Here is a 144179-nt window from a genome sequence, read left to right on the forward strand (position 1 = left end):
TGCAGATATTTGGGGAGCTCCTGACTCAGCACCCCGCAGCAACCGATACCCATGCAATTGTAGCTCCCTTAATCTATCCCTTAATTTACACAGTGCATCCATCACAAGCACATGGAGGAAACCATATTGTATGCCAAGCCATTCAGAGAGTTAAGACCTGCAAAATTAGGATTTAAAGGGGTACTCTGGGACTAACTTATTATCTATCCCCAGGACAGGTCATCAGTATCAGATAGGCGGGGTTCTGACTCCTAGTTCCCCCTGCCGATCAGCTGTTTTTAAAACTGCCGCCACCGGAACTCCACAGCTCCGTTCACTGTCTGGTGGCCGTACCTGGTCATTGCAGCGCTGCTCCCATTCACTTGAATGCTGCAGTAACCAAGCACGGCCACTACACGGTGAATGGCACTGTGGAGTTCTGCAGTATGCTGCAGTAACCAAGCACAGCCACTACACCGTGAATGGCGCTGTGGAGTTCTGCAGTATGCTGCAGTAACCAAACACGGCCACTACACGGTGAATGGCGCTGTGGAGTTCTGCAGTATGCTGCAGTAACCAAGCACGGCCACTACACAGTGAATGGCGCTGTGGAGTTCTGCAGTATTCTGCAGTAACCAAGCACGGCCACTACACAGTGAATGGCGCTGTGGAGTTCTGTTGCAGAAACCTGTGAAAACAGCTGATCGGCAGGAGAGCCAGGAGTTTGACTCCCACCCATTTAATATTGATGACCGGCCCTAGGGATAAGTCCTGGGCAACACTTTTCATGGATAAGAAGAAAAAAAAAGTCAACTTTTTTTTTTCTTCCAGAAACAGCATCACCTTGATCCTGAGGCTGGATCTGGTATTGCAGCTTAGCCCCGTTGACTTGTATGGAGGTGAGTTGCAATACTAGACACCACAGGCTAGGAGTCAGCTCGGTTTTCTTCTTCTGCTTTCCTTGCTGTCAGCATACTATTGTTCCGTGCCAGGCAGATGGCCTTGTAAAGCGTCTCCAGAGCCTCGCGCAGCAGATGGCTCCGTCAGCTGTCATTGGTCGGCACAATAGGTCCACCAGATTCCATCGGAAAGCAGAACACCTGAGCCAAATCTGCTGCGGTTACACTGGGACCGTTCTGGTTGGCGTGCCCTCTACTTAGCAACATTAGATGCCAACATCGACGACGCGATCACAACACGGCGCAGCAAAAGATGCATTGCATGGGGGGATCCATGTGGCAGGGGACATGCCAGCATGCTGCAAAACTACAATTCCCAGCATGCCCTGAGCATGCTGGGATTTGTAGCTTTGCAACAGCTGGAGAGCCACAAGTTGGAGACAGCGGTGCACCGCCAATGAGGCGATCGCACCGGGTAGGGGCAAGAGGGGGAAGGACCATGGGCAATGAGCACTTTTATTGTGGCAAAGGGGTTAGGTTAAGAAATTGGCATGGGGGGGGGGGGCACCGTTTCAGTTTTCGTCTCAGGCAGCAGAAAGGTTAAATGCACCTACTTGATAGCATGCAGCAGCAATAGAGCCTCCAGATGTCCAGCAGCCCTAAGCAGCTGCCTCTTCTGCACCTCCTCGATCATGCATGGCCAAGTCCATTTAAAGGGACACTAAACCTAAACTCTATTTTCTCCCCATTGAATCTACTCTATTGTCCCCTGTTATCAGCCTTTTCGAGCCAAGGACGACTGTAGTAGGATGACCAACAAAAGCCTCACCTCCACCATTGTGTCCACCACCCAAGATCCCACACATCTCCAGCTCTGAGAGCCTCCAGGAACATCTTACATGTCTACGTGCGATTGATACCAGCGGCTCTTTTTCTAAGCTGCACTTTTTCTAAGCTGCCGGCTTTAGCTTTAATGGCCCTTTAAGATCCAACGATATGTGGCTCTGTGGCCCCCCTGAATGCAATGCTTGCGGGTCAAGCCAATGTGAGATCCGGACAGACCACAGCTGGAGAAGCCACCCGTTGTACATACTGTATCATAACCAGCAATATACATGTCAGTTTTTTGGGAAATTTCGTGGTTAATTTCACTAACGGTGCACTGTATAGAGACGTCCTCGCTGTCATTTGATGATTATTTTCGGCAGGACCCTGTCCCCTCCAGCATCTCTTCTTTTCCCAAACCCTGGTGTACGCTTTCCGCTTGTCCCCGTCTCATGTCTCCTCCTTACCCGATACTGTGCTACGGCTGGTGCCAAATAATTCACTGCAAAAACCAAGTACTGTAATTTTCTTTGGTGTCGTAAATTCAATGGTCTTGTCCTCTCTAGAGCCTGTGTATTCCTGGTCGTCTGTCAGTGGAGACACGGTCTGACTACTTTCTTATCAACATGATGTAAGAGACACTCGTTCTTCATTTGTCGGGTTGCAAAAAAAAAGCAAGTAACTGATATCATTGAAATAAAATAAAGAATTGAAATAAAATGAGAGGCTACAGCTTTAAATGGAAACGGGCACGGGATTTTGCTCCCAGCGGGGCGACAGGGTCAAGATGGTGAAAGCAAAAACGAAAAGGGAGAGGAGGGGGATGCTGCTGCAGTCTGTCTCCTGATGTGTCTGTGAGGCTGCGTGCTGTGAGAGGGGAGAGGAGGGGGATGCTGCTGCAGTCTGTCTCCTGATGTGTCTGTGAGGCTGCGTGCTGTGAGAGGGGAGAGGAGGGGGTGCTGCTGCAGTCTGTCTCCTGATGTGTCTGTGAGGCTGCGTGCTGTGAGAGGGGAGAGGAGGGGGTGCTGCTGCAGTCTGTCTCCTGATGTGTCTGTGAGGCTGCGGGGAGGAGAGGGGAGAGGAGGGGGGTGCTGCTGCAGTCTGTCTCCTGATGTGTCTGTGAGGCTGCGTGCTGTGAGAGGGGAGAGGAGAGGGGAGAGGAGAGGGGTGCTGCTGCAGTCTGTCTCCTGATGTGTCTGTGAGGCTGCGGGGAGGAGAGGGGAGAGGAGGGGGGTGCTGCTGCAGTCTGTCTCCTGATGTGTCTGTGAGGCTGCATGCTGTGAGAGGGGAGAGGAGGGGGTGCTGCTGCAGTCTGTCTCCTGATGTGTCGGTGAGGCTGCGGAGAGGAGGGGGGTGCTGCTGCAGTCTGTCTCCTGATGTGTCTGTGAGGCTGCGTGCTGTGAGAGAGGAGAGGAGGGGGGTGCTGCTGCAGTCTGTCTCCTGATGTGTCTTGAGGCTGCATGCTGTGAGAGGGGAGAGGAGGGGGGTGCTGCTGCAGTCTGTCTCCTGATGTGTCTGTGAGGCTGCATGCTGTGAGAGGGGAGAGGAGGGGGGTGCTGCTGCAGTCTGTCTCCTGATGTGTCTGTGAGGCTGCATGCTGTGAGAGGGGAGAGGAGGGGGGTGCTGCTGCAGTCTGTCTCCTGATGTGTCTGTGAGGCTGCATGCTGTGAGAGGGGAGAGGAGGGGGGTGCTGCTGCAGTCTGTCTCCTGATGTGTCTGTGAGGCCACGGGAAAGAGAAGGGAGACATCTGACTGGCACTACGATCGCGCCAGCCGCAAATTACTGTAGCTCTCCTTCCAAAAGGAAAAGAAAGCTGAGCCTCTGATGCCGCCAGATGTGAGGTAGCTATCCTCGAAGAAGTCAATGCTCGGCCTTATGAGATAGCTACCTTACATCTGGTGGCATCAGAGGCGCAGCTTTTTTTTCCATTTTGGAAGGACAGCTCATTTGCATATGTGATGGAAAAATGAATCCAGCCAGCAAAGGAGGCAATATGGAGAATCACAATAAATTAGTAAGGGCCTTGTATTCACTTTATTTACATCAGGCATGTTCAACCTACAGCCCTCCCGCTGTTGTAAAACTACAACTCCCACCATGCCCTTCTGTAGGCTGCCGGGAAATATGGGAGTTGTAGTTTTCCAACAGCTGGAGGGCCGCAGGTTGAGCATGCCTGATGTAGATAAAGGCCCTTACTAATGTATTGTGATTCTCCATATTGCCTCCTTCGCTGGCTGGATTCATTTTTCCATCACATTATACACTGCCTGTTTTCATGGTTACGACCACCCAGCGGTGGGACCCGCACCTATAAGACAATGGGGGGCATATCCTAGCGATATGCCCCCATTGTCTATGATGAGACAACCCTCCTTTAAACTTTCTCTACATGATAAATGCCACTCGCAGAACTGACACAACCCCTTTAATTAAGGTCTCGTGCACACAACCATGTGTTGCGTTCACATCCAATCCCCATTTTTTGCGGATCGCACGCGGACCCATTCACTTCTACGGGTCCCCAAAAAATGTCCACATCCGTGAGCCGGTTCTAAGTGATAGAATATGTCCTCTTCTTCTCCATTTGCAGACAAGAAGGGGCATTTCTATAACGAAATTGGAGGCATGCACTCGGACTGTATCTGTATTTTGCGGATCCGTGGACCGCAAAATGGATACGGCCGCGTGCATGAGAAATAGCACCGCACAGAACCAGAAAAAGTCCAACTGCTCGGCAAGCACGGAGAAATAAAATAAAATAAATCAAGTCAGACATCATTTCTGGCTGCGCTACCTCTACAGGACATTGACTGATTTTTCTTTAATGTGAAGTTTTTGTTTTATTTATTTGGAGACCATCAACATGCTGCTGTTGACTGATCTTTGTAACTATGTATCAATGTGAAGGTATAAGGGCCCTGCTATAAACAAACTGTGGGTTTCATTGACTCAGCATTTTCTGTACATAATACATACTGGAGCGTCTCTAGCTCTACACTCTCTTATTCCTCCTGGAAATGTATGAGAACTGAGCGCCAGCATTCGCTTCATCGACGGGACATGTCTCCAAACACCAGCACTGATTGACTAGAGAAACAAATGGAAAGCTAACGCGGCAGCAGAGGTGGTCATTTATGGATGGATCGGAATACCCCTTAAAGTATTCATAATCACGCAAGCCACAATAGGAATAAATAAAGTCCTAAGATCTGCCAGCCTACTTGCTGATGGTTTCCAGGTCACAATAGATGTTTTTTTGTACAATACCAAAGAAAACACATTTATAAATACGGCAAAAAGCAACGTAATAAAGGATCAAATCATTCGTAACATAACCTACATTTTGTCCAGCGGACAGCGCTAACAGTAATACCGCTATATCTAGGCGCGGGCTCAAGAAATTCACGGTGTACTGTGCACTGCAGGATTCTCTAATGTGCACACATTATTCAGTACATGAAATGGCTCTGATGAAGACACATCTGTAGTGACCCCGGGAGCACGAGCATAAATAATGCATGATCTGCAGCATTATGGTAAGTCCTGCTACTCAGAGGAATGCTGGCTCTTAAAGGGAACCTTGTGCAAAGCAGAAAAAAAACACACACACAAAAAAAAAGGAATTTCTATAGAGCACTAAATCAACTGCAAAAATGTATAAATGTGTAAAAACGATGAACTGATATCTGTCAAAGCTCCAGGAGAGAGGATCGCATTGGGGCTCTACAGAGAGGTCCGACCCCTTTGGCACTGCTCGGAGATTTCTGCCTGACAATAACCTAAGCAAAGAGCCGTTCATATAAAGCAGGTCAAACTCGTGGCCCTCCAGCTGTTGCAAAACTACAACTCCCAGCATGCTCCGATAGCGGTAGTGTGTGCGGGCGTGAGGAAAGTTTCAGTTTTGCAACAACTGGAGGTCCATGCGTTTGACATCCCCGATATAAAGGAATGGTTTCCAGTAACAGAAATCTCTGAGCAGCGCCAAAGGGGTCTTTGGTCAATGGAGCCTTTTCAGTCTGGACACATGCTAAGTGAGCAGCCTTGGGGCATTATGGGATTGGTAGTTTTTTGGAGTATCACTGCCACTACTATCACACCCCCACTCCAGAAAGATGTCAGTTTAAAAATACTCTCTAGAAAAACATACCAGAGGGGGATTTACTAAGTAAAATGTGGCAGACGTCTGGTTAAATTTGCACCAATATTGCACCAATTTGCATATGTGCATCGGATTTATTAGGGGTTGCACCTCACTAGGGGGTTTTGATAAAGGGTGTGGCTTCAAATGCACCAAATAGTGCAACAATTGTGTCAAAATATGGTATAAAGTAAACAAAGAGGAGAAAAGTGTCAAGCGTCTAGCAAGCTGCACCATGATGACTTTGGCTCCTCTTCTGATTGGTCTATTTTTAAAGGTGTATAAGACAGCAATGACGACTCTGCCCCACTGTGTTAGTGCAGAGACCGAGGGGGCGGAGCATGACACCAGGATTCAAAAAACACCCCCCCCCCGGGTAGTGGGAATAAAGGGAGATCTCTGACCTGAGAAAATCCCCTTAAAATCCCCAAGTATATATAAAATATGTCATATATAAAGTCTATGTCAGAGATCAGCAACCTTCGGCACGCCAGCTGCTGTGAAACTACAACTCCCAGCATGCACACTTACTTGGCTGTTCTTGTAAGGCTACTTTCACACTAGCCTTTCTATTTTCCGGTATTGAGATCCGTCATAGGGTCTCAATACCGGGGGGGAAAAAAAACGCTTCCGTTCAGTCTCTATTCATTGTCAATGGGGACAAAACTAAACTGCTCCAAAATGCATTCCGTTCCGTTTGGTTGCGTTCACATACCGGAGAGCAAAACGCATCATGCTGCGGTTTTCTTTCCGTCCTGGGATGCGGAGCAAGACGGATCCGTCATGACCCACAATGCAAGTCAATTGGGACGGATCCATTTTCTCTGACGCAATAGAAAACGGATCCGTCCCCCCATTGACTTTCAATGGAGTTCATGACGGATCCGTCTTGGCGAGAAAATACAACCGGATCCGTTCATAACGGATGCAGACGGCTGTATTATCAGTAACGGAAGCGTTTTTGCTGAACCCTGCCGCATCCAGTAAAAACGCTGGTGTGAAAGTAGCCTAACGCCCATAGAAGTGAAAGGAGGATTCTGGGAGTTGTAGTTTCGGAACAGCCGGAGGTCACTGATCGCTGCTGTTTTTGCTGCAATGTCGTCAGAATTTGCTCATCCCTCCAACACACAATCTGTGCCGAGCGGTTAATATGCACGCCGGATCCAGATATCACTCATACATATGGATGCCTTTACATTATGTATGTGGGGATCAGACCTCATCACACGCTTACATAATATACATGGGCAGCGCGCTGGAAAAGAGGCATTATGGGAGCGTCGGACACCATTAAATATTTCCACTCTTTGAGCGAGGTCACATTATGGGCTCAGGGGTGAAAAACGAACAAGGAGGAGACAAAGCATCCCAGCGTGTTACCAACCCCGACATGTCCGCACTACCTTCTGCTTCATTACCAGCATCCTAGCTCCGACATCAGATTTGCGCCATTGGCACCGGATGACGGCATTGGACTTGAAACGCAAACTGCAAGCACCCTATAGGACTGATAAAAGGGTATGTATACTAATGCAACATTTTTGTCCATGAGGCTACTTTCACACCTGCGTTAGGTGCGGATTCGCACCTATAATGCAAACGCTTGTAGCCGTTCAGAACGGATCCGTTTGCATTATTCTGTCAAAAAAAGGATCCGTCCTGACTTACATTGAAAGTCAATGGGGGGGGGGGCGGAGCCTGACCGCGTTAGATGGTGGAAGCTTGAGAGCTGAGCTCCCGCCACCGAGCCTCTTCTAAGCCTATTTACCTGCACACCAACACATCGGTATGGTGAAAATACAGCCGAAGAACTCTCTGGACTACACGGCACCTTCCTCGGAGAGCTCACATCAGAGCATGGAGAAGTTTGTGAGTCGTCAGTCCCAGCAGCAGGCTGGGCGCGCTGCCAAAATGGCGCCTCAGCTGAAAGAAGCGCCGCTCCCTCGCTCTGAATCTCCGGTCTCAGGCGCCACTGATGCAAGGGAACCCTTACACCCTGAGGTGAGCGATCCTGCAACCCTCACTAGGAGCTATCTGGACGAGGCTCTGTCCAGGGCTCTGGCCCCTATAGCTGCCGACCTGACGGTCATCAAGGCGGAGGTCCGCCATATTGGAGATAGAGTGGAGACCCTGGAGCAAAACCAAGACGCACTGCTAACATTTAATACTGCAGTTAGGGTCACTCTGGACACTCATCGCACGGCAATAAATAACTCCCTTCTGCTCCTGGAAGACCAGGAGAACAGGAGCCGAAGGAGAAACCTGAGAATCAGGAACTTTTCAGAATCTGCAGATACTGAAGATTTATTTAAAGTCATGGGGTCCCTTTTTGAGCTTCTGCTCGGCTCTGACAGGGCTAATAGTGTGGTAGTGGAGAGAGTCCACAGAGCCCTGCGCGCAAAACCCTCACCCTCTGAAAACCCCAGAGATGTCATTTGCGGGCTACTTAGCTTCAGAGATACTGAGGCCATATTACAGAAAGCCAGATCGATGGGAGAAATCCAACTGCTGGGCTCAAAGGTCCAGATATATCAGGACATTGCCTCTTCTACTCTGCAAAAGAGGCGGCAGTTAAAACCCCTCACGGACACGCTGCGCTCCTCAAAAATTGCTTATCGCTGGTTATTTCCCTTTGGCCTCCTCATCACTCATGGGAATAAGCGTTTTACGATTCGCACGCCAGAGGATCTCCGACAGATTTGGATGCCACTTAATCTGGAGCCTATGGTCCTGTCCTCATGGTTGCCGATCCCACTAGAGGAAGATTTGCCACCGTTGCAGATCCCGTCGAAATGGTCTACAGTTAAGAAGCAAAAGACCAGAAGAAACGGAGGCCCCTCTAGGATGGACGCTAATGATTGATTTAGCTATAAGCCATTTTATGTTTTTTCACTTTACTGAATGTGGCACCTAGATGTGCCTGTTTTTCAGATACCTAATGTGACCGGCTGCTCTTGTTTGAAGTTAGTCTGATTCTAGCTGTGTTTCATCCTCTGCCTAGAAGCCCTTGTTCAAAAAATTAAGCAAAGTAACGTTATTAAGGGGTTAAAAGTCGGCTCCACTAGCCACTGTGTGGCGGCCTTTGCAGATGATATGCTGCTTATAATGTCGGACCCGGTCACTGCTTTCCCAGAGGTTTTGAGATTGTTAGACGAATTCGGTCATCTCTCTAATTTCAAAGTCAATTTGGCTAAATGTTCAGCCATGGGCATTAATCTCCCTAGGAAGACCTTATCTAGCCTTTCATCCTCTTACCCCTTTCTCTGGTCTACAACTCATATTAAATATCTGGGCGTCAATTTAACGCCCTCCCCTAGTCAGCTGTACCATTCAAACTATTTGCCCCTATTGTCGGACATTAAAGCACAATTAGAGAACCTCAAAATTCCCTTTCTGTCCTGGATAGGTAGGAAAAACCTTTTAAAAACGTACGTCCTCCCTAAGCTACTGTATCTGTTCCAAACCCTTCCGATTTCCCTTCCAGCTTCCTACCTTTCTCAGATCCAGAAACTTTTTTCTTCCTTCGTGTGGAAGAGGTTGAAGCCGAGACTTTCATACAGCCGTTTGTCCCAGCCTATTGCCAGGGGAGGGTTTGGCCTCCCAGACATCAGAAGTTATTATTTGGCCAATCTGATGAGACTCCATTCAGAAATTCTCAACCCTCATTCTCCTAAACTAGGCTGCCAGATAGCTAATATTTCGTGGGAGCCTGGGGAACTGATTAAACTCTGGGAGTCCTCGCCCTCTATGGTAGGGGGTGACAACCTAGCTAGCCCCTCATTTGTTGGGATCTGTAGGGAATGGAAGAAATTTGCGTCTCTACTGTCGCTTCCAAGGGGACTTACCCCTTTCACACCAATCCGCCTAATTCCATATCATCTGAACCCAGGTTATGTAGATGTTCTTAACATATGGTCTGGCCTTGGTAACGTTGCTGTAGGTGATGTGTTGAAGGGCTATAAGGTCCCTGACTTAGAGTCCTTGAAAAAGTCCTTCGGGGCGTGCAATTGGTCTCACCTACATTACTTACATTTCAGGAAAATTTGCGTAGCCTACTTGAACACTGCCCCTAAGGAGGAGTACATTCCATCTTGGTATGATGTCGTTCTCCAGTCCCCTAGCCCTAGAAGTAAATTACTTTCAAACATATATAACAAGACTCTGGACCTGGGGGATTCGGGTAGACCTCATTACATTACCCAGTGGGAATCTGAACTTAATATGCAATTCTCAGATGGTGATGTGAAAAGGATCTTGAGCCACTCTCATGGTTTCTCCCGCTGCATATCCATACAAGAGAACGCGTTCAAGATAGTTACCAGGTGGTACCGCACACCGGATGTATTAAGCAGAATGTTCCCTGGGGCATCTGAGAACTGTTGGAGGTGTTTGAGGGGAAAAGGTACAGCTTTGCATGTTTGGTGGTCCTGCCCGGATATCCGCCCTTTTTGGGATGATGTGGCTAGCGAAATAAGGAAAATATGTCCGGCCAGTACAGCCCTAACACCCACAGCTGTTCTTCTAAATTTTTCTGATCTCAATTGCCCCCTTAGCAAACACTCCCTATTATCACACCTTATCTCAGCTGCGAAACTTTTAATCCCATTAAAGTGGCTCTCGGTTCAGCCTCCTACGGTGCAGATGTGGAGGGAGAAGGTGCACGAGATCTGTAGATTTGAGGAGCTGACTAGTTGGGAGACATTGTCACACGATAAGTATCTGACAATCTGGGCTAAGTGGTTGGGTAAATCCTAGGAGTACTTGTTTTAAAATCTCTATTCCTCTTAGATTAACATGGTCACCCTTGTTTCCTTCTAAGTGCATACATCATTTGTCGTGGTTTTCACATGAGGTATTGTATGTATATGTACTTCATATGCGCGCCATTGTCGAGTTTTTCTATGTAAATGCTCTGCTTTATGATCCTTGGACATGTTGTCCTTTATGTTTATAAGTGTATATTTCGATTTATTATGCTTAATAAAAAGAAATTTGAAAGAAAGTCAATGGGGGACGGATCCGTTTTCAATTGCACCATATTGTGTCAGTGAAAACGGATCCGCCCCCATTGACTTACATTGTGAGTCACGACGGATCCGTTTGGCTCCGCATCGACAGCGTTTAGGTGTCCGCATCCAGAGTGGAACGGAGCCAAACTGATGCATTCTGAACGGATCCTTAGCCATTCACAATGCATTGGGGCTGAACTGATCCGTTTTGAACAGTTTGTGAGATCCGTGAAACAGATCTCACAAACTGAATTCAAAACGCCAGTGTGAAAGTAGCCTAAAACGAGAAAATGGGGCAACTGTGCAAATCATTTCTTATCGTTTCGTGTATACAGCTCCTATGAAGACCTGTGTGTGTTGACGGTCACGGTGCACGTTATCCCTGGTGAGGTCCGATTGCTACTTCACTTCTAAAATTGGGACGGCCTGTTAGAATAGGGAATGTCTGGTTTTGAAATGACCCTATTAGTGGATTCTGGGTAAGTACGGGGGGTTCCCTAGTCATATATCGTCTCTCTCCCTCTCTGGAGGACCTGGTGAAACTGCAGACTACACAGACTTGAATGGACCCTGTGTAATACTTCTTTTCTCCTGTGGCGGTGCTGCAGGCAAACACGTACTGCCAGCAATCCCCACCGATCACAGGTGATCACTGGGGTTCTGATTCCCGTGAGCTAATAAAGGATAATCAGAAATAGACCCCCCCCCCCCCCCTTTACGGGCTTATGCACACGACCGTATGTATTATGCAGTCCGCAAAACACTGATTGGCAAATAAAAAATGGATGACATCAGTTTTTTTTGGTGGATCCATTGTAACAATGTTTGTCCTTGTTCGTAAAACAGACAAGAATAGAACATCTATTCTTCTGCGTAACAGACATGCGGATACGGAATGTATACGGAGTCATTTCCATTTTTTTTGCAGCCCCATTGAAATAAATAGTACCACATACGGGCCAAAAAAAAAAAAAACGGAACGGACAAAAGATATGTTCCTGTGCATCAGCCCTAAGGGAGCAGTTACTTTTTCACAAGTGGCTTTAAATGCAGTCAGAATTTAAAATCTGTTAGACGCCATTATTTTTGTATTCACACATAAGGGCGGGGGGCAGCCATGTCTATGAGCGATAGTATAATACATATGTACACACTGTATAGAGAGGGGTGTGAAGATCTCATGAAATTCAGGGCAGAAACCTTGAACAGCTATAAAAAAAAAAAATAGCTGTAGGCATACTGTTGCCATGGTGATTTTGCAGTGGTTGCCATGGTGATGCTGATGCTGGCACCTTGGATGCTCCGTCAGCACATGGTGTGGAGGTGGGTGAACCGGAGGGTAATGGGCACTAGGGAGTCAATCAGGAGGACAACGCAAGACTGTGTGTACGGTGGTGTGAACACAGCCTTAGGGCTCATGCACACAACGTATTCTTTTATCAGTGTCCATTCCGTTTTTTTTTCTGCAGCCCGTATGCGGAAGTATGCGCTTCAAAATGAATTCCGTTTCCGTATGTCAGTTCCGCAATAAAGATAGAACATGTCCTATTCTTGCCCGTTTTGCAGACAAGTATAGGCATTGTTACAATGGATCCGCGAAAAATACGGTAGTTTTTGCAGATCCGTGTTTTGCGGACCCCCAAAATACATACGGTCGTGTGCATAAACCCTTAGGGTTCATACACACAGCCATAGCCGTTTTTAAGGTTGGCAAAACACAGATACAGGCCGCGCGTGTTTTGCATTTTGCGGAATGGAATGTCCCGCCCTCCATAGAACTGTCCTATCGAGGAACGGACACACAGGATGTGGACAGCACACCGTGCGCTGTCCGCATCTTTTGCAGCCCCACTGAAGTGAACGGATCCGCATCCGACCCGCACAAAATGTGCATGAGCCTTTAGTATTTTTGGTCCATATCTGTTGCACATTTTTTGTGGATCACACACAGACCCATTCATTTTGTGGGTCTGCAAAAAAAAATTAAATTGCCGCTAATTACAGAACCTGTCCTATTCTTTTCCGGACAATAATATATATTTTTTTATTACAGTAGGTCCCGCAAAAATTGACTACACATAGGGACAGATTTACTAATAGTTTTTAGTTTTTTTTTTAAACATGTTTTATTGTTTTCAATAAAGAAATAGAGTATTACATGCAGAAAGATACATTGTATATCTTGTTTTCAAACATTAATGTAACCTGCATAGTTTTGTACTTTACACCACCTAAGAATACGAATCAGCCTTAGGCCTCATGCACACGAACATGTGCGCCCTGTGGCAGTGCTGCGCCACACAATGCACGAACACAGACCGTGGGTCCCATTCACTTTAATGGGTCTGCGATCCGCAAAAAGATAGGACATGTTCTATCTTTTTGCGGAACGGACGTATGGGACAAAACCACAAGGAAGCACTCCGTAATCCTTCCGTAGGGTTCTGGTCCGTGCTTCCGTTCCACATCTCCAGACCCAAGTCAATGGGTCCGCATCCGTGATGCGGTGTGCACACGGAACGGTGCCCGTGTATTGTGGATCCGCAATATGGCAACGGGACACCTACGGCCGTGGGCATGAGGCCTTAATGTTAGACAAATTAACTATTCTGGTGCATGGACCTTTCTTCCTATGCTAGAATTTTGCACCAAAAAAACTGACTAGACTAAGTTTACACCACCCATAAGTTGGCACAATTTTGGCACAATTTAGGTCACGCCCCCCTAAAAGCTTAGAAAAAGGCGTAAAACAGTAAATGTGATGCAAAGTATGCACAACAGTTTATTTTGGAGCAAATTGTACAAAAATGATGCATTTTCATAGTAAATCTGCCCCATAGTATAGGCACATGTGCTTTTTATCCAGCTACTTTCTCGTGTCTCCTCCCCGGGCATTAGACGTTAATACTTAGAATTAATGACACGTACAATTACCCGATGGCTCCGGGTCCTCAGAGACACTATGGCACAAAACGGCCTTAAATATAGATTCAGCAACAAAGTGTCCCTGGAAATTATCTCCAAATGTTAAGTATGAAATCAGCTAAAACAAAAAAAAGCCCTGCGATATAGGTGAGGGCTGCAATACCAGACGCTGCCTATAGAACATAGGGGGGCGCTGTTTAAGGAAGATCATTTTTCTCAATCTCTGTGAGCTTCTCTGACCGTTGGCAGTGTTGGCTGCTGCAAACAGCTGTTTCGAGGTTCTTGTCCCTCGTCAGTACAGAGCAAGGTGCTTGGCTGGCTAGGTGAAAGGCCTGCTATCTAGGAGAGTGCTAGTGGTCCCTGTGCGGTCTACAGATGGGTCCCATTTTTGGAGGAGACTTTGGTTGCAAGGCCTGCTAAAGGGTTAGGCATTGACTATAGGGTAGCTACCTCCACTAGGTGGCACTAGAGACCCCTCTCTCTCTCTCTTTGGGAAGAGAGCTAATCTGCATATATATTTTTCCCTGGCCTACAAGTCTCCCTTAGCCAGTTATAAGCATATTCTGCACAGGAATCATTATGTCATCAGTGAGAATATACCTAATACAGTTGTGTTCAAAATAATAGCAGTGAGTTAAAAAACCGTTTTGAGTGATATGCAAATTACCTGATATGAGTCCTGTAGCCGGAGAGGAGTCAAGCGGAAAGGAGCCCAGCACCGCCCCACGTCCTCCGAATCTCCTCCTTGCCGGCTGATGTCACAGAGCTGGAGCGACGAAATCTCGCGATGCGCGAGCTAGCGCATGCGTAGTTCGTTCCCTGTGCTGATGCCAGCACAGGGAATGAACATGATGCCGACACTGCGCATGCGCTAGCTCGCGCATCGCGAGATTTCGGCGCTCCAGCTCTGTGACGTCAGCCGGCAAGGAGGAGATTCGGAGGACGCGGGGCGGTGCTGGGCTCCTTTCCGCTTGACTCATCTGCGGCTACAGGACTCATATCAGCTATTTTGCATATCACTCAAAACGTTTTTTTAACTCAATAAAAGCGCGGAGAGCTGTGGGACCTGGGTACTGCAGATGTGCTAGCGGCCATCTAGCAGCCCATGTCCCCAGCTCTATGCGCAAAATCATGGTGACAGGTTCGCTTTAAATAAGGGCAATAATTGCCACCTGTTTTCCAAAGAATGAATTACCTCACTAATTGAACTCAACACTGCTATTATTTTGAACATGCCCCTTTCAATAAGTGATTGAATTACAGAGAATCAGCAGCATGCACGTCCTGACGGTTGGGTCTGTTGGGTTTCTATTGCTCTACTACACCTGCTAGTAAATTATTTGCCATGTAGAAATATAATTTCTACCAAAAACAATGATTGATAAGGTTAGTGATGTCTGACTGCTATTATTTTGAACACAACTATACATATCACTCATCCAAATTTGCACTAGGCGGCAATTGAAAATCTTCTTTGCCCCGTGCATTCTATCACCCACAGGAACCTATCTGTGCCGTGCCCTGTAACGGGCTGACATTTCTACATTCAACCCACTCATATCATATATATAAGGGTGGGTTGAAATCAACTGCACCATTCTACACAGAATCTCGGATGAGCTGTAGAAATATGGCTTTTTCATAGATGTGACGTCTACGCAGTTATTGCCTGCAGAAAGCAATTTCTACAATCAAGATGGGCGATTATTTTCCAAAAAGACTCGCGGGGCAGGGATGTAATATTACCACTTTACAAAGCGCTGGTGCGGCCTCATCTGGAATACGCAGTTCAGTTCTGGGCACCAGTCCATAGAAAGGATGCCCTGGAGCTGGAAAAAGTACAGAGGAGAGCGACTAAACTGATAAGGGGCACGGAGGGTCTTAGTTATGAAGAAAGATTAAAAGAATTGAATTTGTTTAGTCTTGATAAGAGACGTCTAAGGGGGGACATGATTAACCTATACAATTATATAAATGGGCCATACAAAAAAATACAGTGAAAAACTGTTCCATGTAAAATGCCCTTAAAAGACAAGGGGGCGCTGCCTCCGACTGGAGAGGAAAAAGTTCAGTCTCCAGAAGTGTCAAGGCTTTTTTACTTTAAAATAAGTAAAATAGTCACCTCAGGACGTGGTCACAGCAGGAACAGTGAACAGTTGTTATAATAATAAAAATAAAAAAGCTTAAATGAATTATTAAAATTTAATAACCTGTAGTCAGCAGCAGCGGGAGCACACTGCATACAGATGTAATAAATTCTATGCATGACCAGTACGCAGTAGGCTCCGGAGCTCCTCCTGGTGGTGGCGGCCATAGGCAGCCAGAATCGTATCATTTAACTTTATGGCAACCAGGAAAATTGGGAACTTGACACAAAATAGAGCTCCGACTCCTAAAACATTATGTAATAACGTCAAAGAGGACCTCTCACCAGTCCTGACATGATGACACTATAAGTACCTGGCACTGTAGGGCATGTTGAGGAGATGTCCTTGCACTAATTTTTTTTTCCGATGGGCTGCTTCGTTCCCCTTCTGTGCCCCCCGTTCTGGTTTCCCACCCTGTATGCTAATCCATACCATCGGTACAGAAATGAGGAGACGGCCGCGTTTCTCAAGGGGCAACTCCTTCTCCCTGGCTAAATCGCAGCGGAGGGCGTCACAGCCAGAGAGAGAAAAAAGCTCTGCAATTGGACAGCTCACAGGCAGGGAGAAGGAGACGCCCCCTGAGAAACGCAGCCGTCTCCTCCTCCCTGTACCGATGGTATGGATTAGCATACAGGGCAGGAAAGAAGAACGGGGGGCACAGCGGGGTAAGGGAGCAGCCCATCGGGGGGAAAAAAAATAAGCGCGAGGACATGTCCTCAACATTCCCTACACAGTGCCAGGTACTTATATTATAATGTCAGGACTGATGACAGGTCCTTTTTAATCACTGAATTTTTTAGACAAAATAAATATATTTCAAAGGGTCAACAATCACTCCAAGTCTCCTCTTATGTCAGGTATCTGTTTATTTAAGGGCTCATGCACACGGTCCACAAAACAAGGATAGCAGCCGTGTACATTCTGCATTTTGTGGAACGGCCGGCTCCTAAAAGAACGGTCCAATCCTTGTCCGTAATGCGGACAATAATAGGACATTACATTTTTTTGCGGAAGGGCCATATAGACACAGAATGCACACAGTCATTTCCATTTTTTGCAGCCCCATTTAAAGTGAATGGTTCCACATACAAGTGACAAAAAAACGGAATGGACATGAAAAAAAAAAATGTTCATGTGCATAAGCCCTAAAGGTGCAGATCCAAGTACCATAGATAGGAGCGGTACTGTTTCTAGAGCACAGCTGCCATTTTTTTGCCCAACCACTTTAATACATTAAAGATTTTGCCCCCGTTCAGTAAGCTTTAGTCTATTGTCCCCCCCCCCCCCCCCCCCCAGGGGAGGCTGCGTGGTGCTAAACAAGCCCCAGACAAGGCTCCAAAATCAAATATCAGACGACCTCCAATAAAGCCAATTCTGAGTTGAGAGGAACGCAGCACACGGGCCTTCGTCTAGCGGAATGCTAATGAACGGAGCGCCCGGCTCTAATCTTACGTTTCTGAGCACGTTGCTTCGCTCGCCGTTCGTCTGCCTCTATATCCCTTTGTCTTAATGATTTAAAAATAACAATGTCCAATGGTAAAATGTCCTTGTCACATTCACTACTGTGGGAGGTGTCAGCGTTGATCTCACCTCACAAGGTTTGTCCTTTGCGCTGATGTGAAGGGAGAGCGAATCTGCTCCGTGCACCGACAATTCATCTCAATGAGAAGAGGTGGAAGGCACGGCTGTCAGAAGCCAATTAAGGAGACTTGGGCAATGTGAACAATGACATATCACAACCAGCGACGAGAGGAACCTGTAATCAAGTCACCAAAGAGACTGCAATAAAGCTGAAGGAGACAGATACACAGAGACAGGCACAGAGACTGCAGCCCAGTGGATCAGGGGTTAGGATTCCCTCAAGCACATCCCTAGCACTCCATTTTCTTGAATTAAGACTTTTATATATTTTATTTCTTGATCCATTTCTTTGCTCTTAGTTTTCTTTCGATCTTTGTCACTCCCTAAAGATTTTACCTGCAGAGGTTTCTGGAGAAATCCGATTGTTGTTCACAAAGAATCCAGTTCTTATATGATATTTTTCCATGACAAATCTTTTAAAGGGGGTTTTCACTGATCAGTGTGGGCCTCACAGCTGGGACCCCCTCCCTCCGATCAGATGTTTGAGAAGGCACCGACACATGCAGTAACACCGCGCCCGTCTCTCAGCTTACCAAGCACTGCGCCGTACGTTGTATAGCATCACTTCAATGGGGATGAGCTGCGCCTAGGCCACGTGACGTCACTGGCCTAGGAAAAGCTGGAGAAGGCCGCAGCGCTACTGCAAGTATCGGTGCCTTCTCAAACAGCTGATCAGCAGGGGTCCCAGATGTCATCAACACGGTGCGCTGTCCGCATCTTTTGTGGCCCTATTGGAATGAATAGGCCGAGATCAGATCTGCAAAATTGCAGAAGGAATGCATAAAGAAAATTACAGTAGTGTGTATGGGCTCTTAGAGACACTCTGAGATTCAGGTCCCTTCCATCTGAAGACCACCCCAAGTTCCCTATGCCACCTTCGCTCAAACATTCCCTTACTGTTCTGTCTTCGATGGAGACCAAGCAAAGCCCTACCACTTTAATTAACCTCTGATCGCCAGTACAGTAATCACATACCAAAGGCATTTTCCAGGCTCCAGATATTGATTACCTATTCTCAGGATAGGTCATCAATATCCAATCAGTGGGGGCCAGGCACCCCGGCTGTCCAGCTGTTTCCGGCAGCCTCTAGAACTAACACTTTGAATGGAAGAGGAAGCACAGATGCGTTGAAAGTGTAGTTGCCGTACTGGGTTACAGCAGGTCGGCTCCTATTCACTTCAATGGGAGCTAAGCTGCAGTAACCCAGCACGGCCACTACACTTTGAACGGCGCTGTCTGCTTCCTGCTCCATTCAAGAGCGCAGGGAACAGCTGATCGTGGTGGTGCAGGGTGTCCGACCCCCAGCGAGAATAGGTCAGAAATATCAGAAGCATGGAAAACCCCTTAAACCAATTGACCAAGTCTAACTTTCACTCTACGGGACTGCCAGAGATAGCCAAGGACTTGTACTCTGCCATTTCCGGACGCCCCATAGAGCTGCAGGGCACAAGCGTCTAAAGTGGGGGAGAACAGGCCCCTGTTTTTGTGATCAGTGAACGCCCTAGCGGTTGGAGCCCCGCCAATCACACTGTTCTAACGGGACGACCCCCTTTAATAACGACAGGAGATGAGATTAAGGTAAGTATTTTATTATCAAAATTATTACATCTCTTCTGAAAGATCAAATGTTACATCATTGTGTAAAAACTCCGCGTGAGTGATGACAGCGGTCGGCTCCTTTCTGTGACCTCGCCCCACGGACCGATCTTTATAAATGTGCTGCCAAATGCGGAAAAAAAACAAAAACCCCATGTCAGCCATTATTGAGGCATTTGGCCGTGCGTCGCGAGACCCGGCAGAAAGTGGAGGCTTGCGATACAGACCCTGTGATGTTTATACACACATAATATACAGTATACAAGACCCCAAAAAAGGGTGACGTGATTTCCATCCCTAACCAGTCTCACAGTTGTACAAACCTGGAAAGAAATCAGGCAGTTTAAAAAAATATTTGGGGGTGGGAGGGGGGATATAAACTTATTTCCTTATTTTTGCTTACATTTTTTCATAGAAATTTCTTCTTGCTATTAGAAAGGACACATGATTTGTTAATCCAATGGGCGATACTCTGTAACAGTCACCAAACGAAACCGTAATAATAAAAATTATAGGACAACTGCTGATCGGAGACCTGGAGAGAGAGAGAGAAGAATGGAGGAGGGGGGGGAAATCGGAGAAGGGAGAGACTCACAGTATTATGTTACGTGACAAGGAGTCGATGTAGCACCGTAGATTAGAACATCCGGGTTTTCTAGATAGCACACAATGCTCAGAACTGAATACAAAACGTAAAAAGCATCTGCCCGATGTTAAAAAGTAAATGGGGGTTGATGACCTGGGTGGAGGGGGCATTGACTTTTTGGTATAACTCAAGCTTTTATCTCCCCGAAAGCAATAAAAAAATAAATCTATGGAGAAAATAAAATTAATAAGTGTCTGACTTTACAGTCGGGGGAACAGACAGAAGCAGCAAAATAAAACATGGATTACGGGATTTCCAATGTTTCTTGGATTTTGGAGGCCTTTTTTTGTGACAGACGCTTGAATATTTGCAGATTGACGCGATTCAAGTGGTTTACTTTTGTGTACATGACGGGGGAAGTAGCTAGAAGATCAGAGGGTCTTGCGTGTTTTAAGAAAGCCCCTTTATGATTTTTTTTTCGCCTAAATATTTTTCACTAGCATTTCACGAAATTCACTTGAACCCTTAAAATGAAGGGGCGCAGGGTCTCCCGTAGAACCTAAACCCCTTCATTGCTACTCAGATTCCTGTCATGGCTCCCAATAGGGCAAAAAGACTGAGGCCTCTGGTTCTCTATAGAAAGCGTTGTCAGATGTCTTGACTACATTTTCAAGTGCAAAGCTCAACTCACAGTGCAAGAGATTCCTTGAAGCTGACAGTACGCACACGTGGTCAGGGCGAACCTAACCTTAGATGCTGAATGTCAGTGGATACTGTCAGCTCCATCTTGACAAGATAAAAAAAAAAACACAGAATTCTTCACTGTTTGCTGAGCTCGGGTTTACACGGGTCAAAGTACCATTGAGACATGGTAAGCAACCCCCCAAGCGTCTCCCTACTACTCACAATATAGGTCTATGTAAGCTGCGATACATTGGAAACCATTTGCATTTGGTTAGAGTAACAGATCAAATATCTGCCCAGCCAAAAATGCCTACACTTGATTACAGGTGACCATACCTAGCAGTCAATGCAAATATTCAACCATGGACTTTAACCGGCCTCCAGACGTTATGCCGCGGGACGCCCTGCTTTCGACATGTACAATAGAGAATATTTTGATGCAATAAAACAAAAACTTTTTTCTTTTTTTCCATACAAAAATATAGATACCATTATTGTGTCAATTACTATACAGCATAGTACAATGCAGCATTTACCTGGAACATGAAAATTCTGTGTACAGTTGTTACAAGAGAACCAAGTGTGTGTCTGTGTGTGTATATATATATACATATACACACATACACACACACATATACATATATACACACACACATCCATCTGTCTACCGGCCAGGCTGTGCAGTAACAGATGTAGCACCGCCTTGGATTCACTTGCGACGGGTCTGCTCTATATTTACAGCAGTTATGGTCACTGGCCCATCCAGTACTTGATATTAAAATAAATATCAAAATGTAGAAACTCAATTCTGTAGAATCACTGGTGTACACACACACACAAAAAAAATAATATGACACGGAACGACTGGTGCTAGCACTGGAATGCCTACAATAAAACATGGAAGCCAGATCATACCGAGCAGTGGGTTACCGCCAATTTCATGCATTTTTCTGGATTTTAAAATTTCTATTTTCCAAGCTTACCAATTATAACACGATTTTCAACAGTGACTACAGCAATGCCCCTCAACCTGCGGCTCTCCAGCTGTAGCAAAACTACATTCGGTGGCTGCCAGAGCATGGTGGGAGTTGTAGTTTTGCTTTGGGAGGAGAGACGCAGGTTAAGGTACTCTTGTTCTACAACCATGCTGATTTGTCAAGAGGTTACACTTCTCCCTTCCTGAAAAAAAAGTGAAAAATAGAACTGGATCCATAACCTCACTTCAGAAACTCTCTGTCATTCCAATCAGTATTGGTGGTGCCAAAACAGGAATGGAAGGACAGATCTGCAGACGTAAGGAGGATATGAACACAGTAGCCCCTTCCCTGCTTATCCCCCTTCCCCTAAAAAAATAATAATTGTTATAACCTGATGCTACAATTTTTAGGTGCTTCTTTAAGTCCCCTTCTCCCTGTCCTTATAATTCAGCTTAAATTTTAACCATTTATTATTTTTTTATATTTAAATCATATAAACGTTGTCCTTACTGCACAAGTGACTACAGGTGGTTTCTGGTGATACAGAGAGAGAAACCGAGTAATTGTATTGATTATAGGTCTACACAACTGTTTTTTTTATCGTTGTTTTGTGGATTTCCCAAGATGTCTGTCTGTTTTCTTGCAACGTGAGTGTGTAGAGTGAGGGGAACCGATGTGATCAGCAAATTTAGCCTCCACCTGTCTCAGTCCTAGACCGGCACACCAGGTCCATCAGGTGCAGGTCTGAGCCATCTGTAGGTCCAGGAATGGCTTAGGGATAGTGCTATCCTGTTCTTTCCTCTCTAGCAGTCCTAGGAAAGGCCAGTCTGAGTTTTTACTCCCGAGGCTTGCATTTGCTGCAGCCGGTACTGTTGAACGCCAGACCCTCGTTGCGAATAATGCTGCGGACTGGACACAGCTGTTATCCTGGAGCCTGACATGGTTATAGTTCTCGAGTCTGATCTCGACCCCTGTGGGGTGGAGGAATTAGTAGAAGCCCCAGTGCTGGCTTGAGAGTCTGAGGAAACAGAGTCTGTCCTGAGCAATCGCGCTGGACTTGCCTCACGGCTGGGGCCTCGGTGATGGAAGCTTTTCCTTGGCGGACACGTTCCAGCATTGCTTCCATAAAGCTGCTGGCTGTTGTAATACCCAGAGCTCTGAGCAGTGGGAGAGTCTGTGGAAGTAATATGGGAAGGACTTGAGAAAGAAGAAGAAATGACAGAGGACTCTGTGTGGCTGTGTCCTGTCCTCTGTGGTGTCCTATAGCTGAATCCACCAGGCTGAGCTGCGGGACCACGGAAAGGGGATGAATTCTGGGAGAGGACGCTGACCGGCTCTGACTGAGGACTATCACACTGCAGGAACTGAGGAGCAAAAAGAAGAAGAAGAAAACTATTAAAAAAAAAATAAACAAATTACTGAAGTCTCCAAGAGCTCATCAAGTAGTATTAGAAATATAAAAATATGCTACAGTGGGGCAAAAAAGTATTTAGTCAGCCACCAATTGTGAAAGCTCTCCCACCTAAAAAGATGAGAGGCCTGTAATTTTCATCATAGGTATACCTCAACTAGGAGAGACAGAATGAGAAAAAAAAAAAAAAAATCCATAAAATCACATTGTCTGATTTTTAAAGAATTTATTTGCAAATTATGGAGGAAAATAAGTATTTGGTCAATAACAAAAGTTCATCTCAATACTTTGTTATATACCTTTTGTTGGTAATGACAGAGGTCAAACGTTTTCTGTAAGTCTTCACAAGGTTTTCACACACTGTTGCTGGCATTTTGGCCCACTCCTACATGAAGATCTCCTCTAGAGCAGTGATGTTTTGGGGCTGTCGCTGGGCCACACAGACTTTCAACTCCCTCCAAAGGTTTTCTATGGGGTTGAGATCTGGAGACTGGCTAGGCCACTCCAGGACCTTGAAATGCTTCTTACGAAGCCACTCCTTCGGTGTGTTTCGGGATCATTGACATGCTGAAAGACCTCATCCAAATGCTCTCTAGCAAACTTCAGACGGGCCCGGACATGTACTGGCTTAAGCAGGGGGACACGTCTGGCACTGCAGGATTTGAGTCCCTGGCGGCGTAGTGTGTTACTGATGGTCGCCTTTGTTACTTTGGTCCCAGCTCTCTGCAGGTCATTCACTGTCCCCCTGTGTGGTTCTGGGATTTTTGCTCACCGTTCTTGTGATCATTTTGACCCCACGGGGTGTGATCTTGCGTGGAGCCCCAGATCGAGGGAGATTATCAGTGGTCTTGTCTAATAATTGCTCCCACAGTTGAATTCTTCACACCAAGCTGCTTGCCTATTGCAGATTGTCTTCCCCGCCTGGTGCAGGTCTACAATTTTGCTTCTGGTGTCCTTCGACAGCTCTTTGGTCTTGGCCATAGTGGAGTTTGGAGAGCGACTGAGGTTGTGGACAGGTGTCTTTTATACTGATAAGTTCAAACAGGTGCCATTAATACAGGTAACGAGTGGAGGACAGAGGAGCCTCTTAAAGAAGAAGTTAGGGCTCTTTCACACTTGCGTTGTTCTTTTCCGGCATTGAGTTCCGTCGTCGGGGCTCTATGCCGGAAAAATCCTGATCAGGATTATCCCAATGCATTCTGAATGGAGAGAAATCCGTTCAGGATGCATCAGGATGCCTTCAGTTCCGGACCGGAACGTTTTTTGGCCGGAGAAAATACTGCAGCATGCTGCGCTTTTTGCTCCGGCCAAAAATCCTGAACACTTGCCGCAAGGCCGGATCCGGAATTAATGCCCATTGAAAGGCAATAATCCGGATCCGGCCTTAAGCTAAACGTCGTTTCGGCGCATTACCGGATCCTACGTTTAGCTTTTTCTGAATGGTAACTATGGCTGCCAGGACGCTAAAGTCCTGTTTGCCATGGTAAAGTGTAGTGGGGAGCAGCATACTTACCGTCCGTGCGGCTCCCGGGGCGCTTCAGAGTGACGTCAGGGCGCCCCACGCGCATGGATGACGTGATCGCATGGATCACGTCATCCATGCGCATGGGGCGCTCTGACGTCATTCTGGAGCGCCCCGGGAGCCGCACGGACTGTAAGTATACTGCTCCCCCGCTCCCCACTACTACTATGGCAGCCAGGACTTTAATAGCGTCCTGGCTGCCATAGTAACACTGAACGCATTTTGAAGACGGATCCGTCTTCAAATGCTTTCAGTTCACTTGTGGTGTTACGGATCCGGCGGGCACTTCCGGCAAATGGAGTACACGACGGATCCGGACAACGCAAGTGTGAAAGAGCCCTTACAGGTCTGTGAGAGCCAGAAATCTTGCTTGTTTGTAGGTGACCAAATACTTATTTTACAGAGGAATTTAACAATTAATTACAAATCCTACAATGTGATTTCCTGTATTCATTCCACCCATTCTCTCATAGTTGAAGTGTACCTATGATGAAAATTAAAGGCCTCATCTTTTTAAGTGGGGGAACTTGCAGAATTGGTGACTGACTAAATACTTTTTTACCAACTGTATACAGTCAGGTCCATAAATATTGGGACATCGACACAATTGTAACATTTTTGGCTCTATACACCACCACAATGGATTTGAAATAAAACAAACAAGATGTGCTTTACCTGCAGACTGTCAGCTTTAATTTGAGGGTATTAACATCCAAATCAGGTGAACGGTGCAGGAATTACAACAGTTTGCATATGTGCCTCCCACTTAAGGGACCAAAAGTAATGGGACAATTGGCTTCTCAGCTGTTCCATGGCCAGGTGTGTGTTATTCCCTCATTATCCCAATTATAATGAGCAGATAAAAGGTCCAGAGGTCATTTCCAGTCTGCTATTTGTATTTGGAATCTGTTGCTGTCAACTCTCAAGATGAGATCCAAAGAGCTGTCACCATCAGTGAAGCAAGCCATCATTAGGCTGAAAAAAACACAACAAACCCATCAGAGAGATAGCAAAAACATTAGGCGCGGCCAAAACAACTGTTTGGAACATTCTTAATAGAAGGAACGCACCGGTGAGCTCAGCAACACCAAAAGACCCGGAAGACCACGGAAAACAACTGTGGTGGATGACCGAAGAATTCTTTCCCTGGTGAAGAAAACACCCTTCTCTTGTATTTATTGATGATGTGACTGCTGACAAAAGCAGCAGGATGAATTCTGAAGTGTTTCGGGCAATATTATCTGCTCATATTCAGCCAAATGCTTCAGAACTCATTGGACGGCGCTTCACAGTGCAGATGGACAATGACCCAAAGCATACTGCAAAAGCAACCAAAGAGTTTTTTAAGGGAAATAAGTGGAATGTTCTGCAATGGCCGAGTCAATCACCGGACCTGAATCCGATTGAGCTGCATTTCACTTGCTGAAGACAAAACCGAAGGGAAAATGCCCCAAGAACAAGCAGGAACTGAAGACAGTTGCAGTATAGGCCTGGCAGAGCATCACCAGGGATGAAACCCAGCGTCTGGTGATGTCTATGCGTTCCAGACTTCAGGCTGTAATTGACTGCAAAGGATTTGCAACCAAGTATTGAAAAGTGAAAGTTTGATCTATGATTATTATTCTGTCCCATTACTTTTCATCCCTTAACAAAGTGGGAGGCACATATGCAAACTGCTGTAATTCCTGCACCGTTCACCTGATTTGGATGTAAATCCCCTCAAATTAAAGCTGACGGTCTGCAGGTAAAGCACATCTTGTTAGTTTCTTTTCAAATCCATTGTGGTGGTGTATAGAGCCAAACATGTTAGAATTGTGTCCATGTCCCAATATTTATGGACCTGACTGTATATGTGACTGATTTATACTTGCCTGATAATTGTATCTAGAAGGGCTGTAAACGATTGGTCCTTTAGAAATAGCTGGGCTCAGCATCTCAGAATCTCCATCTTCTGTGAAGGGGTAAAGAACACAGAAATGTATAAAAAGTTAATTACATAAAAAGTGTCTTATAACAAGTGGAATATATGAAATGTGTGTCCTTAACAGGATCCCTTTGACAAGTACATTGTGCACCAACACTAACTGTCAAGTGGATTGGCTCTTATGTAATAGTTAAAAAGGCAAAAATCAATTTGCTATGATATGCCATCACTTTATGACCGGGGGGGGGTCTAACTTCTGGGAATTTCTGAAAACTAAGGAGTGCTTCAGTGCCGATTTGGAGACGCGTTCCTTTCTACATTTTCCATACATGTTGGTGCTCCAGGTCACTTGGCTGTGCAAGAATATGCAGCTGACAATCATTTCAACGGGGAGGTGCTGCAGTCCCCTGCACAGTGGGTGGTCGTGCTGGTCAGGCGTGGCTGTGCAGGGCATATCCATGAAGGAGATGCGGCACTAAAACAGCGCTGCAACCTCTTCATTCTCAGGACTGGTGGGGATCCCAGAGGTCCCACTCCCACCAGTGATAAAGCAATGGCATATCGGTTATCACTTTATTAGACTGCAATAACCCTTTAAACCCTTACACCAAGATTATAAAAGAACCCCATTAAAAGAAATTTGTCACCAGGAAATTCACTGATAAACCAGGCACAAAGCTTTGTGTAGGGCTTTTCACTCATGCAATTCACTCTGCGATCTGTTGCTTCATTCTAAAGGAAATGTACTTTTAATCTATATGCAAATGACCAGTTAAGTGCACCGTGGGCGGGCCCAAGCCACTCTATGCACCCTTCTTCATCCCATCGCTTCTCTCCCTGCTGCTCCCTATCCTTAATTGACATGGCCAGTGTTCCGCATAGTCAACTAACCTGTCAATCAAGAAGGAGGATGGGCTGGCAGAAAACGCAGGAGGAACAAGGGCACACAGAGTGGCTATAATCGCCCTCAGAGGGGCAAAGGTTTAAAAGTAATATCAGGAAGTATTACTTTACTGAGAGAGTAGTGGATGCATGGAATAGCCTTCCTGCAGAAGTGGTAGCTGCAAATACAGTGAAGGAGTTTAAGCATGCATGGGATAGGCATAAGGCCATCCTTCATATAAGATAGGGCCGGGGGCTATCCATAGTATTCAGTATATTGTACAGACTAGATGGGCCAAATGGTTCTTATCTGCCGACACATTCTATGTTTCTCAGGGGAACTTAGAGGGGTTGTCCCATTTCGCCATTACTAAGGGAACTACCGAAACAGGGGAGCGCGAGCCTGCTCCGCTGTTTCCCAGCCACCTGGTGGTCGGAACTTGGTCCCATCTCGACTTAGTAATAGCGAGATAGGACAGCCCCTTTATCTGCACATTTGCATATGGATTAGTAGTACTTTTTCACCAGAATGAAGCAACGGGTCGCTAAGTGAAAGGTCTCGTTACATTTAGCCAAATAACATAGTTAATATGGTTGAAAAAAAGACACAAGTCCTTCAAGTTCAACCAAGGAATAGGTGGGGACGTGAATTCCACAAGGAAGCGAGACTCGGATTTCTACACGTTTCCATAAGCATTAATGTTGTTTACTTTTAAGAATTCATCTAAACCTTTTGTAAACCCGTCCACTGTTCCTGCTGTGACCACGTCCTGAGGAAGTCTATTCCACAGATTCACCGTTCTCACAGTAAAGAAGATTTGACGCTTCTGGAGACTGAACTTTTTCCTCTCCAGTCGGAGGCAGCGCCCCCTTGTCTTTTGAGGGCATTTTACATGGAACAGTTTTTCTCCATATTTTTTGTATGGGTTAATCATGTCCCCCCTTAGACGTCTCTTCTCAAGACTAAATAAATTCAATTCTTTTAAATCTTTCGTAATAACTAAGACCCTACAATGCACTGCACCTGGTTTAATGGTGAATATCTTGGCGATAGGCTTCCTTTAAAAGTTTAACTTTACCTGACTCTCTGTCCAGACTGCTCTCCCTAGAAGGCGACATCTCCCCTCTTTGTGACACCTTAACCCCACCTCTCAAAACTCGCTCTAGGAATCCCTGCCCCTCGCGTAGTCGTTCTACCGATGTTGGAACCATCCTGTTAATAAATGCATAAAAATTAGTCACAGCAATCTTTGAGGTATAAGCAGAAAATTACCCTAAAAAGGGTGATAAATTGCGGCCTTCCTTTCTCCATCAGTAGGTAAAGCATTCTCTTTCTACAATTACCAATCTACAAATTTTAAAATGGCAAAATAGCTAGGATGTGCAGGGTTACATAATATACAAAAGATATACAAGGCTCGCTGGGGGATAAACAGACACAAGTGCTTGGAAGGTTATTTCAGGCTACAACAGTGTTTTTAGCTTTTACATTCATCTCCAAAAATGTATGCACAAAACTCTTGTGTTAATGGATGAAGTGACAAGATCTCATTACCATCTGCTGCTGATGCTCTCTGTTTGCTTGCAGTTGGAAGAAGCGCTGACTGTTCTTTCTGTGGGGCTGATATCCTCAATCTGAGGCATGGAGGGGTGAACAGGAGAAGAGAAGCCACTTTGTGGTGAAGATGGAGCTTGAAGCTGCAGAGCACCCGACAGGTCTGTATCAGAAATAGACCCATTGCTGCTCTGGCGTGTTGGTGTCCCTGCACAGCGTATAATGTCCCCTCGCGGAGAAGACATGACTTCCTTGGCTTCTTGTTTTCGCTTTCGATATTCTAACAAAGATACCTTCAAGGACAGAAGAGAAAGACAATGGTGGAAAATCAGGGGGTGCAACAAAATGCATCATCCAATATATCACTCGTAAGATGCACACTGTGAAAAGTCACACTTATTTTATTGCTTTCAGACAGAATTAAGGAAGCTGCTAATCGTATACTGAAGGATGGTAAAATACTGCACTGCGGGAGCAAGTTTAGTCCGGAAATAACCTACACAGGCGTGAACAGAAATCAACCCAAAATGGAAGGCACCGCTAACAGGGGCTTCAGGAAATCATCCAGTCCTGCTGCGAGGGCGACCACAAATGGGTTGAGGACGTCACAGAGACATCTCCCCACTTTCTGAAATTTAACTGTTAATTAGAGCAGGTCTACCACATTTACGTACTCAACAAACCGGCTATGTATTCCTATACCATATTCTCAGCTGGGGCAAAAAATACAATAAATAAGGATGTATCCCTAGAAAATTCATGCTGGGTACAACACAATGGGGCTGCATTGCAATTCTCGATGCAGTTCAGTCAGCATAGCCCCTCTGATCAATGATCCTTATGATATGGTTTCACCACAATGTTAAATATTGTAAGTGCAGAGTCACTACTTTGGTCCCAGTATTGCAGACACCGGAATGGACAAAAGTGTCTACAGTGCGCAGACCCCAAAGAGCAGTCGAGAACAAAGCTTTCTAGATACTCGATAAATATCACTTGTGTGGGTCCAAAAAATGTTCACGTGCATCTACATTGTCACTTTTCATACTAATGTATTCAAAGCCGACTATTTGTTTTGTGTAAAATGGAATAAAAGTTTTTACAAATCAATAAAGAGACGAATCAAGGCACCAATATACTGGGGAAAGGAGGTGACCAAACTGACCACAAATGTAAGGTTCTAGTTATATGGTGCATTCATGTTGCACTTTTTTCCGATAAAAGTACTGCAAAATTGTGGCAAAACTTCAGCACAGCCTTTTTTGTTCTGTGGACGTACCCTAACAGTGCAAGACGACAGGGCATATAAAAAAACAAAAAAAACAACTAATGGCTTCTCCTAACATATGACTGATCTTATGAATTTTAACAAAGTCATTAAAGGGATTGTCCAAGATAATTAAAAATCTTGGACAAGCCCAGCAATAGCCAAAAAATAAATAAATCTGACCCCTTTATTCAGCGCCATTCTCTGCCACGCTGGTCCGGTTCTCCTGCCGCTGCTTGTTTACTGGAGCCACCGACCTCCGTAGGCTAACACTAAGGACAATGATTGGCTGCCTTGTGCAGTTTGTAAACAAGCAGCGGAAGAAGGAACGGACCAGCATGGCAGAGAATGGGGTAAGAAGATGAATTTTTTTAATGTTAGGCTATTGTAGGGCTTGTCCAAGATTTTTTATTTATGCTGGACAACCTCTTTAATTGCCAATATTAAAAATCCATCATGAAGTGATTCTGGTGAATAAATGTGAAACAATCTTTATCCAGGTGCACACTACATACATTTCAGCGATTACTGCGTTTTAGGCAGATACATTTTCTTGATCTGTTACCTTTTTCCTCTGAGGTGGATTTTGTGGTGAAGATCTGACCCCCTCGCAAGTCCTATCACTACAAGGAGACATAGATCCTTGTGCAGATTCTTTCAAAAGTCCAGGAACAGACCTAGTATAATAGGCCTCTACAGGAGAGCCACAGTACATATCTGATTGGGAAGGCTTTCTTTCCCCAACAAGAGGGGACCCACGTAATGAGCCATCGGCCCGAGGCATTGCGTTCAAAGGGGAGAAAGCATACATTAAATTGAACTCCGTCCGGAAAGTCTGTTCCGACGTTCTTAGCAGCGTTGATCCTTCCCCTCCTTTTACTAAAACATTTGCTTCTGATGTGCCAATGTATGGCAAAGATGTGCTTGGAGACTGTGAAGCAAGATCACCGAGACTGGTGTTAACTGTGGTTTGGAGCTCCTGGCAATTCTCCATGGATATATCCAAGAAACTGGCCTTTGGCAAATCTGCATCAGTCCGTAGGCAAGGCTGAAAAGCGAGACAGAAAATCAATACTTCGTGTTATGCTAAAGATGTACAGTAACCTATAAACTATAGCTCCACATGCTATCATATAAAATTCCACAGTACAATATATATATATATATATATATATATATATATATATATATATATATATGGCTCCAAACCTCTATAGTGCTACTCTGAACAGGCAAACCAACAATGTGAAACATTGGAAGCTACATATGGTACGATGTGGGGAGGGGACCCCGATTATTTATCCACTGATGAGCCAACAATTAACACTGGAGTATTGCCCGTTGTGTACCCTATACTCTATCTTCAATTGGCATGGAAGTACATTATGTAATTATTCCCCAGAACACACACACACTTATAACTAGCAAGTGCCATAGTCTGATAGCTACCTCTGGTGACAGGGACTCGGGCCTATGCGCTGGGGAGCTTTCAGGGGAGGAGATGTTCTAGCAGGAAAAAAGGAAATTGTTAATTGCATTTGAAAAAAATAAATAAATAAAGAAAAAAGTTAATTAAAGGGGTTCCCCAGGAATTAAGAAAATTAAAATATACCTAAATATCACTTCATGATAAATATATTCCCTATTACCTTACATTAGTTATAATGGCTCATTTTGTCTGGGGAGTAATCATTAGGAAAAACAAAATGGCCGCTGTCCTAGAGAGCTGCCTCATCCTCCTCTCTGCTCGTCAGGGATTATGATCCTGAATACAGTTTAATATGGTCATCAGCTGAATCTCTGTAGGAATGGAGTTCATGAACAGATGTGGCTAATGAGCAGCAGCACTTGTCTGCAGTCTCCATTACCACAGTCTGTCCTGTCCGTCCTCCCTGTACTTCATGTCTCCTCATGAACTCCGTTCCTACAGAGATTCACCTGAAGATCTTCTCATTTGTATTCAGGATCATAATGCCTGACAAGTAGGAGAGGAGGATGAGGCAGCTCTTTATCTCAGTGTTGTGAAGTAACTTGTCCTGCTTTGTGATTAGGACGGGTTTTGCGTGCACTAATAGGACAGCGGCCATTTTATTTCTCCTAATCATTGCTCCCTAGACAAAACGAGCCATTATAACTAATGAAAGGTATTTGGGAATATATTTATAATAAAGTAATATTTACGTGTTTTCATTTTCTTAATTCCCGGAGAACCCCTTTTAAAAGTCAAAGAAAATTAACACATTTAGCCACAAGTCATTACAACACAATCGTCATCTGTTACACTGTTAGTTTGCAAAGTGAAAGACTAGGAATGGTTGGTTTCGGCAATTTTGAAAAAAAAAAATATATATATATCTGCATTAATATAAAATGAATTAATATGTTAAAATTTAATGTAGTGGATATTTATGATACTGGAACAAATTTTACCCAAATGTATTTAGGCTATCCTGGTGATTATCTTTAATCATTAATCACAAGGAGTCCATCATCTTAAAGAAATGCATCATCTTACAACACCTAAAAAATAAAGTGCATGGGGCAGCACCATCATTTTCTTTACCTCAAACTGTAGTGGAGTATTACAACGACTAGCAGCAAGAGAAGGGATGGGAGAGAACATAAGTCCATATCCATATCTGGATTCCTCTTCACCAGGAAGGGAAGAGCTCGGTGTCGTCTGCATCGGACTTAGAGAGTCTGTTGTTACAGAGTTAGGAAGTGCAGGGGGGAACGGCACAGGACTTGATAACATTGCTGTATTTTCTTCTAAGATGTATTTCATCTTCCATTTTTTAAAGGGAGCTGCGATTTCTGTAAAACATATCAATCATCAGTGATCTCCATAACACATTCCAGGTCAAATAAGGGAGAAAAGCAAAACATCAACTTCAGTTCCCAGTCCCAAAAAAATACCAGTTTATTCAAGGTGTTGCCCTAGTTAAAATGTTTCTTGGCAAACTGCAGAGCATGTTAATGTAAAGAAAACGTTAAATTACCTTCTAGATCCTCCTATTCAACGTCAACACTCTGCCCACTCCACTGGGCTACAGTGGCGAAGTCCCGTTTACCACTGTAACCAATCACTGGCCTCAGCAGTGTACGTAGGAGACCGATGAAGTCAGTGACTGGTTGCAGCAGTCATGTGTAGTAAACAAGACGTCACTACTGCTTCCTGGGGAGGAGAAAGGAGCACTGGAATTTGGATCGAAGGCAGATCAAGAAGAGGAGTTAGAGTTTTTATTTTACCAGTCTCCCTGCAGTTTTCCTCAGAAAATGTTCTCCACAGCAGAATTGCATGCAGAAAACTTGCAGAATTTACAGTATTAGAAAAGAGGATGGTATTTATAAAAGAGTATAATAAATAAATAAAAAACAAAAAACATCTACCACAAGTTGTGGAAGTTTTCCACTATGGAATCTGCACATAACTAGTGAGGATTTTAAATCTGCAGCACATCACTATGCTGAAAATTTCACCTTTCATCCACATGTTAGGCTACTTTCACACTAGCGTTCGGGGCTCCGCTTGTGAGTTCTGTTTGAAGGCTCTCACAAGCGGCCCCGAACGGATCCGTACTGCCCCAATGCATTCTGAGTGGATGCGGATCCGCTCAGAATGCATCAGTTTGGCACCGTTTGGCCTCCGCTCCGCAGGCGGACACCCGAACGCAGCTTGCAGCGTTTTCGTGTCCGCCTGGCCGTGCGGAGCCAAACGGATCCGTCCAGACTTACAATGCAAGTCAATGGGGACGGATCCGTTTGACATTGACACAATATGGTGCAATTTCAAACGGATCCGTCCCCCATTGACTTTCAATCTAAAGTCAGGATTATACCATCAGATCGGAGTTTTCTCCAATTCGATGGTATATTTTAACTTGAAGCGTCCCCATCACCATGGGAACGCCTCTATGTTAGAATATACCATCGGATTTGAGTTACATCGTGAAACTCAAATCCGACAGTATATTCTAACACAGAGGCGTTCCCATGGTGATGGGGACGCTTCAAGTTAGAATATACTGAGAACTGTGTACATGACTGTCCCCTGCTGCCTGGCAGGTGCTGCCAGGCAGCAGGGGGCAGACCCCCCCCCCTCCTGTATTTAACTTATTGGTGGCCAGTGCGGGCCCCCCCTCCCTCCCCAGTATTAATTGTAACCAGTGCGGCCCCCCTCCCTCTATATTCATCGGTGGCCAGTGCGGATATTAAATATGAGCAGTGCGGTCTCCCCCTCCCTCCCTCCCCAGTATTAAATATGAGCAGTGCGGCCTCCCCCTCCCTCCCTCCCCAGTATTAAATATGAGCAGTGCGGCCTCCCCCTCCCTCTATTCATTGGTGGCCAGTGCGGATTCAAAGTATTGTGATCAGTGCGGCCTCTGCTCTCGACCCCCCCCCCCCCCCATCATTGGTGGCAGCGGAGAGTACCGATCGGAGTCCCAGTTTAAATCGCTGGGGCTCCGATCGGTTACCATGGCAGCCAAGACGCTATTGCAGTCTTGGCTGCCATGGTTACTTAGCAACAAATAGCAGCATTATACTTACCTGAAGAGCTGCGATCTATGTGACCGGCCGGGAGCTCCTCCTACTGGTAAGTGACAGGTCTATAGGCAATGCGCCGCACAGACCTGTCACTTTACCAGTAGGAGGAGCTCCCGGCCGGACACAGACATCGCAGCTCTTCAGGTAAGTATAATGATTCTATTTGTTGCTAAGTAACCATGGCAGCCAAGACTGCAATTGCGTCTTGGCTGCCATGGTAACCGATCGGAGCCCCAGCGATTTAAACTGGGACTCCGATCGGTACTCTCCGCTGCCACCAATGATGGGGGGGGGGGGTTGAGAGGAGAGGCCGCACTGATCACAATACTTTGAATCCGCACTGGCCACCAATGAATAGAGGGAGGGGGAGGCCGCACTGCTCATATTTAATACTGGGGAGGGAGGGGGAGACCGCACTGCTCATATTTAATACTGGGGAGGGAGGGAGGGGGAGACCGCACTGCTCATATTTAATACTGGGGAGGGAGGGAGGGGGAGACCGCACTGCTCATATTTAATATCCGCACTGGCCACCGATGAATATAGAGGGAGGGGGGCCGCACTGGTTACAATTAATACTGGGGAGGGAGGGGGGGCCGCACTGGCCACCAATAAGTTAAATACAGGAGGGGGGGGGTCTGCCCCCTGCTGCCTGGCAGCATCTGCCAGGCAGCAGGGGGCAGTCATGTACACAGTTCTCAGTATATTCTAACTTGAAGCGTCCCCATCACCATGGGAACGCCTCTGTGTTAGAATATACTGTCGGATTTGAGTTTTCCGAAGTGAAAAATCAGATCTGAAATAAACAGTTATGCAAACGGATCCGTTCTGAACGGATGCAAGCGTTTGCATTATAGGAGCGGATCCGTCTGATGAAACATCAGACGGACCCGCTCCGAACGCTAGTGTGAAAGTAGCCTAACTCATGCAGATTTTTAAGCGCCATTGCTGTGCTTCAGATATATAGCTAAATCCATGGCGGATTGTCTGCAAAGAAGTATGCCACTGGTGGCTGTACCCTTAGGGTACATTCAAACAATTCCTGTGACTGTCCCAAGTGAACAGATTTTCAGTTATAGACATCTCCGCACAAATCTGCATGGTGAGTGCTATACTAGCAAGTAGTTGAAACTATGGTAATCCCATACCTGTATTGGTTCCAGTGTTATCACTGGAAGACGAGGTGTTTTCATTGCTTTGGTATAAAGGTTGGGATTTTTCCTGTACAGGGCTTTCAGGTTGTGAGAAGTCGTCATCCATTGCTTGTTTAATCCAGCGCTGGATTCAGAAACAAAAAGACAACTTTATAACTGAAGTAACTGCAGCTTGAAATTAATATTAATTATAGAAAGAATCCAAAGCTACAAACGGATTATAATTAGTTTGGAAAGCACTCCTGCAAATCAGCTTCTGACATAAATCATGTAACGGTGAAACAAACAAAACACTAACGCATTTCAAAAGAACTGCACTAACCTTTTTACATGACCCATAAGTGCCATCCGCCTTTGGAGGTCTCCTTCGCCTCTCTGGCATATATGGAGACACAAAGCGTATGTAGTGTTTGGGAGCGGTGCAGATGGACGGGGAATGGGATAGTCCAGGGAGCATGTTAAGGGTGGTTGCCAAAACAGTTGGATCCGTAGTAATCCGCAAAGGGTGATCAATGGGACAGTCCTGCTTCTCCACCTTATCATTTAGCCACTCATTGATTGGGTACTGGAGAAGAAAGAAATGATCAATTTCAAAATGGTGGTGCGGAGAATACATAAATTAGGACGTCTTAACATTGCATTTTACCAACCTTTTTCGCTTTATGGTATTTAAGGCCAGAACGCGTTGGCAGGGTCACCAACTGGATAACTGCTGGAGACTCTGAGCCCTGCAGTGCATCACCTAAGCCTAGATTTTCTGTGGTGCCAGGCTCTGTTGTGGCGGAACTTGCAGTCCCTTCCTCCGGCACTGGGGGTGCTAGCTCCACTTGCTGAGCCACAGCTTGCCTTTGTCTTCTTAACCGTTGTGCTGAGGCACTTCGGTACCTAGACATGCGGCTTTTGGGGCGAGGTCTAGTGGATTTTGGTGGAACTGGTTTAGGGGCAGGTTTCTCTGAGTTGGTGTCCTACGAAAACAGATAAAAAAAAAAAAAAAGTATATTCATAACTAAACTTCTGAACTCACAAAAAGTTTGGTTTATTTCTTAATTTAAACTAGAGCTAACATTTTGCAAACCGTAAACTCTACATCATTCAACATGCTAGTTGCAAACGCCGTGCTTCTGAACACTACAGCGGTTTGTACTTCACACGAATCAGCTTGCAACTGAATGAAATGTATAGTTAAATAATCTAATATGACATCCAACAAAGTAAATCTTGACCAACCTCACAATTTCCCACCTGGTACTGACACAAATCAAAGCACATTTACTCACCTGTGCCTGAGAAGACCTCCGAGTGTTTACACCCTGGGTAGGATTGGGTGCAGCTTCTACATCCACGGGACTTTGAGATTCTGGCTCTGGATCATCTGCTGGGGCGGTCGGATCCACTGCTGCCTGGACTTCAGGAACAGAAGGCGCCTCAGGTTCAACAGCAGCTTGTTCTGCAGGCTGTTCTTTGCGTCGCCTTCTTCTATCCACGCCTTCAGACGTGTGCAGAGGAAGCTCTGCTTTCTTGTCATCTCTTGACTATAAGAAACGCAATGATAAGTATCTGGAATATTGTCCAGTTAGGAAAGTGGCTGTCTAGATGGAGCAACTCATTTACTGAATGACAGAATATCACAGAAAGTTACAAATTAAAGTGTATCTTCAATTATATAGAGAAACATTTATAGCAGGACTGTGCATAATCATTTCTCTAAACAACTTGTACTGCAGATGCCGCCTCTAAATAACAGAGGAAAAGTCAGCGGTCCATGCTGCAGGCTGCTCTTATCTATGTACTAGGAGGCAGAGGGTCCTGCTGTTTCCTGAACTATCAAAACCCGCACTGTAGAATCACATTATACCCTACAGCACGAGCTGCTGTACTCGATACAGGAGCCTAGGAGACAGGGCAGGACCTTGTGTCTCTTAGTGCGCACACATGAGCAACCCGCAGCAGGATCCGCAGACGGTCCATCCTGATATTGAGAGAATGAATCTGGAATGCAAGGAGTTTAGAAAAACTATTATGTAGACTCCTGCACTATCATGGTTTAAATACATAACTACACTGCTCAAAAAAATAAAGGGAACACAAAAATAACACATCCTAGATCTGAGTTAATTAAATATTCTTCTGAAATACTTTGTTCTTTACATAGTTGAATGTGCTGACAACAAAATCACACAAAAATAAAAAAATGGAAATCAAATTTTTTAACCCATGGAGGTCTGGATTTGGAGTCACACTCAAAATTAAAGTGCAAAAACACACTACAGGCTGATCCAACTTTGATGTAATGTCCTTAAAACAAGTCAAAATGAGGCTCAGTAGTGTGTGTGGCCTCCACGTGCCTGTATGACCTTCCTACAACGCCTGTGCATGCTCCTGATGAGGTGGCGGACGGTCTCCTGAAGGATCTCCTCCCAGACCTGGACTAAAGCATCTGCCAACTCCTGGACAGTCTGTGGTGCAACGTGACGTTGGTGGATAGAGCGAGACGTGATGTCCCAGATGTGCTCAATTGGATTCAGGTCTGGGGAACGGGCGGGCCAGTCCATAGCATCAATGCCTTCGTCTTGCAGGAACTGCTGACACACTCCAGCCACATGAGGTCTAGCATTGTCTTGCATTAAGAGGAACCCAGGGCCAAACGCACCAGCATATGGTCTCACAAGGGGTCTGAGGATCTCATCTCGGTACCTAATGGCAGTCAGGCTACCTCTGGCGAGCACATGGAGGGCTGTGCGGCCCTCCAAAGAAATGCCACCCCACACCATTACTGACCCAATGCCAAACCGGTCATGCTGGAGGATGTTGCAGGCAGCAGAACGTTCTCCACGGCATCTCCAGACTCTGTCACGTCTGTCACATGTGCTCAGTGTGAACCTGCTTTCATCTGTGAAGAGCACAGGGCGCCAGTGGCGAATTTGCCAATCTTGGTGTTCTCTGGCAAATGCCAAACGTCCTGCACGGTGTTGGGCTGTAAGCACAACCCCCACCTGTGGACGTCGGGCTCTCATATCACCCTCATGGAGTCTGTTTCTGACCGTTTGAGCAGACACATGCACATTTGTGGCCTGCTGGAAGTCACTTTGCAGGGCTCTGGCAGTGCTCCTCCTTGCACAAAGGCGGAGGTAGCGGTCCTGCTGCTGGGTTGTTACCCTCCTACGGCCTCCTCCACGTCTCCTGATGTACTGGCCTGTCTCCTGGTAGCGCCTCCATGCTCTGGACACTACGCTGACAGACACAGCAAACCTTCTTGCCACAGCTCGCATTGATGTGCCATCCTGGATAAGCTGCACTACCTGAGCCACTTGTGTGGGTTGTAGACTCCGTCTCATGCTACCACTAGAGTGAAAGCACCGCCAGCATTCAAAAGTGACCAAAACATCAGCCAGGAAGCATAGGAACTGAGAAGTGGTCTGTGGTCACCACCTGCAGAACCACTCCTTTATTGGGGGTGTCTTGCTAATTGCCTATAATTTCCACCTGTTGTCTATCCCATTTGCACAACAGCATGTGAAATTGATTGTCACTCAGTGTTGCTTCCTAAGTGGACAGTTTGATTTCACAGAAGTGTGATTGACTTGGAGTTACATTGTGTTCCCTTTATTTTTTTGAGCAGTGTACATAATACCCAATATACAATTACTTAACTTACCCTTCTCGTCCTGGACACTATTCCCACCTCCTCCTCTTTAGTATCTTCGCCTTTAGTTGCAACGTCCCCTTGAATCTGTGGAGGACATAATTTTATTAGAATTATTGTGACAAAACCACAAATCAGGAGTAAGGTAACGTAAATAGAGACATCTTAAGATCCAAAATGGAAAGGTATTAATTACAGTTGTTAGCTGGGTTTACCTCATGGTCACCGGTTAGGACATCTGTGGCAGAAGCTTCAGCCGCTTCATCATTCTCATGATTGGTGCTTTCATCTACTACAAAACCCTGCTTTTCTAACTCCCTTCGCCGAGCCTTGCGATGCCTCGTCTCTGCCCCTATGGACAGTGGAATGGGAGTAGGAGGCGGCTGTTCTCCAGTAATAGGGTTCCTCTTCTGAACGGGACAGTTACGGTTGCCTTTGTGACACGCACAGTCTACCTTGTAACTACTGCAATACACAAGACACATAGATCAGCTACTAAGCCACCAAATCGACAGATCAGAGTTCAGCCAAGTACAGTCGTGGCCAAAAGTTTTGAGAATGACACAAATATTAGTTTTCACAAAGTTTGCTGCTAAACTGCTTTTAGATCTTTGTTTCGGTTGTTTCTGTGATGTAGTGAAATATAATTACACGCACTTCATACGTTTCAAAGGCTTTTACCGACAATTACTTGACATTTATGCAAAGAGTCAGTATTTGCAGTGTTGGCCCTTCTTTTTCAGGACCTCTGCAATTCGACTGGGCATGCTCTCAATCAACTTCTGGGCCAATTCCTGACTGATAACAACCCATTCTTTCATAATCACTTCTTGGAGTTTGTCAGAATTAGTGGGTTTTTGTTTGTCCACCCGCCTCTTGAGGATTGACCAAGTTCTCAATGGGATTAAGATCTGGGGAGTTTCCAGGCCATGGACCCAAAATGTCAACGTTTTGGTCCCCGAGCCACTTAGTTATCACTTTTGCCTTATGGCACGGTGCTCCATCGTGCTGGAAAATGCATTGTTCTTCACCAAACTGTTGTTGGATTGTTGGAAGAAGTTGCTGTTGGAGGGTGTTTTGGTGCCATTCTTTATTCATGGCTGTGTTTTGGGGCAAAATTGTGAGTGAGCCCACTCCCTTGGATGAGAAGCAACCCCACACATGAATGGTCTCAGGATGCTTTACTGTTGGCATGACACAGGACTGATGGTAGCGCTCACCTTTTCTTCTCTGGACAAGCCTTTTTCCAGATGCCCCAAACAATCGGAAAGAGGCTTCATCGGAGAATATGACTTTGCCCCAGTCCTCAGCAGTCCATTCACCATACTTTCTGCAGAAGATCAATCTGTCCCTGATGTTTTTTTTTGGAGAGAAGTGGCTTCTTTGCTGCCCTTCTTGACACCTGGCCATCTTCCAAAAGTCTTGGCCTCACTGTGCGTGCAGATGCGCTCACACCTGCCTGCTGCCATTCCTGAGCAAGCTCTGCACTGGTGGCACTCCGACCCCGCAGCTGAATCCTCTTTAGGAGACGATCCTGGCGCTTGCTGGACTTTCTTGGACGCCCTGAAGTCTTCTTAACAAGAATTGAACCTCTTTCCTTGAAGTTCTTGATGATCCTATAAATTGTTGATTGAGGTGCAATCTTAGTAGCCACAATATCCTTGCCTGTGAAGACATTTTTATGCAACGCAATGATGGCTGCACACGTTTCTTTGCAGGTCACCATGGTTAACAATGGAAGAACAATGATTTAAAGCATCACCCTCCTTTTAACATGTCAAGTCTGCCATTTTAACCCAATCAGCCTGACATAATGATCTCCAGCCTTGTGCTCGTCAACATTCTCACCTGAGTTAACAAGACGATTACTGAAATGATCTCAGCAGGTCCTTTAATGACAGCAATGAAATGCAGTGGAAAGGTTTTTTGGGGATTAAGTTAATTTTCATGGCAAAGAAGGACTATGCAATTCATCTGATCACTCTTCATACCATTCTGGAGTATATGCAAATTGCTATTATAAAAACTTAAGCAGCAACTTTTCCAATATTTATGTCATTCTCAAAACTTTTGGCCACGACTGTACACGTCAACACAAACAATACTGGTTGCAGCGCTGGAAGGCTACATACTTTAGCGATAAAGGTGGTGAACTCTGCTACTTTCTGCAATAACTATAGGAATGGGATGCTGCTTGCATAAGATGTATACAACAAATGAGTGATTTACTCACCAGTTACTGTAGTCATAATCAAAGGCAATGGTGACCTCTGTATCTTTTGCTATAGCAGCAATAGCATAAATGCAGAGATGAACCATCCCGTCTGCAATCACGTGCCTGACCTGGATAGAGCAAAGCAAGAAACAAAATTAATTCATATTGACACAATTTCTTTACAGTCTCTGATATTCGATATATACACAGCTGACTGATAATAGCAGTTTAAAAGGAATTTATATTGATGACCTATCCTCTGGATAGGTAATTAATATCAGATTGGTGGGGGTCCGACACTAGAGACCCTTCAAATCAGTTCTTAGAAGAGGCCAGGCGATCTGTGAGCTCTAGGGATGAGCGAATCCCAAGTCGATTCGCATAAAATTAGACTACTGTACGGAGCGAACACTCCATACGGTATTAGAATGTATTGGCTCAGATGAGCCAACGTTATTACTTCCTGAAGTTAATACTTCTATTGTTACCACTTGGAACCCAAGTTCGGGAAACAGTTTTTAACCGTAGAAATTAATTTTTGAAGTTATTACCCAAAGTTTTGCAACACTTCGCAAAGTAATAACTTCGGCTCATCTGAGCCAATACATCCTAATACTGTAAGGAGCTTCGGCTCCGTACAGTATTCAAACTAAGTTTTATGCGAATCGACTTCGGATGTTTCATCCAAAGTCGATTCGCTCATCCCTAGTGAGCACCGCAGCCTCTTCCTAGGCAATGTGACGTCACCGTACATCGGTCACGTGGCCTAATTGCAACTCAGCCCTGTTCAAGTCAAAGGGACTGAGCTGCAATACCAAGCACAGCCGCTTCACAATGTACAGCTCTGTGCTTGGAAAGCTACCAGGAGCCGGCTGCGCGCAATAGAGCATCTTAAAAAATATCTTTTTTTACCATTCTTTGCTTCCATGTGTCCCCCTTCCTCCTCTGGCAGCTGACAATATTGCTCCATAATACTTCTCCTACAGAAGGAGTTTTTTCAGCTATGCTGCCATATTAGTGCAGAAGCTCTGCTCTTTCCCTGACAAGCAGACAGAAAGCTATTGGCTGCAAAGGAGTGAACAGAGGATCACTAAGCAGAGTCCTGGCTGTGGGGACAGGGACTGAGCATGCATGTCCACTACCATTTTTTCACATAATCAAACAATGGCGAGATAGCCCCTTTAAAGAAATCCTATTAAATCTATACAAATTGCTGCTTCCGCATGATGATTTATGCTGCTATGACCTCTACTATGTCACCTACTGTCAATGCTCAGGACTGTGTCATTTATTGCCATGAGTAACACTACAGTCAGCTTACTAAAACAGTGGCTTTCAAAATGACATACTGCAAATCAACTGCAAAAAACATAGGACAAACTATGGACTTACCTCAGCATTGGGCGTGCAGGAACGTCTGATAAACCTGGCATCATTACCGAAGGTCCGTGCATCCACACACATTTCCAAGCCGTTAAATTTGGAGTAAAAAAGCACAAAGGGGTACGGTCTGTCAGAAGAAAAAATTACAAATAATGAAAAAATAAAAAAAATAAAAAAAAGAATATACTAATGGAGGCTAACAAAATTGCAGACAGTAATAAATAAATGGGGCTCACTCTGTAGTGGGATCACTGTTCTAACACTCAGGTAGACTTTGTCTTTTTCAAACAAGAAACAGACATTGAGGAAAATAAGCAATCATCGCTGGGCATAAACGTCTATCCAATTACCACATACTTACTTTTTGAAGAAGTGTCCATTGACTTCAAACTGCTGCCGTAACATAACTTTGCCCCGGTATTCAATTACAAGAGTGTTTACTGGCAAATCCTTGGATGCACGGAGTATCTTACGATGCTTTTGCACTCGGGCCACCCTTCCAAGCTGAAACTGGAAGAAAAAGAAAGATTTATCAGCTATGGGAAAAAGGATATACAAAGGACATACACAAGTACACTTGTAACAAATTCTAAAGGATTCATAAAACCCGTATTCTAGGACTCACAGCGACACAGGGGTGCAAGTTGTGGTAAAGATGGGTGTCCCTGCACCGTCTGCCATTGACAGCACTGATTGTTTGGATACTGTCAGACTGTGCAGGAACGCTCCCCAAACTGGACTCTAATGGAGACTGCTGGCTATTCAATTCATAAACTTCTAGTAGGAATAACAGAGGAATATAACAGTTATATAAAATGGTGCTCCAGAGTTATTACATGGGGAAGACAAGTAAAAATACTAGAACAGACATGTCAGGAGAGGGGACAGGTCCTCTTAAGTGCAAGGCCACATGGCTACATTCACATGGCGGTATCAGTTTTCAGTTCACAAACGACTGATCTGCAAAATGTGGATACTGGCTGCGTGCCTCCAGCACTTTTCACGGGCCCCATTGTCAAAATGCCTATTCTTGTCTGCAAAACAGACAAGCACAGGACAGGTGCCTTCTTTTGCGGCACTGCTGCATGAACGCATTTTTTGGCGGCCCCATAGAAATGAATGGGATCCCGTGTGATCCGCAAAAAATGTGGATAGGACATGGACTGAAAAATAATGGTAAAAAATGCAAGCATAATGGGGCAATTGCAATACATCTTATACCTGCATTTGAGATCCTACGACGGTGTTGTTACACGACAGTTCTGCCTTTTTTATAGTTTCAGGCAGCTCCGCTTTTCCAGCCAGGTCTTTGTTAGCACGTACATGCCTCTCCAAAAGGTTCTGCATGTCTGCACTATACTGGTTAGTAAATGCCTCCTCATACTGGTCAGTCCAAAGCCTGATCCTGTTCTCCCAGCCCTCCGTGGTATTTTCATCCAATGTGTGAGCATCGGAAGGTGAAGTCTAGATGAGAAACAAAAAAAAACAGCAAATTAAATTTGATGGCCGCATCTCCACGACCATGTAAGAGCTACCTGTAAACAGTATAATATGATAGGAATATAGTAATATATTAAATAATATAGTAAGATTTCTCACTAAATAGATCACCTGCTGAGGCTTGAAAAGTACTGAAAAAAAGAAAGTGAGGTGAGGTTGTTTTGTGTCACCAACAAGTACTTTAACTACTTAAAGGTCAATGCATTAGTCATTTTCTCTGATGCATATCGTCGGGTACACGGAGAGGTCTGCTTCATAAGGTGTATGTTGTTAACAGGTCATCAGTATCTGATCTGTGGGAGTCTGACCCCCCCCGCCGATCAGCTGTTTGATAAGGCACTGGTGCTCCAGTAAACACCGCAGACTTCCTGCAGCTCACCAAGCACAGCTCCGTACATTGTATGTGGCTGTGATTGGTATTGCAACTGAGCCCAATTCACAAGATAGGAAAGAAAAAAAAAAAAAAAAAAAAAATAAATAAAAAATCGGAAAACCCATTTAATACAAATTAAACACTTTATAGTGTGGAGTGCAGCTGAACGGGTTTCTGCTGCCAATCTCGGACATTTAAGCCCTCAGATGCCATGGTCAATTGTGTGCTCCAGGATCCTGAATGTCTCCCTCACGCCGAGATCAAGGGAAACATGTGTTTGTTGTGGCAGCCCCAGGCCCTCATTGCCACATAGCAAATCATTGCAGTCTATTGGAGAAGTAATCAGATGATCCCCTAGGGGGACTTAAAAAAAAAATATATTTTTTTTTAATAATCTTTTTATTGTACCGTATTTTTTGCTTTATAAGACGCACTTTTTCACCCCCCAAAAGTGGGGGGAAATGGCTGTGCATCTTATAAATCGAATACTAGTGAAGCACTCACTAGTATGCTTTAGGTGCCGGGAGTAGGGAGTGAAGCGCTGCAAGCGCTTGTAATACTCACCCTCCAGGTCTTCATTTCTGGGGCCGGCGCTGCACTGTCCTGACCGCGTACAGCGTCAGGACGTAATGCACACACTATGACCCGATGCTGCACGCAGTCAGATGACAGAGCAGCGCAGGCCGGAAAGACAGTGGAGCGCGACTTATGCCCGAGGTTGAGAGGAGCTGCGGCGCAGGACAGGCAAGAGATGGTTTTTATTTTAATCTGATCTGAAATATGATGGGGGTCTGACAACGTGGGCTGATATAAGGTCTGATGGGGGTCTCACTATGTGAATGCAGCTGAACGGGCGCCATAGTCACAGGGTTTCTGCTACCAATCTCAGACATTTAAGCCCTCAGATGCCATGCCCTCTGATGGGGGTCTGACAATGTGGGCTGATGTGATGTTCTGACATGAAGAGCTGATGTGATGTCCTGATAAGGGGGTCAGATGTAATGTCCTGATATTTATGGGGCCTGATCTGATGTTCTGATATTTATGGGGGCCTCCTCTTAAACCTGGGGTGCGTCTTATCATCAGGTGCATCTTATAAAGCGAAAAACACCGGTAATTTTCAGTTACAGTACATATAAATAAAAGGTATACCAAATACAAGTAAAAAATAAAATTTACATACCGTATTTTTCGCCCCATAAGACGCATCTCTCCCCCCCCTCCCCCTCAAAGTGGGGCGAATACTAATGAACTGAACGCTTTCCATTATGGAAGCGCTCATTAGTACCGGAGGATCGGGAAGCGGTGAAGGTTTTGTACTCACCGCTTCCTGGTCCTCGGCTGTGAAGGCTGTGCACAGCGTGACTGCGCTCTGATCTCATGCTGTGCGCAGCCTTCACAGCACAGCCGGAAGACAGAGCACGCTGGAGGAGAGGAGCATCCGGAGCAGGAGAGATAAGTGTTTTTTTTTTTTTTAACCCATATGAGGCTGATGGGGGCTTAAACACTGCTGGGGGCTGAAATGAGGCTACTGGGGCTCTTATCTGAGGTCTAATTGAGGGTCATTCACATTGAGGTCTGAGCTGAGGTGTTATTAACATTCGGGGTCTTATTAACATTGGGGGTCTTATTGGGGCTGTCAGCTGAGGTCTGATTAACAATGGAGGTCTGATTGGTGGTCTGACCTGAGGTGTAATGAAAAATATTTTTTTCTTATTGTCCCCCTCTAAAACCTAGGTGAGTCTTATAGGCCGATGCGTCTTATAGAGCTAAAAATACGGTATATCTTAACATTAATATTACGACACGTGTAAAATATACGCACATATTTTATAAATGTTTTAAATATTTAGTCCCCCCTAGGGTGTTTATTTTTCTACATTGTACCATTCTGTGTTGGAATGGAGTCATCAGATTTTCTATTTTGTGAGCTTGCAAGTGTGTTTTAATAAGAGTTTTCCATTTTTTAAAGAAATTATCATTTTTTCCCCTTTATTTAATGTATCTATTCTCTCCATACACATCATGTATTTCATTTGGGATATCACTTCTGTAGTTGTGGGGTTGTCTGTTATATCCAGGAGTTGAGGATACATCTTTTAGCTACTAATAGTACAGCATGGATTATTTGTGGGATTTGTGATGTTTGATTTTTTCTCGTCTTCTTCTTTGTAATAAAATATTTATGATATTGGGTCTAGTGGTAGATCTATTTTCCAGTGTGCTTTTATATATTGTTGGATGTTTTGCTAGAGGTTGAAAAAAGTAAAATAAATAAAATGAATATATTAAAATGCAAATCACCCCCTCTTGCCAATATTACAAATAACTAATAAAGATCATAGGCATTGTGTCCAAAGGTATTTAATCCAGGCCCTGTGAAGACCATAAAGGGGGGAAAAAACTATTTAAATGGCCAGTTCACTTTTTTTTGTAACTTCAGGCTACTTTCACACTAGCGTTTTAGTTTTCCGGTATTGAGATCCGTCATAGGGTATCAATACCGGAAAATAATGGATTACACTTACCGGTAATCGTTTTTCTTTGAGCCTATGACAGCACCCCCGGAGAGACCGCCTCCTCCTCTGGACAGGAAACAGAACGCCTTTTTAAAAGAGTGGTCCTCCCCTCCACCTCCAGTCCTTTTTTCAAGAACTAAGAAAGATAACATCTTAACTCTCTTCCCCCCCTTTTTTTTTTGGAAGGGGGGGGTGTGTGTGACAAATTAACCGGGTGCCATCATAAGCTCAAAGAAAAACGATTACTGGTAAGTGTAATCCAATATTTTTCTTTCACCTATGACAGCACCCCTGGAGAACAGGCAAGAATCCTATCTAGGGTGGGACTACAGCCTGCCGCACCTTACGGCCAAAGGAAAGACGCTCATTAGAGAGTAGCTGTAGCCTATAATGCCTAAAAAAAAATATGAGGAGAACTAGCTCTACAAATCTGCTCAATTGAAGCTGAAGCTCTGTCCAAGATGGGGAGACTGATCTTGTAGAGTAAGCCCCAAACCCCGAGGGCGGAACTAGTCCCTTAGAAGAGTAAGCTAAAGCAATGCCCTGTCTGATCCACCTAGCAATGGTCTGAGAAGAGGCAGCAGAGCCCTTCTTAGCTCCCTGAAACAAAAGCAGCAGACAGGAGGCTCTCCAAGGCTGAGTAACCTTCAGATATTGTAAAATACACCTCCTAACATCTAGGCAATGGAACTCTGATTCTTTCTCATTCTTAGTGTCCATTCAGACGTCCGTAGTGCATTGCGGATCCGCAATACACCCGGCCGGCACCCCCATAGAAATGCCTATTCTTGTCCGCAATTGCGTACAATAATAGGACATGCTCTATTTTCTTGCGGAGCTGCAGAACGGAAGATTGAGGGGGCGCTCCGGAAATGCGCTCTCCGCATTCATTCCGTCCCCATAGAGAATGAATGGGTCCGCACAATTGCGGAACGGATGCAGACCACACTTACGGATGTGTGAATGGAGCCTTAGGGGAGGCACAGAAGGAAGATAGCACTATCTCCTGAGAGCGGTGAAAAGGAGAAGAGACTTTTGGTAAAAAAGAAGGATCAGGAGAAATCACTACCCGATCCCCCAAGATAACCAAATAGGGGAATCAGCAGAGTGCACTGATCTCACTAGACCTTCTAGCCGAGGTAATTGCAAACAGGAAAGCAAGCTTTAGGGAGAGCATCTTAGGGGAGATACTATCAATTGGCTCAAAGGGATCAGAAGAGAGCGCAGAGAGGACCAAGTTTAAATCCCAAGGAGGGGTTTTGACCTTAGAAACTGGTGATAACTTGGACACAGCTGTAACAAACCTCTTGATCCAGGGGTTAACTGCTAGTCTAAACTCAAACACGGCACTTAATGCCGAAATCTGGACTAGGCCTGAGTTTTCACTTCCAACCTTCCTGCAAGAATTCTAGCACAGCAGAATGTCAGGAACCTCTAGCACATCCACTGGTCTATTGGCAAATCTAAAAAAGGCACTCCAAACTGTAAGGTAGATCTCAGAAGCAACCCTCTTTGGACTGGCCAACAGAGCGTTAACTACCTCTTCAGAAAGACCTTTTTAAAATCTCCCTCTCAAAAGCCAAGCAGTCAGATGTAGATTTTTTACTTCTGGGTGAAAGACTAGACCTTGAGACAGAAGCTCCTGAGACTCCAGAAGCACCCACAGGGTTGCTATTGACATCGTGCGGAGCCAGGAGAACCAAACTCTTCTCGGCCAGAAGCGGGCTATGACTATTACAGTGGCTTCCTCCTCTCTGATCTTTTTGAGGAAGGGGGGGGGGGGGGGGGGGGGGGGGAGGCATAGAGAAGGCCTTATCTCCAAGATTGAGACAATGCGCCCACCGCTTTCAGATGTTCACCCGGAGATGTGGAAGTTTTCTATTCCCTCTTTCTGTTTGATCTGGTGGCAAAAAGATCTATCTCCGGAATCCCCCATACTGCTGTGACCTGGTTGAAAACCCTCTGATCTAGGGACCACTCCCCCTGGCTTAGGTGGTGACAACTGAGGAAGTCCGCTTTTACATTGTCCGAGCCCCTGAGATGGACCCCAGAAAGAGAAGATAGAGAAGCCTCTGCCAGACTGAATATCTGATATCTGATGGGTAAGGGACATGAGGCTCTGAGCTCTTGTACCTTCCTGCCAATTGATATATGCTACGGCAGTTGTGTTGTCCGAGTAAATCTTTACATTTCTGCCCCTGATAACTGGAAGACTCTGTTCCAGGGATAACTTGATCGCATTTAATTCCCTAAAATTGTGAGACTGGGATAAGGCTCTGCTGTCCCAGCTCCCCTGCAACAGAAGGGACTCCACATGGGGTCCCCAACCGGATGTACTCGCATCTGTAGTCAAAGGAAGAACCGCTTCTCTGATCCACGGAACCCCTTTTTGAAGATTCTCTAAATTCATCCACCACCTCAAGGAGCTCAGAGTCCGAGGAGATAAGAGATATTTTCGAGTCCAGCGAGAGTATACATCTGTCTTTTTCCTGTAGAATCTGAAGTTGTAGAATACTTGAATGATATTGGGCCCATTCTACTCCTGGAAATGCAGCCATCATGAGGCCCAACACAGACATGGCCTCTCTTAGGGTGACAGACGGGTGCGAGTGAATGTGTTGGACCCTGAACTTGATTTGTAAGGCAACAGACACTTCAGTGCTCTGAAGTCTAGAATGATCCCTAGGAAGTTGCACCTCTGGCTTGGACATAAACTGGACTTTTCTAGATTTCTCTCTCATCCTAGCTTTTCTAGAACTTCCTTCAACCAGGAAATCTGCCTCTGAAGGGCCCAATACGATTGGGACACGAGAAGAAAATCGTCCAGGTAAGGTATGATGACTATCTCTTTCTCCCTCACGTGGGCCATCATTTCAGAAACTATTTTCGTGAACACCCTCTGAGCCTGCGAAAGCCCAAAGGGTAAGGCCTGAAATTAAAGATGAAGAACTTCTTGCTCCGATTGGACTGCTACCATCAGAAACTTTTGATGGCTGGGATGGATAGGGACATGATAATATGCATCCCTCAGGTCCACAGTGGCCATAAAGCAGTTCAGGAAAAGATTGCTTACTGCTGACCTGATGGACTCCATACGAAACCTCTCATATACCAGATACTGATTTAAGCACTTTAGGTTTATTACGGCCCGAAATGAACCATTTGGTTTCTTGACAAGAAACGGGGAGAGTAAAACCCTTTTGACACTTCCTGCTCTGGGATTTTTATCAATACTTTTTTCTCTATTAGAGAGAGAACGTCTGTAATGATAGCCGACTGCTTTGCCGGATCTGACCGGTAATTTGTGACCCCAAACCTCCCCTCTGGAATGCTCAGAAAATTTAACCTTAGGCCTTCCCTTACCACCGAGTTTATCTCCAAGCACTGCCGGAAATCTCCTGCCACCGATGTGCAAACAGACAGACGACCTGCGACAGGGGGCCTGGCGTCATTGGGACTGTTTCTTAGAGGCATCAGATCCGGAAAAAAGGAACCCCTTATTCTTTCTAGTGACACCAGAAAACTGCTTTGCTCTTTCCTTTCCCTTAAACCCTTCTTTATTAAATCTAGGATGGAAAGATCTCCTAGGGGGTTGACTAGCAGAGAGAAAACCTTTTTTCTTGTCGTAAGCCTTTTTTAAAAGGTCGTCAAGGACTGGGCCAAACAAAAACTCACCCTGACATGGGATAGCGCAAAGCTTAGCCTTAGAGGAAGAGTCCCCATTCCAGCCCTTTAGCTCTACGGACAGAGTTGGATAAGGCCGAAGCCCTGCCGGAGAATCTTAAGGAAACCGCAGAGGCATCAGCCAAGAAATCTAGGGCATTGTTTATAATGGGGAAGGAGGTAGGCAACTGCTCCCTAGGGGTACCCCCTTTAATGTGGGCCTCTAACTCTCCCATCCACACCTTAAGGGACCTAGCGACAGAGGTAGCAGCAATAGCAGGTTCAAAGGGTGCTGAAGAGGCCTCCCAATTTTTCTTTAAGTAAACCTCTGCCCTTCTGTCCATTGGGTACTTAAGGGAACCTGTATCTTCAAAGGATAGAGAATTTTTCCTGGACATTTTAGCCACATCCAGCTTTGGGGCCCTATACCAGGGGGCAGAGACCTCTATATCAAACTGATATTTCCATAAAAACTTCCTATCTGGTCTTTTCCATTCCCTGGCGATTACCGCCTGAATGTTCTTATGTACATCAAACACCTTCTTCTTTCTAGGAACCAAGGCCCTCAAACATAGAGAGTCTTGCACCGATTATCATCCAGCCCCATAGTAGCTGTGACTAGGGAGTTAGTATTCTCAGTATGAAACAGCGGTTTCCCTGCGGCTTCGTCCTCAGAAGAATGGTCCGATGACAAACTCTCCTTCTTCCTCCAACCCAGATAGAATATCACTGTCACTGGAGGCGGAATCTTTAGATGCAGCAGAAGTACCGGGGCGACATTTAATCAATCCGCCAACTGACTCTCTGACCTCATCCCTGATCTACTGCTTATCAAGGATGGAGCTTCCTCCTCCATTAACTTGCTGACACATCCTTGACAAAGGGGTTTAGCCTATGCAGAGGGTAGCTTCTTTTTACAAACCGCACCCCCCCTCTCTTTAGCTTTGGAAGTCTTCCTGGAAGTCTCCTTAGACACCTAGGCACAAACAAACATAATCCCATAAGCAATACTAAATTAAAATCTGCTGGGGAATGACCCCTCTTACCCCACCGTGGTACCGATGTATTATTGGTGGTATCAGAGGTCCAATCCTGCTCAATTTCTTACACAGCAAACTCGGCCGGAATAGGAAACTGCCAGCTCTTCAGTCCGCATGACAGTGAGCTGGCTGGGCATTTTGTCCTCGGCGCGCGCTGCCAGCTCACTCACCATCCGGTCAGCAGCGTCTGCTTCCTCCCACCGCCGCACCTGGAAGTGCAGACACACACGGGCCGGCGGCCGAACATGCGAACACGGCCGCAGAAAACCCAGAAGGTACAAACCCCCCCCCCCTTCCCCCCAGGTCCAAGGAAGGTGAGGGACAGACTCTGGAGCCCAGACTTAGCAGTGGCTCCCCATGGAGACTTACGCCGCTCAGGGTAACCCTCCTCACTTGCATAAATTACCGGGGCCCCCGCAGCTCTAATAGTGTATCGGCGATCCAATTCCTTCCTGCCTCTTAGGACAGGAAACAGAACTGGAAGTGGAGGAGAGGACCCCTCTTTTAAAAAGGCGTTCTGGTTCCTGTCCAGAGGAGGAGGTGGTCTCTCCAGGGGTCCCGTCATGGGCGAAAGAAAAAAAAACGTTTCCGTTTTGTCCCCATTCATTGTCAATGGGGACAAAACTGAACTGAACAGAATGCTCCAAAATGCATTACGTTCCGTTCTCATGTTGTAGTTTGCTTTCCGTCCTGGGATGTGGAGCAAAACGGATCCGGCATGACCCCCATTGCAAGTCAATAGGGACGAATCCGTTTTCTCTGCCACAATAGAAAAAAGATCAGTCCCCCATTGACTTTCAATGGAGTTCATGACCGATACAACCGGATCCGGTCATAACGGATGCAGATTGTTGTATTATCAGTAATGGAAGCGTTTTTGCTGAACCCTGCCGGATCCAGCAAAAACGCTAGTGTGAAAGCAGCCTCGCCCACCAAAATAATCAGTTAAAACTACAGATCAGCCCGTGAATGGGAAATGCACCATATTCCTATGGAGCAGTGCCACCTGCAGGCCTCCAAAAGAATATACCTGTGATAGGAATGGTTGTCTTGCACAGGCTCTAGCCCATCACAACCAACAACCGACTCTGCCGCCCCCCTCCTATCTTGGTGTGGAGAAGCCATTCGGGCCCTGGGAAGTGACCACGGCATCTGTGGGGTTAAATGTCTGCGATCAGCGTTTTTGCGATTGTAGACATTAGCCCCGGGTGTCTGCTGTGTGAAACAGTAGGTCACCAGCGGCTAAGGCGCCCGCTCCGCATCTTTAAAGAGACAACATGTGCCGTACATATAAGGCGCATGTTGTCAAATGGTTAAAGACTACCAGGAAAACGGGGGACTCACCTTCATACGTAAAGACTTGCGGGAACCTTCCCGAAAAGCCTAAAACAATCAGAAGATAGTAAGAGTTACAAATACAATACAACCTTTGCAAAACCATACTGCTCCCTATGCAGAAAGTGGGGAAACCTGTGCAGACTGTGTCCAAGGCTCCTGTATTCATTAAGGGCAATTTTGCTGAAATACTCATCAATAGGAGCCCATACAGCAATGCTACCGAACTGAAGATAGGACAGAGCACACACACTTGAAACGAATACTGCCGTTAACCTAATGATTGTGCTGCTAACACCCATGTTTCTCAATCTTTATACCAGTGTGGATCGGTTGCACTGCATGTTCTTTATGAGGGTACTGCCACACAGTCAGATTTCTGCATATAGTTTTTGAAGACAAAGAGGGGGAAAAAAAAAAAAATATATATATATATATATATATATATATATATATATATATATATATATATATATATATATATATATATATATATATATATATATATATAAAAAAAGGGCAGATACGACTTCCCCGCTTTTTTTTTTTTTTTTTAACTATTCCTGGCTTTTTCTTCAAACATGGCATCAGAAAGCCTGAATATGTGGTGGAACCCTAAAGAGAAAAGAATATAAGCAACACAAGAGTTGCCCAGAACCCGATTGTCTCTGAGCGAACACATCAAATAAGCAGAAATTTTTAATGGTCTGATTCCTGTTCCCCTGGAGGGTGACAGTGGGCTGTCAACTGACACAAGGTTTGACAGTGGACCCTGTTGACAAAGTGACAGGTGCTTTCAATCACCTTAAAAATAAAAACATGTGACAAATAATGCATAACTAATGCATAACTAATGGCGGATTTACACTTTCTGCAATTATCGGCAAAGGACCGTTCCTTCCCAGTAATTGCCTGCTTGTCAGTGGAAGTAAAGAGCTGCATTTACAAGCAGCGATGACCTCCACTGTATTGGGACGATCAATGGCTACTGCTTGTCCTCATACAGATTCTGTGTTTCTGGGCAGCAGATCGCTGTGTACAGAGAACATTTTGCTGCTCAGAAACAATAATTTAATGTGCTGCATATATAATATTTCACCCAACGAACAAGCATTTTGCTCATTCAGAGGGTAATTGGCAGCATATTACACGGGGGTCTATTATCAGGAATCGTTCCAGATAATTGGCCCGACAATTAGTGAGTTTTTTTTTTATATATACATTTTAAAGTAGTCAGCTTCCTGTAAGTGTTTCCGCTGCCCCTCAGGTGAGGTGTGCACAGTCACATACATAAACCTGTCTGTGACCATGTCGAAGGGCGGGGAGGCAGCACTCATCATGAACACACCAGACTTATGTGTGTCCAGAGCTTCTAGTAGCCAACCAAACGTACGTTTGTGCTCTTTTGGCTACTAGCAGTGCAAACTCATACCAGTTATAATTGGGTCCCTACATACGGCAGTGTATTCAGCGGACAGATCCGCTTGAAGATGTTGTGGCTTTAAAGGTGTTGTCTGACTTCAGCAAATGGCATTTATAATGTCGACAAAGACAATACATTAGTAAGTGCCTGGTATTAAGAGTGCCCATATTGCCTCATTTGCTGGTTGGATTAATTTTCCAATCGCATTAATCACTGCTTGTATCCAGGGTTTATGATCACCCAGTAATCCAGCAGCGGTGGTCGTGCTTGTGCACTACAGAAAAAAAAAGTGCTGGACTACGCGTGCTCACACGGTCCCGGCCACCAGCACTTTTTGCTATATTGTGCAAGCACGACTACTGCTGCTGGGATACAGGGTGATCGTAACCATGAAACTGAGCAATGTATAATGTGAACTTTCTCTACATTATAAATGCCATTTGCTGAAGTGAGAGAACCACTTTAATTTAAATTATACACAAGTAGAACTATTGTAAAAGAAAGGTGTGCTATCATACCTTAATCTTTTTGGTTTTGGGGGTATTGCGAGCCTTTTCTGTACTTTTCTTCCTCTTTTTTGGTTTACTTCTCCGCACTCTGTTGACAGTGAGAGTGATGCTTGTTGGTGTGTGCTGGGTGGCTGTATAGAGGACCGTTGATGGAGAAAGCTCCTCATCCCAACTTTCTGTAGCACTGCTCTCACCCCCTGTATAGAACAAACAAGTATGCAAAAAGACTCTATAAAACACATGGCAACTACCTACACTACCGTGAAATTATTCCGCACAGTTAACTACTAAAGCCATGTAAGAGCTTTGATACACTACAAGCCTGCAGTCTCAGCATGTAAAGTTTTCTGTTCAGTTACTGTACAAAGTGATCTTGAAAACTGAAGGGAATAGATCAAATAAGACAAACCCGATTAATGGCAGACTTACCTGAGACATTGTCTTGCTTCCGACGATTCAGCTGAATAACTTTTCCTCTGTTTACACCCCTGTGGTGGGAAGAGGAGGGGAAATTGGTTAGCTTTTAGGACCAATTGTGTTTAGGGGTTTTTCCCTCATTCATGATATTGATGACCCATCCCCAGGATAGGTCATTATAGGGGTTGTGCCACATGATAGGGGATAACTAGCTGATCGCCAGGACCTCCCGCAATCTGTTCTCCTGTTCTGAGGGAGCAACAGGTCAAGCATGATCCGGCACCAGAGGCTGCAGGGAACAGTTGATTGGTGGGGTGCAGGGTGTCAGAACCTCACTGATCGGATATTAACAATATATCCCAAGGATAGATCATCAATATCAGGGACCTGCAAAGCCTTTTAACACTATACCAAAAAAGTTGCTTGTCAGCCTAAGGTAGCGGTACAATTTACTTGGAAGTTATTAAAGTTGATGATCTACCTGCATTTCTCGCATTTTACAAGAAACCCGTCTGCAGAGTTATTGCAGTGGCACCAGTTGGTGATCCCATCTCCTTCAGAAGAAGTATCGCTGTCTCCAGAATTCTCCTCGTCTTCAGGTGAGTGAACGCCATTGAGTTCTGCACGTGGGATTATAGCCTGAACAGGTGGGGAGGCGGGCGGTGTTGGTGGTGGAGGAGCTCCGTAATTGTGATCCTGTAAAGTGGGTGACTGGAGTTTAACCCAAAAGTTTACAATGTAAAAAATGAAAAAATAAAAACTTTCCTTTCCAATACAACTGAAACATATTAAAGGGATTGTCTGAGACTCAAATATTGATGACTTGTCCTAAGGCGAGTGTTCAAGTCTCAGATGAGTGCTGCGAGTTCTGCATTGTATACCAAGCACAGCGCTACACACTGCAAAGAGGCTGTGCCTGGTACTGCACCTCAATCAAATTCCCTTGAATGGTACGAAGCTGGGGGGAAAAAAAGCCACATGACTGACAGATATGATGCTACAGGCCTAAGAGGAGGCTGCAGAACCTCTTCAAACAGCTGATCGGCACGGGAGCCGGGAGTCGGACCCCACTGCTTAGATATTGATGGCTTACCCTGAATCAACAATATTTGAATCTCGGAAAACACCTTTAATAAATAAACCTGCAAAGCAAATAGTTATATCGGGCATATATAAATAAGGCAGAAAGAAACATGGGCTCAATAGTGTCCTTCACACAGTGGCAACTCCAAGGGTTTAGTCTCTATATAAGAAGTGCACAGGTCATACCAACGAGGGGCAGTTCCATCACGCCTTCTGATGGCCCTTTTCAGAAGAAGCTTAAAAGGCTGTAGAGGATTAAAGAAACATGGCTGATTTCCACCAAAGAAAGCAACCCTAGCGCCACACTGGTCCACAGGTTGTGTGCGTTACTGAAGCTCAGCCCCGGTCACTTCAATACTTCACACAATCCATGGGCAGGCGTAGCACTTTCTTTAGAAGAGAGCCACCAAGTGTATTTTTTAATCCCGTCCATTCATTTAACATTTGCCAAACCTTTAGAAGTGCTGATATCATGGTATTAAAGTAAAAACAATCTGTTTTTGATAAAGACATACGTGTAGTACCCTGTTAGTTATGCTGGGGGGTAAAATTGCATACAATAATCAACGAACCAAAGTGGGCTGAAAAGAAAGCGCTTCTGTTCTGTGGAGTCACATGGACCCATTTCAGCCAGTCAGAAACACTCAAAATGATCATGTGACATCCGCTCCGCTAAAACAGGAGTAAGACTACATCATATGATTTTTTTTTTTTTTTTTACAGCGGGTAACAGGGACCATGTGACTGCACAGAAGTCAGAAATGCTTTCTTTCCACCCCCTTAGGTTTTGAACTTTGGAGGCTGCTCAGTGGAAGCAATGACCCTCACTGGTATATCATCTAAAGAGGTCAGTCAGCAGAAGCTTTTCTGGGACTTGATATTGAAGGTCTATCCTTGAAATAGGCTTTTAATATCATACTGGTGGGGTCAACCTCTTGCACCCGCACTATTCAAACGACTGAAGGGGTGCAGCAGCTCACTGATGCTCAGTTCCATTCAAGTGAATGTGACTGAGCTGTAATACCTGGAACAGCTAATATCAAATGTACGGTGCTGTGCCACTAAGGGGCCCCTTCAGTAAGCTGACTAGTGGAGGTGCTGGGAGCTGGAGCCCCACCGATGTAATAAGGATGGCCTGTACTAAAAAGTGGCAGAAAGTGCTGCTGGCGACTGCTACTACTGTCATTTACTTACATAAGGGTCACTGCGGCAATCACTGAGCATGCGTGGGATTCGGACTGAAGAGGGGACAGGTACTGGGTATCCACCCAGCTGTTTCATTATCAACATTAGGCCTGCCATGGACGCTGCGGGCACAGGTAACAGACAAGCAGGGGCAGACAGTTTTCACGTGCAATGGCAATCCTTTCTTATATACACTACAGTATGTCAATTGCAGTTTCTCATGTTTCGACAGGTCCTCCACTCTAACGGCCTATGCAACTGGACTGTAACGTATGCTATGGCAAGTTCAGTCACAGTATCAGATGTTCTGTGCTGGAGAGGTGATTTCATGTGTTTTAGTAAATGGATGACCAGTGTCATTGTGAAAAGTGCAGTCCTGTACTTACTGCATACGGCAGACCCCGATATCCGTGGCTCTGGCTGCCTGGGTAATTGTGAGTTGCATAGATGTTCTTTCCGGTAACTGCTGGGCTGGCTTCAACTGATTCAGGGCTAAAGAAACACATTACAATCAATTCCAAGAAATGCCACCCAACCATATATCACCTCAATTTGTGCTACAGATGCTTACTGATGTACTGGACTTTTTTTTTTGGGCTGAATAAGACATAATTTTCCCCATTGTTTAACGAGTACTCAAATCATCGGTGCTAAATCGTAAAGCATTATCCTCCCAATTACCCCTCAAAAAGTCACTACCTAAGAATATAAGAAACTGAAGCAACAGTCAGTTATGCTATTCCTTACTTACAATGACATATTTCTACCCGGGTGCAGATGGAAATTTTGCATAAGTGACAATAGGAGCGGCCTCCATATTGATTGTCACTTTTGCAACGGCTTCTCAGCAACTGAAGACAAACTGACGTCACCTGCTAAGACAGTGACAGTTTGTAGTCGCCTGGTGCAAAATACGTTGCTTAAAAGGGGTTGTACGCTTTATACTGATGACGTATCCTCAGGATAGGTCAATAATATCAGATTGGAGGGGGTCTGACTGCCGGTATCTGGACCGTACAGGGGCTGCCTTCTCTTCACCGTTTACCTGCTCGCTGTCACAAAGCTAGCAGGGAGCAGGTATAATTACAACTAAGCCGTCCCAATCACTTCTATGGGACTGCTCCTCCCTGGGGGGTGCAGGGAGTGGGACCCCCCACCCCCGATCGGATATTGATGACCTGTCCGGAGGAATATAAATAAAGTGGACAACCGCTTTAACCCTAACGGAATAGTCTTGGTATACAAAGTAACCCCCTTTTCAATACCATTGTGATGTTACACAGGATTGCAACTCTGATGGCTGTGAATAATGTTCCACATACAGGGCACATGGCTTGCCCGATGCCATTCTGCACTGGTAGCAAAAGGGATCTCATAGCTGTACCAGAACTCTGTTAAAGGGAGCCTCTACAGTGAAAACGTCCAGTATAGAAGGCTTCATGTTGCAGCGTCCATTTGAAGGGAAAGATCCCAGCGCATAAGTCCAACGGATCCATAGGACACCATGTCCGTTTGGCCTCAGTCAAGCTAAAATACATCAGCTGCATTACTGAATATAGTTAAATCCATTTAAAAGAATTGCAAAGAATATATATATTTTTAACAATAGGAGCCTATGGGCGACGGATGCCACTGTACATTTCGGGAGAACCTCTACCTCCAGACACTGCAATTTTAAAGGGAATCTGTCACCAGCGACCTCCCTATGATCTATTTATTTTTACTTCTGTTGATTTGAGTTTATGATACTTTTTCATAATATGCAAATTACATTTTTGGTGCAATGAGGGCGTCACCATTGATATTGTTGCTCCCAAGCGCCACTAATTTCTGTGGCTAGCCCTTCTATAGCTGCATTACCACATCCTGACCCTGTCAATCAAAGCAGACGGGGAGGGGCTGGCCATAGAAAGGAGCGGAGCTTGGGTGCAAAGAGAACATGGCGACACCCTTGTTACACTAACAGGTGAACAGCAGCTGTGTGTCTATGCTAACAATTTAATAGGGAGATCACTGGTGACAGGCTCTCTTTAATGTATGTTCTGTTTTCGGTTTCTAGAAAGGGAAATCTTAAAAACAGTATATACTTAAGTGTGCCTCTAGGTGGCGCTCTAAGACCATATGACTTATGGCAGATCAGACACAGCCCTGACTGTGAGGAATGCTAAGATGTCCTACCAGAAAACCCATTCTTAGAAATGAGGAAACGCTGCTGTATTTGCAACACAAATAAAATGCCTTCTGACAGGCGACCTATTACACAGTAACAGCCCTTGAACAGAACACCCCTGACCCGAAACCAGCCAAATAGCTTCCAGTATTTGACTTTCCCTCCTCTCTAAATTATGTGCCATTTGGCCAAGTAACCCAATCTTCCTAGTCACTCCTACAGAGATTAGCCTTGATCCCTCGGGGACTTGGAACGTGACTTTTGGCAGACAATACTGCCATACTGTCTGATGGGCTTAAAAGGGTATTCCCATCTTGGACACTAGGGGAATATCGCTAAAATATGCCCCCAATGTCTGATAAGTGCGGGTCCCAGAATGCGGCCATCAAAGTGTCGGAGAGCGCACTACCCAAGCGCGGCCACTGCTCCATTCACTTGTATGGGGTTTACAGAAACAGCCGAGACATTGCTTGGCTATTTCCAGCAGTCTCTTAGAAGTGAATGGAAGGCTGACCCGCCCTGTCCAAAATGGCAATACCCCCTTAACTTTTTTGCGTGGTAATATATTACTTTATTAATTGAAATTATGAGAAAGGGATTCGCTGCATGGAGACATCTATGAGTCAAGCTCGCAGCACAAGTGAAGGTGGTGTCCCATCATCCTCAGGATGCAGGGTCTGCAACGAATCTCCCACAGTTGTCCCCCACTGACTTGCTGCTGCTTCTGACGCTCATCATCATTCAATGATCCTTCAAGTTTATATGCTCGATGCCACCAATAGCGCTCTTGATTCTATCCCATCAATTAACAGGATTACTATTAGACAGAAGCGGACTTACTCTGATCCGGCGGCCATGTCTGAGTAGGATGTATCTGGTGTGGTGACTCCCAGAGGGATTACAATGCTCATGACGTCCGGCACTACGGTCGGGGAGAATCACGGGGTCGGGATCGCAGCGACTGACCACACCGAGGGCGGAAAGCCGCAAAGCGACGAGAGACTCTTCACGGACATGAGGAAACCTATTGAGGGAAAAGGAGACAGTTACTGGAGGTGTCTTTATTTTAGGGAGAGCTAGTTACAGAGAGCCATATTTTATCTCAAATGATGGTGCGCTCTAACTATTTTTATATATATATATATATATAAAAAAAAAAAAAAGAAAAAAAGAGATGGCAGCACAGTCACAGATAAAAGTAGATGAAGGGTGCAAAAAGCCCAATGTGGATATAAGCCAATCCAATGTAATATAAACGATGAAAAGAAGGGCAGCACTCCAATAAATAAAAAATGAAAAACTTTATTTACCCATAAGGCTGTAGCGACGTTTCGGCTCTTACACAGGAGCCTTCCTCAAGCAGGAAGGCTCCTGTGTAAGAGCCGAAACGTCACTACAGCCTTATGGGTAAATAAAGTTTTTCATTTTTTATTTATTGGAGTGCTGCCCTTCTTTTCATCGTTTATATACACACACACACACATAACGATTTAGAGATTTTTATTTTATAATGTTGCAACTGCGTTTATAAAAAAAATTAAAAATATTTGTTGCTATGATCTTCTATGTATCTTAGGCCGCAGCAAGCAACTCTCGTATCACTCGCCTGACGCGTTTTACATACCAGTAAAACTAATTACTGCATGTATCAGACAGAGAAGCCGTGTTGTGAGTACAGGGGGTGTCGCACAGAAGTAAAAAGAAAAAAGAAAAAAAAAACTAACAAAATCAAGCCTAAACCTGCGGAGATTCCTGTGGTCTCCAGCATACGAGGCTGTCTTGTGGAGCAGACATTTTAAACATGACCGGCCTAGATTCCTAATAACATCCAGACGGCTTCAAAGGCAAATATTCTTCCATTCATGAAAACGTAACTGGCTACAAACACGTCTCACATAAGCCAGCAACCCTAACCCCATACACGTCAGATCGACTGCCAGATGCTCTTGGGTGTATAATCTTGGTGGAAATTAAAGGGGGTGTCCGGGATGTACAAATTATTTACAAAACCTCAGAATGCTGTTACGGCAGCAATCCGACGCTTCTCGGTCCAGTTTTCACACAGGAAATGCCCCTGCAGCCAATCACTGACTGACGTGGGACCCCACTATAGCGAGCGATTGGCTAATTGGCCATTTCCTGTCTCGAGACTGGACCAGGGAGCAGAGACTAGCTGGGACCTGGAAAAATAAGGGATATGGATGACCTATCCTCAGGATCAGTAATCAATATCTGATCAGTGTGGGGTCAGACACCTGGCATTCCCACCGATCATCTTACCAAGCACAGCGCCGTGGACTGGATAATGGCTGTGCTTGGTAATTTACCCATTCACTTGATGGGACTGAGCTGTGCCTACGCCACGTGACCGATGAACATGAAGTCACTTGACTTTGAAGAGTTACCAAGTGCCACGGGCCCCTTCCAACAGTTGATCACAGAGGGTGCCGGAAGTCGGACCCTGGACGATCTAACATTGATGAAGATAGAGAATCAATATTAAACCAACCCCATTAAGTAGACTGTAGACCAGGCGTGCACAACCTGCGTCCCTCCTGCTGTTGCAAAACTACAACTCCCAGAATGCCTGAACAGCCTACAGCAGGGCATTGTGGGAGTTGTAGTTTTACAATATCCAGATCAAAATTTGACTTTTGCTGCCTCCCTCTTCCAAAAGACATGGAGTAGCTGATGAGCCTCCTTCCTCTGTAGCTATTGAAACACATGCTCAATTGAGCTTAACACGCATGTAAATGAGAGGCGAACCCCCTTAGCATGGCTGCCAAATGTTCTATTTGCACATCATGCTTCCTGGAAAGTACAAGTTAATGCAATCAACTATTTTGCAACCGTGTCTGCTCAGGGTGTTAACGATTAGGCTGCCCTAATGTTAGAGGAAAATGACTGCAACATGCATATCAAAAAACGTAACCGTGCAAGCCTCCGACCATGACAAGGCCTGCTCATTAGAATGGAGGGTCTGAGCAATTACAATCACTTGTATAGTAGCTAATAGACTGCTGTCTATTTCTTGTCAAATCTTTCGCAAAGCGGAAACCAGTCTACAACCGTACATGCTGCGTACAATACAACATGGGGGACCCATAAGGACCTCAATGACGCCATGTCGCCAGATTTTAAAGCAATTTATAAACAATATTACCATCCAGTGAGCCCCACGGTTCTTGTACAAGGGATCATAAAAAAATACCTAGGGGATCACATATGCGTCACAGATCCAGAACAGCCCAGGACACCCATAGGCGATCCGTGTGCAGTCCCACGGGCACAGCTTCCCCCTTAGAAAGAATGCGTCTAGCAGAAAATACCTGTATAAGACATAAAATGCGAGGGACATGGAGAATGTAGCAGACATCCGGTGCCAACATACAGATCTGTATAATATGGCCGTGTTCACGAGCTTTCAATCGAGATTACTACAATGAACGGCAGCAGGGATGGAGTTCAGTCAGTCACATCCATCTGTACAAAGTCCGCAGCCTATTGGGGACAGCTTGACGCTAATGTCTGTAAAGAGCTGCGGAATATGTCAGCGCTATATAAGTGCGTATAATAATAATAATAATAATAATAATAATAATAATAATAATAATAATAAATATACCCAATGTGGTTGCAGACAATTTAGAGATGACTGGTGGGGGGGGCTTCAGTGGGGAGTGCTGTGAGTGACAGCTGTAGCATCCAACCAGGAGATTATTACAGCTGTCACTCTGAACAAAGGGGAGGGGCTGTGAAGCAGACCAATGCAGAAAGCAATTCAGTGAAGCTCCGCCTCCTGGGCACTTGCAGAAACGGAATCTGGCAGAATAAATGTTCATATTATCACTACTCCTGACGATAAAAATTCCCAAAAAGTTATGTTTGTACAGCCACTACCTAGGGCTGTTTAGCATGGCCAAAACTGCTGACAGATTCGATTTAAGCTGCAGGATCCATAAACGGGCCATCCTCCAGCAATACACAACACATTAGAAATGCAGGGTGAGGGCTATGAGCGGCCTCATCTTCATATAAAAGACATGCATCCTAGAGACACTCAATATGCAACTTATGACCACTTAAACACTAATAATTAGTAACCAAAGGCTTAGGCTACTTTCACACTAGCGGCACGGACCTCCGGCAGGCTGTTCCGACGGGTAAACAGCCTGTCGGATCCGTCCTGCCGCTAGTGACCGTGTGCCCCCGGACTTACGCTCCGTCCCCACTGACTATAATCGGGGTGGGGGCGGAGTTCCGGCGAGAGGCTGCCGGAATAAAACTACGACATGTCTGACATTTATTCCGGCAGCCTCTCGCCGTGCCTCCCCCGCACCGCCCCCATTATAGTCAATGGGGACGGAGCGGCAGTCCGGGGGCACACGGTCACTAGCGGCAGGACGGATCCGACAGGCTGGTTACCCGACGGAACAGCCTGCCGGAGGTCCGTGCCTCTAGTGTGAAAGTAGCCTTAGGGTGAGACTGAATAGGAGCTTCACTTCAAAGGAGCTGATCTGCAATACCAGACAACCTATGGACAGATGTGTTACAGTTTCTAGAGGGAAGCGGACATATTTTTTAACCATTGACCGAGTACACAGATAATCTTTTACTGAGCTTGTGCAATGACGTGCTTTCTGTACAAATATCAGTTTATTACGGAGGTTAGATCGATAATAGGCTGTGTCTGGGAAGAAGCAGACAGGTTTCTCTAATGCCCCTCAATCTTTGGTCCCCCATTCTATGCCTCAGACAGGCAGCCTGCAATTCTTCTCTGCTATTACAAATCTCCTCCTAGTTTGTAAACCAAGACACAATCCAAGTAAAAACAAACAAAAAGCCAAAAGCACTTTTTCCTTGTATTAAATGGTTTCTGTCACCTGAAAAATGGGTATTAAGCTGGCAGACATTAGCGATGTGCTAATTTTAGCTGAACATAACTATATTAGTGCCATCTCACTGCCTGAAGCCTTTATTGAGAAAAACAAACTTGTATAATATGCTAATTAGCCTCTAGGAGGCGCCGTTCTCCCACCTCTGGCCACGCCCTGCTACACTAGATTGACAGGCAGCGTTGGTCTACAGTGTAAATATCGCGCTGTTCAGTATTTGGCGCAGGCGCAGTGAGGAAGCTGGCAGCCGGCGAGCGCCCATCACTCACTGCGCCTGCGCCGAATACACTGCAGACAGGGCCTGAGGTAGGAGACCAACGCTGCCTGCCCCTGACAATCTAGTGTAGCAGGGCATGGCCAGAGGTGGGAGAACGGAGCCTCTAGGGCAGGGGTAGGCAACCTCCGGCACTCCAGGTGTTGTGAAACTACAACTCCCAGCATGCATACTTGCTCTGCTCTTCTCAGAACTCTCATAGAAATGAATGGAGCATGCTGGGAATTGTAGTTTCACAACAGCTGGAGTGCCGGAGGTTGCTGAGCCCTGCTCTAGGGGCAGGAGCAACGCCCCCCCCCCCCCCCCCAGAGGCTAATTAGCATATTATAAAAGTTTGTTTTTCTCAATAATGGCGGCAGGCAGTGAGACGGCACTAATATAGTTATGTTCAGCTGACATTAGCACATCGCTAATGTCAGCCAGCTTAATACCCATTTTTTAGGTGACAGAAACCCTTTGAAACAATTTAACACTTCGTTATGTAAAAAAAAAGGCAAGGGAGGGGGAGAGCGAACGAGAGAGAAGGAACTTGTCCGGAATCAGCAGGACGCACATTTTGCTGTAACTATAAATCTATAAAGCGGTTTGCCCACAGGAATCCTGGCCTCATCCTTCATTGCAGGCGTAGTCGATAACCTTTACCTTGATTAGGCAAGATTATTTTATAAAAAAAAAAAATACCACAGGCATCAAGAAGAAACATGTTGTAATGGTGATACACCCTTCTTTACGGTGCTTGAAAACTGAGGCCTAGACATTCACGAGGCCAAGCTGAAGCCTCACTGCTCCTTTAGTAACAAGTTCCAGTAAATGAGTTACTAATGAAGAGGAAACAAATGTTCACAATGTAAAGCAGTGTAAGGCTACTTTCACACTCGCGTTTGGTGAGGATCCGTCTTAATGCAAAGACGAATCCGCACCGATAATGTAAACACTTGCATCCGTTCATAACGGATCCGTTTGCATTATTCATAAAAAAAAAGTCTAAGTCAAAACCGATCCGTCTTGACTTACATTGAAAGTCAATGGGGGACGGATCCGTTTTCAATTGCACCATATTGTGTCAGTAAAAACGGATCCGTCCCCATTGACTTACGTCAGGACAGATCCGTTTGGCTCTGCATCGTCAGGCGGACACCAAAACGCTGCAAGCTGCGTTTTAGTGTCCACCTGAAAAGCGCAACAGAGACCAAACGCAGGAAAAATTTATGCATTTTAAACGGATCCTCATCCATTCAGAATGCATTGGGACTGAACTGATCAGTTTTGGGTCGCTTGTGAGATCCCTGAAACGGATCTCGCAAACGGACCCAGAAACGCCAGTGTGAAAGTAGCCTCAGAAAGGGCCCAGGACGGAAGATCTGATCTGGTCATGGTGCCCAGGGCGTCATTTCCTTCTGGAGAGCGGCTGACATATCTGGGACAATCCCTCACTCTCCAACACAAGGAAATTCAGGGAACACTGAAACCTCAAGGTGAACAATGACTTAGACCAGGGTTCATCAACTCCAATCCTCAGGGCCCACCTGCCGGCCATGTTTTCAGGATTTCCATAGCATTCAGCAGGTGAAATAATTACCACAGGCATCCGTCCCCCAGGTATTCATTTTGTGGGATATTCCAAAATCATGACCGGTAGGTGGCCCTGAAGACTGGAGTTAAGGAACCCTGCCTTAGGCCTCATGCACACAACAGTTCCGTTTTTTGAGGTCCGCAAAACGCCACTGGCCTACGAAGAGGCCACGCCACTGGCCTACGAAGAGGCCACGCCACTGGCCTACGAAGAGGCCACGCCACTGGCCTACGAAGAGGCCACGCCACTGGCCTACGAAGAGGCCACGCCACTGGCCTACGAAGAGGCCACGCCACTGGCCTACGAAGAGGCCACGCCACTGGCCTACGAAGAGGCCACGCCACTGGCCTACGAAGAGGCCACGCCACTGGCCTACGAAGAGGCCACGCCACTGGCCTACGAAGAGGCCACGCCACTGGCCTACGAAGAGGCCACGCCACTGGCCTACGAAGAGGCCACGCCACTGGCCTACGAAGAGGCCACGCCACTGGCCTACGAAGAGGCCACGCCACTGGCCTACGAAGAGGCCACGCCACTGGGCCACATGCAGCTAGCCGCACTGTTACACAAAGCACTTCCCACCCACCCTAACCTATAATATATTACATCCTGGGACCCATGATGATGTTCTGGTAAACGACCCCTCTATATTTCCCAAAAATGAGATCCAGTGTTATTTTCTGGTCGGTGATAAATGTCTGGGAATACAATACAGAAGATGGGCAGGAAAAGTGCTGCTTCTGCTTCCATTTGGTATAGGACCCTCTTCCTAATCAGACCGAGATGCAGGTAAGTACCGTATCTCGCCCAGGATCTCAGGCCTGAATCCTAACTTAATATAACAGTAGTATTTCCCATTAAGGGACCTTCAGCACAAGCACCATTCACATTCTGCTAGTGGAGAAATAGGGGATTGTGAACAGTTTTATGTAGGTCACATGAATATCATTAAGGAGTCGGGACCTTCTTTGCACATACATCAAAGGTGTTCAGTCTAAAGGCTGTATTACACCAACAGATTATCTGACAGATTTTCTGACCAATCGCACACAGATCTTTTTGTTATACACACACCAACTATTGGTCTGACTGGACAGAAATTGGTTGGTGTAATACAGCCCTAAGGCTATCTGCACAGGTTGCGGATTACGTGCGGATTTTCCATGCAGATTCTCATGTGAACGAGCCCTAATACAGGACCAGTAACGTGAATGAGATTAGATAAATCTACAATGTACAATTTGCTTTTTCTTTCTGTGTGGAAACTGATCGGCTGAGCAGATTTAGAAATTGCGACATGTCGATTGTTTGGGTGGATTTTCTGTGCTGATTTCACCCATTGCAATGCAAAGGGGGACATCTGCTGCAAAACCGCATCAAATACGCAAGTTACATATTCGGATTTTGGTGCGGAAATGCAGAGAGACCCCATTGGTATTTCTGTTTGTAAACCCGCACCCGTGGGCAGGCACTTTCAGATCACGCATCGTTGGTGAGAACTTGCAGATGTCATTTTTTAATTTGCACTGTTAGGCCGCCTACACACGGTGCGGAATACGTGCACTTTTTCCATGTGGATTCCCCTGAGGAAAATCCACAGCGTAGTGCACTACCAGCAAAGTGTACGAGATTACACAAATCACATGTACACTTTGCAGATTTGTAGTGCGCATTTCCAAATTTGCAGCATGCCAATGAAGGGTGAGATCTGCAGCAAAAGAGCATCAAATCTGCTGTTAGAAATTGCAGATTTTGGTGTGGATATGGTGCATAAATGCACACAAATCCACGCAGATCTTGCGTGCAGGTGTCCTTATAGTGTTACATATGTATTGTCATTTCTATACTGCTATGTGGGTAATGCGGTTATACCTTGTGTTATCAGTTGCTATGCAGTATAGCAGCGCACCGTCCACACATGAAAAGCTTCCTGCTGCTTTATATAAGTTAAAGGCAAACCCATTCAGCCTTCACACAGCAGCAAGACGACACTCACTGAAAACCAACTGCCCACACAATAACATAAGAAAGGTACAGCAGGATGGCGGCACCATCCTTACTCGTCATAGATGTTAACTATTAACCATTCAGAATTGCATTCTGGTCAGTGATTGGGTTTTAAAATGAGCTGACGCACTTTGCACCTAAGGCTCTGTTCGCACAGTGCCAGATTTGTCACACGGTAGACAGCAACAGTGCCCAAAGAACCCCACTAAATTATAATGGGGCTCTTCAGGTTCTGCTGGAAAAGACAGTGCTGCACTTAATGCTTTTGGTTTCCATCAAGTGTGTGATAGAATCTGTGACACAGGTGTGAACACTGCCTTAGGCCTCTTTCACATGACCGTGGCCCGCATACAGCGAGTCCGCAATACACGGGACACCAGCCGTGTGCATTCCACATCACGGATGCTGATCCATTCACTTGAATGGTTCAGCAAATCCGGAGATGAGGTGCGGAACGGAACAGAAGCACTACGGAGTGCTTTCGTGGGGTTCCGTTCCGTGCTTCCGTTCCACAAAAAGATAGAACTTGTCTTTTTGCGGAACGAACGGATTGCGGACCCCATTCAAGTGAATGTGTCCGCGATCCGCATGCGGCTGGCCCATGGTTGGTGCCCGTGCATTGTGGACCGCAAATTGCGGTCCGCATCACGGGCATGGCCATCACACGTTCGTTAAGCAGATATGTAGGTTTTAAAGATCAAAACTATGCTGTATCGCATGACGCCAAATACAGACAATATACTGAAAACATTAAGATGCCAGTTGGACCAGTTTGCCTTGTTAATGGTCTACTGGTGAGGGTTTATACGCATCAACCTAAAACAGCACCTAAAAAGGAGAGGCTGAAAGCATCTTTCTAGTATCTGTCCAGCCCAAAATGGGAAAAAGATAATTGAACTCCACACCATGAACTACACGAATACATCTTTGGCCCACAAGTCTGCATTAAACAGATTAAAGAAATTATGTACAAAGCCGGTCCCTCCACCACTGCACCAGAATACCGCCGACTCACCAATCTTTTCATGAAGGCAATGCTTTGTTAACCTGGCCATCCCACTAAAATGTTGCTTTGCCAAATCTGCCTCTAAGGGTTCATTCACACGTCTGCAAAATGGGTCTGCAATTTTGCGGAACAGGTGCGGACCCATTCATTTTCAATGGGGCTGGAATGTGCTGTCCGCATCAGCATTTGCGGAGCCGCACTTCCGTTGCGCAAAAAAATAGAACATGTCCTATTCTTGTCCGCAGTTGAGAGTGCTGGCGATGTGCGGCAAAATGCGGTATGCAAAATGCGGAACGCACATTGCCAGTGTCCGTGTTTTGTAGATCCGCAAAACACATACGGACGTGTGAATGGACCCTTAGGGTGTCTGCACAGGATGCAGATTTGAGTGCAGAAAATAGGCAAGAAATCTGCACCAAAACCCTCACTATTTATTGCGGTCTGACCTGTTTTCTTGTTTGGTTTTTAGTGCAGATTTAATGCAGTTCTGCCACAGATCTCACTCTTCCATTGAAAAGGGTGAAATCTGCACAAAAAAACCCTGCAACAATTGACACTGACATTTTAAATCTGCACAGCAGGTCAATTTCTGCAGCTTAGAAAAACAAAAAAACACACACTTTGCTGGTACTGTATTACGCTGTGCTTTTTCCGCACAAAATCAGCGTGTAATCTGCACCCTAAACGTCCGACATCTGTAGGTTTCAACTGTTGCAAAACTATCATTTCCAGCATACTGGAAGATTTAGTTCCAAAATAACTGTTGGAGACCAGCAGTCTATATAAATCTCCCTTGACGTCTCCTTTATAAAGGCAACATACGGATAAGAGGAATATTAGACTGAAGTGCCTTCTCCGTTGTCTGCACTGAATATGTAAGCTGGAAAAAAAATATGGTTCTTTTTCATCTTACGGAAAGAAAATTAAAAATGAATAGCAACATTAATGCCATGTAGTTTTGTCTGTTTAGTGCAGTGCGTATTACAGAGATATCCTTTATATCTCCTGCAATATGCACCAAACCACTTGTGCTCTTCCTCATCGATTCCCCCTCCTCTGCTTCTGTCCACAGCTGGCACTCTGCAGCAAGGCTCCCAGCACTAACAAGGCGAGCACGTCCTAACCTCCCGGCTCCTTCTAAATCAATAGTGAGATTTGCAGCACTGCTGACAGCCTGTGCTAATGGCAGACAGGCTGGACTGCCTCCCTCATACCGTCCCCCAGGAGGCACTGCGATTTATCAGACACCTTGGTGTGGCTGGAAATGCTATTGACCCCAACTCTTCCCCTAGAGGATTCTCTGCCATCTAGGTGGCTCAATTAAACAGAGCATCTCATTCCAGAAAACGAGAGCCCGCATTAACCCATGCAAGGCCTGTAACGGCACACCAAAAGGAGGAGGATACGATATGCAACGTGCAATCCGGTAAAATTTACCTTTAGACAGGCCCGTGGCCGCAAGGGTCCGATAATCTTTTCTTCCAGCGTTCCTCTGGAAGTCTGCAATAAAAAGAAAGATGTGACAGGTTACAAGAGAGGAGATGTGAATAAGCGTTTGATTATTAGCATTAAAATTGATATTAAAGATATTTTATACAAAACTGTGCGGCCAATTTCACCTTTTACATACATGACAGGCAAAGGATATTTTTACACTGCTGGCCTGTGTGACATATTAGAGATCCAAGTGAGCTGGTATTAATGTGACTACCAGAGGCGTCCCTTGCATTACCACGTAGAAGGATTTTCTCGCCGGCTCCGTCACACCCTCTCCTCCTTGTGTGCTCTCTTACCACCAAGACATACTCAGATGGTTTCATATCACAACACGTTCTCCGGCAGTGTGTGGGATTGGGGAAGAGGGAAAAAAAAACAAAAAAACTGCTGTGCGGTAGTGAGGTTCAGCCAGCCTATGGAAAAAACATAAAATGTATAGAGGGGATTCTGTGCACGGCGAGGAGCACACAACGGACGCTCCAGTCAGAAACACCTGCATAAGGTAAGGAGTAAAGAAGAGTCAGAAGAGGGAAGCAGAATTCATTAGCTTTATTTTCTCAGAAAATGAGCCTGTCACTTTAAAAGATACCGATCCAAGAAGAAACACATCAACCTGGCTGGTAAAGGTCAGTCAATCCCTCTGTGGATGAATAGCAAGTGATGCACAGGAAGGAAAAATGTGCAGAAAGCCGAGCATTAAAACAGGTCTGCATATTGGGAAGGATGCACAATATATTGCGCATATATAAGGAGGCATTCACACGACCGTATACATTTTGCAGATCTGCATGTCCCACCCTTTGTCAGAAATGCCTATAGGAAAAGCTAAAAAATATTTTGCGGGGCCACACGGCACGCTGTCCGCATCTTTTGAAGCCCCACTGATCTGCAAAAAATGTGGATTGGACCGAAAATACATTTGCGTGCCCCTTAAAGCAGGGAAATTGTGAATGGGTTTATAGGACATTTCATAGGCTATAAGCTAGGGGTGGGCGATATGGCCTAAAATCTATATTGCGATATAATTTTAAGCATGTGCGATATGCGATATATATTGCGATATATCGTTTTCTATATTTGGGGGGGGCGTGTTTAAACTTTTTTTTACTTTTTATTTAATAACTATTAGTCTCCTTAAGGGCTAGAACGTAGAACCCTTGTCATATTCACCCTAATAGAGCTCTATTAGGGTGAATAGGACTTTACACTCTCCCTGCTGCCCTGTGCTTTGTGCACATAACAGCAGGGAGCTGATCCCCCTCCCCTAAATGGTGCCATCCACAGATCCCCCTCCCCTAAATGGTGCCATCCACAAATCCCCCCCCCCCCCTCACCTAAACGGTGCCATCCCCAGATCCCCCCCCTCCCCTAAACTGTGCCATCCCCAGATCCCCGCCCTCCCCTAAACGGTGCCATCCCCAGATCCCCCCCCTCCCCTAAACGGTGCCATCCCCAGATCCCACCCCTCCCCTAAACGGTGCCATCCCCAGATCCCCCCCCCCTCCCCTAAACGGTGCCATCCCCAGATCCCCCCCCTCCCCTAAACGGTGCCATCCCCAGATTCCCCCCCTCCCCTAAACGGTGCCATCCACAGATTCCCCCCCTCCCCTAAACGGTGCCATCCACAGATTCCCCCCCTCCCCTAAACGGTGCCATCCACAGATTTCCCCCCTCCCCTAAACGGTGCCATCCACAGACACCCCCCCTACCCTAAACGGTGCCATCCACAGACACCCCCCTACCCTAAACGGTGCCATCCACAGATTCCCCCCCCTCCCCTAAACGGTGCCATCCACAGATTCCCCCCCTCCCCTAAACGGTGCCATCCACAGACACCCCCCCTACCCTAAACGGTGCCATCCACAGACACCCCCCTACCCTAAACGGTGCCATCCACAGATTCTCCCCCCCACCCCCCGCGGCGCTCACAGGAATACATTTAAAAACGAATCAGTAACTTTAACTTTATTCATTGGTGATCTCTTTACTGTATACCTTACTAGGTCTTAGCTCCGGTAACAGCAGGCAGTGCGGGCGGCGCTCACTCACTGACGTCACGCGCCTGCGCCGCCTAGTGGGAGGAGCAGGCGCGTGACGTCAGTGAGTGAGCGCCGCCCGCCCGCACTGCCTGCTGTTACCGGAGCTAAGACCTAGTAAGGTATACAGTAAAGAGATCACCAATGAATAAAGTTAAAGTTACTGATTCGTTTTTAAATGTTCTACTGTCAGCGGCGTGGCCCTGTATGTTCTAACCCCCAGGCAAGCGTCCCTGTCACCATGGGAACGCCTGGGGGTTAGAATATACCATCGGATTTGAGTTTTTTACGCGCTCACTGAGATCGTGAAAACTCAATGATTTACTGTCAGTCCCTCCCCTCCTCCTCTTGTCATTGGTGGTCAGCGGCAGCCGCGCACAGTGGGGAGGGAGGGACTCTCTCCTTCTCCACTGTGCCGGCTCAGGATCATATCGCGGTCCGGCGATGTAGGCGATATGCTCAAAATCCATATCGTGGCACAAATTTATATCGCATATCGCCCACCCCTACTATAAGCCTCATCCACTGTGCAGTACTTAAAGGGGCTTTCTGGGATTTTAATATTGATTACCTATCCTCAGGATAGGTCATCAATATCAGAACGGCGGGGGTCTGACACCCGGCACCCCTGCCGATCAGCTGCTTGAAGAGAAGGCCACGCACCCTGCCAGCGCAGCCTTCCCTTCATGGTTTACCTGCAGGTAATACAAGAATCCGTCCCATTCACTTTAATAAGACAGCTAGTGTATAGAAGGAGCCGCCCCATACAAACTAATGGGACGGCTTCTTGTAATTACACCTGCTCACCACTAATGAAGGGAAGGCTGCGCTGGCCTGCCTTTATCCAGCTGATCTGCCAGTGATCTGATATTGATGACCTATCCTGAGGATTGGTCATCATTATCAAAATCCTGGAAAACCCCTTTAAATTAGGAGGCTGTGTCTTTTAAGCATATAGAAGGAAAGAAACCATACAGAATCTGCACAATCAAAAGAAAAAACACATTTCTACATGTATTCAGCTGAAAACAGCTAAAGCTGCCCCTGCGATTTGCTGCCACCACAGACCCAGCCTCATAAAGCTAGCGAAGCTGCCGTCAGCCATCCATTTATCCTGCAGGAGTTGGACACCCCTTTAATAAATGTACGACAGAAAGTTAAGCAACTTTATAATTCTATTTCTCATTTTCAAGATCTGTTTGCTGTTATGTGCATTGATTGATAACCCTTAGAGTACGTACACAGCAAATCTTTCAGAAGCTGAGCCTCTGATTCCTGCCAGAGATTTGCATTATAGGGGGTTTTACAGGACTTCGATATTGATGATCAATCCTCAGGATAGCTCATTAAATATCTGATCAGTAAGGGTCTAACCCCGGTCACTCTACCTTGGTCAAATGGCCTTTGTGCTGCTCAGTCCCATTCAACTCAAATGCAATACCAAGCACAGCCACTATACAAGGTAGGGCGCTGTGATGGGTACACTATGCAGAGGCTTGTAGTGCTCATCCAAGAGCTGTGGCTCCTCTTCAAACATCTGATCAGCGGGGTACCAGGAGTTTGCCCCCACCGATCAGATATTGATGACCTATACTAAAGACAGGTCAATATTAGCCAAGTCCCAGGTCACAGGTCCACATATGGATTAGCCCCATTCCCATGGAGATAATCTGTGTGCAGCTGAACTGTAGTGGTGTCTGCTCGGAAACCACATCATGAAGTGACAGACGGGGCTGCGTGGACAACGTGCATTCCAATTGCAAAAAAATGGGGTGCAGATTTTAAACAAATTTCAACATGGAATAAGTGCAAAGATTCCCGTGAAAATACCACCCGAGTACAGGGCTACACTATCTCCAGAATTCCTATAGAAATGAATGGAGCGGCCACGTGCATGTGCGAACCGCCGATCCGTTCTTTGCAGGGGTTACGGGGCCCCTGTTCTCGTGGTTGGTGAAGGTCCCAGCAGTAGATAGTTATGCCTTATCCTGCCAGTCCTACAGAACTCAGTCCTGATAGTCTGCTACCCTGTATCAGTGCAGTAAAAAGTATCAGCTCGGAGTCCAGACTGCTAAATGTAGGGAATATTGTCTAGACTGAATACCACTGCAGCAAACCCTCAGATGTGCAGACTCGCCCTAATATTATACTGCTGCAGCCATATTTATCCTGCCCCACCTATACAAAAATGGCCATCAAAAAGCCGTAAGATGAACGCTTTCTCAGATGTCTGCCAGACGCCCCGGTCAGACAGTATAACCTGACGTGGAATATATCATCTGGATCAGTCAGATGGATTGTCTGGCTAATGGAAAAAAAACAAAAACAAACAAAGAACCAGATGTAAGGTTCTGTTCACATCTGCACTCATCTTTTCCACTGGTCTGATGCATCACATGAGCAGAATAATGAAAAGGACGGCCGTGCCGAATGCATCTCATGATGGATGATCAAGGTGCCCGGCGGACCCTATTGCCTGTAATGGTGCTTGTCGTGTTGCACTATTTTGTCGGGCATTTCTGAAACTGCAACTGAGCCTCCAATGCAGATGTGAACAGCGCCTTAGGCTACTTTCATACCAGCGTTTTTGCTGGATCCGGCAGGGTTCAGAAAAAACGCTTCAGTTACTGATCATACAAATGTCTGCAGCAGTTATGAACGGATCCGGCAGTATTACCTTTAACATAGGCAAGACGGATCCGTCATGAACTCCACTGAAAGTCAATGAGGAAAGGATCCGTTTATTTTTTGTGTCAGAGAATCCGTTTTGCTCCACATCCCAGGATGGAAAGAAAACGGCAGAATGCTGCTCTCCGGTATCAGAACGGAACAGAATGCATTTTGGAGCGCTCCGCTCCGTTCAGTTACGTTTTGTCCCCATTGACAATGACTAGGGACAAAACGGAAGCGTTCTTTCCCGGTATTGACGGATCTCAATACCGGAAAATAGAAACGCTAGTGTGAAAGTAGCCGAAGCCACGCGAACGAAGGAACAGTGTTAACAATGTGAGCTATTCTTGCATGTGAGGAGAGATGTGTGAGAAGACAGGCCTATTGCAGGCAGTTCTCTTTTTATTAATACAAAAACACGTACACTGTAAAATATCGCAGACGTGCAAACATATCTGCAGACCTCGTCGGGGCGATGCATTTTCTGTTGGCCATACGTATGGGCAATATCAGTTTTTGCTCTACATGATTAGATGTGATCAGCAGCAAACACTGTGAACCTCCCCTTCGGAGGGGCAGGCGGCCCCATTACAGGCCAATGACCGCACACATTAAATTTTCTGGTCACGCTGGCCAGCTTTCTGCTAGACTGGACATGGCACACCTCTTGTCAGCATGAAATCTTGCTTTGGTAGAAAACCGCCAATTTTCTCCATAGATGGTGCAGTCCTTGGTAAACCACCTGCTGTGCCGAGTGTGCTACAGAGACCTGGTAAAGCAGATCTCCTTAAGGTGCGGCGGCCATGGTCGCAGAGTAGCGGTGATCCCATAGAAATGAAAAGGTTAGTCACACGAGCCGCAAGAAATCCTACACTGCTGGACTTCTGGGCGAGTCGTACAGCAATCCTACTAATTTTTTATGAGAGATCACAACCACTCTGCAATCCTGGCCGCAACCAGTGCCGCCATACCTGAAGAGTCCAAGCAACATGGTAGGGATTCCGCAAAATTATGTGCAAGGGGTAGCACTGGTGCCACGCTGGAGTCCTAGGTTAAAATTCAAATAAGGACAACATCTGCATGGAGTTTGTATGTTCTCCCCGGTTTCCTCCCGCACTCCAAAAGACATACTGATAGAGAACTTAGATTGTGAGCTCCTGGGGACAGCAGGTAATGATAATGCCTGTAAAGCTCTGCGGAATAGGTCAGCGCTATATAATGTTAATACACTACCCTCAACACCTAGTCAGGTAACCGCCATGCTGCACCCTTCACATATATCCTATAATGTTCCTGTAGGTTTCAAATGTGGCAGATGGAAATACCAAGCATGACCATTATGACAGCGCCATTAGTAAAAAATAAAAAGCTGTATTTGCGCTGTGCAGAATCTTTTGAATTTTTTTTTATAATGGTAATATTAAAGTTTTTAACACATCTGCCAAAGGGTTAACAGGAAATGAGACATCTGAATATGGCACTGGAATAAGGCAGATGAGGGAGGGGGCAACGTCAGAACAAAGGTGACTCTTAGGAGCCTCTGGGCTTAGTGAGGTTTCCTGAAGAGGCCGGAGGATGGGGGGAATCCTGTGAAGAGAGACGAGGCCTTGTCTGCTCCCTCTCTGTACAGCGACGAGGAGCCGGCGGTGCTGCTATGGATGATGCAATCCTGGTGCACGGCAGACAGATCAGGATCAATAATCCAGTAGAAACCCCGGGTTCTTCACGTGTTTCCTTAAACCTTTCCCTAAGCGCGGGGTCCTGTCATGTACTGTGACAATATATACAGGTGGCAAACCAGTGGTGCAGCATAAGGGTTAAACCACATTTTGATTTCTCTGCCTCAACCTGCAAAATGCTTCACCAGTGACGTTCCTAACACCATAGACTGAGCTCCCTATAGATCACCCCTATGTGCACTATGTGTGTGCGAGACAAACATTGGATCATTTATCGTTTTACGCACATTCAGCTGAGAATCGGACAATCTGCAGGTCTCCCTTTAACCTCCTATCGTCACATGTGCCCGTAGGCTATTTCCACCATTAGGCTGCACCTCCCCCCACGGCCGGCTGTCAATCAGCCGTACACGTCCTCCTTCCTGTTCTACGACTACTTCCTTTGCAAGACACTACCCGATGGTAAATTCCATGTGAACTGGGGACTTGTGCACTAAAGCACAGCTTATTTGTGACCTGCTAGAAGGGAAAACATTTTTTTCTCCCCATCCCCCCCCCTCAAATACACACTTTATTTTCCCCCTGTCCTGTTGCAGGTCGTGTTTGATAGTTGATATAAAGTCAGTCTGGCAGCTAAATATTACACTCACTATTGACATTTCTAAGTGCACTGTCCACGGGGCCCCTGGGACCCGTCCAGTCCCCGCCGAGACTGAATTACCTCCAACAGCTGGTTTGTGTGCCTGTGGAGGGCAGCAGGCCCTGCTAAACTGGTTTAATGGAACCAGTAACGTAGGTCTTATCAAAGCAAATCACTGGGCCTGAAGTGTTGCCTGGCCATAGCCATGAGATGTATCAGTGGACACCGTGGGTGAGGCCGCATCCATCACGTCTATGGTGATGAGACCATGACCTCCGGCAGCGAATAGAATTAAAGGGTCATTGACACATTGAAGGTTTTGATCGGTGGAAGTCTGAGTGCCGAGACGCTCACCAATCCCTACAATGAGGAGAGGGAAGCGCTCGCATATCAGCCTGACCGCAGGAGGGGGATGGAGACAAACATCAGAAAGTCTCTCTATTTCACCCCCTGCGAGCGCTCCTCTCCCCTCGTTCTGGGGGGCCTCTGCACTCCGAAGCGCACAGATCAAAACTTCATATGTCTCCACACAGAAAATCCGCAGCGTAATATACAATACCGGCAAAGTGTATGAGAGAGAGTACACAAACCTCATGTAGACTGGGCTTTTTTGTTCTGTGGAAATTGACCTGCCGGTTGAATTGTGAAATCTACAGCATGTCACAATTCTTTGCATGCCCCCCATTTAAAAAACCATAGGTAACACATGGTTTTTGGCGTGGAAACCCACAGAAATCTCCCCGATATTTGTGCAGACAGCTCACACCTATGGGGTGGCTGCAGCCTGCACATGGTGCAGATTTACGGTGGCTGCACACGGTGCAGATTTTCCGCAGGTCTCACCCCATTTTCCGCAGGTCTCACATTTCCATTAAAAAGGGGCGAAATCCGCACAAGAAAAAAAGGCAACAAGAACCGACATGCTGCAAATTTCAAAATCCGCTGAAGAAAAAGCAAAGTGCACATGAGACTTGTCTAATCTCATATACTTTGCTGATACCGTATTACGCTGCGAAAAATCTGCACGTAATACGAATTATGTGCAGGCACCCCTAAAGTGCATCAATCCTAAACTATCAATGAAGACAAGTTGTGCCAGAGGTGTCTAGCAGCCACTTATCCCGCCTCAACCACAGAGAAGCAGGGCGCCTTCACACCCTGCAGAAACGTCGGCGACTGAGCATTAGTTCCATTCATCTAAGGCCTCATTCACATGACCGTTTTTTCCCCCGTTTGCGGACCGTTTTTTGCGTTCCGTATACGGTTCCATTCATTTCAATGGTTCCACAAAAAAAAAAAACTTAAAGGGTACCCGTCACTGGGATTTGGGGTATAGAGCTGAGGACATGGGTTGCTAGATAGCCACTAGCACATCCGCAATACCCAGTCCCCATAGCTCAGTGTGCTTTTATTGTGTAAAAAAAAACGATTTGATACATATGCAAATTAACCTAAAAGAGTCATATCTTACTTGTGTGACCAGAGAAGAGTCATATTTTCAAGCTCTGACTCATCTCAGGTTAATTTGCATATGTATCAAATAGGTTTTTATACACAATAAAAGCACACAGAGCTATGGGGACTGGATATTGCGGATGTGCTAGCGGCCATCTAGCAACCCATGTCCCGGTGACAGGTTCCCTTTAATGTACTCGGTATGCATTCCGTTTCCGGATTTCTGTTTTTCCGTTCCGTTGAAAGATAGAACATGTTCTATTATTGCCCGCAAATCACATTCCGGGGCTCCATTCAAGTCAATGGGTCCGGAGAAAAAAACAAAAAACGGAACACATGTGGAATGTACGCCGTTCCGTTTTTGCTGAACCATACATAGAAAAAATTGGGCTGGGCATAAAATTTTCAATGTAATTACTGTATACTGTATATGCCATACAGAAAAACGGGATGGAAAAACGGACCGGGAATGGAAACACAAGGGAAACAAAAAAACGGATCCGTGAATAACGGACCGAAAAATACTGGAAAAGCCATACGGTCGTGTAAGAGAGGCCTAAATTGGATTTGTGAAAATCCATGTGCTTGCTACCAAGCAGATATTCCTGCAGCATGTGGAGGCGCCCGCATGCTTACAACCAGCTCATGCTGTAAAGCAGACTTGCAGGCGATCAATTAAATCCCATCAGGATCACACACAAAAAAAAAATAATCCAATTGGCAAGTGGAACGTTTAAAAAAATGAGGCATTGATCCATGGCTTTCACTGCCACATGGCCGAGTCCACGTCACCCTATGTGACAGTGTTGTGGGTTTCTGGGTCAAGCTCATAGGAACTGAACTGCAAGGTAGAAAAGAATAAAGTGCTACCCCTCTGCCCGGATTACGCTGGTATACATCTATTTTCACCCTAATTAAATCATCCATCATTCATTAGGAAAGTCGTAACTGTGTCTACCGACTGCAGCCACAAATAACCAAACCAGCGGCCGGGGCCGAGGGCAGAATGTGCAGTCAAAGGCTAGAACTAAAGCTCTTATAACGAAGAGCTGGACTAAGGCAGGTTTCACAGGTTTTCTGGCATTTTTGAAATGTTTTGCAGTTTTTGGTACATTTTGTTTGTCTCTTTTTGCAGGATATTTTAGCCCCAGATAGTACATGGAAGTCTATGGGAAATTTGACATGCAGAACAAACAGGTTTGTAGTGGTATTTTCTGTTCCTTGAGGTGTTATTTTATTTTTATTTTTTTTATTGCAGCATGCTCTAGGTCTGGCGTTTTTTGTCCCACAGACAGCCATTGGTTTTTGAACTGCTTAAAATAAATAAATCACACCAAAGTGTGTTGCATTTTGTAATGGTGTTTTTGCATTTTTTTTTTTTTTTTTTTTAGCAATGAATGTTGGCGATGCTGCTCTACACAGGAAGTGACAGACATACTTAGGCCTCTTTCACACTTGCGTTGTCCGGATCCGTCGTGTACTCAATTTGCCGGAGGTGCCCGCCGGATCCGTAACACCGCAAGTGAACTGAAAGCATTTGAAGACTGATCCGTCTTCAAAATGCGTTCAGTGTTACTATGGCAGCCAGGACGCTATTAAAGTCCTGGTTGCCATAGAAGTAGTGGGGAGCGGGGGAGCAGTATACTTACAGTCCGTGCGGCTCCCGGGGCGCTCCAGAATGACGTCAGAGCGCCCCATGCGTATGGACAGTAAGTATACTGCTCCCCCGCTCCCCACTACACTTTACCATGGCAAACAGGACTTTAGCGTCCTGGCAGCCATGGTAACCATTCAGAAAAAGCTAAATGTCTGCTCCGGCAATGCGCCGAAACGACGTTTAGCTTAAGGCCGGATCCGGATTAATGCCTTTCAATGGGCATTAATTCCGGATCCGGCCTTGCGACAAGTGTTCAGGATTTTTGACCGGAGCAAAAAGCGCAGCATGCTGCAGTATTTTCTCCGGCCAAAAAACATTCCGGTCCGGAACTGAAAACATCCTGATGCATCCTGAACGGATTTCTCTCCATTCAGAATGCATGGGGAAAATCCTGATCAGGATTCTTCCGGCATAGAGCCCCGACGACGGAACTCTATGCCGGAACACAACAACGCAAGTGTGAAAGAGCCCTTACACACTGTATATAAATGTAAGACAAAAAAAAAACAAAAAACACAGATGCTGAAAAACTATATGAGCAAAACGTCCATAAAACACCTTAAAAAAATAAATACAAAAAGCACAAGTCAGGCATTTTGGATTTTTTTTTGGAGGGGGTCGATTATAAAGGAGTTTCCGGAGTTAGAGGAGCTCCTAATGCTTTGCTCAAATCATCCCTTTTTTTGGTCAGTTTTTCACAGATCCGTTGTATTTCCATTTCGTAGTTCCTCAAAAAAAATCTCCATCTGCAATCCATTGTTTGCGGATCGCAAATGGAAACACAACATTTTTAATCATTAATGTAATGTACAGTAATGTATTTTAACAGTATACACATGGGCAAAGTGGGCATGGATCCGCAAAAAACCGATGACATACGGATGTGCATTCCTTATTTTTTGCGGACCTATTGACTTGAATGGAGACACGGATCGTTAATTGCGCACAATAAGTTCTATCTTTCAGCGGAACGGAAATGGAATGCATACAGAGTACATTCCGTTTTTTTTGTTTTTTTTTGCGGAACCATTGAAATGAATGGTTCCGCATACGGACCGCAAACTGAATCCGCAAAAACGGAATGGAAATGGGGGGGAAAAAAAATTGTATATAGTTACAGATCCCACAAGGAGTAAACACTACACAACTGTGACCATCAACAGGATCAACCACTAAGATCCATGCATCAGTAGGGTGTGATGGCAACGACCACCACCTAGTCTGCAAATGTAGATAACTGGATCCTGGATTTTTTTTCCCCCATTTCAGTTTTAAATCCACCAAATACTTTGGTGCAGCAAACTTCCAGCCTCATGGATCACCGTCAGGCAACTTCTGGAATCATCCGTCTCCCCGCGCTGCCCTATTTCTGTCCTAGATGCAGAAAGCATTAATCTTATTTCCCAAGTTAAAAAATGCAGCACGGGCTCGAACCGCAAAGGTTCACTGGCTGCTTTCTGTTCCAAACACGTACAGGAATATAATGGATAACCGCTCTGGTGATCCCTTCCGCGACCTCAATCTAATCACTCCTCCCAGCGCCGCCATGCAAGGCTATGCAGCCACCTCCCCGAATAACACCTATATGTGTTTTAGTAAGTAGATCAAGATCATTACACTGTGCAACTGATCTTACTCCTGCAGCGCATCTGGGATTACAAACAAAATAAAACAGGAAAATCCCTGCCTGTCCGCCAGCCTCTCCGTCCTGCGGTGGTTGATAACAGGGAGCAATAGAAGTATGCCAATTGCAAACAAGAATAGGACATGTTCTATTTTTTTTGCAGATCCGCAAATGCGGACAGCACATTCCAGTCCCATTGAAAATGAATGGGTCCGCACCTGTTCCGCAAAATTGCGGAACGGATGCGAACCCATTTTGTGGACGTGTGAATGGACCCTTACTCTGCTAGCCCTGATATTGAGCACCAAGGGAACCTGCACACACGTTGTGGAATATGCGAAGATTCACTGTGCGCAAAAACCACAGCGTAGTATTGGGTTGGGCAAAACGCCAGTATCTATGATATACCGCAGTATTATGAAACAGCAATATCATAACTAATTACCGCAGTACTTTAGCGATTTAATCGGGGCGGTCACACTTGACAGCACTGACCTCTTCTAAACAGGTGCCGAGTACTGACTTTGTTACGTGCGCCAACACACAACACATCCCGGCCGCGGCGTTAGGTGCACGTTACACGTCAGTTCGTGTCACGGCACATGTTGCACAAGAAGAATAGGGAGCTCAGACTTAGAGCTCGTGCACACGAATGAATTTTCTTTCAGTGTCTGTTCCGTTTTGTTTTGTTTTGCAGAGCGTATGCGGAACCATTCATTTCAATCGGTACGAAAAAAAACAAAAAAAAAAACCATAAGGTACCCCTTGTGCATTCCGTTTCCGTATTTCCGTTCCACAAAAAAATAGAACATGTCCTATTATTGTGCGCATTACGGACAAGGATAGACTGTTCTATTAGGGGCCAGCTGTTCCGTAAAATACTGAATGCACACGGACGTCATCCGGTTTTTTTGTGGACCGCAAAATACATACGGTCGTGTGCATGAACCCTAAAACAGCGGTGATGCTGGCGAGTGAAAGCCCTGTTCACCGCTCACTCCCCGGCCCGATCCTTATTACAGGGTGTGAGACATTGGCGCCACAAGGAGACATTACTATAATGTATAAGGGCAACAGGGAGACATACTGTATAAGCCCCATACAGTATAATATTTCCTTGAGGTCCCATACAATATGTCTCCCTGATGCCCCCATACAGTAATGTCTCCTTGTGGCCCCCATAGTATTGAGGCCCCAAGGAGCTATTACTGTATACTCTATGGGGCCATCAGGGAGACATATTGTATGGGGGCCACAAGGAGACATTACACCGTATGAGGCTTATACAGTATTAGGTCTCAGTTTCTTCTAGATGGGTATTAAGAAATTTTTTGCAATATTGTTAGCGTAGGAACATTTTTTGTTATTGCCCAACCCTAGCGTACAGATGAAACAAATCTCAAGCACACTTTACGTATTGTTTTCTGTGCGGGAATTGCCCTGCCGCATGAATTCACAAAACCGCATGTCAATTATGTTTACAGTTTTAGCTGCGGATTTGATCCTTTTCAAATGAAGGGCGAGATCTGCGGCAAAACTGCACCAATACCCGATCTTAGAAATTGCTGTTTTTGGTGCGGTTTGGGTGCAGAAACGCACAGAAATGCTGACGGAATTTTGCACAGATCTTCTGCGCCTCCCCTGTGTGCAGGCACCCCAATACAGCATGCTGTGTATACCTCAGACTTGTACGATACACTTGTAGCTTGAGTAATACAACGTGCCCGCTACAAATTCACCTGATAATGTAAAACTGCATTAGGCAGAGACGACAATGGCAGAGGGGACAGAGGGATCTGTGGTTCGGTGGGTCTCATCTACCCTGGAAATCAATGCAAAAAAAAAAAAGAAGTGCACACTGAAGAGACTGCCAAGATTTGGTCCGTGTTGCCATGGAGACAGGACACAGAAGGCAGCGCTTGTCAGGGGGTTACTAGAACATACATGTAATCTCACGGTGGAGACAAACAGCCTTCTCCATTTTCACAGCATCCCTTGACAGCCCATCCTCCTCCCGTGCGCCGTACAGTCAGGAGAAGGCATTTCTGATTGCCAGTCTTATCATGGAGGCTCTGCGCCATACGTGACCTCTATAAAACGCAGGGAGAGGCACAGTTGGGAGGCCTCGGCAGTGAGGAGCAGGGGGGCGGGGAGGAATTTTAATCAATTGGATCTTTTCACATAACTGCGGCGCTGAGCACTTCAACCTGTTTGTGTGACACTGCTGCATCTGTCCTGGTGCCAATTAAAACGGCTGATCACGGTGTATTTAATAGGCGGGGGGAGGGGAATTACCTGCGTGCATGGCACACGGACCAACCAATATATGCATTTATGCTTAGGGGAAAGCACTCGCTGGCAGCCTGGGCACCTAACAGATGTTATGCAAGAAATACAACTGCCGAAAATCAGAAGCTACACCAGAGAATACCGAGCTACACGGCAAAACCCACGCCGGGGTCCATGGTATACCCTTATATTAACCCTTTTCAAGGCATGAACTAGAGGGACGGTGACACCAGAAGAGAATGATATCAGGGGATGGAACGTATTTTAGATGTATGGAAAATCCGACCCAGAAGCCGTGGCAGAAACCCCAGCCAGACCCTCGTATTTCTGCCACGGATCTGGAGTCTGAATGTGGATTAGACCCACATAAAATAAAAAATTAAGTCGTATACCGGTAAGTGGCAACATGAATTCCCACTGAAAACAATGGGCCACAGATTTTCTGGCAGAATACAGAAAAAAATAAAACCCCCAGTGAAAATACCACAGTGTACAGATACCCCTACCTGCAGCACTGACTTATTACCCATTCAGGGTGTGTGGAAGGAATGGTGACTACTGGAATAACAAAAGTGGCCGTCGGTGGTTGTCACACAGTATATGCTGCTGCCCACTGCCGGACCAAGTTAGAAGAGGGGGGGTTCCGAGATTTTGATGTTGATAACCTAGATAGCCATTGATATCAGATTGGCGGGGTTCGACACCCGGGACCCTCGCCGATCAGCTATTTGAAGAGGCTGCGGTGCTCCGGTGTGGGCTCCTCGCAGCTTACCAAGCAGAGCGCTGTACACTGTATGGTGGCTGTGCTTGGTACTGCAGCTCAGCCCCTTTCAGTAGGCCTAGGAAGAGGCCGCAAAGCTCAATGGGCAGGGGAGCTGGGAGTTTGACCCCGACTGATGCAATATCAAAATCTCGGACAACCTCTAACTATAATCATAGCACTTAAAGAAAGCCCAAGTGCTCATATTTCTATGTAATTTGCCTAATTTTATGAAGAAATTCTCTTTTCCTAGACTATACGAAGACGAGTCTATAAAACAATCTGCTTCCTGTTTTGCAGGCCCCTGTCTCTACTGTTAAAAAATATATATATATTCAAAAACGTAAGTACATTAAGTCTTCACGTGTGAAAAAAGTACATGGCTGATGCAACACTGTATGAAGGGAGGGCAGGAACAAGACCATAGGAAACACCGATGTTTAATTTCCACGAGTTTTTGAGTTGGATGCAAAAGCAAGAAGTGTGAGCGGACCCCGACCCGCCCCGATATTATTAGGATTAAGGGATTCTTATCCAATAAGTGGAAACCAAGAACACAAGACGAAGACTGAATAGGTGTTTACTGCGCTTGGCAAATCAGTCGCCTTTCTTTATAGCAAAAACCAGACAACGGCCAAGAGTCAGAGCTTTTGCACTGGATTTATTCTGAATCATCATTTTGCTGTAAAGTTTCTCCTCATACGTGTGATTTTTCCAGGCCGGCTGCTTTATGCCGGATGGCCACTCCATGCAAATCCATACATACATCACACGCTGGAACAATATTTCATTTCTCTGCCTGGTACAGAATTTGAGAGAAAAAAAAAAAGGCTCCTTACACTTCCGAATTAAACCACCAGAGGCATACGGAGGTACCTAAGACAGAGGCTTTCTGACATGGGCCTCTTCCACACGACCGCGTCGACAAGCGTGACAAGATGGTCAGTGGTTTATCAGCGAAGATGCCTGTGTAGGATCCGTTTTTTACCTTCTCCATGTCATCCGTATTCCAGGCTAAAATGGGATTTCCAAAGCATCGCCTACCAATGGTCTGTGAAAACCAATGATCAAACATGTTTTCATGGACCCACAGACTTCAATGGGTGCATCACGGAACACAATAGTGCTTGAAAGTCACTGATGAGTAAAAAAAACAAAAAAACGCATTTAAATCAATGAGTAAATGGCCACGGACTGCATCCTTAGAGAGGCCTTATCAGGCCATACCTTTGGCAATTGCTTGGAGCAGATAATTCAATAAGCTACAATGAGACGTGCAGGTATCCACACGTTCTTCCCGCTCAGAATGTAAGCTTCTAAAAAGACCCCAGGTAAATGCTGCAGCCTCGTCCATAGTAGTAGGAATGCAAAGAATATATATAAAAAATTATAATAATTTACGGAAATTTAAGGGGTGCTTTTTACAATGGATAGAGTCTTTCTGCAGCAATGCTACTGAACATCTGTACATGCTCCTCCAATACTAAAATCTAACACTACAGAAAACATCAATAAGTCATTTATACTGAGGCCAACATAGGTTTGAAACAGCAACTACAGCCACCAATATTCATCCGAAAATATGGGGGATCGTTAACAAGCAAAATGGAAAATATGGAAGCTGATATGCGGCAGCGCATATTGGGTTAAGACTGTGAAGTCAACTCTTGGCAGCAATTAACTGCAGATATCCAAACAGTCAGCTGAATCCTGTCCGATAAAACCACCGCATGAAATATTACTTTTACCGTGGCTATTAAATATGATGCAAGAAGGAAAGTTTCCCTTTGAAATAAGTGAAGAATTTCAAGACACATAAATCACTGAAACGTCCATCTTAGGGCCCTTTAATATGGGCCTAGGAGGAGCACAAATATTGGGAGCGAATGCAATAACTGGCCCATGTGTCAGACTTAGCTGAATAAACTGTACGTGAAAATCAGCTCCATGTATGTGAGCGGGGGCTTGTTTTGGGGGCAAGAACATGGATTTCTGCAAACCTCATTCAGATGAATGGTCCTGCAACAAAATCTGCCACGTGGGAAGGCGCAAGTACAAACATCCCCTTCTGTCGGCAGCATATGGCCCTGCGTGAGTAGAATAGTAGATCTTAAAAATCTCATCCACATGCTGCGGAAAATTTCTGCATCAGAACCTGCACAATGTTATGGGATTTCAATGCAGATTTCAACCTTTGCGATGCAGGGGGTGAAATCTACGGGAAACAGACAAGATGTGCGCCATGAAATCTGCCGCAAAAGCCACACCAGTTTTTGCAATTCGGGCAGCTACGGATTTAGCACAGCAGACGTGTCCTGTGTGGTCATTGGCTTCTGGATTGAAATCGCCTACCTCCTGTGTGCTTTTGCTTCATACCCAGGTGCTGTTCTAGAGATAAGCAAATCAATGGGTCTCAGTAGCAGGACTTCACCTGTGAGGGGCTGTGCCCGCAGGTGAAGGAGCACCCACCTGCTGCAAGATTGACAGGGCCGGACATCTAGCTTGACCCTGAATTTTATTCCTGCGCCACTGCTCCAATTAGCAGAGCAAGGACAGAGGCTCTGCTTTGCAGCAACGACTGCGCAGGTGCCACTACACTGCTCAGTAGGGGGCGCCTGAGCAGTCACTGCTTCAAAGCAGAATCTGAGCTTTTGCCTTTGCTCTTCTAACTTGAGCAGCAACGAAAGGCAGAAAATTGTCAAGGCCAGGGTTAGGGTAAGTGCAATGAATTGTGGGATATATACTCAATTCATGATGGTATCAGTGTGCAGGACAGCACCCGTGACCGGTCCAATGTGAAGGAACGAGATTAAAAGTGCCATCATTACAGGACATCTAAATTAGAATGGGACGAGCACAATGAGTTTCGGAGCACACATCACACAGTAACAAAGGCAAGTCAGAGCTGGAATAAAAAGTAAAGCAGGAAGGAAGGTGGCAGACATCAGAGGGAGCGTCTACTGCATTGACATACACCTGGATTTTGAGACTGTTGCCTTCACACACTGCGGAAAATTCTGCCATAAAATCTGCTTCCACCATATTATCTAAGGCAGTGGAAAACGCTGCGGAAAAAATCTGGCAACAAAATCCATACAGATTTTTCCGTGACGTTTTCTACTGCAGAATCAGTCTGCCATTTAGTTGAATGGGGAGATTATCGTATAGGAAATCTGTACTAAATCCTGCGGATTTTCTGGCAGAAATTTCCACAGCGTGTGAGAGCACACTTACAGAGGAAGGCTACTTTCACACTTGCGTTTTGTGCGGATCCGTCATGGACGGATCTGTTCAGATAATACAACCACTTGCATCCATTCAGAACGGATCCGGTTGTATTATCTTTAACATAGCCAAGACGGATCCGTCTTGAACACCACTGAAAGTCAATGGAGGACGGATCCGTTTTCTATTGTGCCAGATTGTCAGTGAAAACGGATCCGTCCCCATCGACTTACATTGTGTGCCAGGACGGATTCGTTTGGCTCAGTTTCAGCAGCGTTTTGGTGTCCGCCTCCAAAGCACTGATGCCTTCTGAGCGGATCCTTTTCCATTCAGAATGCATTAGAATGCAAACTGATCGGTTTTGGACCGCTTGTGAGATCCCTGAACAGATCTCACAAACGGAAAGCGAAAAACGCCAGTGTGAAAGTAGACTCAGGGCTCATGCACATGACCACACTCCCCTGAACTGACTGTATCCCAGTGTTTTATGAAGCAATCAGTTCATATCTGATGGTGGATCTCTTGTACTGGACTCTCATCAGGGGCCATCAGATATGAACTGACTGCATTATAAAACACTAGGTCACAGTCAGTCCAGGCGAGGTCAGCCGCGGTCCGGTGGGGGAGAACCGGCAGACACACAGACAGTGCTTCCTGGGCCCTAAGAGACCTGTTCGCAGGCCGAGTCTCACACAAGGCCTCCTTTTAACTAAGCAACCAGGTCTAAACCTTCATGAATGTCACCTTTCACATAGTACCTGTTGCAACAACAAAGTGAATCACTCAGATCAATGTGCCAAGGTAGCTATGGACACAAACGCGCTGCGATCTGCCCGCTCGCCCTCTGCATGCTAATACCCGTCAGCGAGGTCTTCTAGGAGGTTACGTGTTATGTCACTGGGAAGAATGGACCCTTCGTGTTCCGATCAGATAGAAATAATATAGTATCGCTGAATGTGTGCTTGTAGGTCCGCATCCTCAACCAGTTCAGGTACAGGACTCCAACCTGACAGCAATAATGTCTAAACTTCTGGTGACAACACAGTGAACGGGTGAAGAGACTTGGTAAGGGCACATGCACACAACCATGGTCTATTTTGCGGTTCACAAAACACAGATACCGGGTGTGTGCGTTCCGCATTTTGAGGAACGGAACATATGGCCTGTAATAGGACAGTCCTATCCTCGTCCATAATAGGACATACTGAAACGGGATACACACGGAGTAAATTCCGTTTATGCGGACTCATTGAAGTGAATACGGGCCGCAAAAAAGAAAAACGGGGAAAGAAATATGTTCATGTTCGTGAGCCCAAATTGTGTAATATACCGTGTCTTTTAGTTCAATCGATGATCTCTCATGTAGGCCTGCAGTAAACGATTATTTTAGTAATCGAGTATTCTATCGATTATTTTTTACGATTAATCGAGTAATCTAATAAGAAAAAAATTGACTGTTTTCCTTTATAAAAACTCAGACCCCCCTGCCATTAGTCCCCAACACCCTTTGTTCCCCCCTGTGCGATCAGCCCAAGTGCCATCAGCTCCACTATCCCCCAGTGCCATCAGCTCCACTATCCCCCAGTGCCATCAGCTCCACTATCCCCCAGTGCCATCAGCTCCACTATCCCCCTGTGCCATCAGCTCCACTATCCCCCTGTGCCATCAGCTCCACTATCCCCCTGTGCCATCAGCTCCACTATCCCCCTGTGCCATCAGCTCCACTATCCCCCTGTGCCATCAGCTCCACTATCCCCCTGTGCCATCAGCTCCACTATCCCCCTGTGCCATCAGCTCCACTATCCCCCTGTGCCATCAGCTCCACTATCCCCCTGTGCCATCAGCTCCACTATCCCCCTGTGCCATCAGCTCCACTATCCCCCTGTGCCATCAGCTCCACTATCCCCCTGTGCCATCAGCTCCACTATCCCCCTGTGCCATCAGCTCCACTATCCCCCTGTGCCATCAGCTCCACTATCCCCCTGTGCCATCAGCTCCACTATCCCCCTGTGCCATCAGCTCCACTATCCCCCTGTGCCATCAGCTCTGCCCCCATTGTGCCATCAGCTCTGCCCCCATGGTGCCATCAGCTCTGCCCCCATGGTGCCATCAGCTCTGCCCCCATGGTGCCATCAGCTCTGCTGCCATGCTCCTCCTGACACCCGGATTGCACAGCGTCACTGGTTTCTATGACGCTGTGCACTCCAGGCGCCTGGCCTTAGTTGCGCCCCCACCCCCTCGGTTTCACCAACTTACCTTTCCAGCAGGGGCGCTGCCGACACTCCATCGTTCTGCGCTGCTCTGCTCCTGACAGAGTGCGTCAGGTCACGGTGGCGTACGTCAGGAGGTCAGAGCAGCGCGGGACCATGGACGTACTGTGGAGTGTCCGGAGGCCGCCTGCTGGAAAGGTAAGTATTCCAAGCGCCGCGGGAGACCACGGAGCAGGAGTAATAGCAAGCGCTTCACTCCCGCTCCGTGGTCACATGACACAAACGAATCTTCGATGCAAAAAATATGCATCAAGGATTTTTTTGTGTCGAATTACTCGATTTAATCGAGTAATCGTTTCAGCCCTACTCTCATGGGAGACCAAGCTGCTAAGTGCATATATGGAAAAAATTAAATAAAATAAAAACTTACATAGGTGCTTGCATATATTCCTTTAATTAAAGGGGCGGTCATATAAAGGTACAATCGCATGCATTTTGTAGTCTGCAAAATAAAGATACCATCCATGTTCTTTATGGACCCACGGTCGTATGCACGAGGCATAATCCTGCGTACAGCAGTCAGCCCTTTACAGCTTAGGAACTTGTGACATCGACAACCCGTAGACAGGACCGAACCCACTAAAGGCCCATGCACCAAAATGACTGCTTCCACGGTCAAGCAAACGTAAAATGAACATAATTTGTATAAATTATATAAAGAGTAAAGATATTAGAGCGACACGGGTCATAAAGCAAGTCGGGCAGCACGGTTTCGTCAGTGGTTAGCACTGCTGCCTTGCAGCTCTGGGGTCCTGGGTTCAAATCAGACCACAGGCAACATCTGCATGGAGTTTGTATGTTCTCCCAGTGTTTGTATGGGTTTCCTCCGGGTTCTCCGGTTTCCTCCCACACTCCAAAAACATAGTGATAGGGAGCTTAGATTGTGAGCTCCTGGGGACAGAGCGATGATAATGTCTGTAAAGCGCTGCAGAATCTAGTAGTTCTATATAAGTGCATAAAATAAAAATCCTCCGCTCTAACGCAAACCATAGCCGTACATTCCTCACCATCAGCTCTAGGACAGACTTTGTGGTCATACTGGCCGTCACCCAGATTATAAAATGCTGAATTTTCATTTAGAGGGGGAACATATATATTTTTTCACAATTTGTTGCAGGATCTCAGGTATAATAGGTGACCAGCACCTCAAGTGCAGATTCCATTAAAAGCACATACACATTAAGGTTGGAACCAAATGGCGATGTGCCACATCGGTGAGAGCTGCTCGGGAGAAGCAACACGCTCCGTTTCCACGGTAACAGTCATGTTGACAGTCTCTCATGTGGATAACACTACGCAATGTCCTGTTTTATGCTGCAGTCGGCTCCTGAGCAAACTTCTAAAACCATCCGCTCGCTGCCATGTCTTACGATGCTTTTTCAGGAAGACAAGATGTAATGTTCATTAATAATAATAGCCATATACTTTTGTTATTTTTTTTTTTATTAACCCCTTAAAGACCAGGCCAATTTTTTTTGTTTCACATTTCCGGGTAGCATCGCACAAACAGTCGCTACTCTGGGAGCAGAGCTTCTGCGTTTGCGCAAGTACATGCAGGAGCAGCGCAGGCGTGAGATTGGCAGGGCTGGGCAAGCTGTCCGCCCATGTCAATCAAGCGGGGAGGGAGGAGGATTTGGAGGAATCTAATTCAGCCCATCGGAGCTGAGGAACACATTTCAAATTTGCTCATCTCATCTATAACAGTCACTATGACGCTTTAGGGTACTTTCACACTTGCGTCGCCTGAACTTCCTGCCGGATCCGGCAATCTGTATGCAAACGGATAGCATTTATAGACGGATCTATCTCACAAATGCATTGCAAGAACGGATCCGTCTCTCAGGTTGTCATCCGGAAAAACGGATCCGGTATCTATCTTCTTTACATTTTTAAAGGTCTGCGCATGCGCAGACCGCAAAAGCGGGGCCATTTTTCGGGCCGGATGCGGCATTAATGCATTTTAATGTAAAATAATGCCGGATCCAGCAGTCCGGCAAGTGTTCCGGAATTTTGGACGGAGAAAATACTGCAGCATGCTACGGTATTTTCTCCATCCAAAAACCGTACAGTGACTGAACTGAAGAAATCCTGAACGGATTGCTCTCCATTCAGAATGCATAAGGATAAAACTGATCAGTTATTTTCCAGTATTGAGCCCCGAGGGCGGAACTTAATACCGGAAAAGTTTAACGCAAGTGTGAAAGTTTAACGCAAGTGTCCACACGTGGCCGAGTTGTAGCAGAAGTTTCTGAGACACCTGAATAGGGCTCGCAGAAATCCATCTGATGGCTGCAGAAAAATACCCCATTCACACGTATGGAACTGATGCTCGGCTGCAGACATTTCTGCAATAAACCTGCCACATGTGAATTCACACTAATGTGAACCAGATCTCTGCAATTTATAGGCACATGATCCAATAAAACAAGCCGGCAGCAGTGTGCAGCAACTGCAGAAATTCATGAACCCAATTTATGTTAAAATATATTTTATTTCATTATACTTTTCATACAATACTGCGTTTTTCTCACGGCATATAAACTCAAATAATGTGAACATGCAAAACCCGGTCATATCCATTGAAAACCTTCGATTACATTAAACTGTACGTGTAAATGCAACATTTCACAGGTGCAAAAATGGTGAATATGGCGAGGAGCCTGTACATAAGAGACTCTGGCACCATTTCCTTGCTTTTAGGGTCATGGCTGACTAGGGATACACGGAAGGAAATTACAAGATGGCTGCGCGCACAGAGACTTGGAGCGTGAGGATGACTCATCAGCTTCAGGACGGGTCTGGGAAGCATTAGCTGAGCGGCTGCAGCGCCGCTGCTCCAGACAAGAGGAAACAGATGACATACCCGTGTGCAGTGCAGCCTGCGAAAACACGCTAAGGAGGAACCGAAGGACAGATCTCACGTACTGTAATCCCATGCCAGAAAAAATAGTCCCGAGTGCTGAACCTCACACAAGGCTTTAGCAAATTTCATGGACATGATCAGCCGCAAATCTAGGTAAAGGCTACAAACATCATCACATGCAATGGTCCACCAAGGATCTAGTCCATCACCGCATCTTGAAGGCAAAGCCTCCAGCACATGCACAGATCCAAGTACAGAGGAGGTCATGTATGTAGTCGTCACTACCCGAAAACACATGATGCATCTTCTACCTGCAACCATATTGTTCCTGTGTGTTTCAGAAAGTGCTCACTGGAGGCGCCTGTGCAGTAAAGACAGTGGGGGTCATTTATGAATAGATATATGCCAATTTTTGGCGTATATCTGTCGCAGAATTGGAGGCAAAGGGGATTTGCGGCCGAATCTGCAACTTCTTCCCCATCAACTCCATGTACGCCAAAGGGGGGGATTGTGGGTGCTCAATATAGGCAACTGGTCAACCCCTTTAATACAGGGATCTTTCCCAAGATTTATACATACTCATGTCTTAAGCTATAAGGCTACTTTCACACTGGCGTTTTGGCTTCCGATCAGGGCTCTCAGTAGCGGTCCAAAACAGATCAGTTTTGCCCTAATGCATTCTGAATGGATAAGGATCCGCTCAGAATGCATCAGTTTTCCTCCGTTCATCCTCTGGAGACTGCCTGCAACGTTTTGGTGTCCGTCTGACGAAACTGAGCCAAACGGATCCGTCCTGACACACAATGTAAGTCAATGGGGAAGGATCCACTGACACATTCTGTCACAATAGAAAACTGATACGTCCTCCATTGACTTTCAATGGTGTTCAAGACGGATCCGTCTTGGCTATGTTACAGATAATACAAACGGATCCGTTCTGAACGGATGCAGACGGTTGTATTATCTGAACAGAACCGTCCATGACGGATCCGCACATAACGCGAGTGTGAAAGTAGCAGAACCAGTAGGCGGAAGGAAGGTTTGTACACCAATATAGAAAGGCAAGTAGTACACGATCAGCTCACCGTGCCTACAGTTATGATGGATGCAGGAATGATGTCCCTGAGATCAGGAAGATTGGCATCCACCTCATAGAATTTTTTATTTTTTTTGCCTTCCTCTGGATCAACCTTGCAGGAAACAGGATGAACACCGACAATAAAACCAGATTTCAAGTTAAAAATAAAGCTGCAAGGAAGAGGTCAGAAAGGAAGCAGAGTCCACAAATTGAAAACCTACGTCAGTGTCCTTTCCCCTTTCATGACATCAGAATTACTTAAAGGAGTTTTCTGAAATTTTCATATTGATGGCTTATCTTCAGGATAGGCCATCAATATGAGATCAGCAGAGATCTGACCAGCCGTATGAAGAGGCAGTGGCGCTCCGGCCTCTTACTAAGCCAAGTGATGTCACTTTCATCAGGCGCAATTCAGTCCTATGCAAGTGAGTAAGGCTGAGCCGCGATACAGCAGCTATCAAATGGGTATTGCTGTGCTTGGTAGGCTGCGGTGGTCACAGGAGCTCTAGGGGGCGCTGCGGATTCCTCAAACACCTAATCAGTGGGGGTGCAGGTACCAGACCCCGACCAATCAGGTATTGATAATCTATCCTCAGGATAGGCCATCATCATGAAAAGCCTAAAAAACCACTTTAGAGTTTCCAGACTATGCAAAAAAACAAACAAAAAAATATATAAATAAATAAAACTTGAACTCACAAAACAGGACAGTCAAGCTGAATGTAAAAAGTCAAATACGTCTATCAAACACCGTTCTAGGACATGGACAGGTTTTGCACAGGGCTAATCTGTACGAGATAACCGAATCCCTCAAATATCTACCATCAGGGTCAACTATTCTCTCCCAATATCAGCGTTTATGTTTATGTGGGAGTCAGAAGCGTCTACAAAGTTTTGTGCAACGAGTACAAGCTTCACTTTCCGCAGATCTCAGAATATACAGACAGAGCTGCGTAGATACAAGTGTTTTAATAAGGGACACAAAAAAAAAAATCTGCATCCTTGAGGTTCATGGAAGAAAAGCGCTCTTGCAAGAAATAAGATAATGTGAGGGGGATAGTGTGAGGGTCCTATTCCTAGGATCGGTCATCAATACCAGATCGTCAGGAGTCCGACACTTGGCACCCTCGCCGATCAGCTCTTTGAGGAGGCCGCGGGGACCGCTGCAGCCTCCTGACAGCTTAGGCTACTTTCACACTAGCGTTCGGGGCTCCGCTTGTGAGCTCCGTTTGAAGGGGCTCACAAGCAGCCCCGAACGCATCCGTACTGCCCTAATGCATTCTGAGTGGACGCGGATCCGCTCAGAATGCATCAGTCTGGCAGCGTTCAGCCGTCCGCCTGGCCGTGCGGAGGCAAACGGATCCATCCAGACTTACAATGTAAGTCAATGGGGACGGATCCGTTTGAATTTGACACTATATGGCTCAATTTTCAAACGGATCCGTCCCCCATTGACTTTCAATGTAAAGTCTGGACGGATCCGCTCAGGCTACTTTCACACTTAGAATTTTTTCTACAATATAATGCAGACGGATCCGTTCTGAACGGATCCCAAGTCTGCATTATATGAGCGGATCCGTCTGGGCAGACTCCAGACGGATCCGCTCTGAACGCTAGTGTGAAAGTAGCCTTAACAAGCACAGCGCCGTCCACTGGATAGCGACTATGCTTGATGTTACAGCTCAGACCCATTCACTTGGACGGGACTAAGCTGCGTCTAGGCCATGTGAAGGATGAATGTAATGTCACCGGTCTAAGAAGAGGGCGAAGTGCTGGGAGTCGGACCCTCACCGATCAGACACTGATGACCTTTAACTCCTTATTTCATTTTTAGGAAATGGCACGCTTCATTTACATCTAGGACAGAGTGTCTCTCTGAAGCAGATCACTTCTCTGTTGTAAAACTTCCATTTCCCTACAGATATATACGTAGTCACATAGGCTGCCTGCAACCAGCATAGCGTACGGCAACATAACATGATGCAAAGTGGGATCCTTAACTTCATATTGCTATAGTAACAATGCAGTGGAAGAACGGAGGACGGAGCTGACGGGTCACGTGAATACCGCAGGCAAGCCCAACACCTCCTCTATCTATTTCTGCCATAATTATTTCCAATAATTTATTACAGATACCAGGGTCGCCACTAGAACGAAGGTCGAGGCATTTGGTGCATTTGGTGCATCGGTTACATAACAGTATCAATTATATGGCAACAGCAAAAACAGGAAAAAAAATAATTTGCAATGCAAGAAACCAGATAAAACATAAGACAGGCATACATGCAGCAGAAACAAAATGACCGTTTCTTAAATAGGAGATCTGTTCAAAGCTGCCTTTCCCATACACCCATGATAGCCTTCAGCCAAATGCTCATTCCGGGGCCAGTTGTAACAACCTGACAATAAGAATTTACACAGATGTCAATAGGTAACCAAAAATGCTATGGATCCATGGCAAATATCTTGCTTTGGTTCAACATAAGAATACTAAGGAAACGTATTACCCAATAGTGATTGATGCAGACGGGTATGTCACACCAAGCGCCCTCTGCTTCGTACAGGCTGCCGCTCTAGCATGGTAGCCGCTAGGGATCCACCGATATTGATTTTTTAGGGGCGATACCGATAATTTGTGAACTTTCAGGCCGATAGCCGATAATTTATACCGATATTCTGGGAATTTTCATTTTTGAGAAAAAAAAATTTCCTACACAAATCTGCTGAAAATTAATATGTTTATTGTTAACGTGTATTTTTTTTTTTGTAAATCTTTTTCATTTATACTTAATATTTTTTTTTATTTTTTTTTTTACTAACTATTAGCCCCCTTAGGGACTAGAACCCTTGTCCTATTCACCCTGATAGATCTCTATCAGGGTGAATAGGAGCTCACACTGTCCCTGCTGCTCTGTGCTCTGTACACACAGCAGCAGGGAGCTGAACATGGCAGCCAGGGCTTCAATAGCGTCCTGGCTGCCATGGTAACCGATCGGAGTCCCAGGCTTACACTGCTGGGGCTCCGATCGGAGGAGGGGAGAGGGGATCCTGTGGCCACTGCCACCAATGATTAATACTGGGTGGGGGGGCGCACTGCGCCACCAATGTTTTTACTATGGGGGTGGGGGGCGCACTGCGCCACCAATGCTTAATACTGGGGGGCTTGGGGGGGGGGGGGCGCACTGCGCCACCAATGAAGATAAGTCTTTCATTAATTCATATACAGGAGGCGGGAGCTGGTTGCATTATCACATAGCCGGCTCCCGACCTCTATGAGCGGTAGCTGCGATCCGTGGCACCTAAAGGGTTAACTACCGCAGATCGCAGCTGCCGTTCATAGAGGTCGGGAGCCGGCTATGTGATTCTGCAGCCAGCTCCCGCCTCCTGTTCAATTTGAATGATTGAGAGACTTATCTTCATTGGTGGAGCGGTGGCCACAGCCCCGCCCCTTCTCTTGTCCTCCTTCCTCTCATTGGCGGCAGAAGCAGCACAGGGGGAGGAGACACTGCTTCCTTCTCACCTGTGCTGCTGAGGGAACACGGAGATCGCTGAGAGCAGCGCGTTCTGTGTTCCCCATACATTATCGGTATATCTGCAAAATAGATGTCGATACTGATAACGTTCAAAATCCTGAATATCAGCCGATAAAACCGATAATCGGTCGATCCCTAGTAGCCGTCATATACAGATCCTGGATATTCTCCTCTTTCAACTTTAACCCGCAATTTAGCCAAGGGGGGTGTTGGGTGCTGTACATGGGAGACCTGTCACCCCATCCAGTCCCAGACAATCACTATGGGGTAGAGGAAATTAAAAGGGATTGTCCCATCTTGGACATATCGCTAGGATATGTCCTCAATGCCTGATAGGTGTGGGTCCCAGACACGGGACCCGCACCTATCATTAGAACGGAACCCACAAAGTGACATAGGGTGCACGGCGAATGCATGAGCACCCTCCATTCATTTAAAAGGGAGGGAGCACGAGTACTGGCTTGGACATTTATCTAAGGCCACATTCGCACGTCCGTATAAAGGAGTCTGCATCCATTCCACTATTTTGCGAAACATGTGCGGACCCATTCATGTCAATGGGGCTGCAAAAGACATGGACAGCACATAGTTCCGTTCCGCGGCCCCAACAAAAAAAATTGTGTGACCTATTCTGGCCCACAACTGCGGACAAGAATAGGCATTTTCTATGGTAACGTTGCCCGTGTGTCCGTGTTCTGTGGTCCTGCAAAACACTACCGTCATGTGAATGTAGCCCAAGTCCCATACAAGTGAATGGAGTGGTGGGTGCGCTTCCCATTTATTTCAATGGGACTTCCAAAAATAGCTGAGCACACCACTCGGCTATTTTCAGCACTCCCCTACAAATGAATAGAGGGTGGTCGCGCATGCGCGGTGCACCCTCCGTCACTTTTCGAGCTCCGTTGTAAGGATTGGTGTGGGACCTGCACCTATCAGACATTGGGGGGGGGGGGGGGGCATATTCTAACGATATATAACGCCTATGTCCAAAATAGGACAACCCCTTTAAAGAAATTATGTATGGTACTTTTCTCCAGCGGCAAAAGCACTTGTCCGTTATAGCAGCTTGGCACAATTCAAGTGAATGGATCAAAGCTAATATGTCACATAAAAAAAAAAAAACATTTTGGACAAAAGCTCATTACACAAGTACCCTGTGCAATAAAACACACACATTACAGATATCTTCCATGTGCACTCCCCGCATGTTCCTCACTCCCATCAATAGGGACAAGAATACAAGTTCTATAACATGCAGAAGGGCCGCATAGATCTGCAAAATATACGGATGCGTGCACGGACAGCACGCAGATGAAAAGATATAGTCATGTTTAAGGCCTAAATCTTTGCAACGTTCAAAACAACAAAACACTGGGGAAAAAACAGACTACGGCAGACTGGCATCTCTCCCCTTAAAAGACATGCAGCTTAAATTTAGGCACCAGCAGCTGCTTCCGCAGGCACATGCCTCCTGGGAGCTGCACAGTCGTAGTGCTTGCTTGAAAGCAAGGGCTGCTGAAATTAAAAGAGTCTAATGAAGTTCATAGATAGACAAAGTAATGTATAATTCAGGAGCCAACTGTATCTTTTAAGGACCCATGGAAGATGTGATCTCATTGACATCAACAGGGAGGGCTCAAAGTAACGAGCTGGCACCAACGTCTGGTACATCATTCTAATGTCCGTGTCACCCGGCCTCGCCATTATGTTACCTGCAGATAGTTAGGGACATAGAATAAAGGGAAAAAAACTAGGGACAGCTGTGAAGAAATCACAGATGTACTGTGGGCTCCTTGACTAATACAAAGATTAGCATCTTGTTTACTGGGCACAGTAAAAAAAAAAATCCCTATTACCACTGTAAAATACAACAAAAGGGAATAAGGCCACTTTCAAATGGTCATAAAAAAAAAAAATCTTTATACCACACGGCAAAAGGTCTGGCTCAAAAGTTAGGCCCATACCTTATTACAGGAGATATCCCATAAAAAATATTACTATGTAAGAGTACTTTCACACTAGCGTTTTTGTTTTCCGGTATTGAGTTCCGTCCTAGGGGCTCAATACCGGAGAAAACTGATCAGTTTTATCCTAATGCATTATGAATGGAAAGCAATCCGTTCAGGATGCATCAGTTCAGTCCCTTTTAAGTTTTTTGGACAGAGAAAATACTGCAGTATGCTGCAGTTTTCTCTCCGGCCAAAAATACTGATCACTTGCTGTAATGCCGGATCCAGCATTAATTTACATTAAAGAGTATTAGTGCCGGATGCGGCAAGTGTTCCGGCAAAACTGATCCACCTTTCCCTTCTGCGCATGTGCAGACTTTTAAAAAAGCAAAAAAAAAATTATACCGGATCAGTTTTTCCAGTTGACACCAGAGAGACGGATCCGGTATTTAAATCATTTGTCAGACGGATTTGCATTCAGGTCCGTCTGACAAATGCCATCAGTTTGCGTCCGGATTGCCGGCGACGGAACTGCCTGCTGGAATACTCTGCCGCTAGGGTGAAAGTACCCTTATCAAGTGGACATTGCAAATAAAGTATTACTACAATACATATACAATAAAAAAAAAAAATTTTTTTAATATGTACGTTATATTTTCCTCTCTGCATTCATAGGTGGACGCCTGGATGGACATGCTCGGTAGCTTCCTATCTCACAGAGACAAAGGTGAAGCAGCTCACACTCCTTTAAAGGAGTTGTCTGCTTTTTTTTTTTTTTTTTTTTTTAATACTGATGACCTATCCTCAGATCGGCGCTGATCATCTGTTTAAAGAGTAAGCAGAGCTGGTACATAAGCTGCCTTCCTTCATGTGGGGTCAGAGAGTTATTTGATTTTGTACAAATGCAAATTTTTTTGGGATCGGGTGCGGACCCATTCATTCCAATGGGACCGCAAAACATGCAGACAGCACACTGTGTGCCGTCTGCAGCTACACTTCCGTTCCATGGCCCTGAAAAAAAAAAAAAAAAAAGAAAGAAACTGCTTTGGATTTATTTCTTAGGCTAAAAAACTGCACCATACAAAGCCTACACGTCATTCCCCCTGAATCTCAGCTGGCCATGTACACTTTATCAGATGTAAAGCATTTCAAAATGGAAAACAACCAAACCCCACATGTACTGTACAGTGTTGAGCAAAATGTTGAGTCACGAAAAGCCTCAAAGAGGCAGAGCCGATGGAACAAAAGGCTTATTTTTTTAAAGGGGAAGGGTAAAGTTAATAAAAAGAATTCAGGTCACCGAGTAGCACTGTTCTGTAATCTCAGCTTAAAACCATTTTCTTCACATTGAACACAAGCACAAGAAACGCGCAGAGACACACACACAGGCCTGAGCGACATGTGAGGAGCTGCATTGTCCTCCTAGAGCAACAAAAGGACGGAGAAAAGTGCGACAAGTCAGGATCCCTCCCCCACCACCCAGCCTGCAGGTTATCTCAGAGGAGCCGGGACTGGTGATCTCATCCTGACTGCTTTTGCTATGAATCAGGGTGGTGGTGGGGGGTAGTGACACGGAGCACAGGCCGCAAGGAGGGGCGTGCCAACAATTACAAGAGAGTTCAATCCACAGGATAGAAAGTACAGTCCTGCTCAGGGAGGGGAGCGTGAGAGAAAAGCAAAGATGATGCAACAGCAAAACATGGCGGCCACGGAAGAGACTGCACACAATACAGGACGCCACTTTCCAGAAATCTACAGGGGAGAGCGTCTGCAACTATTTGAGGCATTACAGATGAGAAATGTAACAATGTATAAGACTATAGCAGATGAGAGCACACAGCAGTGGCCCATCCATCCCTCCTATGGCTACTTTCACATCTGCCTTTACAATTCCGGTATTGAGATCCGTCAGAGGACCTCAAAACTGCAATTAAATGGATCCATGCAATTTAATACATGTGGATTCATCCGTTTCGGCCAAATCCAGTTGTATTAAATCAAAACCGGATCCGGCATGAGGCTACTTTCACACTTGCGGCAGTGTGATCCGGCGGGCCCGCCGATCTGCCGCTGACTGAAAGCATTTGTGAGACGGATCCGTCTCACAAATGCATTGCAAGGACGGATCCATCTCTCCGTTTGTCATGCGGACAGACGTATCCGTCTTGTATCTTTTTCCACATTTTTACCGGTCTGCGCATGCGCAGGCCGGAAGGACGTATCCGGCATTCCGGATCCGGCACTAATACATTCCTATGGGAAAAAATGCTGGATCCGGCGTTCAGGCATATCTTCAGTTTTTTTGGCCGGAGATAAAACCGTAGCATGCTACGGTTTTATCTTTTGCCTGATCAGTCAAAACTACTGAACTGAAGACATCCTGAACGGATTACTCTCCATTCAGAATGCATAGGGATATGCCTGATCAGTTCTTTTCCGGTATAGAGCCCCTGTGACGGAACTCTATGCCGGAAAAGAAAAACGCTAGTGTGAAAGTACCCCAAGTCAATGGGCACCAGATCCGGCATCATAGACTTACATCGATTTTCATGCCGAATACAATTCGCAAACCGAACACAACACTGCAGCTAGCTGGTAACAAAACGGAACGGACGCATACTTATGCATCCTGATCAGTTTTGTCCCCATTGACAATGAATCGGGACAAAACTGAACAGTTTAATTTGGGTTTTGAAATCCGGCAGAGAATTGAAAACACAGATGCAAAGTCCCTGAGCATACCCAAAACGCATGGAGCCCAGGGCTGCTGGGACCTGTAGTCCCACTTCAACAGCTCCGACCTATAGTGACAGTACTAAGGGTCTACTGTTTACCTGCAGTTAAGGAGAAACAGATGAACTTCGACTCAGTAATGAAGCTTCACATGGTCACGTTTTCCCTGATGTAAGTGCTCATCCTATAGCAGAAAGAACAGCGTTGTCACAAGCGGTAGATGCATTCTGCTGATGGCACCAGGTAGAGCAATTGCAAGAGATTTATTTTCCGGATGCATGCGATCTTGTTAGTTGCATCACTCCCGCACTGGTAGCAATATGGCTTAGGGTATGGTCATGTGACGTTCAGAAAATGGCTGTGCTACGATCAAGAACCGCGCAACCGAACGTGTCACACGTAAACTAACGAGACCGCTCTGTTTAGCCCTTGTCATACCGTGTGGCCATTAACAATGCAGACCAGCTTAAACAGTGATCTAATTCATTTATTTAGGATCTGCCATGGTCCGTATGGTCGCTGGGTTCTTGTAGCTGTATGACCACCGCCCAAACACCACATGACTGTGCCGTGTGGTCGTACCCTAATAGTTAGACATTAGGTCCCTTCTCAAAACACAACTTCCAAACGTAAATGCAAAGGATCTCCGAAGGACAAATACAGTTTTTACGTGTCTTAAGTATTTATTTTACTTATATAGTGCCAACATATTCGCGCAGCGATATACAGACATAATCATCCCTCTGTCCCCAGGAGCTCACAATCTAAGTTCTCAATCAGTATGTCTTTGGAGTGTGGAAGGAAATCTGAGGAAACCGACCCAAACACGGGGAGAACATACACACGCCATGAAGACGTAGTCCTTGGTCAGATCTGAACTCAGGAAACCAGTGCTACAAGGCGACCGTGCTAACCACTGAGCGCCTGTTATGCGATACGACATAAAAAAAAAAGTTGTGGCCCCGTGTTTTACTGACTTTTTAGTTAAGTACAGTACCCCTTTAACTGGATAAAAGGAGAAACAAATGGTATGAATTGAAGCCACAACATGACCGAGCCCACACACACCCATTTCATAAAACAATAGGTGAGCGCTATAAAAGACAGCAATGTGGACTGAAGCCTAAAACCGAGACGGCCAGGAGATTGACACGCAAATGCGTTTTAATACAAGTGCATAAGTATTTAGATGAAGTGACAATACAAGAATTGCCACTATAGCTATTAAACAGTTCTCCCCAATTTCACTAATATGACAAAATGGCAAACACGCAGGCTGCGCAGACAACATTGAATTGGATGATCTGCCAGTCACTCCGATGTAAGTCTAACGTGCATGAGCAACTTCACTGAGGTTTTAAAAGACAGGAATCCATTTTGTCGGGGACGTGCTCTTGCTGCACAGAAGCACAAGGGCGTATACACACACAGAGGAAGCAACTTCCTGCATGGGGCGTCCAGGACACGCTCCTCAGAGCAAAGCCACATGTACAAACCCTGCAGAGAGGCCACTAGAGGTTCACGTTACAGTCCAATGTGCCCTTAGATGATGCCACAACCATACTGTCACCAAGAAGGTGTGATGGCCCCTAATGGAATCTATGTACTTCCAAATAATACATTGGAGGCATACAGAGGTACAATATGGGTGCTGTATTAAGGATCTGTAGCACACGGATCAACTGTATTGTGCACAAGGCCTTCTCCAGGCCCATCACCAGTACAAGCCAAGTAGCCGCTTCTGTCTCTGGTGCACTATTATCGAGTAGCATTTCTATCTAGTATATTCTTAAAGGGGTTGTGTCATCTTACACATTGGTGGCATATTGCTAGGATAGGGGACAGCAACCTTCAGCACTCCAGCTGTTCTGAAACTACAATCCCCAGCAGGCTCCATTAATTTCTATGAAAGCTGTGAGCAGAGAAGAGCAGCATGCTGGGAGTTGTAGTTTCACAACAGCTGGAGAGCCGGAGGTTGCCTACCACTGCGCTAGAATATGCCACAGATGTCAGATAGGTGTGGGATCTGCACCTATCTCTAGAACGGGGGCCTCAGTGAACGAAAGCGCACTGCGCATGTGGGGTTTGCTCTCCTTTCACTTCTATGAGAGTTCCGAAAATAGCCAGGCAAGCATGCTTAGCTACTTCCGAAGTCCAATAGAAATGAATGTTGAGCGCACCATGCAAGTGAAGCCACCGCTCCATCCGATCTCGACTATTTTCCAAACTTCCATAGAAATGAATAGAGGGCTGCTACGCATGCGCGGTGCGCTCCGTTTCACTTTGGGGGCTCCGTTCTAGAGAAAGGTGCAGGTCCCTCCTCTGGAACCCACCCCTATCTGACATTGAGCACAACCCCTATAAGGCTTATTTCATACAAGCAATGAGTCAGGTTTGGTTCAGGGAAAAAACTGATTGTTTTGCACACAAGTTTAAGCGTTCAGCGTTTCGGTTTTTCAGCCCGGTTGCAATCAGTTTTTGATGCGTTTTTCACACGCATAAAGAAAAACTGAAGAATAAAGCCTCATGCACACGGTCCGTGTGATATCGGCCTGGATTTTTTCTGAGTGCAGGAGCACACAGAGTCATTGGTTGCTATGACGCCGTGCGCTTCCTGCTGCCGCCGCAGTACAGTAATACACTGGTATAGATCATACCAGTGCACTACTGTACTGCGGCGGCAGCAGGAAGCGCACAGCGTCATAGCAACCAATGACGCCGTGCGCTCCTGCACTCAGAAAAAATCCAGGCCGGTATCGTACGGTCCGTGTGTCATGGACGTGTACATGAGGCTTAACACTGAACATCTCCAAGCAGCAATCAGTGAATAACAGATGCCTTTTGTTTTTTCACGCAAGCCCCATTAATTTCTACGGGACCAGGGCTGTGTGAAAAACGCACAATCTGGGACATGCTGCAGAGACGATCAGTGAAAAACAACGCTCATTCGGTCCAGTCGGTCAGTCGCATCCAGACAGAAAACGTACTTGTGTGAAATAGGCCAAAAGGTTTGGTCTTGTTCAATTCGGCGCTAATGCACCTTTATAAGAGCATAACTATGAAAAAAATGGAAGCGGGTGACCCAGAACATAACTGAGACAATGGGTGCCAGATGGACCCGACTGACGATAACGGGGGCCGTCTGGTTTATGTTCGGGAGTGGCATTTTACCAGACATAACAGTCCTGTATGCAGCATTTCTCCAGTGTTTTTTTTACATAAGATGCCTCCGATGCAGATGTGAACACGGCCCAGTGTGTCTGCATCTATACACATTACAGGTAAATAAATAAAAAAATCAAATGCAATTAGAACTTTGCCAAGCTCTTAGGCCAGGTACATCTTCTATCTAACAGGGAGCTCTGTTTCCTCACAGAATAGTATTAATGGGATTGGGGGGTGGGGGGCATATTCTGCCATATGTAGGTTTATCACTATTTACCTTCCAGGTACGGCAATGTAGGTAGCTGGTACGAAAGACATGATTAGCCATCGCTAGTGATGGCCAGTTCGTAGTGTTCGCCAACGAACACATGTGGGCTGCCATCTTAAATCACAAGTCCGGCGATGCACAGGTAAGCCCTTACCTGTGCCTGCGCCGCGAGCCGGTCTGAAACAAATGCAGCCACCGGCGGCTGTTCTCGGAACTGCCTGCTCCCGCTGACCGCATTTGTTTCAAACCGGCTCGCAAACGTCAAGCAAACTGGTATAGGACTACCAAATTACGAGCAAAACATTTCCAAAGAAAATCCAGGGCTCTTCCCTAAGCAGCATGCTGCCTTGCACTTGCACAATTCCTGAAACCCACCCCAAGGTAAGCCATTGACCAAGTATGATAAAATTTTCAAGTCCAGCCATACAGACGCAGATGCCTTAGAGACCCCCCAATGTGCTAGAAGCTGGCGGGAGTTCTGGCCTTTCTTTGTCATGGGAGAAAAGAAAGAATGGGCTCATCAATGGGAGACTTTCTAATCTGAGTGTGTAGAGCGAGGGGCTGACCAAAACACACAGAGCAATTGTAGGATCACATTCAACCGCACTTTGAAATCCCAAGTGCCAAAGACTTAGAAATAGGTTTCTACAGAAAGCCATATGGCTGGAGTCACCGCGCCATTTTTGATGGGATTTTTTTCAAGCCAGAGCTAGGAGTAGATCCAAAAGAGATGATGGGTAGGGGTCCGATTAGATGCACAGCTATGTTATTTCATTACTGAGCAGCAATTGACAATTTACTGAGTCGTTTGCATTCAAAAGACATCCAAACACATATACATCCCTATTTTTTTTTTTGCCATTTACTCGTCATCACGACTGTTGTTCCTGACGACTGGTGAATTTTTGGTAAGACGAGAGGACGTGGCAGCGACTAATAATATTTCTGTCAGGCAGATTTGTCCAATCAAAAAAATATATATAATATAAAAAATAACTTATTGATCGTCATTCAATGACTGCATGCCATTACATGAGCCTAACTGCTCAAACATTATATGAAAATTCTAATGATATTCACTACCACTAAAAAACCCTTATGCCTTTCCTTTGGGTTTTTACTTTTTAGGTAACAAATACTGGCTTTGGCTAAAAAAAAAAAAATATATATATATTTAAATCTGGGAATCCAGCCAGTTACTTCTGTGGGAGCTGTGTAAGGATCTACAAAAACAGGATCTCGAAAGGGAAAAGCACAAAAGCAGTCCCCTAAAGAGATCTGGTCCAGTCTTTTGTGGCCATCTATGCAGCATTTAGGCCTCATTCACACGAGCGTGACGGATTAGGTCCAGATGCGTTCAGTGAAACTCGCACCATTTCGCAAGCAAGTTCAGTCAGTTTTGTCTGCTGCGATGGCTTTAAGTTTTTTCCGCGCGAGTGCAATGCGTTTGCATTTTTCACACGCGTGATAAAAAAAATGGAAGGTTTACAAACATCATATGGCCCTAAGGCCTCTTGCCCACAAAAGTAAGGGCTCCGTGCCCGGTCCGCAATGCATAGGCACCGACTGCGGGCCAGCCACATGCTGATCACGACTCCATTCACTTGAATGGGGTCCGCGATCCTGCCGTTCTGCAAAAAGATAGAACAAGTTGCATCTTTTTGTGGAACGAAAGCACGGAACGGAACCCTACAGAAGCACTCCATCGAAGAATAGGACATGTTCTATTTTTTGCTGGGCCATGAAACAGACTTACAGAGGGGGACAGCACATTGTGTGCTGTCCGCATCTTTTGCCGAGATGAATGGGTCCGCATTTCATCCGCAAAAATAGCAGGATGGATACGGACCAAAACTACAGCAGTGTGCATGAGCCCTAAAAGGTGCCCGTACACAACAGTAAAGTCATCCAAACCCAATTTCAACAGGACCAGGCAACTTCATTATGTGTAGGTGGAGAATGGAGTATTGGGCACGCTGTGTATATATTCAGAACAAGAGATAATTTTGTTCTCATGGGAGAAAATCTACCATCAGAAGTGTCTGGTAGCATCTCCATTGAGAACACATGCACACCCGGACCAGCCAAGTACGCATGTGTATTGGGAAGTCGGGAGGAACAGTGACAGCTACTTAAAGGGGTATTCCCATCTTAGACAATGGGGGCATATCGCTAGGATATGCCCCCATTGTCTGATAGGTGCGCGTCCCACCTACAAGAATGGAGCCGGGGAGAGTTGTGGCTGGAGGACCCCGGGTTTTCCAGGGTACGTCCACCACCAGGCGCAGCTCCCTGCCTCACCCACTGAAGTGAATAGGAGCGCACCACGCATGCGCGGCCACCGCTCCCATTCATTTCTATGGGGCCGACGGAAATAGCCTTGCCAGCGCTTGGCTATTTTCGTTGGCTCCATAGAAATGAATGGAGGGCGGCCCTCCTCAAATTTCTCCGCTCTCCTTGTAGGTGCGGGTCCCAGAGGTGGGACCCGCCCCTATCAGACAATGGGGGCATATCTTAGCGATATGCCCCCATTGTCTGAGATGGGATAACCCCTTTAAAGTGTATGGGAACCTGCAGTTATTAATCTAACTATATAACGAGAACAGCTCTTTATAGAAATTCTATGCTTTTGTATGTTTATACCTGCCCAAAATAACCTAGATAATCTCCTTTGCTGTATCCTGCATCGGATATATATATATATATATATATATATATATATATATATATATATATATATATAAATATATAAATATATAAATATATATAGTAATGCAGTTTTTCCCCCTATATTCTATTTTCTGGTACAACCCACTGAGCATCTTGAAAGAGCAACGTCTCAAAGTGAATGAGCCAAAATAGTGTTCATAAAGCAAAATGAGTAAGACCAAAACTAATTTCAACCAGAAACAATCAGCTGAAAATGAATGACAGGAAATATGGTTAAGAAAAAAAAAAAAAAACAAGACAGCCATCTCATTACTAAGGCTCAGCCAGTGCCTTTCTCCAAGGAGCAGGCAGCCTCGGCTAAAGGACGTGGTGTCTATCCCTGGAGATGGACAGCACCGCTAGAGAGTCTCACGTAGCAACAGCAGCTCCGCGGCGGCGCACCAAGCCTTCTGCTCCTCATTTATCTCCCGGAGAAGCATGGTATGGATAGTAATGCGCACTTCACAGGACTGATCCCAGATTCTACTCACATCCTGTGAAAAACCACAAGGACCATTCCATACAGGGACAGTAGATATTACCCGGCACTTATCACAGCAAGAAAATAATGCAGGGGCAAATATTAAGATTACTAGAAAACCAAGAGCTCAAAACAACTCAGTCCTGGGGTGTAGTGACCACCTAACAAGTACATACTGAACGAACGGAGATCACACCACAGTCATAACTGCGATCAGTTCCTGTAGAGATATGACCAATATAACTAATTACTCTATAGCTAAAAAATATAAAATACAAGGATATGAAGAGCAAAATAGTAAAAAATAAGCACCCTGTCCCCCAAAAATAAAGCCATGAGGGCGCACTACTGAGCTAGAACCTCCATATATTCACCATAATCCAGATGAACAGGTACAGGTACCCATATACTAATCTAAACCCCAGGCATTAGCAAGAGGTAACCTACCGGTGGCTCCAAGGGACAGCTATTCACACCAGTGCAAACTTCACTGCTTTGCACGACCTTGGAAAAGGAAATCGTGTGGGTTTTTTCCCCCCCTCAAGCAGATAAAACATATATATCCCAGGATATAACACGTGCAATCCACCAGGAAGGAAACCCAGTGGCCGTTCTAAACAATCCCAGACTGTGAATGGTTAACCGTGGATACCTCTCATGCTTCCCCCTTCTATCTAATCCACCAGCAATGAAAAACACCTGGCTACAAGACGTCTACTTTCCACACATTAACCCCTGCACAGCCAAGACACTGTTATCTAGTGGCCAGGTCGTGTATCCCCAGCAGGGGGGGTTGGAACAGCCTAAAAACCGAGAATTGTGGATGAAGGATCAGGCACTGTATTTCAGGAAAGGCTTGCCTGACCCACAAAGGCAAGTTATTCCGAGGACGCCCTTTTCCACTGATCATAAAAAACATATTTCCCCTTTAGGGAAGGTTGGGCGATCTGCATTTTATACCCAAAAGCGTCATACTTTAATGAATAGAGCATTGCCTGAAAGAAAAACTTAAAATAAAATGTCTCCATACAACGAGACCAGTACCCCCCCATTCCCCGTAGAGTTGCATCTAAGACACCACCCCGCTCTGCACATACAAGGGGACGAGAACTCTAAAACAGCTGTCTACACATCGCACTCGTTTTCGGAGGGGCCTATGGTTTTGCCAATATGAGCTAATTTGCAGAAGAATTGCTTCATAATACACCCCAGCATTTCGGATACATTGGTATGCAAGGACCCCCGACAACAGAGCTGCACCGCCAGTCTTCCTAATGGGGCTCCTCCAGCTGGGAGCAGTAAGCGTGCAGCCTGCAGTACTACAGAGGGTGGTAACCAGGGGTTCGGAGGAGAGAAGGCTAGAGAATCCCTTAAGCAAACAGCAAACTCTCTTACGCTGAGTTTCGGGGGAAAACCAAAAATATAGCAGAGACTGTAGCATGTAAGCTGAGAAGGAGCAGGCAGAGCGAGCATGAAAGGAATTCCTAGGCTTGAGAACTGGCTGGGAGGGGAGATCAGGGGGGGGGGACCAGTACTGAGATTAAAACTGCAAAGATTGAATTTAAGGAGAAAAAAAAAAAAAACTCCACTAATGCTTCACAATGGACACAACAAACTGTAAAACCTTCCAACTCTGCAGCTCCGGAGAAACAATGTAAACAATGTACAACTTTACAGGTGACTATGTTGCCAAAAACAAAAGCAGAGGAGGAACAATGGCGCATTCTGTATTCTTTTACAGCACTTTTTAACCATGCAAATCACTTTCTTAAAGACTGTACAGAGCTGACTGCAAGGCCCGAACTCCACCCTCCGACCCCACTGCTAATACAATAGAAATGGTGGTTAAAGGGGATCCTTCCTCTTGGATACTTGTGCTAAGGATGGAGGAGGGGAGGGAGAGGAGGAGGAGGAGAGGAGGGGTGAATTCCCTGCAGCCTTCAGGTACAGACAGGGAGACTAGGGAGGATCACAGCCATGGGGGATGATGGGGAATTAGGGACCACAACTGCATGGAAGGATCCTCTAACAGACCAGTCCTATATTCATTGCCTCTGCGGCCAATACACCATGGTATAACACAGGGCACATGGGTACCCCAAAACTCCTGCTTAATCCCTTTCCGAACCATTGTGTTTCTGATAAATCCTGCCAAACAGCATCCCTCACCCCAAACTAGGTCTGTATTAAAATCTCAGATACTTTTCCAAAATTTTTCGTGCTCATTATTGTTACTATGGTGCCACCTGACAACAGCCGGACAAGGATCGCCCCTGTGGGGCAATGCAAACACTAGAATTCAGTGATACTGATCTAAACCATGGCCGGTTCTCATCGTAGCGATATATTTGCGAGCATGCCCTTTAAATATACTGTAAAGAGTAAACCAGTCTATGGACTCTATAGGATTCTCAGCAATCATGAGATCTACTATGGGGCAAACCCCTAGTCTAATATAGCTCCCAATGCAAACCCATTACATGGGGACCCTAAAAATCAGCAAATGCAGGGACCATATGAAACAGGCTGCAGGACCATCATACCCCCCCCCCCCCCCCCCACATAGAGCTGCCTTATGGAGCAGCAGCAAATCTCACCAATGTTATAACTATACCCAGTGCTTGTTCAAAAGCCCAAAATTCACCAATACAATACACCCTGTAAGAATCTAAGACCCCATAGAGTGCCCAAACCTAAAACTAGAAGCCTAAGCTCCTATATACAGTAGTGCCATTGTATACACAGATCACCCATGTAGAACTGTCTACGTAGCACAAGCCTGTAGTGAACTGGAGGCATAAGAAATATTATCCCCCCCCCCCCCCCCATCTACCCCCAGCTCTGGACTCCTATGTAACAGATGTTCCAGGGATTGCTATAATGGGGGTAGTAGTCTGATTTGGAGTGGTATCAGCTCTCATACAAGTAACAGTGCAAATACACGTCTGATTTCATAAAGTACTGAACTGCCACGGGGAGGGGGTAATTAAAAAAAAAAAAACTTAATGTGAGGGGGTATTATGCTCCATGGTGAGGGAGGGGGGTATTGACCTCTAGGTTGGTGGTATTTAATGCCATAGGGGATGAGGTATTAACCTCTAAGAGAGGGGTATCATGCTCTGTCGTGGAGGGGGTAAACACATCTATGGTAGGGTATTATGGGTCAAGGTGGAGGGATAAAAACCTGTATGGTGGGGGTATTAACCTCTATAGTGGAGAGAGTATTAACATCTACGGAGGGGGCATTATTCTCAATGGGGGGGGGGGCAAGAACCTCTATGGTGGGGGCAGTGGAGGGGGGCATTCTGCTCCACAGTGTAGGGAGCATAATTCTCAATGGTGGGGGGGGGGGGGGCATTATGCTCCACAGTGGAGGGGTAAGAACCTCTATGGTGGGGGCATTCAGCTCCACAGTGTAGGGGGCATTGAGTGGAGGGGGCATAATTCTCAATGGTGGAGGGGCATTATGCTCCACAGTGGAGGGGGGCATTATTCTCCCTGGTGGAGGGGTAAGAACCTCTATGGTGGGGGCATTATGCTCCACAGTGGAGGGGGGCATTATTCTCCCTGGTGGAGGGGGCATTAGTCTCCCTGGTGGAGGGGGCATTAGTCTCCCTGGTGGAGGGGTTATTCAGCTTCAAGTCAGAGGAGGTCTTAACCTCTATGGTGGAGAGGGTGTTAATATCTATGATGGGGGTATTTACCTCAATAGCAGGAGTATTTCGTCTCTATGGAGGGGGTAGGATGCCTGGGACCCCAAAGAGCCATGTTTGGGGCTCTGGGACCCTGTGTGGTGTCTGATCTGACACCCTATGAGCCCCCCATGTGATCTGCTCTGGAGCCCACCCCATGCAGCAGGGCAGCTGTGTGTGCAGACGGTGGCAGATTTCGGTATCTGGTGCACAGGAAGCCATGTCCAACACCAGCAACGTATCCCGTATTAAAGAGTGTAAAAGCTCCCAGAAAAGCCCCCGAGCCCGTCCTCTAGCGGCCCGCCGGGGAAGCCCGGACAGCGAGGAGCAAGCAGCCACTTCCAGCAGCGTCCTCAGGACGAGGCACGAACACCCCGGCGAAAAGTGCCAAAAATAAGGCAAAGTCTCCTCAGGGAAACGTCTGCTGCACTTACCCGTCTTGGCAGGACCAGGCCTGCCCCAATGGACGGAGCCCAGAACGCGTCCGCACGTCCCAAAGTCCCAAAACACACTAGGCCTCAACCGAAGCAGCGGTGTTTCCTGAGCGCCTCTGCCGAGCGCCTGACACAAACTCCAGCAGGGGACAGCGCTCGGCGACTTCCAGACTTTGTATATCCGTTGTCGGTGCAATGTGCCTTCACGCGGCTCCGACTCCTTCTTCTTCCGCGTTGCTCGGGGGTGTGATACAATACAACTTCTCCCCGACCCCCTTCAATCCGCATCGACAGCGGCTCCACACGGCTTCCCCTCCCCCCGCCGACTTGCTACCTCCACGGGCGGAAACGCGACTGACCACACGGGGATCCCCGGCTCCGGCGGCAGGGGCGGCGGGAACGGGGGGCGGAGGCCGCGGCCACGCCCATAGGCTTTCGTTCTATTGGTTGGACGGAGCCCAGCTCGCCGCCTACTGGGCGGCAGACGGTGTCAATCATCGCAGGGCTGTCACGCGATGCAGTGAGTACCCGCGCTGAGAGCTGTTTTCCCACAGTAGGAGGAGAGGCGGCGAGGAAGGCGCACGGGCTGCTGCTCCTCTGCTGCGGCCTCACGCCCATGTATCGTGTGAATACGTGTATATAGACAGATGTATTCTGGAGGTATATGTTCTCGATTGCTAATTGCTATATTGTATAATACATTGGCTGTGAAATCTAGTCTTTGATAAAAATAATGATATTGCCATTTTATAACTATTATATAATTTTTATGTAATACCCTCCACCTTAGGTAGACAGACATATGGCCTGCTGCTGGGGACCATGCGTGTAGATTATATACCATCATTTCTATATGAACCAGTCCACAGCATGATATAAAGGCCTTACCATAGGTAGACAACCCCTCATAGGTGAGCGGCTGACGGTCGGGGCTATAAATGACCGGCCATGTATAGCTTAGAGTCCCTTAAAGGGGCTGTCCATTCTGTCTTACAGTGGGTGGTCACCTATCCGGTGTAAGCATCTCCTAATAGGGGTTCAGCGATGGCACCTGATACTGTGGGAGCCAGGTTATGGTCGTGAGCATAGGCCCATTTTATGGCCTATCACCCAGCTGGTGTGTGCACTGGTATATTACAGTGCCAGGTCGTGTGGCGTCTAAAGGGGCGTCCGTAAAAGTGCTTTTCTTGAGGAGACTTTGTGCAAGTCACATCATCACATACTATATATAATGGAGGAATCCTTCTTAGGGGGGGTACAGTGCCTTATGGGGGCAATATTCTGTGCCACATAGACTGGGTCAGTTCATACAGAATTATAGGGACTCTGAGGCTTAAAGGGTTTGTTATTATTATACTCGCTTATATAGCGCCGACATATTCCGCAGCGCTTTACAGACATGATCATCGCTCTGTCCCCAGGAGCTCACAATCTATGTTCCCTATCAGTATGTCTTTGGAGTGTGGGAGGAAACCCACGCGAACACGGGGAGAACATACAAACTCCATGCAGATGTTGTCCTTGGTCGGATTCAAACCCAGGACCCCAGTGCTAACCACCGTGCTGCCCATTCTCAGGAGTCGTCATCAATATCTGATTGGTGGGCGTCCGACACCCAGCACCCCCGTCGATCAGCTGTTTTAGGAGGCTGGGGCGCATCAGTAAGTGCCGCAGCCTTCTCTCCGCTCACCCAACACAGCGCCGTACATTGTATAGTGGCTGTGCTTGGTATCGCAGCTCAGCCCCATTTGCGCTTAGGCCATGTGACCGAGGTTGGCAGAGCTCCATGATGAAAAATCTGATATTGTTGACCCATCCTGAGGATAGGCCATCAGTATCAAAATCTCAGATAACCCCTTTAAATTTGTAAGGCTGGAAACATTTTTTTTTTTTTTTTTTTTATTTTTTTTTAGAGAAAACCGGAAGAGGATCCGGCAGGAAGGAAACGTATAGGTCCATCCTTTCCATTTCCTGTTGCTTTTGAATTTACCCCGAATTTGGTTCCAAAAACTGCACGTACGTCTGCAGGATCAGGGTGGCGAATTTTCAGGAAGAAAGAGTGTCGCTAAATACGGTGGTTTTCTTGAATACAATGATTGTTTATCCTTTATTTTACTGAAAAATATCAGTTTTATCCAGGAATCGTCCTGGAGGGTGCAAGTAATCATCTTGTATGTTGCAGAGTCTATGGAAGGACAAAACGCCGTCACCCTGGGTCCCGGGCCGGACGCAATCCGTCTTATTCCCTCAGGATGTCATTTGGGTAACATATTTTAAAAAAAAAATTCTGGTCTGATTATTGGTAAATAATTACAGGAACAATAGCGGACTGGATACATTGTATAACACATATATAATTTTGATACATTAGAGCCCTAATAAAACACACCGCAGCACATACTCCAGAAAATACCGCAATCTCTGCCCTGCTCTGAAAAAAACATGAGGCTTGACAGCCATGGATCTTATCATAAACCCCCAGACTGGGATTGTAAACTGCAAGATCTCACCCATCACCCCCCCTCCCTAATTTCCTGGTAGGGAGGGAGGATGGGTGACTGGAAAGGAGGGGGTGGGGGACCTTAGAGGGAAGTTCTCATGTAACGCCTCCTCCTTCTCCAGCGCTGTGTTTTTCTCACACTTCCTCACAGCTCCCCCTCCCCTGTTGGACGCAGGAGTTGGGGGGCTCTGAAAGGGAACCTGCTGCAACATCTATATGATGATGATGAGGAGGAGGAGGACGACAAAATGGGGTTCTGCGTGGGGTCAGTGACCACCTCCCTCTATTGAGGATGGCACTGTCCGGTCACCTTTATGGATATCAAGCTTTGCTTGGCTTTTCAGCATCCATCGGCGCAGGGTTTCCGAGGCAGCGCAGCAGGGGCAGGGAAGGGGGTGACTGCATTTCTGCGCTGCGCAGGGTTGCTGCAACAGTAACCTTGTGGCGTGAATGCAGTGGCCACAATGTAGCTTTTTATATCCGGGCACAGAACCTCTCCTTACACCCTCATAAGGACGTGCTTGGCACAGCGCCGCTCAGAACCTCCTCCTCCCCGGGTGGTGACAGGCAGACGGACGGACTGTCCGACAGATAGACGGCCAGCTTTTCCTCCTCCTTCCTTCCACTGGAATATCGGCGTCTGGATATTGCTTTGCTTGCACTGTTGATCTCCACAGATCATTTTCATATTCTTTTTATGTGTATTTCGCCTCTATACCGGGTTTGGAAATCCGGTTTTGGGTGACATGAGAAGGTCTACGTGGCAGGAAGAGGCATGGCTTCCACCGGGTGAGGCACCGTTAACCCCCACCCTACCACCTCCCCGGTCTGACCTGCAGTGTCCAGATCTTTCCTTCCCATAGCTAGCACTGGGTCGTCATCTTGTGTCAATGACCCTGTTACTTTCCTTACATGCAGAGACCCCCCCCCCCCCCCCAGTAAATCTGTGCTGATCCAGATTCTCCGCATGGGTAATAAGCAATAACTTATTTTTGTATCGCGTACAGATTTTTTTTTTTCTTTTTTTGCAACCATTGTCAATAAAATGTTTAATCCGTTCAATCCCATAGGAAGACACCAGCATGCCCGTGCGCTGCCACATCATTTATGGGAGTTTTGTGAATATTGTATTATTATATCATATATATAATAAATGACTCTTCCTTTTATGTGTATGATGTCTCTAAAAGCAATGCAGGAACTTCGATTTCCATTTCCAGTCATTTGCCCCCCATGAAACAACCCATACGTCCGTATGTCTCCTGTTCGATGATCCCCCTAATGTTTGCTGTGTAGAGAACGAGGTCTCCTGTAATAAATCATTATTTTTCTTTGTGCATATGGATATACCAATGGATGCTACGCCATAAGGTTCCAGTCTCCTAGTGACTCTGCAGAGTCCAGAGCAGATGTCACAGTTTTTGTTTTTTTTTTATTGTAAGGGGTTTCCTGCTCTGGTTTGCAGGGACTCTGCAAGAAAACAGCACCCTTTGTACCCTCCCCCAGTGGACTCACTGAAAAGGTATCATTCATGTGCTGTAGGGAAAAATGCATGGCACTGGCCATATGTACAGTATGTTCCCTGTAGGTCATTGGGTTGTTTTCTACCCCCCCCCCCCTAATCCTTGCGCTAGTGTTGGTAATTTTATATGTATTTATTTTTATGCACTTGTATAGCGCTACTATATTCCGCAGCGCCTTACAGACACTAGCATCCAACTGTCACCAATGGGGCTCACAATCTAAGGTATATGTATGCTTGTTACAGTTATTTATATAGCGCCAACCTATTACACAGCGGGCAGCAGGGCTGACAATCTAATTTCTCTAGATCACACTATAGAAATGGGAAACCAATGAACTTAATCAGTTTGACTATTGATCGTTTTGTATGGGGAATCATGCACACAGCAGTGACATGTGCACAGAGATGAAATCAATGCACATTAGATTAAAGTGGTTGTCCCAGTAAGTCAACCCATCTACAGGATAGGGGATGAGCGTCTGTTTAGCGAGGGTCTGACTGCTGGGGCTCCTGCCAATTGCCAGAACGGGGGGGGCCCCCCCATGCTCCCCCACTTGAATGGAGCGGCGCTCACGCATGAGTGCTTGCTCTCGGCTATCTCCAACAGCCCCATGGAGCAGCGAACATGCTTGCGCCTCTGACGTTCCATTCAAACAGAGAGCACGGGCCCCGTGTTCGGCGGGGGCCTAAGTGGTTGAACCCTGCCAATCGGACACTGTGGATAGGGAATAAGTTGTCTGGATGGGACAACCCTTTTAATGTTGGCCGAACAAGCAGGACCCAGCCGATCAGCTAATGTGCATGGTAGCCTCCCGACAGGAGATGTTGGGAGAGAGAGAAAGATTGTGCAGTTGGATTTCAACATGCCCAATCTATTTATGTTCAGGGGAGATAAGATCCCGCTGGGTGTGTCTGGCAGGAGCTTACTCCCCTCTCCCCATCCAGAACACATGCATGCCTAGCCGAGTGTGTGTGTGTGTGTGTGTGTGTGTGTGTGTGCGTGTGTGTGTGTGCGCGCGCGCGCGTATAGAGGTTTGGGAGAGAGCTGTCGGATAAATGAGCGCTTGGCCTACAGTTATCTAGAATGTATGGTGAGCTCGTAGGGTGGTGCATGAAGTGCCTTTGGGTCCAGATTATACGATGCGGCAAGGGGAGAATACCTTCGATGACATCATGTGATGAAATATACCATGAGATATATAGCGTGCCTCCATGTAAATTCGGGGTACGGATCTATAGAATTCTGTTGATGCTATACTACATCGCCATACTACAAGGATCCATAAAGCAGCTGCTTGCAAAGTTAGGATCAGGTCCAAAAAGATAAGTGGAATGTCGCATGCACGTATTATAGATCTGTGCTGCATGGATCCCTGATATGGCGCTCACGGTACTACAGACCCGTAGGGCCCATGCATGCAGCACCATAACTGCTCTGTATGAACCCAGCCTTAGGGTGCATTTACAGCAAGATTGACAGATTTTCTGACCAATCATTGGTCAGATGGCCGTTCACACACAGATCTTTTGTACGCACCAACTATTGGTCTGATTGGGCAGAAAAACTGTTGGTGTAAATATAACCTTAGTGCATGTATGATCTAGCAGGATCTAATTAGCAAACCTATTGGATCATACAGATAATGGACAGTCCATCAGATCCAGTCCCCGTCCTCCTCATGGTAGTGTAATTGGGGGGGCGCTCTATATTATTAGGGTTTTTTCTGCTATAATGGCAACATCTTGTTTCCATCCTGGCAAAATATCACCGCCTATAATTGCAGCGGTCAGCCCGATAATTAATCATCCGGACGTCAGTCTGACAGGGGGAGAATTGCAACATGTAAAATGAAGAATATAGATTTTGGATGAATTCATTCCCATTCAGGGTGGATTTCCACATACATCTTAATAGGTATGTGTTCCCCAGAGAAGGGGTGCGGTGAGCCAAGCTGCTGTGAGACCACAACTCCCAGCACGCCTTGACAGTCCTAAGCTATGAGGTCATGCTAGGAGTTGTAGTTTCGCTCCATATCTTTTCTGCAGCCGCTATATTACTACAATCCATATTCTGCCTGGTTTAGGATGGAAATACAATTATTTTCCTGCCCTTCCTTATTAGTGCAGGGTTTTAGCCCCCGCCGCCTCCTCGCTGTGCAGTGCTGGTGACACCATGTCATTAACAGTCTGCTAGAGATCCTGCTCTAGAATAACACCTCATGTGATTAGTCTGAACGCTGCACTGTCAATTAATTCACTGATATCGGATGCATCCGCAATCTGCTTTCACTGGGTGAAACTATGGATTGGATAAAGCAGCTGGGAGGAGAGGAGGACGGCAGAGAGATGGCACTTATTAGCGCAGGGGTGGGCAACCTCCAGCCGTCGTGAAACTACAACTCCCAGCATGCACACTTGCTCTTCTCAGTGGAGCATGCTGGGAATTGCAGTTTCAGCAAAGGTTTTGCTGACGCCTGTACTAGCGGATAATATACGGCGGCGTGCACACGGAATGCATTTTATGCAGATTTCCTCAGTGAATCTGCTGCAGAATCCGCATGTGTTACATTGCAGATTTGCCCCGGATTTCACTCTTTTGCATTGCACTGGGTGAAAGCCGCAGAAAGAATTGACGTGCCGCACATTTCAAAATCCACGCCGTCGCCACATTCACACAGCGGAAAAATCCGACATGTATTTGCTGCAGCAGATATTCATTTATTTTCCTCCCTTATATAGCGCTGACATATTCCGCAGCTCTTTACAGACATTGTCATCACTTTCTGTCCCCAGGAGCTCGCAATCTAAGTTCCCTATCAGTCTGTCTTTGGAGTGTCGGAGGAAACGCACACAAACACGGTGAGAACATACAAACTTCATGCAGATGTTGTCCATGGTCAGATTCGAACCCAGGACCCCAGCATCGGAAGGCACCAGTGCTAACCACTGAGCTGCTCCATTACAATATACTGGATTACATTACGATATTCGACAAATCTCAGCTGTACGTTGCAAAAAAAATAAAAAATCTGCATGGAAATTGACATGCGATGTGGGTTTTTAACTCCACAGCATGTCAGTTTATGTTGCGTTTTTTCACCCTTTGCAATGCGTAGGTTAAACTCTGCTAGGAATACAATTTGTATATGTGACCATACCCTTAAAGGGGTTTTCCAGTTTGCATCAACATCTTTTAAAATAATCAGCAGTCATTTTGCAATGTATCTCTGTTACCTTTATTGCACCTATCTTCCATTATGGCAGTGCTTCTCAAATAGTGGGGCGCGCCTCCCAGGGGGGGCGCCAGGCTCCGTAAAGGGGGGCTCGTTCAGGGCCGGCCTTTGGGGTGTGCGGGCTGTGCGGCCGCACAGGGCGCCATAGCAACAGGGGCGCCGGGCGGCCGACAGCTCGCAGTGTAATATGCGGCAGGGAGATGAGCACTTCCATTGTGGAAGCGCTCATCTCCCATCTGATCAGAGGCAGGCGCTGGACGCGATGTACGGAGCGGGGGCCGGGGGAGGGACTGGGAGGAGGAGCTGGGGGCCGGCAATAGCGGTGGGGCGGTGCGGTCACTGTACTATAGCCCCGCCCCACCGCTCCGGTATACTAATATAAAATGTATTATTGAATTAAAAGTTATTAAACATGCCCCCCTCACTCCTAATAGTACCGTATATCCGAATTTCTTCTGTATAATGCAGGCAGGCCGGGTGGCCGGCGCGTCCCTCAGTGATGTCACGCGCCTGCGCCGCCTGCTTTATGAATGAAGCAGGCGGCGCAGACAAGTGACGTCACTGAGGGACGCGCCGGCACGCCTGCCGGCATTATACAGAAGAAATTCGGATATACGGTACTATTAGGAGTGAGGGGGGCATGTTTAATAACTTTAAACGGCGGCGGCGGGCACACGGAATCTGTGGATGGTACTGTTATGGGCTGGGGGGGGCACTGTGGATGGCACTGTTATGGGGTGGGGGGTCTGTGGATGGCACTGTTATGGGGTGGGGGGTCTGTGGATGGCACATATATAACAGTGCCAGCCACAGATCCCCCCCCATAAGTGTCCGTCATCCACAGATCCCCCCCATAAGTGTCCGTCATCCACAGATCCCCCCCATAAGTGTGTGTCCGATCCACATTGCTTTCTTTTTTATTCTCTTATACGTTAATAAGGATACAGTGTTATGCAGAGGTGTACTTATAACAATTTTATAGACAAATGATACTATTTACAGTCGCGCGGGGGGCGCGAAATGTTTTCTTCTTCCTAGGGGGGGCATGACTGAAAATAATTGAGAAGCACTGCGTTATGGCCACATGACCATGTCCATGCTGCTTTATTTCCAGGGATGTGATGCAAAAAGGTGGTGATTTGGGGAGTGTCTATGTCATTAGCTGGGTGGTGTTAGGGGCGGTGCTGGAGGTGTGGCAAAGGAAGAAGACGTGCATTGTGGGTTTGGTTGGATGCAGCAACAGGAAGTGGGTGCATACAACATGGACACAAACCAGAGGGATTGGATTACGTGGTGAAAGCGGGTCAGAAGAGTCCAAACTGAAAAAGAAAAATCATAGGGAACGTGGGCATGAGGTAAGCAACTACATGATAAAGACTATAGTAATCATGGGAAACCCCTTTAACCCACTGTAAGCTGGTAGTGAGAGGCCCAGACTTGCGGTGTGCCCCCTTCTCACTCTGTACATTAAGGCTCCATTCACACGTCCGTGGTGTATTGCGGATCCGCAACACACCCGCCCGGCACCCCTATAGAAATGCCTATTCTTGTCCGCAAGCTGCGGACAAGAATAGGACATGTTCTATCTTTTGCGGAGCTGCGGACCTGAAGATCGGGGCCGCGCTCCGCAAATGCGGATGCTGACGGCACACTGTGTGCTGTCCGCATCCATTCCGTCCCCATAGAAAATGAATGGCTCTGCACCCGTTCCGCAAAATTGCGGACCCATTTGCGGATGTGTGAATGGAGCCTTACACCACGTTCCTTGTTTCAGGCCGGGCAGAGGCTGCGGGTAGTGTCCCTAAATGAGATGACGGACAGGAAATCCTGGAAAATCCCTGCCCCCTACGTCCATCAGCACTGCTTTATCTCGCATATCCCCAGCCCTGAGGACCCTCAGATACATTTACACACATGGGGAGCAGCTGTTTTTCGTAGCTGCCAACTTTAGGTTTAGCGCGCCTTTAAAAGCTCCAACCGTACTTCAGATTATGACAGCCATAAGTCATGACATCAATGCTGACATTTAAGAATTGGCAGATAATAATTATTAGTTCGTCGGAGGAAGCGGCTCCGGGTCCAGGTCTATAAGTGGGCTTAGAAATTCCCATTTTAGATTTCAGCGAGGAGCGGCAGTTAACATTCCCCGAGGATCTCTCTGAGGCCGCTTTTATATGGGGCCATAACGTGGACGTGGCATTCGGACCTCTGCGGTTGATCACTTATAACATTATAGCCACAGGCAGTAAACCCTTTTTGATCTATTACATGTCACAGCTGAGGATTTGCTACAATATTATACACACTAGAATGCAGATCGATTAAAAAAGCGGGACTCGTACTAGGGGTCAAAAGTTTTGTATAATGCGAGCGGCTATTCTCCTAGGTTTCTGCCCAGCTGCAGATCATTTATCCCATTATATCTAGTGTTCTGCAGAATATCACTGCTGTACAAATGCTTCACAACGCAGTGATGCCGCCGTCATCCGATTGGCTGGGTATCCGTTTATCCTTGAAAATTCCAGGCTTTTCAGTGCCGCGAGGCATTGAAAGCTCAGCACATTTAAAGATCATTGATCTCTGTGTCACGAACGTAATATATAGAGGAAGGAGGGTGTCCGTACGAGCTCCCGTCCACAAGATCCATCCCGAGGTATCATTTTAATCAGCGGTGTGCCTGGTATAATAGGGTTGACCCTGCTGATGGGTTCCCTTTAAAGTAACAGTCCAAAAATTGCTTTGATGCACGCTCGGGTTCATGGGAAAGCCGGCTGACAACCCCATGGCGACTGTAATAGCCATCCAATACAACATCCTATAGAGCATAACTTTCACCATTATATCCCTCTAGTCTCTAACTATAAGTGATGACATCACCGACAACGATCCATTATGACACGTACAAAGCATATTCATGTCACATTGTGTGATTATATATTGTCCTTGTAGCCGTGGTTGTGAGCGGAGAGATAAGGAGCCGAGGATTCTGCCTCATGAATATGTGATCATTGGCCCTGGGGTTACAGCTGTCAAGGTGGGGTCACTGGTTCATAGCAACCGTCACCAAGGAGCCACTATGGAAGTATTGTCACCACGCGACCATGACGTCTTTGCCGCGTAATTATTAGAGTTAGAAATTAGAAAATGTCATCTTTTACTGAAGGTGCTGGAGAAAATGAGGATACGATGACAGTGTAAGGCCGTGTTGAGATGTGGCGGATTTGCAGCAGATTTGCAAAGTTATTATTATTATTATTAAAGCGCCATTCATTCCTTAGCGCTGTACATATGAGGAGCGGTGCACATACATAATACAGACAATTGCACTAAGCATACAGACTGGTACAGAAGGAGAGGGCCCTGCCCACGAGGCTTACAATCTACATGGTATGGGAGAAGGACACAGTAGGTGCGGGTGAAGCTGGTCGTGGCGGTATAGAGGCAGCAGGGTCACTGGTTGTAGGCTTGTCTGAAGAGGTGGGTTTTTAGGTTTCTTTTGAAGGATTCTACTGTCGGTGAGAGTCTGATATGTTGGGGTAGAGAGTTCCAGAGTATGGGGGTTGCACGGGAGAAATCTCGGAGGCGATAAGAGGAGAGGAGAGAAGGAGGTCTTGTGAGGATCGGAGAGTGTGTGTGGGGGTCTTCATAATGCGTTCAGTGTTACTATGGCAGCCAGGACGCTATTAAAGTCCTGGCTGCCATAGTAGTAGTGGGGAGCGGGAGAGCAGTATACTTACCGTCCGTGCGGCTCCCGGGGCTCTCCAGAATGACGTCAGAGCGCCCCATGCGATCACGTCATCCATGCGCGTGGGGCGCCCTGACGTCACTCTGAAGCGCCCAGGGAGCCGCACGGACGGTAAGTATACTGCTCTCCCGCTCCCCACTACACTTTACCATGGCAAACAGGACTTTAGCGTCCTGGCAGCCATGGTAACCATTCAGAAAAAGCTAAACGTCGGATCCGGCAATGCGCCGAAACGACGTTTAGCTTAAAGGGACACTGACAGGCGAAATCAGCATATATAGTTAGATATATCACATTACAGGTCTTATAGAGTCTTTTAAAAGCATATAACTATCCCCCCTGTCCACCTTATAAAGAGCGAAATATAAAGTTTTATAACCTGCTTCTCCTGTCAGCAATCTGCCCAAGGGGCGGCGTTTCATGTGAAAATGCGCCCAGCCAGCCTTCCCAACTGCCGTTCTTAAGCCCCGCCCAGCTCATCATTATTCACTTCGCTGGGCGGCGGCTAGAACTCTCCCCAGTCCCGATCCTGCGCAATTCAATCCTCCCGGCATCGTTCATGCCCAATCTTCTGCGCCCCGCCGTGCCGTCGGACGCACTATAATTAACCCCTTATATGATGTGAGTGAGCAGCGCTCTGAAGCGCTGCTCTGAACAGTGCATGGCTGAGGCTGCAGCTGCCTCGAAGACGCAGGCTGGTGTGTGTACGCAGGCGCGATCTAACGCAACGGCGGGGCGCAGGCGCAGAAGATTGGGCATGAACGATGCCGGGAGGATTGAATTGCGCAGGCGCAGGATCGGGACTGGGGAGAGTTCTAGCCGCCGCCCAGCGAAGTGAATAATGATGAGCTGGTCGGGGCTTAAGAACGGCAGTTGGGAAGGCTGGCTGGGCGCATTTTCACATGAAACGCCGCCCCTTGGGCAGATTGCTGAACGGAGAAGCAGGTTATAAAACTTTATATTTCGCTCTTTATAAGGTGGACAGGGGGGATACTTAGATGCTTTTAAAAGACTCTATAAGACCTGTAATGTGATATATCTAACTATATATGCTGATTTGGCCTGTCAGTGTCCCTTTAAGGCCGGATCCGGATTAATGCCTTTCAATGGGCATTCATTCCGGATCCGGCCTTGCAGCAAGTGTTCAGGATTTTTGACCGGAGAAAAAAGCGCAGCATGCTGCGGTATTTTCTCCGGCCAAAGAACGTTCCGGTCCTGAACTGAAGACATCCTGATGCATCCTGAACGGATTTCTCTCCATTCAGAATGCATTAGGATAATCCTGATCAGGATTCTTCCGGCATAGAGCCCCGACGACCGAACTCTATGCCGGAACACAACAACGCAGGTGTGAAAGAGCCCTTACATACTCAATGTACAGCACCTCAACCAGTTCATATAAAAAACTTGTTAGATTATTTATTATTTGAATGTATCAGTATAAATTTTACTGGTGGGCCCTAGGTACCCCAGTCTGACACTGGCAGGAACTATCGGTTGTGTGCGGAGGTATACCAACCCCCTCCAAACAGATGACAGGGAAAGGAGGATCGGGCGGCTTGAATTTCGACATGTTGAAGCCTTTGATCCCAAAGGAAAAAAAGCTGCTTATTTCACCTTTTACTCACTGACAACACATGCATGCTCGGCTGAGCTCAGTGCCAATGTGTATGGGAGAGTCAGGAGTGACAGATGGCTGGTTGACTTTTGGAGGGTCCGGTCCACCCTCTGTGTATGTGGTGGCCGATGACTCTGATGGAAGGTGTCAGGTTAAACTTGGATCGGGCCTTTAGGGTTTCAACATGCTCAATCCTTTCTTCTTACAGGGTTTGACAGCGACTTTTTCCCCTGCCTCTATTAAGCACGCGGTGACACACAGACCGAGGATTGGACAACCGTCACGGTCTTTCTTTTCCCTGACGGACCGCACTGAGCCCCATAGACGTTAGGTAGTTTTGGCCATATAAGGGTTACCGTCATTGTGCTCCCTGAAGGAGGTCATGGTGATTGCATCTCCCAGACGCCACATACTGAGACTGTCACACGATTACTCACTTCCAGGACATTGCTTGTGGACGGCCGCGAGCACATACCGAGGGACGCTTCATCAAAACCGCCAGCGACCTTATTCCAGAAGAATGCATTAGTCACGTTACTAATCAGTGCGGTTATCAGCTGAAATAATGAAGGTGGAAGTAGCTGAGGAGATGTGTATGATACACGGCTGACTGTGATCCCCAGCCAGGACTCGGGGACCGCCGCAGGTGGACTCTGCCGGGTGACCTCACAGCCGCCATTATGTGAGCTCTCTGATATCATCCACCTCCCTGGAGCCGAGGTTTGCATTTCTTCAGTCGCCTAATGCGGCCAGATATACACAATCTATTCCATTTATTGCTCTGCTGTTAAAGGGAGCGTGTCGCCAGGAAATTCACAGTTATACCCAGCACTAGCTCATCTGAATGTAATGATACCTTTCACTTAGTGATCTATTGCTTCATTCTGGAGAAAAGGTACTTTTATATAACCCATATGCAAATGAGCAGATAAGTGCAATGAGGGCGGACCCAAGGCACTATGTGCACCCTTGCTTCTCCCCTCTACTCCTCTTAAGCTACTTTCACTCTCGCGTTTTGGCTTTCCGTTTGTGAGATCCGTTCAGGGCTCTCACAGGCGTCCAAAACGGATCAGTTTTGCCCTAATACATTCTGAATGGAAAAGGATCCGCTCAGAACACATCAGTTTGCCTCTGATCCGCCTCCATTTCCGCTCTGGAGGCCGACACCAAAACGCTGCCTGGTTGACGAAACTGAGCCAAACGGATTCGTCCTGACGCACAGTGTAAGTCAATGGGGACGGATCCGTTTTCTGGGACACAATCTGGGACAATAGAAAACGGATCCGTCCTCCATTGACTTTGAATGGAGTTCATGACGGATCCGTCTTGGCTATGTTACAGATAATACAAACGGATCCGTTCTTGACGGATGCAGACGGTTGTATTATTGCAACGTATCCGTTTTTGCAGATCAATGACGGATCCGCAAAAAAAAAAAACGCGAGTGTGAAAGTAGCCTTGCCCGGCGCTGTTTGGTCCGTACTCTTAGGGTCCATTCACACGTCCGCAACTCTGTTCCGCATTTTGCGGAACTGAATTGCGGACCCATTTATTTCTATGGGGCCGCACGATGTGCTGCCCGGATCCGGAATTGCGGATCTGCACTTCCGGGTCCGCAATTCCGTTCCCGAAAAAAATAGAACATGTCCTATTCTTGTCCGCAATTGCGGACAAGAATAGGCGTTTTCTATTAAGTGCTGGAACGCACATTGCCGGTGTCCGTGTTTTGCAGATTTGTGGATCCGCAAAACACTTACGGACGTGTGAATGGACCCATAAAGGGGAAGGGTTCCTTCCACCTCACGCACGTACTGATTTTTCATGCGGCCATTGACTGATCTGGGTGGGCGTGGCCTGACAGTGTTCGCCCGGCCGGAGCACATGGGCTACACGTGCCCTTACCCGCAGACGAGAGTCGCGGAGCCCAACCATTTCCTTGGGCCCAGGCAACCATATAATACATATGGGGATGTCCCGCGAGTTCTGACCACTATCTAAAGTGTACAGTCATGTGACGTCATTTAGGGCTGTCAGTGGTGGCGCGAGCTAATTTTAATAGGAATTTAGTGCATAAATTCTAACATTTAATGAAACAGCTCATTTGCATGTATAATAAATTAAGGTAAGGGTGCCATAATGTAGCCATTCATCGTGTCTGCTATTCAAACCACACATGGAGAACAATGCACGTGAAAAGTTGTAATCAAAAGAGGGAAAATGCGTTTTACATAACGTTTTAGAACGTGTTTTACACTGCGCATGCGTGCAGACCGCACGGCGTTCAGGCTATTGACTGCTGCTACCGCGCATGCCTAGTGACGTCAGGGAAGCGCGGCGGCAAGGCGGCTACTACGCATGCGTTACCCGAAGACGCTCGTTCCGCGCATGCTCCTGGGAAAAGTTTTGCTTCCGCAGGTGGTAACATTGGAGCCGCCTCAGAGGTCATACGAGGGCTGTACCAGGCAGAAGCTTCCAGAACTGGGCGGACCGAAGCTAAGGCAGGACTGTGCTGGAAACCTAGTCCCTACCTGTCCTGCAGTCAGCACGGCAGCAGCCAGGGCAGGGTCAGTCAACAGCAGCCATGACTGCACGGAGCTCAGGTCAAGAATGTCGGCAAGTTAACTCTTTACTGACTCAAAGCAGGGAGGGGGTGAGGAAGGAAGCAGGTAAAATCCCATGTAAATCTGGGATCCCCCTGTGCAGTAGCAGCAGTATAGTCAGAAGCAGGGGGGTCCTGAGCGGGGAACCCCATGTCAGGGTATTACATGGACGACTGGAGACCGCCATAGTAAGAGCCGCTGCCTGTGGCGGCCAGACCGTGTCTCATCAGGTGGGATTGGTGGTTCCACCTAGGAGACGCCCATGGCGTTTGTTTTTTTAACGTAGATTCAGCGTGCTTCACCTGCCCACTGCATCGCTAAAACCGGGTGCAAATTCTAATAAAACTGCGACCCAAAGGGCTGATCCACATGACTGCGCTCGGTCCGGGAAACATGGGCCATGTGTCAGCCGCATCTCCCGGACCTGAACTGACTGCACCATAGTGATTTATGATCTGATAGCGGAGCCATTGTACTGTATTCATATCATCACGTGAGCACAATACAAAAGACCCGCTATCAGATCAGTCAGTTTGGGTCCAGGAGAAATGCGGCCGACACACGGGCTGTGTTTCCCGGACTGAGCGCGGTCATGTGAATCGGTCCTACGAGAAAACACGGCCGTGCTTCCAGTACCAGCCAATCATGGTACAGTTGATGAGCTGAGACCTGATTGGCTGGCTCTGCATGTCGCAGTGACGTGGTTAAATGCAACTGCGTTTTTTTTTTTTTTAATGGTGTTCATTTTCTCACAAAATATAACTATAATGTTTTTTTTAAAGATAGCGCTCACCTGGACAGACCTGCCAGGTTTTCTTTTAGACGAAGTTCTACCTGTGGAACGACTTGGACTGGATGCGGCTGCAGGGATTTAGAGGGCAGTCACACCATGAATACATAACACACCCTTGTTTTTCACTTAATTCATGACCTCGCTCTTTATCTGGAAGGAGAAAAAGGAAAAATAAAAAAGACAGACCAGTCTCCCTGTGTCAGTAATGCAGATGGGTGACAACGCTAGTGACAAGAAGCAGGCGGATTCAGCGTTGTCAGCAGCTTTCTGGTGCGCCTGTTGCAGTAAAAGTCTATTGTATGGGCCTCATTTTAGGGATCAGTGATGAGTCCTCGTACATAAGGCTTACTTCAGGCGTGCTGCGGACAGGAAAGTGCGCCCGACTGGAATTACACTAAGCTGGGGCTCGATGGTCGCGCACAAGGGTGGTATGGTCGTGCAATTAGCGCAGCCGGTCTTCAGTGTTTCACGTTGGAAGAAGAACTCGCATGCTGCTGATTTCGGTGGGATCCATGTCTGTTGGTCTGGAGACTGTCTGTCAAAACAGCTGGCGGAGCAAACGTCTTCATCAGCGATGGCAGCCGTTTATCTGCAGACTGCGACTGAAATATGTGCGTTGCATGCTCCCAGAGTAGTTTGGGCTGGCAGTCGGTAGAACGCTAAGCCGACCTCGAGCTTTAGGGCTCATGCACACGACCGTATGTATTTTGGCGTTCTGCAAAAAATATAGAGATGACGTCCGTGCGCATTGCGTATTTTGCAGAACGGAACAGCTGTCCCCTAATAGAACAGACCTGTCCTTGTCCGTAATGCGGGCAGTAACAGGACATGTTCCATTCATTTTCGGAACGAACATACGGAAATGGAATGCACACGGAGTAACTTCCGTTTTTTTGCAGATCCATTGAAATGAATGGTTCCGCATACAGTCCACAAGAAAACGGGAAAGAAAATAAGTTTGCGTGCATGAGCCCTTAGGTAGCTGTCAGCTGGTCGGCCGACGTCTGTCTCTCCCTGACCTCATACAGATCCACGCTTCAGTTCTGAAGAGGCTGCTCATCTCCACGGAGAAGGATCAGGCATGTGGAAATCCAGCTTGCCCAATCCTTTTTTTTCCACCAACATCTGCCATGGGAGGAGAGTCCGGACACCCCCATACAGGTGGTTATCCTGGCCCGCCAAAATCAGCAATCGAATGTGGCAGCAGAGGAGCAGGCCGGACAAATCCCAGCAGCCATTAATGCAGGCCGTTACTGGTGCCTGGTGATCTTGGGAGAGAGCCCCTCTCTCCTGTGACGGCAGAAAGGTGGGTCGGGCATGTTGGATTACAGTATACCTGATTCTTTTGTCCCCCCAGGGAAGTAAGGCGGTGCCAGAGGCGTTTAGCGGCAGCTGATTCCCCCCTCCCTACTGAGAAGACGTGCATGCTCGGCTGAACTGAGCATGCGTCTATGAGGGAAATAAGACGGAATAGCTGTCAGCTGACTACAGCCACCTCCGAGTTCTGGGTTGTCTTGTATTGGTGACTATAGGTCAGTCCTGTAAAGTCCCAGTTGGCAGGGGCTGAGCTCACCCTGCGCAAGTCCCACATTTCCGCGCTCCAGATCTGTGAACTTTACACATGGCGGCCAAACCTAAAGTTATCCATTGACTGAGGTTCATCCTGTTGGTTTCGATCCCTCTTTTCGGCGACTCTCTGCCACATTTCTTCTGACAGTGAATCCTTGAACTCGTAGACAAAAAACATTCCTCCCGGGGGATTTGCTTCCCTCCGGTTGTTTAGGACCTTTTCACGATTGAACTGTAGCCACAGAGAAAATGTTGACTAAGGGCGGCCGGGCTGTGGATGGCTGTAATACACAGGAAATAGTAGTCAGCAAATATTGCGTATGTATCTCGCTAGAAATAATAGGGAAGGGATCCTGAACTTGGGTTGGAGCCGAGCCGCAGTTGCCCTGGAGCACATGTAGGTTGGAGACTCAGTAATTAAAGGGACTGTCCAGAAATAGAAAAAATTTGCACCACGCCTGTCTGTGGGTTGTGTGTGGTATTGCAGCTCAGTTCACCTTTACCATCCAGATGGCTGAAGGCGCCATGTTTACCAGGGCACAGCGCATGTACATTTGGCAGCGGCTGCGCCTGGTCTTACAGATCAAGGCTCCGCAACATGTACAGCACTGCGTGTGGCAGACAATGATGAGGACGCCGCGCTCACGATCTGATGGCCTATCCCGTCCATTCTCTGTGCTATTGGATGTCACCTGATGAGGCACGGTCTTCTGCCTCAAAACCAATACTTCTAGGGGGGAGAACTCTTCCATAAAACGGCATGAAGGACGATGAAGCCTATGGATAAGTACACATGCAAGATGGTGTAAAATATACTCTATGGAACTAGCCTGAGACTTTGGGGTCATTTACTAGGACCGGCTTTTTGCGCCGGTCTTAGATTCTCATCTGAGTTGCCATAAAATTCAGCTAATTTATGACGAGGCCTGCGCCTCACCCAACTGCCGAAGACGGCAAATAAACGGACGTGCAACTAAATATTGCCGCATGGCTGGTCAAAAAAGGTACTTGCGACTATTTTTATGACTACAATGGTTGAAAGTCCCCTAATGAATGATCTCCTCTGGGATGAAATCTGCCCCCATGCCTTCAGTGGCTGTCAGCCGACCGCCATCTCTTCGGACTCCCCCCATACAAATGCACGCACAGTTTGGCCAAGCATGCATGTGTTTTCAGTGGGAAGAGAGGAGAAAGCCACTTAGGCCTCTTTCACACGGGCGTCGTGTGTGAGGGCTGGACAAGATGCGGGTGCGTTGCGGAAAAATGCGCGTTTCTTTTCCGCCGCGAGTGCAAAGCATTTTAATGCGTTTTGCACGCGCGTGAGAAAAATAAGCATGTTTGGTACCTAAACCCGGACTTCTTCACAAAAGTTCGGGTTTGGGTTAGGTGTTCTGGTGATGGACCATGTGATGAGCGCAGTGACGTGATCAAAGGTCCTTTAGCCAGGTCCTGAAGAAAGAAGAAGAGATCCGCTACGCGACCAAGTGGATGGGGTGAGTTAAATTTGTTTATTATTTTTAACCCCTCAATGGACATTTTACTAAGCATTCTGTATTCAGAATGCTATTATTTTCCCTTATAACCATGTTATAAGGGAAAATAATAAAGATCGGGCCCCCATCCCGATCGTCTCCTAGCAACCATGCGTGAAAATCGCACCGCATCCGCACTTGCTTGCGATTTTCACGCAGCCCCAATCACTTCTATGGGGCCTGCGTTGCGTGAAAAAAATGCACAATATAGAGCATGCTGCAATTTTTTCACGCAACTGAACAAGTGATGCGTGAAAATCACCGCTCATCTGCACAGCCCCATTGAAGTGAATGGGTCCGAATTCAGTGCGGGTGCAATGCGTTCACCTCATGCATTGCACCCGCGCAGAATTCTCGCCCGTGTGAAAGGGGCCTTAGAGATGCGTCTGACGGTGGCTTATCTCCCGGGAGAACAAAAGGATTCGGTAGTGAAATCCAACATGCCCCTCCGATCCTTGGGCCGTCGTCTGCTGCAGAAAATGTCGGGTTTGGTTGACAATACCCTACGTAGGGGGATTACATGTGGGATTATTGCCTCTGATGACTTCACCCATGGGTAAAATCCAGAAATCTGCAACCGACCCCGCATCGTGGATTGGATCATCTGCAGCGTGCCTATGGACCTTTTATGCTGCTTTGTACACCATTTTGGCACAATGTGTCGTCCCAGCCTTATCATAGGAGCAGAATATGACACAAAACTCCAACTCTGTGCAAGCTTTCTGTAGTCTGAGACATAGAACCCGCAAATCCAGTTTTCTGTACTGAAAGGCCCCTTGCGGGGGAAATACCAGCGCTCCGGCACAGCGTAAAGGGTTAAGGAACAAACTTATTTAGGAACGGGCGGCTGGTCTAAGAAACCCTGTTCCTTGCAGCTGTGCAAGCGAAAGGTTCTGCAGAGTCATCCTTAAATAGAAAGGAATGCAATGTGCGCCGCTGTAGACGTGGCCAGGCCTTTCCTCTGTACATTCATGTGGACATTTCGTATTTCCAGCTAAAAAAGACTCCGGTTGCTTTTCAATATTCATTTGTACAGTCGCAACGTACTTGGATCACAGGCACGAGAAGAAGCATTCCTGCCTGTTCACTCGTCATTCACCAGCAATCCAGTGAGGGGAGAAGTTACTCTAGCTCCCTTTATGACCTACATCTGTGTGATCACAGGATACAGTGTAGCAAAAATGCTGCATTTGTATGCAGCGTTGATTACATTTTACATGTCATTTCCATTAGTAGAATTCAAGTTAAAGGAGTAAAGTGTTCTGGGAGGAACGTATGAAGGCCCGCGCCTGCGGTAGGTGCGTTACCAGCGGGAATAACACAATGACCTCATAGTCTTGTGACAGAAACACTAAAGATCAGTGGGACGTGAAAAAAACAAAACAGGAAAGCGGTCGTGTAGGTGGGAGCGCCCTCTGGTGGGCAGGGTGAGGTACTACAGTGGATTTAGCGTTGATGTCTGTACAATGGCAAAAAAAAAAAGAGTAAAAAAATTAATTCAATTAACCATTTATTTTAGAAACCATGAAAATTCTGTGTTTTCCTCGCAGCCTGTGTAAGGGCTGATTCACACAGGAAAAACAGCCTATTTATCGGCCGCAGCTCTGACGGCATCCTAGTAATTCAGGATAGTCAGTTCATATGTGATCTTTAGGCCTCATGCACACGACAGTAGTTTTTCTCGGCCTCCGTTCCGTTTTTTTTGCGGAAAGAATGGGGACCCAATAATTTCAATGGGTCAGCAAAAGAATGCTGATAGTTCGTCCGTTGTCCATGTTTCCCTTCAGCAAAAAAAATAGTGCATGTCCTATTTTTTTCACATTTGCGGACAAGGATAGGCATTTATTACAAGGGATCTGTGGGAAAAAACGGATCCTCCAAAAAAAAACGGATGCCACATCCTTTTTTGGCGGACGCAAAAAACAACTGTCGTGTGCATGAGGCCTTAGTCTGCTGTGCTCACATCATCATGTCAGACACGTGATCAGATATGAACTGACATTACTATGATGCAGTCCGTTTGGGTTAGTGCATGCATCCTCAAACTGCGGCCCTCCAGCTATTGCAAAACTACAACTCCCAGCATGCCCGAACAGCCTACAGGTATCAGCCTACAGCAGGGCATTGTGGAAATTGTAGTTTTACAACAGCTGGAGGGCCGCAGGTTGAGGAACCATGGTAGACCCGGGAGATGTGGCCGATCACGGTCATGTGAATAAGCCCTAACATCTGATGGGATCCACTCCAGTTGGCAAGAAATATGTATGGAACATGGCTTGTGAACACTCCCTAAGGCTTCACGATTTATTCACACGTCATAAACTTTATTACGCTGTGTGTGCAAGATGAAATGTAGCATAAAATATGGGATCATTCGCCACCAGGGCCATGTGACATCTCCTTGAAAAAAAACTGATCTTGCTTGGCTTCTATTCAGAGCTGTAAAAGGGACGGACACAAAGTAATAAAGCGCAATACAGACTCATAGGCTGTACAGGTGCTGCCATATAATGGTTTTTATACAGCACTGGTCACTGCAGCACGGATCCGTTACACACAGCCACATGACGCCTTGGACACATGCGTGGCAGAGTCCGCACGTCTTGCATTCAGATTTAGATGCAAAATACCAAATTTCATCCGATGCCAAGGGTGAAATCTGCAGCAAGTCCACATCCAGATCAGCATCTAAGGCTTCACAGTGAAATGTGTCACACGACAAAAAGGTAGAACTACACTGCGGCATGCGAGTCGTGCAACATTTTTTGTTATGATAGTCAATGGTGTCGCACTGCAATGCGACAGTCGCAAACAAATCCAACTTGGGCTACTTTCACATTAGCGTTTTTTGCAGATCCGTCATGGATCTGCAAAAATGCTTCCGATACAGTAATACAACCGCATGCATCCGTCATGAACAGATCCGGTTGTATTACGTCTTCTATAGCCATGACGGATCCGTCTTTGAACACCATTGAATGTCAATGGGGGACGGATCAGTTTTCTACTGTGGCAGAGAAAACGGATACGTCCCCATTGACTTACATTGTGTGTCAGGACAGATCAGTTTTGCTCCGCACCACACCGTGGACAGAAAAATACGTCTTGCAGCGTTATTCTGTCCGCGATGGGGACGCAACGGAACGGAACGCATTCTGGTACATTCCGTTTCGTTCAGTTTTGTCCCGATTGACAATGAATGGCGACAAAACGGAAGCGTTTCCCATCCTATGACAGATCTCAATAGCGGAATTGAAAACGCTAGTGTGAAAGTAGACTTGGATGGATTTTTTGCAACTGTCGTGTCGTAGTGCGACCTGATTGACTATCTTTCACTTTTCTGGAACAAGAAGTCGCGCAACACATGCCACAGTGTAGCCCTAGCCTAAGGCCGCTTTTACACAGGCCGTGTTTATTTCCATCAATGATTGTGAGCCAAAACCTAGACATACCAGTATGGGCTCATGCACACGACCGTATGTATTTTGCGGTCTGCAAAAAAAAAAGGATCCGCAAAAAATACGGACAACGTCTGTGTGTTTTGTGGAACGGAACAGCTGGCCCCTAATAGAACAGTCCTATCGTTGTCCGTATTGCGGACAATAATAGGACATGTTCTATTTTTTTGGTGGAACGGAAATGGAATGCACACAGAGTAACTTCTGTTTTTTCCCAGACCCATTGAAATGAATGATTCCGCATACGGTCGACCAAAAAAAATACGGAACGGACACGGAAAGCAAATACATTTGTGTGCATGAGCCCTATACCTGATCTGTGTATTCTCACAATCACTGGCAGAAATCAGTGATCAAACACTGAGGCCTCCTGCATGCAGCAGATCCGCAAAATATTGATATGGCCTTATGCATCCCACGCTTTTTGCCGGCCCCATTGTCAAAATACCCATTGCGTAAAAACGGACAAGAATAGGGTGCATTCTATTATTTGCGGAACGGCCGCTGACAGCACATGGGTGATATCAGTCTGCATCTTTTGTGGCCCCCATAGAAATGAATGGGTCCGCGTTTAAACCACAAAAATGTGTAGCGGACGTGGTAAAAAAATACGGTCGTGTGTACGAGTCCCGACTGTGTAAATGTGACTAAGACTAAGGGCTCTTTCACACTTGCGTTGTACTCCACTTGCCGGAATTACACTCCGGATCCGGAAAAACGCAAGTGTACTGAAAGCATTTGAAGACGGAACCGTCTTCAAAATGCTTTCAGTGTTACTATGGCAGCCAGGACGCTATTAAGGTCCTGGTTGCCATAGTAGGAGCAGGGGAGAGGTATACTTACAGTCCGTGCGGCTCCCGGGGCGCTCCAGAGTGATGTCAGAGCGCCCCATGCGCATGGATGACGTGTCCAATGCGATCACATGATCCATGCGCTTGGGGCGCCCTGACGTCACTCTGGAGCGCCCTGGGAGCCGCACGGACGGTAAGTTTACTGCTCCCCCGCTCCCCGCTACACTTTACCATGGCTGCCAGGACTTTAGCGTCCTTGCAGCCATGGTAACCATTCAGAAAAAGCTAAATGTCGGATCCGGCAATGCGCCGAAACGACGTTTAGCTTAAGGCCGGATCCGGATTAATGCCTTTCAATGGGCATTAATTCCGGATCCGGCCTTGCGGCAAGTGTTCCGGATTTTTGGCCGGAGCAAAAAGCGCAGCATGCTGCGCTATTTTCTCCGGCCAAAAAACGTTCCGTTCCGGAACTGAAGACATCCTGATGCATCCTGAACGGATTTCACTCCATTAAGAATGCATTGGGATAATCCTGATCAGGATTCTTCCGGCATAGAGCCCCGACGACGGAACTCTATGCCGGAAGACAAGAACGCAAGTGTGAAAGAGCCCTAAGTCACAAATATTTAGCCATGGAGTAACAATACATGATGTGTAAATTCACCCCAAATGTTACGTTTTTGTTTCTAGGCAGAGCTAATTGATGGCTGGATCCTGTTATGTCATGTTTAACCTCCTTGTATAAAGAAATACACCCTACTAGAGGCATATTTGTTGGGGGGGGGCATTGCGGCCCACAGCACGGGCTTCACACGGTTGTGTGAACAAGCCCTAATCCAGAAGACCTGTCCTTGTGTCTGTGGTAAATTACGAGGATCAGCGACAGAAATCGAAGGCTGCTACTCACACTTCTGCAGCCGGGCAAATCCACGCGGGCCTCATCTGCAGTATCAAATACCACAGTTACTTGCACTGGTTGCAGAAATGTTACTGGGTTTGATAAGGATTTGAGCTCAGGATCCTCATCCAATCTCGACCGTTAAAAGAAAAGCATTTACGGAAATAATCAGCACATCCAATGAAATAAAAAAAAATCCATTTACTTAATTTTTTTTTTGCGTTACATAGCCAGAAGGACACAATCAGTTCACGCGTTACAAAATATAACTTTTTTTTTTTTTTGCAATGTAAATGAATCTTATAGTAAAATGGTGAATATAGGATATTCCAAGTTGAGGTAATCTCCTATGTATGTAGATGACAATACAACCAATGTGTTCTACCCTCTCTATGGATGATAGTACTGCCGAACCATAAAACAAGTGTCAGGGCCCCTGCATATGGCGGCAGTACTAAGCATTACTGAAACATGGCACTGGGATCCAAACCATCACTGACGGCTGACCCTGGAAAGGTCGGGATCTCTGGGTCAGGCCTCATGCACATGACTGCGTCTGTATTGCGGTCCACAAAATGCAGATACCGTCTGTGTGCAATCCGCATTGTTCTCACTCCCATCATTACAAATGGCCATTCTTGTCCGCAATACGGTCAATATTAGGACGTGTTCCATAATTTGTGCAACGGAGATACGGATGTGGACAGCACACCGATGTTATTTTTTTCTGCAGGACACGGATGCAGAATATGGTCGTGTGCATGAGGCCTTATGCAGAGGATACACTGCAGCAGGAGCTGTATCCACCTCCATAGAGTTTGGATCCCCCTAGTGGCTGGCAAGAGCTTAACATGCATGTTTTCAGGAGATCACTGCCCAGTCTGAACACACCTCCCCATAAATCAGCATTTCAAAGTATGGTTTATATCAGACATATGAACTGACTCCTGAAGTAATATAATAAGGTCTATATACATAATACTGGTTTAACCCTCCCCATAGCAAAAAAAATCCCTCTTCATAATAGAAGTGACCATAATGTAAACTGGAAACTTAAGCTGTGAAGTGACTGTTAGGATTTAAGCTCAGTGCTACAATTTTATGGTGCAAGAATCACGCTCCCTGGCCCGCTGGGAAATTTGGTTCCATAATCTGTTTTAGGGTCAGAAACAGAAAAGTAATATGAAGGATTGTGGAGAGTCTGTTTCACTCATCCCTATTTGCAGGGCAGTCAAATTAAATCTAGTGTTCCCTGGTTTCAGCGATGATAGAGCCTTTTAATGAGGGAGAGGAAGTCAGTCGCCCTGCCACACATCTACATACATGTGTGATTGGTATTAGCTATGTGCAGACTTTAGGGCTCTTTAAAGGGGTTCTGCAGCAGCGCCGCGGCCTTCTCTCGGTTCCCCTCAGGCTCAGTGACGTCACGACTAGTATCACTGGCCTGGGTGGGGTTAAGCTTTGTTCACTTGAATGGAGCTTAGCCCGGCCAGTGATACTAGTCGTGACGTCACTGAGCCTGAGGGAAACCGAGAAAAGGCCGCGGTGCTACTAGCAGCGCCACTGCTTTCTCAAACAGCTGATCGGCGGGGGTCCCGGGTGTTGGACCCCCGCCGATCAAATGCTGATGATCCAGAGGATAGATCATCAATTTAAGGGCTCTTTCACACTTGCGTTCTTTTCTTCCGGCATAGAGTTCCGTCGTCGGGGCTCTATGCTGGAAGAATCCTGATCAGTTTTATCCTAATGCATTCTGAATGGAGAGAAATCCGTTCAGGATGCATCAGGACGTCTTCAGTTCCGGACCGGAAAGTTTTTTGGCCGGAGAAAATACTGCAGCATGCTGCGCTTTTTGCTCCGGCCAAAAATCCTGAACACTTGCCGCAAGGCCGGATCCGGAATTAATGCCCATTGAAAGGCATTAATCCGGATCCGGCCTTAAGCTAAACGTCGTTTCGGCGCTTTGCCGGATCCGACGTTTAGCTTTTTCTGAATGGTTACCATGGCTGCAAGGACGCTAAAGTCCTGGCAGCCATGGTAAAGTGTAGTGGGGAGCGGGGGAGCAGTGTACTTACTGTCCGTGCGGCTCCCCGGGCGCTCCAGAGTGACGTCAGGGCGCCCCACGCGCATGGATGACGTGATCACATGGATCACGTCATCCATGCGCATGGGGTGCTCTGACGTCATTCTGGAGCGCCCCGGGAGCCGCACGGACGGTAAGTATACTGCTCCCCTGCTACCCACTACTACTATGGCAACCAGGACTTTAATAGCGTCCTGGGTGCCATAGTAACACTGAACGCATTTTGAAGACGGATCCGTCTTCAAATGCTTTCAGTTCACTTGCGGTGTTACGGATCCGGCGGGCACCTCCGGCAAATGGAGTACACGCCGGATCCGGACAACGCAAGTGTGAAAGAGCCCTTAAAGAACCGCAGAACCCCTTTAAAAGGGCATCTATCAGCAGTTTTGTACCTATGACACTGGCTGACCTGTTACATGTGCACTTGGCAGCTAAAGGCATCTGTGTTGGTCCCATGTTCCTATGTGCCCGCAGTGCTGAGAAAAGCACAGCTCTTTCTGCAACTGCCACAACCTCTCCACTTTGACAGGACCAGGCTTGAAGATGTTTTCACTGCCTGGTCCTGTCAAAGTGCTCCTAGAGGCTCATTTGCATATATTAAAACATCATCTTTCTCGGCATTGAGGGCACATAGGAACATGGGACCAACACAGATGCCTTCAGCTGCCAAGTGCACATGTAACAGGTCAGCCAGTGTCATAGGGACAGAACTGCTGACAGATGCCCTTTAAAGTTATTTTTCAATGGATCATCTTCATACTAAAAGGCTGGTAATAGCAGTTTTAAAATATTGTGCAGTGTTTCCAGTATATAAAATACCTTTTCCATAATTTTTTGCTATTGAGTGTCACCTTTAGGACAGAATCAGTCTCCTCCCCCCTCTGGAAGCTGGCATAATAATTCCTTCTTCCTTAACCTGCAGAAGTATTCCTATCAGCTGTACTGTCAAGCTACTGCAGAGATTCTGCTCCTTCCCTAAGGAGCAGGGCAGAAAGATTTTTCTAGTGGCTGCTATGGAGAGACCTGGCTGAGGGGACAGTGACTGAGCTTGTGTGACCACCAGCACTCAGGTGTTTAGGGGGATGTGTACACTGCTATACACTGTGCACACCAGGTTATGCCATAAATAAATCACTGGATCAGTTTTCTACAGCATGTAAATGTGCTTCATTTTTATGATCTGTACAATGAATAAGCAATGGTGAGAGAACGCCTTTAAAAGAAGATTCCTCACCGTACAGTGCATGGCGATCTATATGAAAGCATTGTCGGATTGGTCAGCATTCTAGCGCTGTGTGATGCCAGCAGCTCTAGGTACCTACTTCTATCACCAACTAGTGTGCATTGTGTATGTGAAGACTCTGTGTCTCCTTCCCTCATTGGCTGGCGATGGCTCTGGAACATGATTTGCACACATCTTGTTCTCTATTCTTCTCCCTCTGCACCGAAGTGTTCCATGGTGTGTGGAGGACGTGCCTGGGATGTCTCATCAGCTGTCCCTCCATCACCGGCACTTTGATGCCTTCTTCCTGTCTTGCTCACCTCAGTTCAGCAGTTTCAGCTTGCCCGTCACTTTATTCACCATTTCTTCTTCACCCATGATGGCGAGAACAGTGCGTGAACCGACTGCAATCTGGCAACAGGATGAGACTTCAGTGGCCCGGCAGTCAGTACCGGAGCAGATATTCCCTTTCAAGACAATAAGTGACTTACCTGTGTCCTGCCTGCATCCTGCACCAGGTATGTTGGTAAATCCAAACTTAACGCCAAAGCTTGTAACTCCAGCAGATGAGAAGTACTGGCGCCCTGAAGGACGACCTTCTTAGCTCTTTAGAGACACAAAGGGACAGACAAGGAATATAAATCAAAGGAGACCAAAGAGGGTAGATTTACAGTGTGTCCACCCTGCTGCACCATTTCATCATTTACACAGAGTTAATCTACATAAGTCACTGTGTACATACATTACATTACTTATCCTGTACTGATCCTGAGTTACATCCTGTATTATACTCCAGAGCTGCACTCACTATTCTGCTGGTGGAGTCACTGTGTACATACATTACTTATCCTGTACTGATCCTGAGTTACCTCCTGTATTATACCCAGAGCTGCACTCACTATTCTGCTGGTGCAGTCACTGTGTACATACATTACATTACTTATCCTGTACTGATCCTGAGTTACCTCCTGTATTATACTCCAGAGCTGCACTCACTATTCTGCTGGTGGAGTCACTGTGTACATACATTACTTATCCTGTACTGATCCTGAGTTACATCCTGTATTATACCCAGAGCTGCACTCACTATTCTGCTGGTGCAGTCACTGTGTACATACATTACATTACTTATCCTGTACTGATCCTGAGTTACCTCCTGTATTATACTCCAGAGCTGCACTCACTATTCTGCTGGTGCAGTCACTGTGTACATACATTACATTACTTATCCTGTACTGATCCTGAGTTACATCCTGTATTATACTCCAGAGCTGCACTCACTATTCTGCTGATTGATACTGCTGTAGACACTTTATATGCTCACAGATGAACCCATTTAGGACACAACATGCCCATGTGTGATGAGTAAACGAGCACCATCCAGACTTACCCATATTCATCCCATTTCTCCGCCATCTCCTTGCTCTTGGAGTCTGTTAACAAGAGCTGATATAAGCCAACTGCTCCATGTCCGACCTGAGCAGCAATCTGAGGAGAGACAGTGTACCTGGGTTAACACCTCAGTGCTGCTACTAACACTGTATTCATGTCATACACTTTGACAGGGCCAGACATTATGATGTTTTCACTGCCTGGCCCTGTCAAAGTGCAGAGGGCGCAGCAGTTGCAGAGAGAGCTGAGCCTCTAGGTGTAATGGCAACGCCCCCGTTGCTCCTAGAGGCTCATTTGCATATATTAAAGCATCATTTTTCTCAGCAATGCGGGCACATATGAACATGGGACCAACACAGATGCGCACATCCAGTTTCATAGGTACAAATCTGCTGACTGGGAAAAAGGTATCTCCTATCCACAGGGGATAACTGTTAGACTGGTGAGGGTCTGAAAGTACCCTGCTCAACCAGGGCTCCCTTCAAAACAGGGGGTGCAGAACTTGTTGTGAATGGTGGGGGTGCCAACCATCATAACCCCACCAATCTAACAGTCATCCCCCCTAACCAGTTGATAGGGGATAAACTGTTCTTACTGGAATACCACTTCATTTAAAGGGGTATTTTCATACTG

The 144179-nt window shown here is 46.4% G+C and overlaps 2 protein-coding genes across 4 annotated transcripts in view; both read right to left on the minus strand.

Moving 5' to 3' along the window:
• Positions 1 to 19137: 19137 nt before the first annotated feature.
• On the minus strand, positions 19138 to 114926 carry SETD5 (SET domain containing 5). Of its 3 annotated transcripts, none has more exons than XM_040406625.1 (25): positions 114588 to 114926; positions 71318 to 71380; positions 60966 to 61149; positions 58342 to 58447; positions 56169 to 56383; positions 55700 to 55758; positions 55280 to 55467; positions 53348 to 53386; positions 44130 to 44372; positions 43270 to 43418; positions 42918 to 43035; positions 41544 to 41653; positions 39526 to 39775; positions 39323 to 39397; positions 36945 to 37199; positions 36318 to 36632; positions 35990 to 36232; positions 35662 to 35791; positions 32532 to 32782; positions 31418 to 31474; positions 30534 to 31016; positions 28702 to 28994; positions 28226 to 28359; positions 26212 to 26291; positions 19138 to 22771 (listed from the first exon to the last, which is right to left on the minus strand). In XM_040406625.1, exons 3-25 carry the CDS (start codon positions 61034 to 61036, stop codon positions 22220 to 22222), a joined length of 4416 nt encoding a protein of 1471 aa, XP_040262559.1. In that variant the 5' UTR covers positions 61037 to 61149; positions 71318 to 71380; positions 114588 to 114926; the 3' UTR covers positions 19138 to 22219. The 3 variants fall into 3 exon arrangements, with proteins under 3 accessions (XP_040262559.1, XP_040262558.1, XP_040262560.1); XM_040406624.1 differs by having other exon boundaries at positions 56169 to 56398; XM_040406626.1 differs by lacking the exon at positions 53348 to 53386 and having other exon boundaries at positions 56169 to 56398.
• A 26625-nt stretch (positions 114927 to 141551) lies between these two features.
• LOC120978485 (probable peptidyl-tRNA hydrolase 2) overlaps positions 141552 to 144179 on the minus strand; it is an 8485-nt gene continuing 5857 nt past the window's right edge. Inside the window, exons 5-7 of the mRNA XM_040406637.1 lie at positions 143545 to 143642; positions 142646 to 142760; positions 141552 to 142565 (exon numbers count right to left, since the gene is read on the minus strand). Coding sequence (XP_040262571.1) covers positions 142476 to 142565; positions 142646 to 142760; positions 143545 to 143642 — 303 coding nt within the window. The 3' untranslated portion in view covers positions 141552 to 142475. The remainder of the gene's footprint in view (positions 142566 to 142645; positions 142761 to 143544; positions 143643 to 144179) is intronic.

This window comes from Bufo bufo, chromosome 9 (assembly GCF_905171765.1).
Source record: "Bufo bufo chromosome 9, aBufBuf1.1, whole genome shotgun sequence".
In the NCBI taxonomy this organism is placed as follows: domain Eukaryota; kingdom Metazoa; phylum Chordata; class Amphibia; order Anura; family Bufonidae; genus Bufo; species Bufo bufo.

Bases quoted from the DNA above. Each gene is read 5' to 3' on its own strand.
- SETD5 (XM_040406624.1), bottom strand. From the start codon at position 61,036: ATGAGCATTGTAATCCCTCTGGGAGTCACCACACCAGATACATCCTAC. The intron at 56,399-58,341 runs GTAAGTACAGGA...GTTAAACTCCAG, and splicing joins ATCGGGGTCTGCCGTATGCA to TCACCCACTTTACAGGATCA. The intron at 36,633-36,944 runs GTGAGTAAATGT...CTGTTTTCGTAG, and splicing joins GGAGGTCTTCTCAGGCACAG to GACACCAACTCAGAGAAACC.